We start from the raw sequence: 138,223 nt of genomic DNA on the forward strand, positions 1-138,223 counted from the left end.
AGGAGGAGGAAGCTGGGTGGGAGTGATTCTTTTCTCCCCCCAGAGGCCTGGGACAGTCTAGCTGCCCTTGAGTCTTAGTTGCTTTGTCTGTAAAATGGAGATGATTATAACAACCTCGGGACCTACTTCACAGGTCGTTATAAGGGAGCACTTTAAATTTTTTTTATTGCCATATAACTTACATATACCAAAGCATAAAAATCTTAAGCATCCAGCTCGCTGAATTTTTATATGTATATACACTTGTGGAACTACTACCCAGATCCTGATATACAGCATTACCAGTTCCCAAAAAGACTCCATGAAGAAGCACTTTTAAAACTAACTTTAGTCAATGGTAATATTATTATCTCTAACTCAACACCCCAGTAGGTCAACACCCCACCCAAGTCATGTGGAGCTTCTTGAAACTTGAGGACAAGAATTGACAGACCAAATATATACATAGACACATGAAAAATATGAACCATTCACACCGTGGCTAGGAACTGTGGGAATCTCTAATCTGAAGGTGCAGGTAGGGGCCTTGTCTATAAACCCTCAAGCACTTGGGGATTGCAGGAAAATTGGAAATCAGGCTTTAATTCCTTTCCAGACAATGGAGTTCTGTTGCTGTGAATGGCTGAGGTTTTTATATCCCAGGCTGGCATGTTCATTTCCAGGTTAAAGCCAGCCCAGCAGAGAAAGACCTGAGAATCCCTCCCAGGAGATGGGAATCTGAGTGGATAGCTGTAAGGCTCAGGTCTAAGCTTTGGGTGCCTTATTTCAGTGTCTCCCCTGAGTCCAAGTCTGGCTTGATGTGTGAAGAGAAATCAAAAGGTATGTTTGGCCATGAGATAAATGGGGCACCCTATTTTCTGAAAATTATTGAATCAGTGGCTAAAACATGAAATTGGTGCACATTACAAACAATACAAAATAATTTATAGCAAAAAGTGAATTCTCCACTGGACCCTCTGACCCTCAGTTCTTCCCAGAGAAATCCCCTTTTACTAATGACTTGTCTAGCCTTCCAGCCCTATGTACAAATCCCCCCATTTAAGCGCACACTGGTAGCCCTCGCAATACATGCTGCCATGGCCTTGGATTTTTTCCTGAATTACTGTTCAAGACAATTCTCCATGATGAGCATATTGGTTCAGAAAATTATATTCAGCCCTGGTGACTCAGCCCAGCTGAAATTCAAGCTAACCTTGTATGACCTGGCACAGGGAAGTGTCACTATAGCCTGGGTTCTAGATCCTGACCTACTTCAAACGGGCTTGGCAACCTTCAAAACAATCAGCTAACTTGGCTGCACCATCATCAGCAATCCCCTCGCCCCTTCTTGGGCAACCAGGGGGAAATAATCAAGGCACTGATCATGACTTTGGATCTACAACCATTCTCTGGAGTCAGGGGAAATTGGAAATGCCTCTTGGAATTTTTAACTATTCTGTCTAGTAGCTATAAAAACTGTGTTCAGGTCATTAGCCCACCCTGGGTGTCTGTCTCCGATCCTATTTCCTCAGTTCCCTTTGGAGCTGGATGGGATGGCCCTCGTCCTGGCCCCCACCCGGCCTGGGCAGAGGCGGGAAGGCACAGTGGGAGCCACAGCCCCAGACTTCGGACCCCGCGGTGTCCGCCAGGAGACGTAGGAGGAAACGCGTTTACCACCTGGGCGACCTTGACTGCTGCCGATTAAAGTTTAATCCGAGGTGTGTACTCAGCCTTGCTGTTATTTAAACACATCAAAGGTCATAAAAAGATTCCAATGGCGAGAGTGGTCCCGACGCAGGCCCGCAGGGAGCCAGCGTTTGATTCTGGTGGATTCCAGAGCCAGGATTTGGAGTGCAGGACGAGGAGGGGGCAGCAAAAAGAAAGAAAACTTTGCTTTCCCAACAGAACGCCACACTTCCCAAAGCAACGGGGAAACCGAGTCTCAGGCACCGGGAGCAGACAGCCCCCTGCAATTCTGATTAACTGGGAAGACATCTAGTGGGAAGAGGACGGAACTGCAGCAGCGCCCTTCAAGCATCGTCTCTGCCTACTGTGCCGGTGACTGCCGCTGGACTGGGTGGGGATGGGAGGGCGAAGACAGAAGACCCTCTTTCCCTGGCCGACATGTAGCACAGGACTGTCTTGAAGATGCCCGGGCCAAGGTGCAACTTCCACCTCGGAGAGGAAAAGTCCAGCTCTCATTGGCTTTCCTCTCTCCGGGTTGAGGAGCTGGTAGGCCAACTGAGGGCAGGAGGGGTCCAGGATCCCCGGATTCTCATCCAACCCATCCTGGGATTCCTGAACCCAGAGCTGGTAGAGTCCTGGAGCGACCACATGAAGGTTCTCCTCGAGGGTACTGAGTGACTCTGGGGACTAACAGATCGCCTAAGAAATCCAGGTGAAGCAGGAAGTCCTAAGGCCACCCCACCCAGAGGTCGGCTTTAACCCCTCGCCACCTGCTGTGTAGTGTGAACCAGACCACTAAGCTGCAGAAGCCCGGCTTCCCAGGAACTGCAAGCGGTATTTTCACCCCCTCTCTGTCATGGGGCCATCGGACCTGGCCCTGTCCACTTCCTCTTGCCCAGACTACCTAATTTCTATGGAGGCCTGGGCGTCTCACAGGACCCTAAAGACTGAGCCCCATGTGTGGAATGATGTCTCTTACCTCAGCTCTCTCCACAGCATCAGCGCCTCTTTCTACCCCCAAGGCTGCTGAAAAAATAGGCAGAATCCCTGCTGTCCTCCCCGGCTCTGCCTCAGAATTGCCAGTTGAAGCATCTCTGGGGGGGGGGGGGTGAGGAGGAGGTTACCTGTACACAGCAGGGTCTCCCTCCTGGGGGCCTCCTGGATGACCACTTTGGCTGGGTCTAAATTCTCTGTCTTGTTCCATTTATTGTGGCATTGCACCATTGTTGAATTGCCAGGGAGGAAGAACAGCACCAGGAAGCCTTCTGAGGATACAGAGCCCAAGGTATACACATAGGTCACGTTTCAATGTGGGAATCCCAGGAGCCACCACTGAGTCCCCAGCAGTGGTACTATCGCTCTACTGGTAGATTTTCCAGGCCCTTTGGGGTGGGGACTACAGGGGACAGAGATGACTACTGAGAGTCGCTCTCTGTAGGAGGACCCTGCCTTAGACCCAATACAAGGCTGTCACAAATGGCCCCCTTCCCTCCTCCTTTTGCCCATCAAGATGCTTTCTCCACACCTACCCATACTCTAGGGCTTGGCCCCTCACTGATTCTCAAAGGAGAGCTCTCTTTTTCAGCTTTCTGTTATCCTCCAACCCGCCCCCCCAAAAAAAAACCAACAACAAGTGAAAGTAACTGAAAACTGAAAACCGTGGATGAGACCATCTGGGCAAATGCCTGAAGTCCAAGATGTTTAGCCAGCCCTATCACACACCAAAGTACATCCCCAAAGGCATATAAGGTTTCTGGCCCCTTGTGCCCGCTACTCTTCATCACCTCTCAGCTGGGTGAATCTTGTCCCACAGATAGGCAGGCTCTCTTAGGTTTTATTGAATCCAATACAGACCACTGGAGCAGTGTTGAGTGGGGATGGGAGGAAGGACTGCAGCTGTGTTAACCAGCTTTAACTTCAGGGAATAAAAAGCTGAGATTTAGATCCAGAAGCAAATGAACCTGAGAATCAAGGGCCTGAAGTAGTCTGGGTCCCACAGGAGCTCAATGGGCTAATGTGCATGCTTGGAGCACAGCTGACCCCTAGCTTCCCTACACCAACACACACCACCCAAAAAGCCCCCTCTCAGCCCACCAAGGTAAGCCAGCATTGGACCCATGACTGGATCGCACAGTCCCAGACAGCTCTGCTCTAATCCTATCTCAGGCCTGTGGGGATGTCTATTTCTCTGGGTAACAAACGAGTCTGCTTGCTCTCAATGACATCAAATTACTTTGCACCAGCCAAGGGTCCCATGACCCGACATAACCCCACATTAGGTCCTAGAAATGTAAAGAAATATGGCCTTTTTAAAAGTGGCTGAGAGCAGGTAATTGCTAGCAGGCTCTATTGGTTGTCCCAAGTCTGGCTCAAGACTTGTGCCTGGACAGCTGATAGCAGCCAGAATTCCTTGCTTGGATTCTCTGTGGGCAGAAGTTCAAGCCCACATTTAATTCTGGACTCCAATCAGTTTCTCAAAACCCAGATTATTGTTGTGCAGTTAAAGAAGTCACAGGGAGGCTTGTAGCCTAAGCATCCACTCCTCACCAGCGGGGGCCCTCGGCCAGGCTTCTTCAGCGAACAGTCTTCCGCAAAGAACGCATTTCTGCATGGTGGTTTTAAAAACACAGGCCTGCCTTGAGCTGCCTTGGCTTGATTTTTTGTGGGGAATTATGCTTTCTGTGCTTCTTATATTTTGCCCTCCCATCTTCTTTGCCTCCCAGTGTTTCTGTGATGGCTTCTCTTCCTCCCAATCTTCTCACTTCTGCAGTCCCCAACCTGACCCTGACTGGAACCCTCCAGTCAGCAGACTAGAGATGTTTGAAGGAGCTACTGTGCCCGAAGCCCTGATAGGGATCAATCTTGCTGACACCCACAGGCAGCAAGGGCGGCATCTCCAGGGGCTCCTGCTGGGTGCTGTTGGAATCACTCAAGAGTTATATAATAACAATATAATTATATTTCTGCATATAATTCTCTTGTTTAATGTACACATTCCTTATTAGTTTAGCCAAATAGCCCTTTTCTAATGCGATGAGCAGTTTACATTAGCACATGTTAGCATAAGAGCATCCCAGAGTAAAAGCATCACAGATATTTAACAATGCCTCAAGAAAAGGTGATTAAAGAACCATGAATGATCCAAATACAAAATAACTCCACGCTTTGCCACAAAAAGGACAACAGATATTCTCTCAAGACTAGTGGGGTTCGAACTTATGAAGTAGCTGTCTGGTGTAGGGCTGGTCAAATTCAACAGTTTGCCATTTTTCTTTTTTCTTTCTTCTTTTTTTTTTTTGCTTTCTAAAGTTGTCAAGATTTTTAGTTAAACCACACTTCAGAGTTTGCTGGGGAGGATTATGTTCATTGTCAATTAGACCACTGAATTAAAACAAAATAAACCATGATGATTTTATTTATCCTTTAAAAAATATTTTACTTTTTGAAAACTATGGTTGCTGCAATGGGCTATCGATCCTGTACAAATGTCCCCTTTCTGTCTTCATCATTAGAAATCTCTTTTTGTTTTCTGCCAGGGGAGGAGGTATGCTGAAAAACAAAACTGTCATGTGTCCCCCGGCTCAGTGGTTGAGCATCGACCCATGCACCAGGAGGTTGCCAGTTTCATTCCCAGTCAGGACACACGCCCAGGTTGTGAGCCAGATCCCCAGTCAGGGACATGCAGGAGGTGGCCAATCAATGTTCTCTCTCATCGGTGTTTCTATCTCTCTCTCCCTCTCACTTCCTCTTCCTCTAAAATTAATAAAGGGAAAAAAAAAAACTGCCATGTGTCCAATAAGAAGAGAATATATGTCAATTTAGGACATAGAAAAGACTGAGCCGTGGTTTTTATCTCTCCCCGAGTCCTGATGCAGCAGTGCTAATCTTCCATTAAAGGGGGACACGCTCCTGGAGAAGGGTAGCATAAGTCTCCCTCACATGTATATTTGAAAAAGAAGAGACATAAAATTTCAAGCAAGATGTCCCACACCCCAAACCCCCTTTCTGTTCAGATTTCTTTTCAGTGGACCCTTAAATTTTTTCTTGATTGTGATAGAACAATTCAAGTTCAAACACACTGACCTCTTGCCCTCAGACATAGAAAGGATTCCTTTTTATTGAGCAATTTTGCTCAACCTTGAAATTTATCCTCAAAACCCTGTTTGGGGAGTGGAATGATGCGATGTCTAGAATTTTCTATAAAATACTCAAAAAAGTGGAGGTGGGTGATAAAACTTGAAAGACAAAATGATAATAGTGGGAGTTGGATATACAGGGGTTCATTAGACTTGTGCGTGCATTTGGAAAAGTCCATAATAAAAAGATTTTAAAAAATGTTGTATTAGGCAAAGGTGGAAAAATTATCCCTGCCAGGGGGCTCAAATAAAAACATAGTCCAATTGGGTAGCACCTGGAGGTACCCATTTAACCTTCGTTTTCCAAGAACGGAAAACGACCTCGCTCCTGCTCCCTTTTCATTTCTCCGGAATCAGCCGGCCATCCTCCAGCTTGCTTTCCGGCAATCTCCCTTTCCCAACCCATAAACTGAGCATCCAAACCCGAGGTTGGGGGGCTGATTAATGGAGCTTCCGTACTCAGCTCCCCGGACCAGAGTGTAAATACCCATAAAAACTAATATCAAAAGTTTTTATTGAGCTGCTTCGTTTCCCTGAGCGCTGGGCCGAGCGGGTCTGGAGCAGCGGGACAAAGGAGCTGCGACTGCGCCCTGAGCTGCGTCCGCGCCCCTGGTCAGCTGCGCGCGGGGCCCCAGAGCCAGCCAGAGTTTCTGGGGAGAACACCCGAACCAGGTAAACGCCAGTCAGGGGCTCGCCTTCCACTGGGGACAGGTGTATTTACACAGCCGCGGGGGAGGGAACGGTGAGTGGTCGGGAAAATCAGAATGGGTAGGGAGACGCCAGCTACCCCGAGCTATGTCACCAGGCTGGTCCGACAGGGTGAAATATTTTTCCTCCGGACTGATGCCTGTATTTCACCCACATGACGTCGGATGTCTTTTTCACTATGTGTGTGGGCGCATTTGATGTGCGAATCTGCGTGTGCATATCAAGGCACACACATCGTTATGATTATAGCATAGAACGCGCTGGTAAAAGTCTGATCACACCTCTGCGTTCTGTTCTGACTTCCCCTTCCCCGTGGCTACCCTTGTGAGTTTTCCTCCTTCAGTTGCTCTCAGCGTTCAGAATTCGCAACGCGGGCCAGGGACGGGGAAGCCTGTAGGGTTGGAGGAGAGATGGACTCACGCGGGCCCAGGCCGCCTGGCTGCCGGCACCGGTTTCTCCGCGAGAAAGCCGGGACTCCGCGGAGCTGGCTTAAGTCTAAACACCCCCAGTTCCTTCAAACGCTCGAATATCTTCAGTATATTTGTTGACATAATGCACCCAAAGCCCAGCGCTGGTTTCTTGTTTTGTTGCGGGGCAGGAGCATCAAACTAGGGTGGGGGTGGAGGCCGGCGGGGAGGACAGATAACGTCGGGACTGAGACCTCTCGGCCTTTCCACCTCGCAGCCGCCCGGATTCCTCGGGCCGCCCTGCTTCTCCCAGTGCCCTGGCCGAGTGACCGGGGGCTCACTCCCCGGGTGGTGTGGGTCCGGAGTCCAGCGGGCCCGATCGCCAGCGGCCAGCTGAGAACTTGGAGAAGGCGATTCCTCCTTCCTGCGGAGCGCTTTTCCGAGTTCCTCTTGCTTCACACGCCTGCTCTGGTCTTTTGGCCGAAAGCTGAGCGTCCAGGTCCAGGGAAGAACAGAGCAGCGGCGGGCACCGTCGGGGCTATCACCACCGCCTCAGGCGGAATCACCCAGGCCTCTCTGAGCCCGAGAGCGCCCCTCATTTCAAGTTTGCGCCAACCCTGGAGAGTCTGGGCGAGGCTGCTTGGCATTGTGCACCGGTGGCTGCTCCTCAGAAGAGCCTGGGTCCTGGGTCCGGTTGTCCTAAACAGTGTGTGGGGGCGTCCCTCTCCTTGCTCAGGGACTTTCTGGGAGCAACCGTACAGGGCAGGGTTGCAAGTGAGGTCCTCCCTGGACTTCTGCCATGGTCCTGTCTGAGGCACTATGCACCGGCGGCCTTGGAAGCCTGGTACTGACGGACCCCACCAGGCAGCTGGAGAGCTGCTCCTCCCAAAACGTGTTGTCCTCAAAACCCACAGGATGAGGGGATCTGCGTGGGTCTTCCTGGATCTTCACTTCCATTTTCACTGTGTTAGGATTGGGTCACCACAGTGCCAAGTGACTTCCCAAAGTCCAAAACTTTCCCTACAGACTTAGGCCTTCTGCTGCTTCATTAATGCTTCAAATGCACAAAAATCTAGAACCAAAACTTTAGCAAGTGACTCGGGATGGGCCACTGTCCTGCCTACTGATCAGCTTCAGCTCCGGTTTCTTCAGAACTCGCCCTTTCTCCTTAAGAAAATGAATACAGCGTCCGCCCTGGTGGGAATAACGGTGGGAAAACTCACAAAGCCCACCGTGAACAGAACGGCCCTCCTCTTGTCTCTTCTCCAAATGGTCTGGTGGACTGCAGGTTCTGAGGTGCTCTCCCATTCAGTTGTTTTCCCCGTGTCTCTTTCTGTCTCTCTTTCTCTTTCTCTCTAAGCTAGCTTCCGCCCCTCAGCCATTTTCCCCTCCACATCTTTCTTCCTTTGCCATTATCTCTGCGCCCCCACCCCTCCTGTGGTGGGAGAGAGAGGGTTAAGATGTTCTGCAAATGCTGCTCGTAAAGCTGCTTGGATACATTAGAAACACATGAATATCTTGAAATACAAAGTGTCTTTAAAACCAACGGAGGAATGTTTATCCTAATGCTGGATGGACGCAAAGAAATAGTGCCAGGGAACGGTGCTGACAGCCTCCTCCCAGTTAAAGTGAGAGCAGGTAAATTTCATTTGCTAGTGAAAATCAAACTCGATTAAAACCTGGTTTCCCTTTGTCCTTTTCTCTTCTAACCCTGAGAGCCCAGGGCCCCATGGCCCAGGCTGGTAACAAGTCCCCATCCTTCACCCCCACCCTCAAAAAAACAAACAAACAAAAAACAGCCAAGGTCTCTGTCTTCAGAAGGAGGCTCCAGGACAGCAAAGCCCCACAGGGCACCCCAGCTTGCCCTAAGAGGTAAGAAGTCATGCCTACCAAGGCTCTGGCAAAAGAAAGATTCTGCCTCCTGGAACAAAGGCCAAGCCACTGGACTGCCACCATCCTCCCATCTTGCCCTTGCTGTCCACTCAAGGCCCCTTGGGGGAAATCAGGGGGCACAAGGCAGAGCACACCTCCATCCCTGCCACCCTCTTGTTCAAGGGGCCACTTCTTCCCCCAGATCCCATTGGGTGCCCTGGCTTCCCTCCTAGTTTAGCTCACAAAGGGATATAATTGTCATTGCCAGGATTCAAGTTGATGGCACCTCTCTGCAATCCCATAGGAATTCCTGACTGAGCCTGGTAGACAAAACAAAAACAAAAACACAACAGAGGGTAGGGGCCAACTAGATGAAGGGGCAAGAATCTTGACCTTGCTGTTGGGAAAAAGAAGTGCACTAGGAGTTCTGTGTTTGCTTCCCAAAGCACACTCCATTCTTCATTGCCCTGCAACCTTTTCTTTTTTTCCACAGCAAGCCAGTGTTGTGGCTGTCTGGAGGGCTAAGAAGCTAAGAAACAGTATTGGGAACCATTAACAAATCTCTTATGTCCCTTGACAAAGGGCAAGAAGGGAGAGAAAGAGATTTTTTTTGCTTCAGAGTGAATAGAAATCCTGGAAATTGAGACCCAAAATTATTCACGGAGCTCATTCAAATTCTACGAACCATCCCCACTGGTTGGTAGCTACAACTCTGTATCCAGCAGGACCTGCAGACTTTTAAAAACAGTGAGTGCATGCCAGGATGCTACTGATTTGCCTGATAGAAAAATCATTTTATATATATATATATATATATATATATATATATATATATATATATATCTCGAGATCCAAGACATGAAGGGAACCAGTCTCCCCCTAAGTAACTATGTCTCGAGAGTTTTTGAAAGTTCATAGGGAACTAAGAAAATATCTGGATAACTTGATCACTAGAGATCCACCACAAAGCTCAATAAATAATTCAGACCTGAAGCCCTTTCCTGGTGAGAGCCGCCAAGTAGGAAGCAAAGCCTAATTTGAGATGCAACCCAAAGCCTTCCCCCAGTGCCGTCCTTCCCAGACAAACCTGCTCTAGGCTCCTCAGCAGACAAGATGCAATCTTGTCTCACCATTTTTGGTGAGGAGGGACCCAGTCGACTTTGGCAGCCTGTGGAGCCGGGGCCCTTCCTCTGCATGCAGGACTTGGTCTCCGATGAAGTGGGGAGAGGGACTGAGGAATGTGGAGCTGGCCTTGGCCGCTGTGTGCACCGGCAGCTGCGCCATGGCTAGAGGTGAGCTGGCACAGGCGCCGGCTGGTGGGGGCTCCCCAAGCTGTGTTTTCGTTTTTTCTGGGTCTGGCCAGAAAACAGAAGAGGCTTGAAGCTCGGGCCAAGAGCAGGGCGGAGGCAGAGAAGAAGAGTCTGTAAACACCGCCCCAAAAACTCCACAAAGGCAGCAAAAAAAAAAAAAAAAAAAATGCTCCATAACCAAGCAGAGCCAGAAACAAGAATTCCAAAGGAGAAAGAAGTCAAAAGCGAAGGGAGATGGGCGGTGGGCTTTTCACAGCTTCCTGGGCCTCCAGGCTTGCATGGCAGTTCTCAGGCTGGCTAGACTGCAACTTTCAACTTGACCTTGGCCTCCAGCCGTGTCTGACCAGTATGTAAAACAGCCCTCAAGTCCTCAGGAACTGGGGCCTTGAACCCTACCCTCCCTCTTTGTCACGGTGAGTTTTACTATGCCACTTGGAGGAAGGAAGAGGGAAAAAAAGGCCCAGAAAGTAACACAAAAATCAGGTCCCTACAGAGGCCAGTTCTTTAGTCTGCAAATGGACAGTCAGGGAGGAGGTAAACTGGGGGCAAATCAATATTTACCCGGAGCTACTAAAAAGGCAGGAGGGAAAGGACACACTGGTTATGTGTATGGTGAATGGGGTGAGGTGGGGGGTCATAGAAGGTTTTATTGGGCAACACTTACATTGGTCCCGGCATCAAAACCTGGAGATCAGAATGGATAAAAGCCGGAGCCCAGCCTCCTTGGTCTGGACCTTGCAGGAAGACCTTACAGAGTTGAGGAGGCAGGATGGGGGTGGGATTGTAGAGGTTGGGGATATTGGGATATTCGAAGTGCCCAGAGCTTAAGGCTGAGTCTGCAAGCTGGGACTAGAGGGCAGGTCCAAACCTGGCTGCTCACCAGTTCACCTGGGGTAGAAAGGATTGTAGCACTTTCCCCAACCCTGACGTTCTGGTGGAGTACACCCACTTTCACTTTGAATGCATGTTCTCTTCTGGGCTTCTGACTAGATTACAGCCTCCACAATCGGAAATAGGAGATAGAAGTGTGTGGCTCCAAAATAACAGGACCCCCAGAATTCCTCACCAAATTTTGGCAGCTGCTTGGCTCTTCCAGCACCAACATCCCACCGCGCCCTCAGAAAAGGGTCGCATTCCTCAGGCACAGAGGAAAGGCTTCTCGGGCTGGTTCTTGGATGGAAGAGGACTGGACATCCTCTGCATGATGGAGACAGTGTTCTCCTCAATCCTACTTGAGGGGAGGCACAAAGTGGCCCCCAAAAGTCCCCTTTTTCTGTCCCCGAACATAGTGAAATAGGGAGTGCTCAGGTACCTGGAGAGGCAGCTCCTGCTCAGGCTTCATGAAGCTTCATTTAGGCCCCAGAAGGGGGGCTCTTTTGAGTCCCAGCCAGCACCCCACCAGCCTGATCCTTTTAAACTCCTTCCAGGACTGGCCAGCTCGGCTGGAGGTGTGGAAGCACTGGAGAACGGTGCTCACAAATTTCTCTCTCCATCTCAGTCTCTGGAGAAGGAAGATGTGTTACTGGTACAGAGCGAGGAAGAGTCTGTATACATAAGTGTGAATGTGTGATCAGGGTACCCTAGAATGTGTGTCATTGTGGATGTGATGGGTCATTCTAAGCCTTTCGGCCTAAGTGTGAATGCATGAAATTGCCCACCAACACTGTGGGCAAGGAAGGGGAGGGAGCTCCGAAATGCAGTCCAAGCTTTCCGGTGTAATGTCCTGGAACCCATGAGCCAGCGCATCCGCAACCACCCAGCCACTGTTCCCCTGGAAAAAGAACCAAATCGCGACGCTATAGAAGCGGAAAGCGCTAGTGTCCGTGCTGGCGCCTCGCTGCAGAAAGACGCGTGGATAACCTGAAAAGAAAACAACGCTGGAGGCCCCAAGAAACACCCTGCCTGGACTAGCCTCGCTACTATCCCATCTCTAGCCCCCCACAGATTTACCTGACCTGTCCCCGCCGCCTCAGGTCGCAACCCAACAGCGCGTCCCTGCCCCTTCTCAGTCTTACGCTGCTCTGAGTCCCACTGGGATAAGGGAAAGGAAGGGGATCCGCGAGGAAGCCGCCCTTCCCTCCCTACCGCACCGACCGCCCGCGTCCCCTGCCTCTCCCCTGGGTGAAGGGTGCACGGCCGCACGGCGGACGCTGGCGCTGGGGACCTCTCGGGCGGCGGCGGGGACCGCGGGTACAGAGCGCTGAGCCAGGGTTGGAGCCGCCCGCTTTGCATACGCCGTGGGCGGAGCGGGGGGGGCGGGCCAATGGGCGGCCGCCTGGCGCGACCCCGCGGGGCGCGATCCGCCCCCCTCGCTCGGGCCCCGGCCCCGCGCGGCGCGCTCTTCACTTCTTGGGGGCTTTTTAAAACAGCGCCACTGGGGTCTTCTCCATGCGGCTCGGGCTATGACAGCCTCCGTGCTCCTCCACCCCCGCTGGATCGAGCCCACCGTCATGTTTCTCTACGACAACGGCGGCGGCCTCGTGGCCGACGAGCTCAACAAGAACATGGAAGGGGCGGCGGCGGCGGCGGCGGCAGCAGCGGCGGCAGCGGCAGCCGGAGCCGGGGGCGGGGGCTTCCCCCACCCGGCGGCCGCGGCCGCGGGGGGCAACTTCTCGGTGGCGGCGGCGGCCGCGGCGGCCGCGGCAGCCGCGGCCAACCAGTGCCGCAACCTGATGGCGCACCCGGCGCCCTTGGCGCCCGGCGCCGCGGCCGCCTACAGCAGCGCGCCGGGGGAGGCGCCCCCGTCGGCCGCTGCCGCTGCTGCCGCCGCCGCCGCCGCCGCTGCGGCGGCCGCGGCTGCGTCGTCCTCGGGAGGGCCCGGCCCCGCGGGCCCGGCGGGAGCCGAGGCGGCCAAGCAGTGCAGTCCCTGCTCAGCGGCGGCGCAGAGCTCGTCGGGGCCCGCAGCGCTGCCCTACGGCTATTTCGGCAGCGGCTACTACCCGTGCGCCCGTATGGGCCCGCACCCCAACGCCATCAAGTCGTGTGCGCAGCCCGCCTCGGCCGCCGCCGCCGCCTTCGCGGACAAGTACATGGATACCGCCGGCCCGGCGGCCGAGGAGTTCAGCTCCCGCGCTAAGGAGTTCGCCTTCTACCACCAGGGTTACGCGCCCGGGCCTTACCACCACCATCAGCCCGTGCCTGGCTACCTGGATATGCCGGTGGTGCCTGGCCTCGGGGGCCCCGGCGAGTCGCGCCACGAGCCCCTGGGTCTTCCCATGGAAAGCTACCAGCCCTGGGCGCTGCCCAACGGCTGGAACGGCCAAATGTACTGCCCCAAAGAGCAGGCGCAGCCTCCCCACCTCTGGAAGTCCACTCTGCCCGGTAAATGGCGCCCCCCTTCTCAGCTCTGGTCCTCCGGCTCTGCTCCAGCTTCTCCGCTCGCTCCAGGGTCATCCTGGCACCACTTCGCTGTCTCTCCCTGACCTGCCCTAGCGGCGCTGCACCCCTGGGAGCCCAACCCCGCCGACTGGCGCGGCCCGTACTGCCCTTGAGTTGGGCTGGCTCCTGGCTCTCCCTGGGTGAGGGATGGTAGGAATAGGCTTGTTGGGACCCTGGCTGGCTTCCTTCTCCCTCTGTGCCCCGCCCTCCCCAGACCTTGACATCGACTTGAGGCTGGGAAATTGACCTGGAAACGGTTTACTAAATTGCGGGTATTCATTCTCTCAGATATGGCTTCAGTGTAGAAGCATCAAGTGTTAGAGGTTGGGGAATACAGAGAGGAGCTAGGCATCGAACTGTTGTCCCTTTAGCCCAGTGCTAAGTTGTGGGCCGCTAGGCCAGGCGAACAAGGGAACCCGGCGCGCTGTGCGGGCAAGATAGCCTGCCTGGGATGGTCATTGGAGGCCTGGGTAATCTTATTTCATTGCAGAAGTCATCATTTTCCCCACTGACGCTCCAGGTTTGGGTAAAGGGCAGGGTTTTGCAGAGCGTGGCAAAGGGTAGCTGGGCGCTGCAGAGAGGATAGCTCAGATCAGGCTGTCTCCTGTGTCCGGCCTGGGTCTGATCCCTGTGTAACTTGCCTTCTTCCCTATCTTCCAGACGTGGTCTCCCATCCCTCAGACGCCAGCTCCTACAGGCGGGGTAGGAAGAAGCGAGTCCCTTACACCAAGGTGCAATTAAAAGAACTCGAACGGGAATACGCTACAAACAAATTCATTACCAAGGACAAACGGAGGCGTATATCAGCCACCACAAATCTCTCCGAGCGGCAGGTTACAATCTGGTTCCAGAACAGAAGGGTCAAAGAGAAAAAAGTCATCAACAAACTGAAGACCACTAGTTAATGGATTAAAAGTGGAGGAAAAAAGGCAACTTGAAGAAATGCTTCGGAACTCATTGCTTTATCCAGATAATAATTATAATGCCAAATCATAATTGAAGAATGGGAAAGAGAAAGAGAGAGACACTGGCATTTTGCTTTCCTAAGGGGGATCTCTTTCTCCTTGGTGGAATCAACTATTTTAAAACTTTAAGAAATGGTAAAGACTGCCAGTTCTTCTGCCAACCCCACCAGACCATTAATGACAAACTCTGGTGTCAAATGTCAACCCCCAAATACGCAATTTCAGATAACTTACGCATTTACTGAAATCTTGTAAGTATTTATGTGACCGTTGTATTTTAGGACATTATGTTATATGGTAATAATCCGAAAACTGGTTACAAAAGCAAGAGGCTGTTGTAAACATCTGCTTGTCCTTCTCCATCGCCATCGCCATTCCCTTTGCATGTTAAGTGACTGCTCAGGTAAATCTTAGTTAAAACCCTACCTTTGTTGTATATTCTGCAGAACGTGTCATGTGTAGATTTAGAAGGGAAAAGAGAAGAAGGTACTGACCTAATGATTTTGGACTATTTTCTATAAAGGGAGATAAAGAGAGAAAGCTCTTCCAAGGATCACTTGTCTTGGTAGTAATACAACCAGCTGAGCCTTTGAGGCTACATGGGAACCCCAGGTTGGGAATGTCCTTCTGATAATAATTTTTATTTTCTTATAACAAGCATATTTTATGGCATTTGGACTATGTTTTCTGCTCCGATATAATTTACTTTCCAAAAGATTTGATATCATTTTTTTAAATATTCAAAGTAGCAGACAATTCACAGAATTCATTTTATGTCAGATCTCCTGAGAGGTGCCACACTAACATGGTGGATTTCGGTTTAAACACAAGTAATTTTTTCATTTAAAATGCTATTTTCCAATATTTACTAAACATATTGCGGGAGAAATAGTTTTTCTTTTTTAGAAAAGTCAGAACGAAAATCCATTACCCTGAAACATTTAGATGTTTACATTCTATATTTTGATCTATTAAGGGATTCATATTTTTTCTTTTTATTGTGTTATGTGACAGCATTAGAAAGTTTAGGAATTCATCTTCACAGCACATTTTTAATCAAGCAGTTATTTCAGTCAGCACATTCATTTTGTTCATATTCACTATAAAATGCTATCTTGTAAATAAAGACATTCAGCACACTGTGAAAATGTATTTGTGCACCTGCTTTCCAAATATTTCTACTAAAAATAATAATTAAAAAAAAAAACAAAAAAAAACCTTAGACCTGTAGATAGTGCTATAGTGGTGTTAATTATGTTAATAAAATAGTCACTGCCATTAAAATCTGAAGGAAATACTCATTATTGTCTTATGCTAAACGTGCACTTCACAGAAAGAAAAGGAGCAGGTTTGTCCTACACAAACCAAAGACCATTGTTTTCTATTATTTAGCTTTTTTTTTTTTTTTTTTGCTACATTTTTTTGTAAAGCAAAGGCAGAAATCCCTCATAACTAAAATCCTAAAAAATTATAAAAATGCATCAAGAAGGTTAAAATATCAGGTATTCTAAAAGAGAGAGAGAGAAAAGGAGGAAGAGATAATATAAGTTCTCAGGCTCCCTGTAGAAAATGAAAACCAGTTGTTTAGTGTCAGTGATGCCCAGGCTGTCGTATTTTAAAATCTGCTGTTGGGTCTGCATGCATCTGAGAGGGCAGGCTTTGATATTTGTTGAAATGACAGGACTAGGAAAGGCCTTAAACCTTGACCTTGACGAAAAAAGACAATTTGTGACCTTGACTTTTGACAGCTCATGAATTGGCCTCGGCTGGATTAGTAGATCAAGGGCGCCACCTCGCGTTGACAAGCTTCCTTGTAATTCTTCAGCTTCAAGGGAATCAAAAGGTTTTACCTTCTTGACTCCTTACAGATTTAGTACTCATTTCTTTGGCTCCAGATGGAGCAAATTTGAATATATGTAAGTTATACATGTGCCTGTACATATATGGGTATATATCATATATGTTTATACATATATGCATATCAGTGCTTATGTGTGCTTGTGTGTGTGTGTGTGTGTGTGTGTGTGTATTTGTAGAATCTATACAGATACAGTATCATTAATTACTGATGACCTGAGATGTAATTTAAGGTGACTTCTAGAGTTGAGGTACAAAATGTACTTGACGAAGTTTTGCTCCTTTTCTTCAATGGCCAAGTTCAATTTGTTTTTATAGTGACTTGCTCTGCATCAGACCTCTGCAGATCTGTTTTAAAGCTGTACATTTTTGTTACAATCTAAGAGGTGTTCTTAAATAACCATTCTTTCCCTCACCCTCCAAGGTGGTCTACCATCCTAATTAGAGCAATAGGGGAGTCTATAGGGCAAATAAAAAGTTTCAGATGCCTGGCTAACTCCAGAGTTCTAGAGTTACATTTCAGAAATTCAAAGAAATCCACCTCTTAAGAGGTCAGTATGGAAAGCTTAAAGATCTCATATCTACCAAATAACTATAATATAGATGCAGAAGGAGAGTTACCCTGGATAGCTCAGAGCTGAGTGCTGCTCCTGGGTAGTGTGCAATTTTATATTGATGTTTTGCCATTTGATTTATGGAAAAATATATACATTTAATATTAATGATCACCATCAAAACTATTATAATAATAAGTATTATACTTACTACTTAGTGACCCCTAACAACACATCAAAGCTTTGTTTAGAGTCATAAATAATACATATGTATGTTTGTGTATTTAATATACACATAGGATAATTTATTTTTGTGGAATCCATGCTATGCATATATATATATATATATATTGCAATGTTGGTGGAAACAGGAGCCTTATGATACAGAATTTTGAGAAGAGGTTAATTTTATCTTTATGATAGAGGAAAGTCTTTGTGACTAGAAGAACCATATTCATCACTTTATGGAAAATAATATTGGTTGGTTTCAAACCTGATGGAAACCTCTCCAACCTGAAGACATAGAGTTTGTTTATAAATGGAGAATTATAAAATTTCTAAATCTGTCTCAAAAACAGCATGGTCTTGAAACATACATATGGAAAGGCCTTGTGAAGTGCAATCAAATTTTGCTGCCCTGAGGACTTTACTTGTGGAAACAAATGAAAATGATGCTTTGGGATCAGCCTCCCCAAGTCCTGTGCCACAGCACTCCATTTCTGAAGGAGCTGCCGTCATTCCAAAGTAACAGCTTTCACCCAAAATGTTTAAAGTGGTGGAAAATTCCCTCAAAACTGGATCAAACTGTGTATTTACGAACGGCTCTAAAGGGGACTCTTCTGTTGACGGGGATATTTTTCTTTAGATGTAAGAAATATTCTGAGCCTCAGGCCCAGGAAGGAGGCCAACAGCAGCTCTGCAGCGGGATACCGCCCCTTTCACAGCCTTCGCTGCTGCAGGAACTCTGGGTAAAGTAGTCCGGTTTTTGTTGTTGTTTTTTTGTTTTTGTTTTTTTTTTTTCTCTCTCTCTCTGCAGTTTTTGAAACTAATGACAGAAGATATTTTAAAGTTTTTTTTTTTTTATTACCCTCTCCTCGTTCTAAAATGGTTGTTGATAATGTTGATCTTACCTAACTCTCCTCTTATTTAAAATTCCCCCGGATCTACCAGCCAACCTGAAGTAAGCATGGATTATGATGGCTTCCTAATGCCCCCAAATCAATTAGCCTAAACCTTTAGGAAAAAAGATATCCACCATATAGGGAAAATAACGCCAGACACTGGGATAGTGTAGATGAATAGCTGATTTGAGTATTTTTTTTTTAAAGAGAAACATTCTGAATTAGACACTGTATGTATGCAAAGAACTAGACATCACCGTTTTCATTTATTAAACTAGCAAAGATTTTAAATCCTGTAATGGCCTGTCATGTTGCCATTTAAAAATTGTAAATATGAAATTTAGGGGGGGATCTTACTTTTCCCATCTGCTCTTAATACTGTCAAATTTATTAAGGTATTTTAAGTGGATGACTGTAAAATGTCACTTTTCATTTCACTACTATTTATGCCTAATGCAGAGCTGAAGCCATGCATTTAAATTGTATGTGGGGTTTTTTTTTTTTGTTTGTTTTTTTAACAGAAAAAGGAAAGTTTTCAAGAAAGAAAGGGAGGAAAGAAGATTATTCTTTTAAATATATTTAAATCTAATTGAAATGTTTTCTTAAAAACTCACGGGGCAGCGCAATTCAGCTGAGGGTGACAGTACGTGTGCGGGTAGTGACACAATTTCACCGTGTAATACATGTGCCGCTTACACCCTGCTGAGTGTGTCTGATGAAGATGCAGCCTCGCGTCCTCTGCGAATTCTCGAGACGAGACGGGAGGCTGCCCGGGGACTGCTCAGCCTTCGATTCTTAGACGCGGTGGGTTCAGAGGCGCCCCTCTGGATTTGCGGACCTCTCTGGAGGAGATGGTAGGGGCTAGCTGATTTATGCGCATTCCTTTCAAGTTGATCGAATGCGTGTCAGCAGCCCCCAACCTGGAGAATCAGGGAAACGTGCAGCCAGTTGCTCACATGCCATTTTTCCTAAACAAAAATGTAGCGTTATCCAAGAGGCCTGCAGAGATTTTTGCCTAGGGTTTAGGACAGGCACACAATAATTAAGTTTTCATCTGCTGGGACGCTGGCTAAATAACAGGCGACTCCATTCTTTATGAGAATACCTACTTTCTGATGGGGCTGCTTCAATCCTCGCGCATCTGCCCAGCGCCCACGAAAGCCTAAAAGCTGTTTGCTATTTTATTGGATTTTAAAGGGAAGAAAATAGACTCTGGCACAGAAAAATGTCTCGGTTAACGCAGCCAAGGCCTCGCCACAGTTGATTTCATTTCTGCACGGCCCCGTCGCGCCGCTGAAGAGCTGAATCCACCAGGCACGAATCCTGACCAGGGCGCCTCTGAGATGGTCAAGCCTTTGCTGGCGGCTGCGCGAGCGCGGGGCCTCCCCAGGTGCGGGGATGCAGAACAGCCAGAGAAACGCCGCTGCGGACTCAGAGCAGCCCGATGCCGCGCCCCTCGGGGACAGAGGCGAGGCTCAGAACCCTCCACGCTTGTCCATGGACCCTCTACTCAAAATGGAGGCTCAAACCCTACAGAGCCGGCCCCACTTAGGGCCCGCGGGCGTGCCGCGGGACGCAGGCCGAGGTCAAGGCCCTGGGCGCCCAGGCCGGCGCCGGGCGGACCGGGGGCGCCCCGCACCCGCGCTGGGGAGGCGCCCCGCAGCTGCAGGCTGACGTCATCACCTCCCGAGCGGGCCTTCGCGGGCCTCCCAGGCGTTATTTGATGAGGACAAGCCGATTGAAACGAATATTTTGTGCGGGTGTCCCCTTCTCTGCCCCGCCCCTCGCTCCCCAAGAGAAGAATCGGGTATTTAATCTCTCCCGGTCTTAATTCTTGGCAGCATGGGAAGGTGGTTTGCAACGGGAAATAAAACTTGACAGGAGCATTTTCTCTAAAAGGGGTTCTGAGACGGGCTGAAAAGAAACCGTGTTTTTCTCTACCAATACTTCCGTTTTCCGAGCCCTGGGCCGAGGGGTGGAGTGAGATCCGAGGGAGCAGAGAGCGAGCTGAGTACACAGGGCCACGTTGTGGACCCGAGCGGCCAAATCCTGGCGCCTGGGCAGCCTCGGGTCTCCGCCTGGGCCCCGGGCCTCTGCGACGCTCCACTCGGCCGGCCGGGCACCGCCCGCAGCCCGAGGCCAGGACCCCGCGCGCGCGAAGTTGGCACGACCAGGGGGCTGGTTGGCACTCACAGTAGTCCCCGGCGCTGGCTGAGGGCGGTTAGGGTCAAGTGAGAGAAGAGGACGCTGGGGAGGGCCTGAGAATGCTTGGCTTTAACTCTGAGCCTTTTGGCCTAGGAGAGCTGGGGACAAGAGCTCCAAAAGGAGGTGGCGAGAGAGCACTGCTGGGGGCTTTGTTCAGGCTGAGTCCGCGGACCCTGAATGAAATGAGGGGGGGCGGTGAGGGTGAGTGATGCTGCAGGCGAGGATTGTCGGAGCTGCCATTGGGTGGGAGAGGCTGGAGACAGCGGAACCCCCCTCCCTCCAGCTCAAAGAGCGACCTCCCCTCGAGCCGCAAAGGTCAAGTCCTCCGCGTCATGGCTGCCTCCACGGTCAGGGCCGGTTGCAGCAGCGGCAGTCCCAGGAAGGCACAGGACATATCACTGGCCAGCAGCAAGCAGGTTCTGATAGCCTGGGCTCGAGGACTGGGGTAGGGGTTCTTTCTTAGTTTCTAACTCCATAGCCCCCAGCCCTATTGAAAAGTCCCTGCATCCAGGGGTGGCCCAGGCTATGCCACCATGGAGTCCTGGAAGAGCAGGGTCCAGGAGACTTTGAGTACCTGAGGCCTGGCCCTGGTGAGAAACAGCAGCGCCTGCAAGGTGAAGAGACTGAAGATGGCTAGATCTGAGTTCTGAGTCCTTAACTCTGGTAGAAACAAGGAACCGGGTAAGGCCAGTGGGCCAACTGGGCCAGGAATAGGATGAGGGAGCAAGGACCCTGCTGGGAGCCTTCCTTGAGAAGCCTGAGTCCAGGCAGGCTCCCTCAGTGTGTGTCAGGCCTTTGATGAGACCTTTGATGCCCCTCCTCTCCTGCCTAAAATATGGGCCAAGAAATGAGGTGCATTCTGCCAATGGCAAAAATCCATGATTCTGGGCCCCAAGAACCCCCTCATTGTGTTCTGGAGGCATGGGAGCCCTTCCCTCTGCCCATGGCCTGCTGGTAGCAGGTCACCACATCAGGCCCAGTGGTCAACAAATAGTGTAAGCCTGGTTTGCCCCTGAGCTTTGCTCCAGTGAATCAAAGATTTTTTTCTTTCTTTCTTTCTTTCTTTCTTTCTTTCTTTCTTTCTTTCTTTCTTTCTTTCTTTCTTTCTTTCTTTCTTTCTCTTTCTCAGAAAACAGAGAAGGTGGGCTTTAACCCTAGGGCTGCACAGTGGAGGAGGGCGCTGAGGGGACACTAGCCACTGGAGAGATTTGCCTGTGGATGGGTACCATACAGAACTGCCTTGCAGGGCATGTGGCAGAGACTCTCAGGGCACGGTTGGACTGGACAGGGGTTTGCTTTTCTCAAGTCTGGAATATGAACCATGAGTTGTTGCTGAGTTGAAACAGAGGAGCCTGAGGAACTGTCCCCAAGGACATAGGGGTTTTCTGTGAGTTACAGTTGTGGGGACCAAGACCCCAAGGCCAGAGCTGACCTTCTGGTTGGGCTGTTCTCATTTGTCCCCTTTATTGTAGACACAGTCAGCTGGGGAGACCCGTTTGGACCGAAGTTACAGGGAGAATGGAAGGCAGATGCTGAGAACCAGGGCTTTGCCCTTCAAAGTTCCCTCATCCCATTTGTTCCCACTTGGTAAGGGGGGAAATCTCTAATGCGTACACAATAATAAAAATAATAATTCTTCTCGAAAAAAGTAACCCTCTTCCTCCCATCAGTTTGGACCCACTAAACTAAATAATAACCAGATTGTATGGGTGTCTGAGACTTTCAGTTGAGCTCTATGCCCCACCCCTCAGAGGCCAGGGGAAGGATGTGAACTTCTTCAGATATTTAGAGATCTTTGATGATTGAACCTGTGGGTCAGAACCAACCAAAAGGTCAAGGTCAAGGCATTACCTGTCCCCATGCTACTGGGAAGAGTAGAGGAACTTGTGGAGGGGGGGGGTGCCTTGCCAAGGGGATTATTAACCCCTGCCTCCATCTAGCAATGACAGAAGGGAATCTCCTGATATTTCATCTCAGCCTCAGTGCTGCCTCTGGACAGCACCTGGAAATGGCAGATTGGCTCTGATCTGCCGAGAGACTAACACCCCATGTCCCAGGCTCACCGAAGAGGACAGATGCTCTCCAGGACATGTCCCATTGGGAAGGAGAGAGATCACAGTGGAGGCCTGGCCTCTGACCGCCCCCCAAGGGTTCTATGGCCATTTCCACCCTGGGCCCTCCAGCTGGCTCCTGCACCTGCGTGCAGTATGGGCACTGGGGTTGAAATAGTCTTCTGTGTAGTTTTCTAGAAACAGGTGTGACAGTTAAGGACAAAGAAAGGTAGAGGCTCAGACCAGCAAGAAGAGGCACAAAAAAATATATAATAGTAATTGGTGCCTTAAGTGATCCACAGATAAATGACCGTAGATCGTTGGTAGATAGTTTCTGTCTGTCAAGTGGGCCTGACTCCTCCCAGGCTGGCTGCCATCCAGGATTGCTGAGCCTAGAAAAGCAGAAGCTGGGTCCCAAGAAGAGAAGGTAGAAGTGCTGGTGAGAAAGGGAGAGAGAGAGAAAGGATGCCGCAGGGCCTTGGAATGGAGTGTTCAGAAGAAGGTGAAAAATCCAGTTTAGATTTCTGGTGGAGGCCTGAAATGAGGAAGAGTCAGGAACCTAACAGCCCCCCTTTTCTGTGCTTAAGTACTGGATGATCTCTAGTGGCACCTCAGTTCTTGCTCAGCCTAGAGAGGCAGCGGAAGAGGCAGGAGGCTGAAGAAGGGGAGACTGAGCTGGAAAGTAGCAGGGTGGGAGACAGGCGAGCGGTAGCTGCAAGGAGACAGGACCGGCTAGGGAAGGAATGGAGTGAGCGGGCGCATTCGCACGAAGGACTATACACTGAGCAGTCAAAGGGTTGCAAGTGCAGGCGCTGAGGGCTTCCGGATTCTCAGGTTGGGGGACAATGAGCCACTGCCGGCCCCCAAGCCAGCCCCAAGGAAAGAAGAGAGCAGCCTAGCACCAGGGCCCCGTTGCGGGTGATAACACCGGACTCTGGAAGTATTCCCTGCCCCTAGCTCTGTCCTCCCTTGGAGTGAGCGGGTGTTAAGCCGCCTATCCAGTGACAGTCTTTTCGGCTCATGTCCCTCAAATGACTATGCTGGGAAAACCCCCAGCACAACAATCCTGGGGAAAAGGCCTCACACTGCCCCGGTGCGCACTGACCGCGCCAAGGATACCCAACGCCAGGCGCGGCCAACAACCGCCCTCCAGCTGCTGCCCAGACCTATCGGCTGCAAGAAGAAGCGGAGGCAGCAATGCTGGGCAGAGGCACCTGGACACACTTTATTCCGATATCCTGCCTGAGAAGGCGCGTGGAGCGCGGCGGGCACGAATCCTCCTGTCACCCGCCAGGGCGCACTCAGCCTGCCTGAGGAAGGTCCGGAGGCGCTGCAGAACCCCCAGCTCCCCCTCTCCAACTTTAGGGCCAAATCAAACGAAGCCTTGGAAAGGCTCGGTCTGCTTTGCCGAGCAAATCTCCTCGTTAGCCATTTCCGCCTGGCGAGGTTGGCGCGGGCGCCAGCCTTCTCCTCTCCGGGTGGCCATCTCCAAAAGCCGTGCGGGGAGCGACAGGGCCGGCCCTTCGAGGGCTGCCTAGACCTTGAAGTTTGGAAAAACAACAAGAAGAGAAGTTTGGAAAAACAACGAGAAGAGATTGAAAGGGTTCCCTCCCTTCTTCTTCTCCGCAGACACACACGCACCGTCAGTCCGCCGCCACTTCCTGCCTTTGTTTTTCTTCCTCCAAAACATTTTTGGCCTCTTGCATTAGCTGCCGTGGGGCTCCGGGTTGACGATAAAAGGAAATGCACGCCAATGACTGTTTTTTGGAGATGGCCCCGCGCTGCGGAGCTCTTGAAAAAGAACAGCCCATGAAAAACCAGTCTCCAGGGCCAATGTCATAGCCTTGCCGGGCTCAGCCTCTTCAAGAAATGCAACTCGGACTTGGACTTCCAGGGCGGCCTTAGGTCCCCGTCGGGTCTTCCGCTGAGCCGGGTGGGCTCCGCTCCGCTGTTGGGCCTCCTGCAAAGCGGAAGAGTCAACCAGGCTCAGAGCAAAGTAAAAAACCCGCAGATTTGGTCTGATCCTCAGAGCTGCGCCCACACTCACCCCCGCCCCCCCAAACATCCACACAGTCATTAGGGTCAAAGCTGGGAACAGTGTGCAGCCTTGGGGATGTGATGGAACTAAAGCGTTCACCACTCTGGGCATTTTCCTTCTCCTGGCATCAAAAGCCTTTGCCCTCATCCACCTTCGCGGCAGCGCCCCCCCCCCCCCCGCCCCTTCCCGGCTACAAGTCCCTCCCGGCACCCCGCTTCTGTACAGCCCTTCGAATGCCCTGCCAGCCACTACTGGAGTGCCTTCCTCTGCTCCAGCCTCTCCTCGGGAATTTGCCTTTGTCTCCTGCAGACACCCATGGGATCCAGACCTGCCGGCACCCTCTCGGCTTGGCTTTCAAGGGCACAGGAGGCATTGGTTATGCGGAACAGAGCACATCCCCATACCGACCTTTCTGTGGGTACCCCTTCTCTGGCACCAAGGGGAAAACCGATCTAATTAGAAGAGGAGCTGCTGCAAGCAGCTGGGGGAGGCAGCCTGGCGTCCCCCGCTGGTGGGCCACCGCAGCCGGTCTGCTCAGGCACAAGCTGAAGTTGACTGCCAAAACTGCTATAAAACCCCAGGTCTGTCTAGAACTGTTTTCGGTTCCCCTAGACGCCCCCGGGTTCAATTATAGTCTTAAAAGCCCTAATACAAGTGCAAGAATTTGTTTGCCTTCACCCAGGGGCGGGGCAAGCCCCGCAATGGTGGCGCCTTTGTTACTGAAACCCCTCTTGCATTCCTTTTGTTCCAAGGTGGGGGTGGCGGGGACTGGGTGGGCTGTTGGGAGAGAGTTTGGGAGAGCCAAAATCAAGCCAGAGAAAGGCTTAAATACTGCTATTTAAAAACCTCTCCTTTTCCCTTTTATATTCCGTCTCCAAGAAAGAGATACTGTGGAGAAATAAATATTTTGCCTTGTTGGTTGCTGCTGGAAATAAAAGTTTTTTGGTGTCCCCCCTCCCCCACTGCAGGGCAATCCCATAATTGTGATTCCCAGCTTTAGGAGGTCTAAACTACCCTTTCCCACCAACCTTCCTTCCCACCAGACCTTCTCCCTCACACTGCTACTGCCCTCTGCACAAGCCACAGTGGACAAATATGTCAAGCTGAAGATGCACAAATAATTTCAAGTTCAGCTCTCAGAGATCCAAGGAGCATGAAAGTTCTTGCAGCAAACCCCGAATAAAGAGTTCATTAAACCATGTGTCGGAGTAGTATGATTTGTGATAAGCTATCCTTGTAAAGGAGGGGAGTAGGAGCCACATAAACATTAATGCTAATAAATTAGTTTACTCCACTGCAGAGTAAATTACTTGATATTACTGATATTTACAGCGGGCATTCAAATGCAATGTTGAGCCATCATTTGGAGAAAATACATAATGAGAATATTCCTTTTCCAGTGCAATACATGATTAGATTTGTTATTGAGTCAGTTACAGTCAGCTCAGCAATAAATAAATAAATCGATGTTGACACTTAAATACCAAAGATCTTAGAGTTTATACTCTAAATCTCCCCAAGATATATAAATACCTTCAGCTATTTCCTGGATGGGGAAAGGGAAAAGGTTATTCTTTTTCGTTTTCGACTTTGCTTCCGCGACATCCAGCTCCTTCCAAGAAGATAGGTGTGGGGAGGCCTCTGGGCAGGGCCCCTCCCAGCTCCTATCCCTGCGTGGCTAATCTACTTCTTTCATTTTCCCAAGCATTGTTCATTCAATCCTGCAGGGTGGTGAGCATTTTTCACCATCAATGTTTTTCTTTCCTCTTCCCAAGAAAACTGGACTCACACTACCCACTATGGCCTCTGTCTCTGTCTTTATCTTAAACCTAGCCCTTTCAAGTCGGCCTTGTCACCCAAGGTGCTCGGAGTTTGGGAAGCACATCTCTTTTCTTTGCATTGTGTTTCTTCTGTGGGGCGAGTAGCAGGAAAGGCGCAGAGCCTTCTGAGTTTCTGCCCTGCACATCCCTGGCTCTCACGCTCTGCAAGGAAGGAGAGGAGGCATGTTACCCCTTTCTCAGCCACACTCCCTGGCCCTCGCCCCCTTCTTTACTGCCCCCACTATCCCTACAGCTCTGGAGTTCACTATCAGCCTGGTGGGCCCCCGACGGTGCAGCATACCCAGGAGAAGACCCTTCAGATGTCACCGCCTCTAAAAAAGCCCAGGCTCGCCTCTACTGCGTGGTTTCCCGAGTCCTCAGCGTCAGAAGACCAGGCGGGCGGGAGGACCAGTGCGCAGCTGCGCAGCCCCCGCGCCTCTGGCTCTGCAGAATGACTCTGAACCCCGGCAGGCAGGGAGGAGGAGGGGGTTTATCCAAAGACGGGGGGTGGGGTGAGGAGGCCGGTAGGGAGGATGAAGGGGAAGTGGATCCCGGGTAAGACGAAGGCCCTCGGGGACCTGCGGATCCCTGACAAACCGCTGGGGAAGCCGCCCTGGTTGTTGGCGGTTTAGGGACGGAAGGCACTAAAGCGGTTCGGAAGTGACCATGAATGCGAGCGTGTAATCAAGTCACCGTGCAAATCGGGCAAGCCACGAGGCAGGCACATCCACGACTGCGAACCCTGGCCCCGAAGGGAGTCCAGCCAGGGTCGGAGAGAGAGGTGGCTCCCACAGCAAGTCTGTGGGCGGGGGACAGCGAAGAAGGAGGCGCGAACGCGATCCTCCAAGCGAATTGATTCCACGACCACGCACGGGACACGCAGAGACGAGCTCCCACCCGGCCAGTCTGGGGTATCCCTCACCCGGGGAGTGGTGGGTGGCAGGAGTTGAGCTCTCTCACCGCCCTCGGCGCACTTGAGGGCCAGGACCGTGCAGCTGAGCACAAGCGGGGCGCACCCCAGCCTCACCGCGCGCCGGGAGGCCCCCCAGCCAACATGAGTTACACCGGCGATTACGTGCTTTCGGTGAGAACACCGAGTGACGATCTGTTGCTTCCCCTGAGGTAGCTACAAAGAAAGGAAACCAGGGAGGGAGGGGAGGGGGGGAAAAAAGGAAAGAGGGAAAAAAAAAAAGGCCCGGACTAGCTCGCAGCTTGTCAATTTCAACATCGGGTCACATGACCAGCACCTCCCTGCTAAGGATGGGGATAGATTTCCACGTCAGCTTACGTCTCCAAATTTCTACTTCACGGATCCGCTTCAAAGAGGCAGCTGCAGTGGAGAATCATGTTAAGCTCGGCTACTGCGGAGAGCCCAAGGTAGCCCAATGATGGATTTTGATGAGCGTGGTCCCTGCTCCTCTAACATGTATTTGCCAAGTTGTACTTACTACGTCTCGGGTCCAGATTTCTCCAGCCTCCCTTCTTTTCTGCCCCAGACCCCGTCTTCGCGCCCAATGACATACTCCTACTCTTCCAACCTGCCCCAAGTCCAACCCGTGCGCGAAGTGACCTTCAGAGAGTACGCCATTGAACCCGCCACTAAATGGCACCCCCGTGGCAATCTGGCTCACTGCTACTCCGCGGAGGAGCTCGTGCACAGAGACTGCCTGCAGGCGCCCAGCGCGGCCGGCGTGCCTGGCGACGTGCTGGCCAAGAGCTCGGCCAACGTCTACCACCACCCCACCCCCGCTGTCTCGTCCAATTTCTATAGCACCGTGGGCAGGAACGGCGTCCTGCCACAGGCTTTCGACCAGTTTTTCGAGACGGCCTACGGCACCACGGAAAACCTCGCCTCCTCCGACTACCCCGGGGACAAGAGCGCCGAGAAGGGGCCCCCGGTGGCCGCGGCGACCTCCGCGGCGGCGGCGGCAGCGGCCACGGGCACGCCGGCAACTTCAAGTTCGGACAGCGGCGCCGGCGGCTGCCGGGAGGCGGCGGCGGCGGCGGAGGAAAAGGAGCGGCGGCGGCGCCCCGAGAGCAGCAGCAGCCCCGAGTCGTCTTCCGGCCACACTGAGGACAAGGCCGGCGGCTCCAGTACGTATAAAGGCAGGGCCCTGCGCTTTATGAAAGGGGAGTTGGAAATCTAGCGCAGCACCGCTGTTAAATTTTTATATGCTGTTTTATAAGCATATAAGGTTTATGAAGGGCCTTTAGGTTTCCCCCAACAAAACTTTGTTATAAAAGGCGGGATCACGTGGCGAGTGCTGAAATTGGCCGTGAAATACCCACCGGCCAAGGCATGCCTGCAAAAAAAAAAAAAAAAAATACCCTCCCTTTTTCCCTTTTTCTCCTTCTCAGCTCCCAAGCCCGGCAGCTCGACCCCGCTCGGGGCCAGCTCGGGGCTGAGGAGCCGGAGGTGGGCGCCTGTAAATTCCCCCTGCAAGGGCTCCAGGAGCCTTTGATAGCGAGGTAATCCGGAGATTTTTATAAAAACCATGTGTTGCGCCGGGTCTCCAGTCCCTGCCGGGATTCAAAGGCATCGCTGTTTAACGATGGCGCTAGAAGCGTGTTTAACAGATAAAATAGCCCGCTTAGCTCAAGCAATATATTAAAAGAAACAAATTAACCCAAAGTTGGCCTTTTTGTCCAAAGGAAGCCATTTTCCTCAGGCGCAATGGCAATTACGTGCTGCCTTCTGTCCAACTGCTTGTTACTCACAATTGTTATTCAATCTGTCAAAAGCAGGTTTTTTCTTTAGGTCTTGTGCAGTTTTATCTAAAGAGGGGGCAAGTCTAGCCTACCCACAGCTTTGGGAAACCCCTCTTCCCTCCACAGTATCTAAACTAGCAGCCCTGCCCTAGGGGGACCATGATGGCTGTGTGGGCTTGGTGCTCAGAGAAGGCCCAGGGTAGGGGGCTTCCACTGCCATCTCCTGACCAGAGGAAGCCAGGAGGCTGGCCAAGGAGGCAGGAGCTGATGGCCAGGACGCAGGCTGACAAAGAACCGGCAGCTGCCCCAGATGTTAACAAGGGGGAAGACCGGGGCTGGGGTCGCCTTTACTGTCTTGGAACCGGCGGCCAGGTGCTGGAAGGTGAAATGTCCTCCGGTGGCTGTTTGTTTAGTCTGGCCGGGCTGGAGGCAGCCAGCAACCCCCACTCCGCTGCTTTGAAAGCGGCCTCCGGCACAAACTCGCCTGTTGCTGTGAGGAGCCCTCCTTTCTGCTCTGGAGGCAGCATGAGCAGCCTCCCTGGGGGCCTATCTAGGGAGCTGGCTTTTATCTGGGGCTGAGCCTCTGCCTGCAGCCTGTCCCTAGCCCACAGTAGAAGCTTAAAGGTAGGAGTCTGGAGAGACCCTGATGGGGCTTGGACAGGGCTTCCAGTCCCTGGGGCCAATATCTTTCCTTCACTGGGGCTCTGGGATGGATTGCAGCTCCCATACCTGGCTCACTCCCTGCCTCTTCCTCCACAGGTGGCCAACGCACCCGAAAAAAGCGCTGCCCCTACACCAAGTACCAGATCCGGGAGCTGGAGCGGGAGTTCTTCTTCAGCGTGTACATCAACAAAGAGAAGCGTCTGCAGCTGTCTCGTATGCTCAACCTCACCGACCGTCAAGTCAAAATCTGGTTTCAGAACAGAAGAATGAAGGAAAAAAAAATTAACAGAGACCGGTTACAGTATTACTCGGCCAACCCACTCCTCTAAGTTTCCAGCCAGCTGGAATTGGGTGGGGGGCTTCATACAGGAGATTATATGCAGATTTTGCCCTTGACAAGGTCAAGGCACACGGTGACTTTTGAAGAAAGGAGGTGTGCAAGAGAGGGGCCACAACAGGGAGATAGCCTGGAGGAGGTGGCCCAGGGCTCTCTTGGACATCTGTGATTAAGATTCCTAACAATAATTGGATTCGGAGAATTGTGCATCAACTAGGATGAATGGTTTGGGACCCCTGCTGGTTCATTCTTGGAGACTGCGGAGCTCTGGGCTGGGTGTGGTCTCCATCTGGGACTGGGCCCCCTGCCAGGCCCTCTTGTGATCGACCCTCACCCAAGACCCTCCACTTGGAGCCTGCCCACCCCCCAGGACCCCTGCACCAAGAAGCTGTTCAATCTCCAAACCTAGTTCAGCTTGGGGACAGGAGCAGGAGGAAAGGACAGGATTTCTAGTTGTCCAGAATGGGGTTGCTTTCCAAAGCCAATGTGAAAGACAACTGGACTAAGAGGTGGATATGAGGTGGGAGAGAGCTGCTGATCCTTGAGGGAAAACAAAAAAACCTACTATTCCAGGTGGCATGAGTGGCTCTCTACTCCTCCTAGCCACTCACTGCACTGTCTCAATCCTGAGCTTCTTAGCATTGCCTCCTGCAGCCCATCTAATTTTTCCTATCAATGGGGGTCTTTGCCCTGGTCTGCCACTCAGGCAGGCCTAAAGCCTGGTTGCAGAGTAGACTATTCCCCAAGGTGGAAGACATCAAAAAGCAAAGAGGCTTCGCCCAGGCCGCTGGCCCCTAGATCTCTGCAGGAAATGCCTGTGGAGTGCGGCAGCTGGCAGCTTGGCAAAGCCTCTGCCACACTTAATGGAAGCTTGGATTTGCTCAGCGGAGGAGGGGGCCTGGCCAGCGGTCCCCAGCTATGAGGGGTGCAAGTTCCCCAAAACACCCAGTTCCAGCGCCACACTCTACCCTTCAACACCCCAGAACTGAGCTTGGAAGCTTCCAGCGACCTTCCAAGAGCTCAAGAGTGATTTGGAATTATTTTAAAAGATAAATATTATATTATATATATATTTCCCTGCAGGAACCAAAGCGAATTTTAACAGATGCAATGTAGAGGAGGAAAAAGATGATGAAGAAAATATTTAAAGGCTCTATCTGTTTACAGTGTTCCACGGTTAAACTCACTCACTGCTAAGAATATTTGAATGTACGCTTCATACAGGGATGGTGTTCAAAAGACTTGTAAATAAAGAAACCATAACCTATTTTGTTTGAATACTTTTTTCTTTTTCTTTCTTTCTTTCTTTTCTTTTTTCTTTTTTTTTTTTTTTGCCACTAGTTGATTTCCTTTGGGGTGTTAGAGAGGGCAGGAAGGATGTTGGGAATGGTCTTTTTAATTTCTTGCAATATTTTGAAAGCGCTTGGGTGTTTTCTCTGACATAGTTTTGCCCAACAGTGTCTGGGGACCTCAGCTGAGAAAGCAGGCCCCCTCCCATTAAATCTGCCTCCCTGTGCTAAGAAGAGTCTGGTGGCTCTGTTTGTAACAGGAGTGTTGGCCTGTCTTCTGTTTTCACCCACCGAGGATGTCGCAGCATGTATACAAGCGAGAGGGCACAAGGAAAATAAAGACTGTGGAAACTTGAGTATTGGGTCCTGGTGTGACATTTCTCTCCTTGCTCACTTTTTACTGCCAAATGTCTACCCCATCACCCCCCCCACACACACACACACACACACACACGCACACCAGAAAAGGGGCAAGTTACCAGGTCCCTGGGGAGGTGGGGAAGTGACTTAGGATTTAATTCCACTGGAAGCCAGGCTTAGGAATCTAAGGTGACTGGATAGGTCCTTTGGGGAAATGGGGTCCCAGGAATAGGGTATCCCAGGACTTGGAATATGGGGTTTCATCTTCTGACTGAACCAGCCCTAGGAGAAAAACTTGGGCCCTGGGTGGTCAGTGGGTCTGATTCTCAGGCTGGGCTCCCTCACCTCAAGACCAGCAGGACTGAAGTGAAACCACTCTAGGGTGCCCTGGGGAACCCTTCAGCAAGAGGGAGAACCATCTGGGTACAAAGAGCAGACTCTCAGGAGTCTCTAAGGGTGCTTCCCCCCCCCCCCAGCTCCCCGCTGACACTGTCTTTTCCCTTTGGGGAGAGAAAGATGCTGGTTTCCTCTTTGTTTCCTGCCTTTGAACTTCTGCCTTAAAATTGGACATCACCCATAACCTTGAGGGGCAGGGCGGAGAGGCCAGAGCCTTTTGTTGCCACCCCACCCCCACTCCACCCTCTCCCTAGCCACCCAGGCTGGACCAGAGCAGCAGAGGGGATTAAATTTGGAGAGGGGCCCCAAGCCCCAGGCCCCAGACCCGGCTTTGTTTATTTGTTTGTGTGTTTGTCTAACTGGCGCGACTGGGATCATCAAGCTCAAGGGGGAGTGGGATAGACCCCCGGAGACGAATGTCTAGGTTGATAGACACACATAGAGCTGAACAAGGACTCTCCTGAGGGACAGGGAGGGGGTGGGCAGGAAAGCCCAATGTTTAAGGAAAGACTTCCTTTGGGATGGTTAAAGATTAACCAAAGTCTCACAAGTTGCTAGAGAGAGTCTAGCCAGAAAGACTGTTCGCAGGCGGCGAGCGGGCGCGGGCTTGATTTCTGAGCCTTATAAAAGCCCATCCTCCGATGGCTGTGACAATGTGGTCGTAAAGCCGTCCGGGGCCGGCCAATTTGCATATTTGGAGTGCGCCGCTATAAACCCGGCCGGGGTTTTGCAGCAATTTCTTAGATGTAAAAGTGAGATCTCTTTAGCAGCGGGCTGGGCACATTCTCTCCCTGTTTCTGCCTGGAGCCTGCTTCCCTCTCCCGGCTCGGGTCGGAGTTCGGGCCCGGAGTAGACGCTCAGTCGCCACGAGATGGCGCACTTCCGATCAATGTCAAAGCCGCCGGGGAGCCGGGAACCCCAGCGCGATTCTTGGCCTTTGTTCGCTTCTGATACTAAGAGCAGCACGTTACATTATTTCACTTGTCCTGCTCCCTTTCATATTAAAAGAGGGGTGCTCACCTGCAAGAAGTGGTTGGTGTTGTAATTTAAAGCAACGCGCCTTCTCTAGGCCTCGCAGGCGTCTTGGCGCGGAGAAGCCAGCTGTCCCTTGGCAGTGATTTCGGAAATGTGTCAAGGTAAGAGGCCACAAGTTTAGCCATTTCAAACTGGTTGGGACGGGAGTGGGGAGGTGGCCGATGTTTGGGCAGGGCTGGGGAAAGTGGCTGGGTTTGTGCGTTCCTGGGTGACGCTATACGTGGTCAGCCCACTTACCCCCCACCATTGCTCCCTAAGGTTGGAAAGGGGAGGCCTAAGTGGAAAAGTTGACGATTTCAGCTCCTTGCGCCCGCTAAAAACCCAAGGCAATCTTCTGATTTTGTAAAAGTATTCAGAATGGGATGAGCCAGGGATGGGGGACATCCAAGAAAAAGGGGTCCCAGCTGTGCTGGGATAGGGGGTTGTGGTAGGGGGGGGCGCGGGGGGGGGGGTGGCGGGACTGGGAAAACAGAAAGTTTCTACTCCAAACAATGAGGTGGTTAGCAATCGTGGTCGGAGGGGCTCGATTATTCCCTGGGGCAGACGTGGGGATTGTTGCTGGTTTCCCACTAGGTGCGGTCTCTAGGTCTGCCTAGCAGCCTGGGGGAAACCTTTGTTCCAAAAAAGTGCAATTCAAAAAAGGCGCATTTTATTTTCGAGCTTCCCAGAGAAGTCTGTATGGCTTATTTGGACTGTACCGCTATAAACCTGGCTGTGATCTTGCAGCAATTTCTTAGATGTAAAAATGAGATCTTTTGCATATTTTGAAAAAATGCAAAAATTGTATTGGTATATATAAACCTATATATTTTTAGAAGCTGGCACTGAGGATAAACTATGATTGACCATCCCTCCATCAGGGTTGTCTGAAAACAATTTTTAAATAATAATTTCACTTACATTTTGGGGGTCAGCTTCAAATTTCCTCTTTTCCTGTATTTAAATCTTTATTCTCACTGGTTTCTTGAAATTGTTATTTTTTCCACAAACATACAGTGCATAGGTGAGTGGGGAAATATTAGAGAAAGTGCTGCCTATGCATGTGTGTATATATATGTGTAAATTTTGCCCAAGTCACTTGTCTTTGTTGAGCACAAGCTTCCAGAGTCTGCCAGAATAAAGCAACCAAGAAGTGGGCGCTCCCTCGGTGCTCCCTGCAGCCTGAGCCGGTGCCTAAAACCTCAGAGTCACCTCGAGTTTCAAAGCCTGAGGCAGTTTATTATGGACAAAACTAAGAATATTGTAATTTAGGATGTGCGTGAAAAGGCCCCAAAACTTCCCCCATCAGGAGAAAAGAACCAGTTCAGTGCTTGGATTCAGAAAAAAAAAAAATTAAAGTGAGTTGTTTAGGGATAGATTGCACCTGATTGATTCAAAGCAAACACATCAAATGTCCCTGGAAATATTACTATTCTTAAAGATGATCGGAAAAAGAACGTCATTGCTTACCAAAAAAATTCCTACTCTGCAGTAAATGCAGTAATCAGAGCAGTCCAGAATTTTTGTTAAAGCGGATATGTGAAAGTAGCGTTTATTTTTCCTCTGCGGGCTGAAGCCCAACTCCACGGCCAGTCTGAGCCCCCAAAACACTGAGAGCGACCTTTAGATACAAACTGTTTACTGCCTATCTCAATCTCAGTAACCAGTATTTTTAAAATAATTTTTTTGTAATAACAGTTTGTTTTTCGTCGTTTGCAAGGGCCTTCTCAGGAGAAGGAATCCGCTATCTGGTGAACTGCGTCGTAATCCTCGCCAAAGGGTTTATTCCGCCCGCCTGGCGTTTACTTTGGCTCCACAGCCCTGGGGGAGGGGTATTATTACCCAGGTAGAAATAGGCGATATTAACTCCTAAATAAAACGTGGGCCCTGGCGAGGTTCATATAACCCTGCACAGGCCTGGTTGAAGCAAGCAGTCACCGAGAGTTTTAGGTCAAAGGCATCCAGAAGGCGAGAGAGAAATTCAGCAGCTGGGAGGGAAGGCAAAAGGGAGAGAAGGTAAGAAGGCAAATGGGAGAATGAGAGAGGGTGTGTGTCTAGAAGCCGACCCTTGCTGCAATTGAATCGCCTTTCTTAATCTCTGGAAGGGGGAGGGAGAAATCGAGGGGTTCGATAAGTGGACTATTCTATCGAGCAAGCTAACACCTCGGTGTTACAGTCTGGGAGTGTGGAGCCTTGGAGGCGGTCGGGGATGCGGAGAGCTCCGAGACCGACTGAGTGGGATTAACTTTGAGATTCTGGTACGTTTATACCTTCTCGTTGCAACCTGCGGCAGCAGGCCAGCGTGCGTCCCAAGCGTACTCGCAGCCTCTCCATTCGCTCTGGGCCTTGCAAGCCCAGGTGGGGGTTGGGCAGCGGTCCTGGGTCAGAGAAGGGCTCCCGCACAGGTTTACACACTTGTTTTTAATGCAAGAAACAACACAAACACAACACCCTTATTGGTTTATTACAAGGGGTGGGGTGGGATAGGATGGGGACCCTGGAGAAAAACATCAAGCTCTCCCCAAAGATCGGTGAAGACCCAAGTGCCAATGCCATGGTCTGGCAGCCAGCAGCTAGGAGACTTCTTGTAGCGGTTGTAGTACCAAGCTGACTTCTGTAACTGGGATTGGCACGTGCACACTCTTGGATCGCATCCAGCCTACTCGCCTATTTGGCCACCCTACAGGGCCCTGATCAGAAGACCTGAGCTGCCTACAGCAGGGAACCAGGCTTGTCTTACCAGTCAAACTGATAGGGGTGCTGAATTCCGGGAGTCCTAAAACATCCTGGAGGGCCTTCTGGGCTTTGAGGGGTCTGTGAGCTCCTTGAAAATGATGGGTCAAATGGTAGGAATACACAGATTTCCATTTTTTACAGGTCAAGAGGCAGAACTTGGCCTTAGATTTTGCAAAGAGGCCTTAACTTCCAAAAAGGTTAAGAAAGACAGGTTTAGATCATAGTATTTCGCTTTATTTTCTTAGCCTCCCTATGTCAAGTATTCTGTCCTGTGGTCACTGTTCCTTCCCAACCTGTGGCCTGGGGCGTTGCTTTCTGCATTTAGTCTGGAGAGGCATGAAGTCCTGGCCCATTGCCCTGCTGGAGCTCATGTTTTCCTCAAGAAACCCTCTCTTGTTCTTGTGACCTACTTCCCACTTGGCAGAGCTTTCCTGAGAGGCATGAACAGTACTGAGGGGCAAAGCCCCCTTCTCAGGTAGCCCTTGGCTTTGTGGCATTTCTCAGTAGCACTACTGAGTATAGCAGTCTTAGTTAGTTCCACCCTCCTGGCAAGGTAAGCCAGGTAAGGACCAGGCCCATCAGGGAAGAGTCCTAGGCTTCAGTGCTCTGAAACTTTCTGTGCTCAAGTTCGTTGGGCTTATGGGCTTTGCCAGGTTAGAATTTGCCTTGGCCTTGTGCATAAAAGCGACATGGAGAGCGAAGGGCAGTTCCTAATTTTGTGCACTTGATTCAGCTTGGTGGATGCTGCAGTCTCAAGACCCTGTCAGATTGGAGAGAATTGGTTTGCTTGTGCTCTCTCCCCTCTTCTATTACCCTGTCGTTTTCCTCTCCCTCTGTTCTTCTCTCCCTCTCACTCTTTCCATCTCTATTCCCCTTCTCTCCACCCCAGAGTCAGTAACCTCGGTATCAGAGGTTGAAATGGAGGGAGTGGAACGCAAGCGTTGGCGCCGCGTCCCAGGCTCTGCGCTCGCAGTAGCTGCTGCCGGCAGAGACTGCAACTGCTTGCATCTCAGAAGCCAGCGCCAGGGCTCTGTCTCCTGCTCTCCCATGCACTCTCCCTGGGTCCTCTTCGGCTTCGCTTCCTCCATGGAGTTGGTTTATACTGCAAAGAACAAGGCCAAATGCCTGGTAAATCACCCAAGATGCAAGGGTCTTTTCCACCACACAGAGGCCTGAGCAGTTGGCTGCATAGGATCCCAGCCGTAACAACCCCAGTCAAGGCCTCTGCAGGGGCTGGAGCTGGTGGGGCAGGCAAGCCTAGGGCATCCTAGAGAGCTGTAGCCCGCAGGCCAGGGGCAAGGCCGCGACCTCCTGGGCTCCACTGGATCCGGCCGGAAAAGGTCAAATTTCCTGAGACATGTATGAGGCCCATACTTGGGGGCTAGTGCCATGGGCCGGCCATTTCTAGTTGACTTAGAGCTCGTCCCTACCACCAAGGAAGAAGAAGACCCTGGGGTCTGCTGAGTAAAGGGCCTATCCTCTGAAGGCTCCTATAACTGGGCCCGGAGCCCAGCCGGCCAAGCAGGGAACGGATTTCCTCACCGCGGGCCTCGTTAAAATGCGCACACCGCGGGAGTGAGGGCTGCCCCAGCCCGGGTTTGGAGGGGAGGGGTAAGAGGGAGGGGACGAAGACGCAGGAGTGTGGTGACACTGGCTCTTGTCATACATAGCCTCCAGGAGCATTCGAATGCCAAGGCTAAAGGGAGAACGCAAGAATACTGTCAGAGGTGTCCGTTGGCCGCCCCTCCTCCAAGTTTTCCTCTCCGGGTCGGGTCTTCACCTCAGGACAAGTCACAGACCCTGAAGACCAATGTTTCTTTCACTTCCCTGAAAGGGCTTGGATCCGGAGCCTGACAGGGTGATGAGGCTGTGGGGTGCCTGGACCTAGACTCAGAGGACGAGTCGGGGAGTCTTTCAGGTTGCCAATTGCTTCCACAACACCCATTCAGGCTAGCCCACCAAGGTCCACCGACAGGCAAGCCTGGGGAACACACCAGAGGCAACGATCCTAACTAGACCAACAGACTGGTGGAGGAGGGTATGGGGGACTGAGTCCAGGGCGTTGCGTTTGGGGGAAAATTCTATGTGGAATGTAAAAAATAAGTGACAATTGTCAGCTCCAGTCCGCTCTGGATTTCGGACACTCGGAGGGTCCTGGTGGCCTAGGACCAGATCCGCCACGTTTGGGAGACAGCTCCAGAGCTGAATGGGAAGAGCTTGAGGCCTGGGAGGACCCCTTAGTTTTTAGAGTAAGAAGGGCTAGTGGCCGATTCCAAAATAAGGAAGGGGAGCACCCAAGGCGGACCAGGGTGCACACCATAAACACCCCACTTGTTAACAGCCAGGGGCCCTGGGACCCTTCAAACAGATCCCGAAAGAGGGTTCACGTCTGGGCAGGGACTAGGCGAGCCCAAGGGCCAGGTTACTCCCCTCCACCCAGCCACGTTGGGGCAGCCCCTCCCCCCTCCCCCCAGGCTCCTGGCCTTTGGGCTGAGGTATCGGGTGTGCGTCTTGCGGCCCATCAATACAGATTACATATTTATATCAATCGCGGGCTCGGAGGGCGCCCTCCGAGAGCGGCCCCAAGCCTACGAAATCAAACTGGGAGTGGTCGCGCGGAAACTCTGGCTCAGGATTGGCTACGGGCGCCCGCCGCGGTGCGGGGGGATTGCTAATCGTATTCAGCATGTTTTGCACAAGAAATGTCAGCCAGAAAGGGCTATCTGCTCCCTTCGCCAAATTATCCCACAACAATGTCATGCTCGGAGAGCCCCGCCGCGAACTCTTTTTTGGTGGACTCTCTCATCAGCTCCGGCAGAGTCGAGGCTGGCGGTGGTGGCGGCGGCGCGGGGGGCGGCGGCTACTTCGCCCACGGCGGAGTCTACCTGCAGCCGGCCGCCGACCTGCCCTACGGGCTGCAGAGCTGCGGGCTCTTCCCGGCTCTGGGAGGCAAGCGCAATGAAGCAGCGTCGCCGGGCGGCGGCGGCGGCGGCGGCGGCAGCGGGGGCCTGGGTCCCGGGACGCACGGCTACCCGCCCGCGCCTATAGACCTGTGGCTGGATGCGCCACGGTCTTGCCGGATGGAGCCGCCCGAGGGGCCGCCGCCACCGCAGCAGCCCCAGCAGCAGCCGCCGCCGCCCCCGCCGCAACCACCCCAGCCCCCGCCGCAGGCCACTTCGTGCTCTTTCGCGCAGAACATCAAAGAGGAGAGCTCCTACTGCCTCTACGACTCGGCGGACAAATGCCCCAAAGGCTCGGCCGCCGCTGCCGAGCTGGCCCCCTTCCCGAGGGGCCCACCACCCGACGGCTGCGCCCTGGGCACCTCCAGCGGGGTGCCAGTGCCCGGCTACTTCCGCCTCTCCCAGGCCTATGGCACGGCCAAGGGATACGGCGGCGGCGGCGGCGGCGGCGGCGCGCAGCATCTCGGCGCCGGCCCGTTCCCCTCTCAGCCCCCTGGGCGCGGCTTCGACCCGCCACCTGTGCTTGCCTCCGGCTCGGCGGATGCAGCCCGGAAGGAGCGAGCCCTCGATTCGCCGCCGCCCCCTACGCTGACTTGTGGTGGCGGCGGCGGGGGCTCGCAGGGCGACGAGGAGGCGCACGCGTCGTCCTCGGCCGCGGAGGAGCTCTCCCCGGCCCCTTCCGAGAGCAGCAAAGCCTCGCCCGAGAAGGACTCCCTGGGTAAGCAGGGTGCGCTCAAGGGCCGCAGTCTGGAAGGCAGACAGGCAGACGACCCAGAGAAGGGAAGGAGCAGAGAGCCAGGAGTCCGCGCAGCAGCCGGCCGGCCTTGGCCCGAGCTGCAGGCAGGCTGACCTTGTGAACTTGCTTTTTAATATTTGGGCGTGGGGACACCGTAAAAATTCATGTCCAGCGTAGTGCCCCACACCAAGACGTCCTCCGCGCTGGCCTCAGCTCACCCCGACTGGGGGCAAGGACCCCGGTGAGCAGGCCCCCTCTTGTGCATGTCCTCCGTGGGCCGAAGCACCTTCAGCCGTGGTCTGGGCCCAGGCTACAAGGCGCGGCCCACGCGGGGGGAGGAGGAGGGAGGGAAAGTGGCTCGCCCGCAGATAGCACGGATGTTTGTAAGGCATCCAAAATAAGCAGCCGCCAGCACCAATAAATAAGCCCATTAACTGGCGAAGTTCGAGTTTACGATCCCCCATGCTTTTTTCAAAGTTGCTAGAGGGGCGGGAATCCTTGTTTCGGGTAGAAGAAAAGGCAAATCCAGCCCGGACGCCGGGGGCCCTGAGCTGAGCGTCAGAGAGGGACATTTTCGCTTTCCCTGGAACTCAGAATCCGCCCAGACTGCACGTCCCTGGCTCCTGGAGAGACATGACGGCGGCAGGCCCTTGACCCCGAATCATTTTTTTGTGCCTTCCCCAAGCCCCAACTATGTCGTTCTTCCTCTCCTCACCAGGCCTTGGGCAAGGAGGGGGCTGCAGTGAGACACAGCTATGCTGCCCGCCCCCCTTCCAAGTAAGCACCCCGGACCCCAGCCTGGGGGGCTGCAGGAAATGATTGTATGCCTTGGGGCAAGAGGCAAAGAAAAAGTAAGGCGTTAAGTTCAAGATATACAGGCCTGCCCTCCCAGGCCGGTCATTTTGCAAGCACCTGGCAGTTTTGTGCTAAAACAGGTGTTTGGGGAAAAGTGGAGGGAAATGTAAATTGGGAGGGTAGGTGTAGATTGGAGGCCCACTGGATTTTGCACTTGCCTTTTGGAGGAACTGCTCTTTCTGGGTAAGCAAGCTAAAGGGGAACATACCTTCTGTATATAACTTAAGGCATCCCTCTTGTGGCAGAGGCGACCCAAATTCACCCATGTAATCAGCCCACATAGCCTCGATTTAACTTTCCTCTCTTTATTCCCTTAAATGCCAGGCAATACCAAAGGCGAAAACGCAGCCAACTGGCTCACTGCAAAGAGCGGCCGGAAGAAGCGTTGCCCGTACACGAAGCACCAGACGCTGGAGCTGGAGAAGGAGTTTCTGTTCAACATGTACCTTACTCGAGAGCGGCGCCTAGAGATCAGCCGCAGCGTCCACCTCACGGACAGACAAGTTAAAATCTGGTTTCAGAACCGCAGGATGAAACTGAAGAAAATGAACCGAGAAAACCGGATCCGGGAGCTGACAGCCAACTTTAATTTTTCCTGATGAAGCTCCAGGCAACACTATTTTGTTTTGTCCCCCCCCTTCCCCCCGCTTCCAGAGCTGTTCTCCTCCCTCTGTCTTCGGCCTCTGCCCAGGAACTCGCACCTGTGCGGGAGCCCCATTCCTCCCTCCCACACTTGCCATCTCGCTGGCCATTACATCTGTGCAGGGCTGGTTTGTTCCGACTTTTTGTTTCTTTGTCTGTTTGCTAGGTGCTGGTTTACTTGTTGTTTTCTGGGGGAAAAAGCCATATCACTCTAAAATTCTATATAGATAAATATTGTCCTAAGTGTCAAGTGGTGAACTGGGATGGTTTGTTGTCTTGGTATTCCACTGCTCAAAATGGCCCCTGTTCTCCCGGTGGAGCTGGTTTCCTGCGGGGGGCCGGGCAAACCTAGCCGGAAGGCCCAGGTCCCATTGTAGGCGCTGAGGTGTCTGGCCTGAGGTCAATGGTGCAAGGAGCTGCCACCGGGCTCCCTGGCCTGAGTGTTGGGCTGTGTTTAATCAGGGGATACAGGCCCTAGGTTTCTCCTTTCTTTCTTTCTTTCCTTCTTTCCTTCTTTCTTTCTTTCTTTCTTTCTTTCTTTCTTTCTTTCTTTCTTTCTTTCTTTCTTTCTTCTTCCTTGGCAAAGAGAAGGGCTTATGGGCATGGGTATACAGGTTGGCAAAAGGGCTTGACTTTGGCTGGTTGGGAAACTGAGAGTCAGAAAGATGAACGTTTCCTTCCTTTGTAAGATATCCTAGCTTTAAAGAAGAAGAAAAAAAAAATGACCAGGACAAGGAAACTCCTCTTCCAGTTTGTGTAAGGTCTTGCATTGTGGGACTAAATTATTTCCCTTCCCTCTGAATTTCCATATCCTCTGGCTGTAGATAAATAATCTGATATAGTTTTGTTTATACATGTGGATCTAGTGGATTTTTGTCATAAAATAATTGTTACCACTGGTAACACGACAAGCACACCACAATTCTCCCTATCTTGTGGAGGTTTTTTTTCCCTTTTTTCTTTCTTTCTTTTTTTATTCTTCTTTCCAAAATTCATGGAAGCCAAGGAGGGCTGGGGCAAGCAGAATAGATTAGAGAAGGGAGACATTGTTTGGTTTCCTTTATACTGTGAAGTTACATGCATAAAAGGGTCAAACCTGTAGGTGCAGAAAAAGAAAAAAAACTATAAATGCAAATCTGTATAAATGTCTATTATTATGAAAAATTGCCAATCTTGTTTTATGCAAATGCATTCTATCGTTATTATAAATGTTAGTTCTAGCTCTATTTACTTCTAATCTTAAATCAGAATAAATTAATATTGTAATGCTGCTGTGCGTGGAAAAAAGACGATGTTTATGTTCTTATAGAAGAATAAAAGCTGTGGAATGAAGCTTTTTAATTTTACCTCTTTTTTTGACTTCTTATCTTCACCTTCCACTTTATCCCGTCCACCACTTTTACAACAGGAGGACTAGCCCGCGCCCCCTGCAATTACTTTAGGCATCTATTTAAATATTACCTAGACAGTCGTAATTTGTCTGGGCCCTATAGCCCTGGTGCCGTAAGGTTTGTCGGCTTTTGTTCAGTTTTATGACTTGCTAGTATATCTGGATTGTGGCTGTCTTGGACCGGTGGTTTCAGTTGAGAGAGGAGCTTCATAGACAGAGGAAGCCAAACAGGATTTCTTTCGGGAGCCCCAGGGAGGCTCGCAAAGGCTGGTTATTTTGTGGGTCCCCTGGTCCTAGATGACCCCCAGTCTAGGAATCCGGGGAGCAGGCTGAGCCCATAGTGCTCACCAGCGTCCGCGGCATCGGTTAGGTAGACCGCGGCCAGGCTGCCTGGACACCCCCCTCCCCCAGCACAGCCTCCCCCACCTGGTCGCCCTCCGCGGGGCCACGCGTTTCCTGCTCGCGGGAGGTTGGGGGGGGCGACGTAGGGGGGATGGGGCGCGGGAGCGCGCACCCCGGCTGGCTGCCTGGCGGGGAGGGAGAGAGGGGGAGAGCGAGCGGCGGGGAGCGAGCGCGGGAGGCCGAGACCAGACTGGGAGCCGGCTCCGGGCTCTCCCTGGCGCTGCTGAGTCTCCCAGGGCTGCCGCTGCTCGGCGCCCGCTGGCTGAGCTGCAAGGTTTGGGAAACCAGCACGGACACTGCTCGTTCTCTGTTCTCGCTTTCTCCCCTCCTTCTACTTTCCTCTCTCTCCTTTACCTTACTTCCCTCCCTCTCCCAGGTTTACCTTACAGGGGCCGGTGGCTTCTCTCTCCGTAATGCCTTAGCGGCAGCCCAGGACACTCAGTGGCAGCGGCGGGCGCAGGTTGGCGAGGGGCCGGGCCGGGTGCGATCGCAGGGTTCTCCCTTGGCGGCGGCGGCGGCGGCGGCGGCGGTGGCTGCAGTGGCGGCGGCGGCGGCGGCGGCGGCTGCGGGCGAGGCAGCCCCGCGCGGGCAGCACCAGAACTGGTCGGTGATTTAGGTAGTTTCCTGTTGTTGGGATCCACCTTTCTCTCGACAGCACGACACTGCCTTCATTACTTCAGTTGAAATCGTCTCCAGGTACCTGTGCGCGCGAGGGCTGGGCCGGGCGGGGCATCCAGGCTCTGGTCGTGCCAGGCCTGTGGTGGCAACCTCGGCTTTTCCCACTCAGGAGCCTCGTCCCTGCCTCTTTCTCAGAGCTCTACCAGGCTGCTGGCCTCACCCCCATCCCCACCAGGCCCCAGCAGGTATGGTCAGGTTAGCTGTGCCTCGGCCGACGCCGGGGGCGTGGTAGGAATTCTGAGCCCCCGGGCCATTCAAGGTCAGGGGCGCACACTTCCATCCTGGGCCTCCCTTGCTCCTGCTCTGTACCTAGCCAGGGACCCCGCCATTCTTCTGCAAAGCTAGAACAGCCTCAGCCCCAATCCAGAGTAGGAAATAAGGAAAGATCCCTTTGCCAGTGAAGACTCAGGCTAAACTAGAATGTACAAGGCAGACAGCGTCTGGGATCCTGGCCTTGTCACTTACCCTTCTCTCTTGTAAGCCGCTTTCTGCTTCAGGAGTTGCCTTTGACTCTTTTCTTCCTTCTTTCTTTCCTTCCCTCCTTTCTCTTTTTCCTCTACATTATTTTCCTTACCCTCCTTCTTTCTTTCCCTTTTCTTTATTATTATTTTTTTCACCCTCTCTCCTCCCCAGCCCTTTCTTTTGGAGGGACCCAGGGCTAGCATGGGGAGAGCCAGGGTTTGGTGGGTGCCTTACTTTTCTCTTCACGCTCAAGTAGAGGTCGTGATTACCGAGGAAGGGTTCGCGTGGGGCTTCTGTCGAGGGCTGTGGATCTGAGCGCAGACAAGGCCTCGGTTACGATCACGACCGGATGGCGGCGGCCTTGCGTTCCTACTCCACTGGTCAGCGACAGCAGACAAGGAGATCCGATTAGGGGGCATTCTGCTCTGGCGGCATTTTTGCAAGGAGGCCTTTGCCAGCTTCACTGGGGGCCTGAGGCTGGGACCTGGCTGAGGCTCAGCTAGTCTCAGTGGAGCCTGGCCACTAAGGGAACTCTCCCGGAAGCTTCCTAGGCTCCGGCCCTGCCGGTCTCCGCTCAGGCTTTAACCGCGATAAGGGAGCCCAGCTAGGGCAAAGATTGGCTGCTTGTTTGCCAGTAGCTTCTTTCAGGTTCAGAGTATGTTGGATATGGCATCCTTGGGCGGACGACTGCTGGAGAAGGGGACCCTTCCAGTGTCAGTGTTTCAAATAATAGAGGAAAGGAATTCTAAATTTAGAACCACTGGAATACAAAGTTGAGTCCTTATTCTAACTTGTAGTCCACTCACTGGAAGCCAGTTTGACCATTCTTGTTATTACTGGGGACTGGAAACAACCTCCATCCCTCCTTAGCCCTCCACACACACCGCCACTCGCCACTCCACTGGGGCCTTCGGACTGTTTCCATTTAGCAGTCAAGCCCTTCCCACTCAGCTTTAGACCCAGTTTTCACTGCTCAGCCCCTGATCCTATAATCTGAACATGGTATTACCCTCAACTCTTCTCTGCCATTTTCAGGACCTGAGTATTGGATTTGTTTTGGAGGCCAAGGTTTTAGGGCTCTCGGGCAAAAAGAGACAGTTTGTAATCACACTCACTTAATATTTCTTTATGCACACGCAATTCCTTTTATTTCCAAAATAAAGGCAGACAAAAAACCTGAATGTTTTCTCCCCAAACCTCTGGCCTGAAGAAGGAGAATTTTGGTTTGTGATTCCTCACCCCCCATTCTAGGCACCAGTGAGGACTAGTTAACACTCAAGCCCTGCTAATTACTTAGTAGCTGTCCTATTTGGGGGCTAAGGCTATTTAAAGGACAGCCTTTTTATTTTTAATAATACTATAAATAATTCATTCGTGTCTTCTCTGGGTACAAAAAAAAGTGGAAAAGGCAGCCTGGCGTGTCCAGCTCATTTGCAGACAATTACTATTAGGAGTGAAGGTTTCCTCCCAGATTAATTTTTTCTTAATAAAAACCTCAGAGGACCCCGAACTGTCCGATATTTGGGACACCGTGGGCTGCGGAGGGGGTGGGAATAACGGAGGAATTTACAAGGAAAGGAAACATATTAGGGGGAGGGGACTGAGGTGGCCAGTAACGGCCACGTCGGAGTTCATTGTGTCGGCCACTTCCCTCTTCCAGCGAGGGCCTAGAAAGGGGTACCTGGTTGGTCTCCCCCTCTGGTTTCTCAGCCTCAGGAGGAGAGCCTGGCATTTGAGGGTACCCCCTTCCCCATGCGGGATAGGGATGTATCCGGGCTTGGGGAGGGGTTACTGGGACTGTTGGGGAGGATGAAGGCAAAAAAAAGATGGAAGCAGCCGAGGCAGCCCGCCCTCGCCAGGGAAGTGGGCTAATGAGAAACACACTCTTGCAGGCACAGTGTTCACACGTGAATTTAATTACCCCGTTTTTAGGAGTCGCTGCTTTACGTTTGTATCTGGTGTGGGTTTTTTCTTCCAATTAACAAAGAAGCCGAGGCCTTTTAATTTACCCCTGAAAGACTAAAAGTGGTGAGAATCACCCTCCTCAATTTGGCCAAGCTGAGGGATGGGATTAAAGTCAATGCCCGTGCCCCTCCCCGTTTTAATTTCTGGCCCTGGACTTGAGCTGCGGCCACCTCACACTGGGCCTTGTAACTCCGCTGAGCCGCCTGGCTGCGTGGGTAACCCAGGCGGCCCCGCCAGGGGCAGTGGCCAGGAAGGAAGGAAGGGGACCTGAAGGATTCTTACTGGGCCCCGAGGCCAGCCGCTCTGGTGCGGGCCTCCCAGCTACTGAGCCGCCGGGTCTCTGAGGCCGAATTCTCCTTTTATTGATGCTGCCTCGTGGTTTTTTGCAGCTCGGGTTAGGGGAGTGCGACAGGCTAGCAGAGCTCAGCATTAGGGCCTGGGAGGTCGGAGCACAGGCCTGGGGTGCCTGCTGAGTCCACCGGGGCGGGGGGGGGGGGGGGTCGTGATTCCAGCTGACGCAGTGCAGGGTCCGTTGGGCTCGCGTGTGTGCGGTTGGGCCCCGAACGCGCGCGGCACAACCAGGCACCCAAACACTTCGCTCATCGATGGCTGGGCCGCTCCTTGGTGGGGCGCTCGCTGGAGACAGAGCGGTAAATTTGGGAACTGCCTGGACACCCTGCGATCCTGTACGGCAGATCCCAGGGGCCCCCAAGGCTGTGTCCTCTGGGAGGCCTGTCCCTGCCCAGCGCGCTCGGGCAGGGGCAGTGGTGGTTCAGTTTGGGAAGGTTACTGCGTTGAATTTGACTTTTCAAGGCCGGCCCCTGGTAAACTCGCATCTCCGGGGACTGCGGGGATTATTTACAGGGAGCCCGCCAACCAAACACAACAGTCTAATTTAACCTTTCCAAGTCCTCGTAAATTTTTACAACTGGGAGCCACAGCGAGGTAAACGAATCTGTTGGTCGTTCCCAACTTCCCACCAGCCTGTGTGGCTTCTGAAACAATAACTCCTTATGAAATATAAATATAGATTTAAATACAGTAGAGCGAGAATGCGATTTGGCTGCTTTTTTATGGCTTCAATTATTGTCTAATTTTATGTGAGGGGCTCTGCTGGCCGTACTAGCACGCGGGACCCGCGCCTTGCTGATGGCGTGATTAATTGTGATATAAAATAGTCCGTTTAAGAAGTGTGTGTCTGGTGGTGGCGGTGGGAAGGGGAGGGAGTCCGGAGGCAAGGCCAGATTTGATCTTTTAATCTTCGTTGGCCACAATTAAAACAAACCCGATCGTTGAGCGCCGCGATCCCTTTGCATAAAAACATATGGCTTTTGCTATAAAAATTATGACTGCAAAACACCGGGCCATTAATAGCGTGCGGAGTGATTTACGCGTTATTGTTCTGCTGGGCGGACACGTGATGCGCGTGGCCAATGGGGGCTCGGGCGCCGGCAACTTATTAGGTGACTGTACTTCCCCCCCTGGTGCCACCAAGTTGTTACATGAAATCTGCAGTTTCATAATTTCCGCGGGTCAGGCCAGCCGGCAAGGTGCGGGGTACGGCGATGGCCACCACCGGGACCCTGGGCAACTACTATGTGGACTCATTCCTGCTGGGCGCTGACGCTGTGGATGAGCTGGGCGCGGGACGCTATGCTCCGGGGGCCCTGAGTCAGCCCCCACGGCAGGCGGCGGCACTGACGGAGCACCCCGACTTCAGCCCATGCAGCTTCCAGTCCAAGGCGGCGGTATTCGGTGCCTCGTGGAACCCGGTGCACGCGGCGGGCGCCAACTCGGTGCCCGCGGCGGTGTATCACCACCATCACCACCCCTATGTGCACCCCCAGGCGCCCGTGGCTGCGGCAGCGCCGGATGGCAGGTACATGCGCTCCTGGCTGGAGCCCACGCCCGGTGCGCTCTCCTTCGCGGGCTTGCCCTCCAGCCGGCCTTACGGCATTAAACCTGAACCGCTGTCCGCCAGAAGGGGTGACTGTCCCACGCTTGACACTCACACTTTGTCCCTGACTGACTATGCTTGTGGTTCTCCTCCAGTTGATAGAGAAAAACAGCCCAGCGAAGGCGCCTTCTCCGAAAACAATGCTGAGAATGAGAGCAGCGGAGACAAGCCCCCCATCGATCCCAGTAAGTGTCTCCTCCCTCCAAACTGGCTGCCGCCTCCACGCCGGCCACCCGGATCTGCCAGCCCGCCAGCTTTCTCTCGAGCCTGCCTTCGCCCGCCTGGGAGCCTCCAGAGCAGAGGCCGGGAGCCAGAAGTTGCTGTTTGGGACGCCTCGGATGGGGCCCCAAGTCCACAGAGCTGTGACTAGCGGGCCCGCTGGGCTGGGGGGGAGGGGAGGTGGCTGCTACGGAGAGAGGGGGCGGGGCGGGTGCCGCAGGCCGAGCCAAGACCAGCCACCCCTCTCCCTGGCTGCCCAGGACCAGGACTGCGATACTTTGGGCTGTTCTTCGAAAGCAGCGTTGCAGAGTCTTTTGTGCGACTAGATTGTCCAGGAGTGGCGGCAGCAACTGCAGCCCGGACGCTGGGGAATACGGCCGGCCGATTCCCTTCACTTCTTGTCTTCAGCCAGTGGCGGCGTAAATCCTGCCCAGGATGAGGCTGCAAGCCTGCCACGAGGGTCCCCATGCCAGATTATTCTAATAAACTGGAGAAGTGATCAATGGCCTTGGGGCGCTTATGGGCGCAGTGTGGGCCTGCCCCTCTCCCACAGCCTTCCAGGGAGGTCAAATAAGGAGTGGGAAGAGTAGAAGGAAAGGTGGGGAAGGGAAGACACACAGAGTTACTAGAGGGAGAAAAGAATATTAATCTTGCTACACGAACACAGGGCTGCGTGGTTTCCCCCTGCCTGGCAAGAAAGAGATCTGTTTTCAAATTTCACTCACCACACAATGTTCGGAAAGTGGGAGGGGAGAGGGAAGGACAGGAGGACAGAGGAGGAAAAAGGAGGGCCTCGGAGGGGAGGGGGAGCCAAGGTTTTACTGCGTGCAATTGTAAGTGACCGTCCCTGCGTCTGTCTGCCAGGGGTCCATTGTGTCCGAGGCTCTACCGCCTTTCCTAACCTATTCAGCAGCGTCTTTGAGGAAGACCCCCGGAGGTCCCCCAGCCCCCAGCAGAGTGGGGGTGTGCTTCTCCTACTTCTAAATCCCGTTTTTCTCCCTCTCCCCGCCCCCCCAGGCAACCCGGCCGCCAACTGGCTCCACGCGCGCTCCACTCGGAAGAAGCGCTGCCCCTATACTAAACACCAAACGCTGGAACTGGAGAAAGAGTTTCTGTTCAACATGTACCTCACCAGGGACCGCAGGTACGAGGTGGCCCGACTGCTCAACCTGACAGAAAGGCAGGTTAAAATCTGGTTCCAGAACCGCAGGATGAAAATGAAGAAAATCAACAAGGACCGAGCGAAAGACGAGTGATGATGCCACTTGAGTTCATTTAGAAAACAGACGGAGCTAGAGGGAAAGAGGAAGGACTGCCTGCTGCCCCCTTCTCCCACCCCCACACCACCCAAGCCTCCAGCACCCCGCGACAAAGGGGCACTAAACTCCAGGCCTCAGCTCCCCCTGGCAAACCTTTCTCAGGCTGGCTCCTCGGCCCGCCGCTTTCATGGAGGAGGTATTGTAAGCTTTCCGTTTTACGTTAAGGAAAAAAAAAGAAGAAGAAGAAGAAGAAGGGGGCATTAGCGCTGATATCTGTGTATGCTAACTTGTATATATTTTATAAAATCTACCTGTTCCTGACTTAAAACAAACAAACAAAAAAAACTACCTTTTTATAATGCACAACTGTTGACTGCGGGCTGTATAGTTTTTAGTCTGTGTAGTTAATTTAATTTTCTCTTTGTGCGGCAGAGCAATCTGCCCAGATACTTGAACACTGTGTTTTATTGTGGTAATTATGTTTTGTGACTCAAACTTCTGTGCTGGGTGATGCACCCGTTGTGATTGTGAAAGCTAGAATTCAATTTGAACTCAGGTTGTTTATGAGGGGGGGACAACTGCATAGAGTATAGCTCTGTAGTGGAATATGTCTTCTGTGTAACTAGGCTGTTAACCTTTGATTGTAAATTAGCTGTAAGGATTTCTCAGTGAAATAAATTTTTTTTAAAAAAAAGAGAAAGAAAGAAAAAGAAAGAAAGAAAGAAAGAAAGAAAGAAAGAAAGAAAGAAAGAAAGAAAGAAAGAAAGAAAGAAAGAACGGGTTCTTTGGGATGCATAGATTCATGGTTTTCTCCACTTTTGAAATTCAGGCAATTTAGTCCCTACATGCTCTATAGACCTGTCTTGTCCATTGTAAATACAAACCATGTATTAAAGAATAAGCGATCAGACCAGCTTAAATATTGTTTTTGCACCAAACAGGGAAGAAATTCGGAGCTATACGTATGTGCAGGAGGTTACTACCTATGGTTTACGTTTAATTTTAACTGGGGAGAAATGATATTGTGATGGAGTTAATTTTATTGATAATAAATTATACACTATGAAACCGACATTGGGCTACGGTAGATTTGTATTCTTGATGAATCTGGGGTTTCCTTTGGGCTAAACAGACACTGTATATTTTGCAATAGTTACCTCAAGGCCTACTGACCAAATTGTTATGTTGAGATATTTAACTTTTAGCCAAATAAAATATATTGATTATTTTTATTTTATTTACTTTATTTATTACTTTCTTATTTTATTTTTATTTATTACTATTATTTTTGCGAGCCAGCTCGTTGCACCTTCTTCTCCTGGGGCAGGGGAGCTTTGATAGTCTCTGGGTAGGGCCAGATTGGGATAAACGAGGACAGAACCTCGACTTTGCTCCGCCGGGCTTGGGGGAGCTGGACCCTCCGGCAGGCAGCGCGGGCTGGCCTCAGGACCCCGCACCAGGCCGGCTGCCCGGCGGCACCAGCAGCGGAGCAGCAAGGAGATCGGGGAACACGGGGCAGCGAGGCTGGGTCTCCAGCCCTGTGTCCATTTGCCAGACGGCCAGGAGATCTCTGAAGAGCTGGGCTGGCGTCCTGGGTATCGCTGCCCGGCAGCAAGGAAAGGCCACTCTTTCATCTTGGCGCCCTAAGAAATTGCCCAAACCCGTGTCCACAGAGACTGCTGGGCCTTCCCTAGCAGTGTGTGTGTGTGTGTGTGTGGGGGGGCAGCTGGACAGTGAGCTGAGGGCCTGCCTCCAAGGAAGGAAACGCGATCCTGATCACCCCAACGTGGCTCTGGGGACCGAAAGCCTGCGCCCCCCTCACCCCCACCTCCTGGCAGGCTGGCCCGGGGGATTCTGGGCCCTGCTCCGAGAGCCCCTCCCTGAGCACAAGTCCTGGCAGAGGCAGGGCCCAGGCAACGGACGAGCCCGAAGCACCATAAAAGAAAATGAGGGTTGTTACTGTTTATGGGGTGTAAAGGGCTGCGAGGGGAACGGGGCCACAACCTCGGAGGCCCGAGCACCTCCTAGATGTGACCGGAGAGTTCAGCCTTCCCCCCTACACTGCTTCCCCCCTTGAGAACTTCAGCAAGGGTATCTGTATTCGGACACGTACAAGGGGAACCAAGGCACCAGGGATGGGGCGTCCCCTCACACCCCACCCCCACCCCGCCGCCAGGTTGGGACGCCCTCTGTTGTTGCAGACAGAAGGAACTTCAAAGAATGGGCACTAAGGGTGTGCCATAAAGGCCGGGTCTGCGAACTGTCTGGAATTCGGCCCTTAATGAGTTTACAACTGTCCAGCCCCAATTAAGATTTTCCACCAAAGCCCTTTCATTTGTTTGCTCTGTCTGCCGCCGATAAAGCGATTGCGGAAACAGCTCTTTTTTATGGGCACTGCCCTCTCGGCAGCGTAGATTCCGGGCTGCACGCAGACCCCCTGGGACCCAGCCCTCTCCGTCCTCTGAAAGTGGGGCGCCGGCCCCGCGGCAGCTGCCAACGAAGTTCAGGCGCGGCACCTAGCACTGCAGTACCAGAGTTCGGCCAGCAGATGGCAGTGTGACTCCACGCAAGAGGTCCCCACGCCGCCATCTCCCGCCGCCGCGACCCTGGGAAGTTCCTAAGATGTCGACTTGACGCGAGCCTTTCTGGCGTGGGAGCCCCAGATTTGAGTGAACATCAGTGGTATATTTTCCATTCTGCTCACGCCAGGATAGAAGCTGGGAAACAAGCAAGCGGCGGGGGCTCGCCTGACCTGCACCCTTCGGTCCTCCATCCCGGGGGCCTAGCTCTGCAGCTCCAGGCTTGGGGACGGCTCTAGGGTCACCATTCCCAGCCCTGGACAAGCCTCGGTGCAGCGCTACCCTCGGAGAACCCAGCTGACCGGCGGACAGACACAGAGACTAAAGGCCTACAGCCCTCGGACCTGGTGACTCCCCCCCAGAGGGTGTGCAGAGGGCGCATCCCTGCCAGAGGCCCTGGGCGACCCCCAAAGGCTGCGCCCTAGTAAAGGGCCCGAGGAGGAGCCAGCACCCGGGTGAGCCAGAACCCCGGGACTCGGCCACCTTGAATACATGACAATAAAATTAGGCGTCTGAAAATTGGGCTTTAAAGCATTCTTGGCGACTGTCTAGTGTAGGTCTCGCGGCTGCGTTGTCTAGGAATGGGAATCCTTGGGGACGGACCAGGAGCTGCTTTGGTTATTCTGAAATAGATGTAATGTTTTAAATAATTAAAATAACATCCTAGCTCCAGAATAGGCGCTCAGGTCGTCGTGAAAGCCGCTACTGCTTTCTCTCGCCGTAGAATTTCCTCGGCAATGGAGACACTGAGGCTACTCTGGCGTCCTCTGCTCAGGAGGAGGGAGGGGACCCCAATCATGGCCCAGCCTATCCCAGACCCTGAGTGGGGAGCCCGCCCGGAGCCTTCCAGGAGGCACCCTGAGAGCGGGTGCGAGGTTCAGCCCCAGGTGCGATGGTTTCCCAGATAAAACGCAAAAGCAAACAGAGGACCCTTCGAAGCACCCTGGAGCCCCGTGAACACTGCACAGGGTGCATTCATTTGGATTGTAATAGTCTCTGCCAAGCCCACAAAATGTTTACAACCTGCATCTCCACGCTGTACACGCTATAAAACTGGGGATTGGATTTTGGCTGACATCTCTCTCGGGTCTCGGTCTCTCTCTCTCTCTCTTTCTCTCTCTCTCTCTCCTTCCCTTTTCTCTGTTTATATGCACATGTCGGTATTACAGACACACGGCTTCATTATATTTCATTACATAACACACAATATTTCACAGCATCTGATTGTAAGAAGGGTTTTATAACTTCCTGAGAGCTGTCCGTGGCCACAGTGTATCCAAGCGGCAGATAGAAAGCTGGGTTTATGTAACTACAAATACATGGCAAAGGAGCAGATCGGTAGCCACCGCTTCTCTCCCTAGGTCACGGAGGCTCCAGGTAGGTGCAGGCCGGCGGGGATCTCCAAGCATCGCCAGGCGGGGCCTCTCTTGCCCTTGGCCTGTGGGCGGCTGGGAAGCAGTCCTCCCTGCTCGGCTGCCCAGGACCGGTTTCCCTGATGCCGCCTAGATGACACTCCGCAAGAGCCGGATCTCCTTTGCATTCCTGGGGGATGGATTTGTCCCGGAGCCGAGACCCGGGACCGCTCACTGAATGGAGAAATCGAGGCGCAGGTCGCCCGAGGGGCGCGGACAGCAAGGTTTAGAGAAGCAAATTGCCAGCCTCCGGCTCTGGCAGGCTTCATTGGCTGTCAGAGAACTGGGTTTACATTCTTAGCTGGATTTAAATGTTGAGGACAATTTGGTACCAAAAAAACAGGGGAAACACATATTGCTTGGCATACAGGAACTCAGCCCCAGGAAAGCGGTGGACAATGTCTTTATGTAAGGACAGCGGGGCAGAGGAGAACCCTGCCTACACATGCCTGCTGCAGGCCGCTTCAAGGAGATTTCTGTGAATATTATCACAAGGAACCCAGAGCAATTGTGTCTTTTCAGCCAAATATGTAGGAAACCAATGGCTCAAGAACACGCGGTCAAAGAGGCCTTTGAAAGCCTGACTCTGTCTAGCCTTTTCGTTTTAAAACGCTGCCACCGAAGGCAAGAGGGGAGAGAGAAGCCAGAAACGAAAGGGAGGTTTCGGCACCAGCGGGACTCGGCTCAGTTGGTTGACTTGGGTCCAGAGAGGCTCAGGCCTTGTGGGACAGCATCTGGATCCTCCTTGGCCCAGGCAGAGGGGCAGTGTGTCCTGTCAGGACCGCTTGGATTTGCGCGGGACAAACCCGGGCAGAGATGAGCCTGTGGTGCGGACCTGCAGCGCTCTTGCGTTCGCTCCCGCGCTCCCCAAAATCGCTCCCCGCAGTCTGTAGGGTCAGCTCACTCAGGGCAGGTTCTACTTGAAACGCCATCGCTGTCGGCTGCTTCAGCCACCGGAGTCTAGACAGACAACGGTCGGCGGGCCTGGGTCTTTCTCTTTGCATCTTGCTGTGTCACTCGAGGGACAATTTATTGGTCTAAAGCTGTCTAATTCCTCCTCTTTGATCTCCTAGCCCTCTTCTTGTTTGTTTCATCTTCCTTTAACTTTCTTAGGTTTTTATTTCCTGCCCGAAATTGATGCTATTTGGAATATTTGTTTTTTTCTTCCCTTCCCTTATCCTCTCTATTCCCCAACCAAGACAGTTAGCATCCTGTTCCGCCATAAAGGGTATCCCGGATATTGCCCCCCCCCATGGCTCGAGTACCTCCAGGGGACATCACCCTGGCCCCACCTGCTCAGACAGCCCCCACCTCTCCATCCACACCCTGGGCCCACTAGGCCAGAGCCCAGGCTCTGTTGCGTCGGGGTCTGAACCCGCCTGCCGCCTTTTGTGCTCCTAGTACCCCCTGAGAGGGTGCAGTGAACGGGGGCGGCCTGGACCCTCTGAAAGTGATGGGAAACGCTTTGTACACGAAGAACCAAACTCTATAATTTAGAGGAGAATTTCCGGGGCAATTCCATTGTGAGGTCGGGTTTATGGTGTGCAATCGAGCTGAGCAGTAAAAGGCGCACTGACCTGGCCGCCAGGCTTCCAGCTCAGCCTGGGCAGTTTACGAGCGTTTGGGGGAAGGCTTCGCCCCACCACCCTCAAAGGAGCGGTGAGCAGCGGGGCCTTTGGCTGTTCCAACCCTGCCCAGGGGTTGGAGGCTTTGGAAGGTAAGCTCCAGGAGTAGGGGGCCTGGATGGGAGAGATTGTGACTGCTGTGCGCCTCCCCTCTCTTTGGAAAGGTGAAGCCCTGGGAGCTGGGTGGCCTTTGGGAGGGGTCTCCCTAGTTGTCTTTGGGGTCTCCAAAAGAAAAGGAGACCCAGAGTGGGCGGCAGTTCCCAGGTGGGCTGGGCCTCCTCTCTTCTCCAAACTGGCTCTAAAGCAGGTATTGCTACTAGGCACTCAGGCCATGAGGAGCTGTAGAGGCCCAGGGGTGGCCACAGGGGAGGCCACCAGAAACCTCAGGGTACAGTGGTACCTGGAAAGGTGTAGGGCCTGAGGTTCCTTCAAGATGGGGGAGACTTGGTTCCCCTCCAGACAGGGAGAATCCAGGGTTGCCGAGAGGACAAAAGAGTGGCCAGCCATTTCTTGGGCTGCTAGAGGCCAGGCAGGTGCCCAGGAGAGAAAGCACAGAGCCTGAAAGGCCAGCAGTGACCTGGAGGAGAGAGGGGAATCCCAGGATAGTAAACATGTTGGCAAATGAGGCTCATTAATAGATAAATATTTCACTGCTTTCTTTAGGGCAGATAAACAGTGAGCCCTGATTAAGGAAAGGAAGCTGGGAGACCTTGACTTTATTCGAACCACATGGTTCCAGTTGGCTGTGGCGTTCTCGCTGCAGCTGGAAGCGACGCTGCCCCGGCTCCATCTGAATCGCAGTCTAAGTGAGCTATTGCCCGCTGGACCTGGGCGAGAGGAGACACAGGCAGAGTCGATTTACCCAGAATAGAGACTTGCCCACGGGGCCACTTGGGGGTACACGGGGTGCAAAGATCCTCCTTGGGCTGGGTCAGTGGGCAGAAGAGGGGCAGAGAGGACCCGCAGGCTTGGCCCAGGGTTCGGTACGAACGGGTTGCGCCGGGACGGCCCCGCGCAGCCTCTGTGCTGGCCAGGGGTGCAGGTTGGCGGCAGGCTGAGCGGTCCGGCGGAGCCTGGGGTTGGTTCTGTTCCCGCAGGATGCGCCAGGCCCGCCACGCGCGGGCAGATTCGTTGGCCACACATTTGAGCCTTTTCCCCTTCCATTCTAGGCTGCCGCGGGCCCCGCGGAGCAAGACCACCTGTGAGGGCTGCTGAGATTGGCGGAGGCGGTCATGTGGGCGGTCACGTGCTGCGGCGAGCTCCGTCCAAAAGAAAATGGGGTTTGGTGTAAATCTGGGGGTGTAATGTTATCATATATCACGCTACCTCGTAAAACCGACACTGAAAGCTGCCGGACAACAAATCACAGGTCAAAATTATGAGTTCTTCGTATTATGTGAACGCGCTTTTTAGCAAATATACGGCGGGGGCTTCTCTGTTCCAAAATGCCGAGCCTACTTCTTGCTCCTTTGCGCCCAACTCGCAGAGAAGCGGCTACGGGGCAGGCGCCGGCGCCTTCGCTTCGACCGTGCCGGGCTTGTACAATGTCAACAGCCCCCTGTATCAGAGCCCCTTCGCGTCCGGCTACGGCCTGGGCGCCGACGCCTACGGCAACCTGCCTTGCGCCTCCTACGACCAAAACATCCCCGGGCTCTGCAGTGACCTCGCCAAAGGCGCCTGCGACAAGGCGGACGAAGGCGCGCTGCACGGTGCGGCTGAGGCCAATTTCCGCATCTATCCCTGGATGCGGTCTTCAGGTAGGCGCAGCCGCTGGGCGGGCGGGCGGGCGGGCAGTGGGGACGCCGGGCTGGGAGCGCGGGGCTGGGAGCCGCGGCCCCGTGACTTCTGGCGGCGCTGCCTTTCTGGTTTTAATTAGAGTCGAGGCGCCATAGCGTGGAGAACCCGTAGCATTGTATGTAAATGAGGCTCATAAAACTTTTTATGGCCCAATTAATGGGTTCAATCCTCGTAAATTTATTTAACTCCATTTGCCTTGGAATTTTAACATTAAGTTTGTTTGTTCGCTATTCTCTCTCTTTCTCCCTCCCTTTCTCTTCTCTCCCTTCTTCCTCCTTTTCCTTTCAGCCTGGCTTCTCTTTCTCGAAAGCTGGGAGAGCCTAACCCTTCAGGGCCCCTCACACGCTCCGGTGCTAGGGGCCTTTTAAAGGCGGGGGTGGGGGGCTGGATCGGGAGCAGAGGGTAGGAGCACCCGAGGAAGGTCCGGGGATGGGGGCGCGGACTGCTAGGGAGGAAGGGGGCCGCCTGAAGTGCGGGCCACCTAGGGTCGTCCACTTGCCCAGCCGGGCAGGGAAGCAGCCCCACTCGTCTTTGAATGGCAAAAGCGCAGCGTCTCCCACTTGCCCACACTCTATATTTACAATTTCCCTTTGTCAGGGGGAAGCTGGACATTGTGGAAGCCTAGCCGGCTGGAAAGCGCGGTTGTAAAGTTGGGATTCTGTGCCTTCCCTCTTCAGGGAGCTGCCTGCACGTCTGTTACCGCAGTTGGGGGTCTTCCCCTACCATTCCTGCTCCTCCCCCAGCTCAGTTGGGGGCTCGGGGCAGAAGGGAACGTGCCTCGGGTCAGGGCTGGGAGGAGGGTATGAGCTCTGGGACAGCGGCCTGGCTAATGTACTGTCCTGTCTGTGTCCTTATCAACTTGTCTGTCCCTGTGTCCATGGGTCCACATATCTGCTTGCAGGGCCTGATAGGAAGCGGGGCCGCCAGACCTACACTCGCTACCAGACGCTGGAGCTGGAGAAGGAGTTCCACTTCAACCGCTACCTGACCCGGCGCCGCCGCATTGAGATCGCCCATGCGCTCTGCCTCACCGAGCGCCAGATCAAGATCTGGTTCCAGAACCGCCGCATGAAGTGGAAGAAAGAGCATAAGGACGAAGGTCCGGCAGCTGCCCCAGCCCCCGAGGGCCCCGTGCCCGCAGCTGCACCCACTGCTGCTGCCACCGACAAGGCTGAGGAGGAGGACGACGATGAAGAAGAGGAGGAGGAGGAGGAGGAATGAAGGGCCGAACTGGGCCCTTGGCTGCACCAGACAGTCGAAAAAGCGTCTTTAGAGACTCATCGATTTTATTTACAAAAGTGGAAAAATAAAAAGAAAATGTAAAAAACAACAACAACAACAAAAAACAGTCCCCAACCTGTACCTCATCTACCCCATTACCCACTGCAACTCCCAACTTTTTTGGACAGCAGCCGCCTAGACTGGGTCCCCTTGGGGATCCCCTCTGCCTCCGAGGGCCCCCCAGCAGATACCCCCCTCATCCCAAGGCCAGCTGGCTCTGCGCTGGCATGGCTAAAATACTACCTAGCACAGGCCTCGGAGAGAGGCACCCCCAAACTACCTATGGGCCCAGCCTCAGCGGACCTCCACTCCCAGGAAGCCCAGAGTGTCCCAACACTGGCAGACATCCAGCACCTCCCCCATAGGTCAAGGACCTGACTCTCTAAGTACTACCTACTTGTCCCAAACTACCTATATTGTGCTTGCTGGCTCGCCTGCTACCTAGTGCCGGCCCCTCCCAGGCCAGGCCCCTGCTGCTTGTGGCTGGCAGCCTTTGGGGTCCCTGAGGCTGCACTGAGAAGGCGCTGGGGTCCGGGGACCAGGGCATTGGCATCTATTTAAATGGAAAAATAATATATTTATTCCAAAGCATTTTAAGTGCTGCAACCTAGAATCCCTCTTCTCTGGCCTGGATACTCCAAGTTCAGGCCCATAACCCCCCCCCCACTTTTGGAGGGGAGCATTCCCAAACTAGCTGCAGATTTCTAAGTTAGCTTCTGCTTAGTAGGACTGCAGAGATGCTCCCAGCCTCCCTTCTCCCTCCCCACCCGTGTCCTACTGTCCAGCCATGTTGAATATGTACACCCTGACTTTTCCTACAATTGCAAATATTGTATATTTGAACAAGATTTTTTTGTCATTTATATAGTCTTGGAGCTCATTTGTAAGGCAATGTCTTGACTTGGGAAGGATGTGTTAATGGGGTGACCTTGTAGCATGGTGTGTTGTCTTGAGCTAACTATCTAGCAGGTGGGGAGAGCCAATGCCCTCCCCAGTGCCCTTCATCTCCTATGTTGTCCTGCGTCCCCCTCTTATCCCTCTCAGCTCTAGCCTTGGGTTCCAGGAACAGGAAGGTATGCTTTCAGTTTTGCCCAGCTAACTGTGTTTTATGTAAAAGAAAAATAAAGATGCTTGGTGACAAAGAAATGCGGACTGTTTTATCTGGGGAAGGGGGCTGGGGAAGAGGGTGGTTATGGCTGGAGAGCAAGCCCTAGCTGTGTGTATGTGTGTGTCCAAAGGAGCTTTAGAGAAACCAAAGTGGAAGGACAAATAGGATCCAAGTGTTGAGGGTCCATGAATTGGTGTATATGCATGTCAAGTTCCTTTTTGTGTGGAGTTTTTATGTATGGGTTTGTATAGGTATGTGTGTACTTCTTTGTGTATATGTATTTTCGTGTACGTCTGTGTGTATTTTTACATGAGTCCATAACTATATATTTCTGTGTCCGTAATTAAGTGAACATGTTTCTGTGTGTAAATAATTGGATGTATTTCTGTGTCCAGAATTAAGTGTATGCATTTCCGTGTGTCCATAATTGTATATGTGCATTTCTCTGGGTGGAGATTTTTGTCTGGATTGTGTGTGTGAGCACAAACATCTTCCAAATACCTTGAAAACGGAATCTTCGATAGGTATTCTATGAACCTCCCTAAAAGCCTCCATAAATTCCAAGAGGGAATCCGAAATTCGCTCTTTCCTCTAAGGCTGTGGGGTGAGCTTGCAAAGGGGAATCACCTTGCGACTGATTCCGAATTTTCCATGAGCCCCGAACCTGGCGCCAGGCTAGGAGGTGGGATTCAGGGCCTCTGACGCAGTCCCCCCACCCCGCATGCAGGCTAAGTGTGGGTGCCTCAGAGCCCAGCCCTGCAGCTGAGTAGGGGCAGGGCGGCAGACCCCTGCTGCAAACCTGGGCGGGGGCGTCTGGGTGCGGGGAAGGATGGGGGGCTGGGGAAGGGGCGAGAGGCCGGTGGGGACAGCACAGAACAGCGTGAGCTCTGGGGGCGAGGACCTCGACTCCAATCTCCTGCCTGGGCTGGGCCGGCTTCTTATAGCTCTTTTAATAAAACCCGGCCCAACTGGGTCTGTAAAACCTGCCTCCCCAAGTCGGGGCGGCCTCCGTGGTAAGATGGCGCCGGTGTAAGAGCTGCCTCCTCTTAGAGATGGGGAAAGGGTCATAAATCCGTTGTTGTTTATGAAAATTTACAACTTTGCAATACAACTTTATGAGTTGTTCGGCCCTTCCATTGGCCGCTGTCGGTCATGTGGATGGGAACCGTGAACATGAACTTTTTTATAATTTCCCTTGCGAGAATAGAGCCGCATTCTTTTGCTCCGCTCCGTCCTGCCTGCTTCGGAGCTCTGCCTTCCAGCCCGGCTCGGCTGCGCTTTGTCCGGCGATGGCGAGCGACAGGAGGCCCGGGGCCCGACCCGGCCGGCCGCTCCCGCTGGAGGTGGGGCGCGCCCAGTTCCAGGCGCTGAGGCGGTCGCTCTGCAACTCGCAACCTGGCTAATTTCCTGCGTCCTCTGGCACCAGGAAGGAGGACAATTCGTCTCCCCGTGCTGCCCAAGCGACAGCTGTCAGAGGGGCAGGAGCTTCTGGGAGCCGCCATCTGAAGGTGAGACATGTGGGGAGACAGGAGCAAAGGTGGTGAGATGGCAGCCAGCGCCGGTGGTAGTGGGAGAGGGCACCCAGGGTGGCTTGAAAAGGGGCATACTCCCCGTCACCCACACTCATCCATTCACTGCTGTCCCCTAATACATGACAGGACAGACCCCCCACCACCACCACCACACACACATACACATACATGCATTCCCTTTCTCCTCTCCCTGGCTCAGAGCGGTAGAGCATGCCCGTCTTCCTTCTGGTGGCACATCGCCCTGGCATGCGTGCAGGAGCACTGAGGTCTCTCTCTCCTTCCCCAACGACCTGGCCTAGCCCCAAAGGAAGTGCACCCTGCGTTCCCCGCCAGCCTCTCGGGTTTGGATTTTTTTCTTTCTTTTATCACTCATGACCCAATTGGTTCGATTGAATCCCCCAACGACTGGGGACAGTTCCCAACCTGGGAAGGTGGGAAGAGATGAGGACCAAGTGAATTTATCGACAGGCGTTTTATATCGACACAGCACCGTCTATTCCCTGGGAACTGGTTTGTGGGAGAATGGTAGAATGGGGCGAGGGGGGTACACAAACAAGAACTTACTAATTCAGCCAGAGTCCGCTGCTGATTGCCTGCTTCCCTGCACGCGGTTTCCCGATGAGAGAGATGTCAGAAGCGCGGGGAGAGGGAAGAGGTGCGCGGGTGGAATTCTGTGTTGGAGGAGAGGATGGGGTTAATTGGCTGGGTGTTGCTTGGCGGGAAGTTTCGGTGCAGAGGATGGAGTGGTGTTATTGCGAGGGGCAGAGGCCCGCAGCTAAGGTTGAAAGGAGGACACGAACCGAATGTGGGCAATAGGAGGACACCCACCCACCCACCTCGGAGCCGCAGGGCCGGGGATGGCGGGCCCACCTTCAGCAAGCGGGGAGAGGACTGTGGAACTGCCCAGGCGGAGGCGCGGAGGGGACCGCAGGGTTAGCGTTAGGTCTCAAGGTGGCACCAACCACGATTTGGTCTGGGTGCCTCTCCGCCGGATTTGCCCAGGGAGCTGCCTGGGATAGCGACCAGAAACCATGCTGAGGTTCAGGGCTCGAGTTCTTTTGGTTTTTGGTTTAGGTTCTTGAAGTTTCCCCACCGTAAGCCACTCCCTTGGCGTGCGTTAGCTAACGAAGACGGGGCTGGAGGTTCGGGACGCCCGCGGGCGCTGTGGGTGCACTCGGAGAGGATAAAGCGGCGCATTTGCATTGCAGGGCCGTGGGCAGCCTGACTGCGGCTGCCGCGGGCCCATTATTTATTGCGACCGAGCCCGGGTGGCTCGCTGCTGCCACGCTGTGGCCGTCGCCGGGACCGACGTCAGCCGCAGCCCCGCGTCGTGCAGCCTGGCGCGACTATTGCTCGGGCCCCTCAGAGATTCCCAGGCAGGCCGAGGAGAGGGGGGCGAGGGAGGACCTGAGGGGCGGTCTCCCAGGGCCTGACTGGCCGGGAACCTTCCCCGCCTTGGCCACCTGACAGGAGCTGGACGCCCGACTAGACTCGGGTCCCCCCTCCCCCCCAGCACCAAGGAGACTGGTTGTACAGGCCGCCTGGCACGTCATGGCTGCTTCTGTCCAAACTGCGCGTCCTAAGGCGCCCTGGGGGCGCACGCTGGTTCGGGGAACGCGGCGCTCCGGGATTTTGAAATCACAGAGACCACTGGTAGTCCTGAGGTCTGCAGGCCTGGCTGACACTGAGGAGGATGAGCTATGGCAAGGAAGGCGGGCTGTGGCTCCAGGCGAGAGCCCGTGGCAGGGGCAGGCCGCACCTGTGTGCTGTGGGCTCTGGCCTGGGCTAGAGATCAGGGCGGAGGAGGTGGCCTTCAAGGTCCCCCCACACCAGCAGGCCGTCCTCCAGGCTGACAGAGGTCAAGGAGCTCAGTGGGCAGCCCAGGGAAAGGGCGGATTGTGTGGCCCTGCTCGCCATCCCGTCCCCCTTGAGGAGCAGCCGAAAGGTAAGTGCACTTTCCATGTGGCTTTGACCGAGAAGAGAGAGCCCTGATGGCCATTCTCACCATCCCATTAAAGGCTCCCTCCACCGTCTGGGGCTCCGATTCTTCTCTCTCTCTCTCTCTCTCTCTCTCTCTCTCTCTCTCTCTCTCTCTATATATATATATATATATATATCACTGGTTGGAGAAATAGATTTGGGCGGCTGCCAACATGATATGTACCAGCCTTGGCTAACATGTAGAGATTTCAGTTTAATATATTTTTCCATCTTAGTGCCTATAGAAGCTAGAAATATAATGTGTGGGGTTTTTTTGTTTGTTTTTTGGGGGGGTCTTATTTGAGAAATCAAATTCTCTTGTTGGCTAGGAGCATTATTAGATTGAGAATCCAGGTCAAACCATAACAAATAATAATAACAGTAGTAAACTGCCACCAGCCCCAAAGCTATGTGGGACCTGGAGGAATGAAGCAGAAATTATAAATGTAATCATTTATCAACATCTTCAACGTTTTTTTTTTTTTATCTTACATAATAACTTGCTTGAAATTACTGTCACATGATGGTCTTGTTTCAGAAACAATAATTCAAACATGATTTTCTTGCAACATAGCTTTAAAAAATAATTTCCTTTAAAATTTTTTACTCTTGAGTTTTTATTTTCATTCTTTCCCTGAAGAAATGCAAAGGAAATATAAAATTCTATCCTCTGCTGCCAGGCCCTTTTTATATATGCAAAGGAAAAACTTTCCCAGCTTGGATTGATTGGGGCACAACCAGAAGGCTTCTAGGCACAGCCCCTTTCAAGGGTGCACGCTAGGCTCTGTGCACCTAACTAACCTTTGCCCAGTTTTTTTCCTTTGGGGGAAAGTGAGGGCAGGGGGGTGGGGGGATCAAAAAGCAAGGAAGAGATTAAGAAAATAATTTCCAGATTCCTAGGGGGCATTGCCATGCCCCACAAATCTTGAACCCCATTTTCTGCATTTGCCAGAGTTTTATAAATCTTATAATCATCCTCTGAAAATTCGACCAAATCATTTAAAAATCTTTCTTCACTATCCACAAAAATGAGGAGTTTAAAGCTAATTCAAGGGGTTTTACAAGCCCCCAAAATACAGCCGTAAAAATGCCATTGGAAAGATCACGTTTTTACGAAATGAGATTGATCCATGCGCTGTAAAAGTCAACTTTCTCCAAGGCACACCTCTCAAGGAAGAGAGAGCAGCCCAGGACAGGCTTTTCATATTCTGTTTGGGGAAGGGGAGGTCTGGGACTGCGATAAAAGCAATTCAGATGATTTCCTTGAACTGGTGAGACAAGTGGTCCCCGTTCTGGAGCGACTGTCTGGGGCAGGCCCGGGACCAGTCCCAGGAAAGGCAGGAAAGAGACACACCTCAGGACAGTGGGGGGGGGGGGGAGTGCCCCAGACACCAAGCACATCAATTATCCCGAAGCCTTGGGCCCAGGTGAGCTGCCCTCTATGACCGGCTGAGCCAGAGACAGTGGGTGGCTTACACCTCTGGAATGAGGACACAGATTCCATACGTGGATCTGTCTCAGTTCTGAGTGGTCCAGGTGGCAGAGAGCGATTTTAGGGGCTCTGCGCGAGGGGAGCAGGTCCTGCGGCTGGCTTCAGAGCTGTCTCAAGGCCACTCCTCTGTAGGTCCCTTTCTTGTAGAAACCAGTGGTTTCTGGCTTCTGGGTTCCTGGATTCAAAGGCGGATCGGGGCGCACAGGTTGTGGGGGTGCTTTGAGGCCAGGCAGTCGCTGGCTATTGGAGGGGAGGGAGTAGGGATTTAAAGAAGACAAGTTTTATGTGGGAGGAGAGGGCTGGCGGGGTAAGAGACAACCTTTGGCTGTGTCCTGGTCAGCTCCAGGTGAGCCTTTGGCCCTCTGCGGCTGGCAGGCCCAAGCCCTTGATTAGAGTGGGGAAAGAGAGGAAGAGGGGATGCAACGATTCCTAAGGCGCAGGAGTGCGGAGCAAGGATCTCAGGCCTGGTTTGTCAGAACCCTTCCCTAGCTCCGAAACCCGCACCCAAGGGTAGGGGAGTGCAGGGGGAGGGGCAAACTCAGGGCCCTGCGGAGAGGGCAGGCCGCAGAGAGCAAAGCCATCCTTGTCACCGCCCCTCCGGGAGCGGGGCTGTCAGGTTTCCTGTTAGGAGAAAAACACTAGCAAAACCCAACAAGGCAAAAGGGGGAGGAGGAAAGAGCGGGCCTGACGGGGCCTGGCGGTGGCCCGGACACCCATACCCCGGCCTGATCCACACACCCCTTCCTGGGCCGTGCCCGCCGCTGGCGTCGGGAAGGGAGCCGGGCCGGCCGGCTGTGCGCGCCCATTAATCTGCCGGGAGGGCGGCGGGCGGGCGGGCTGGGGGCTGTTTGTAACTTTGCTGCCTCGGTCGCCGCGGTCCCCGGGGAGCGGGCTCCGGCGCTCGCTCCCATTGGCCGCTGCCGCGTCAGCTGGTGCGATTTGCTGCTGTCGCTTTTGGCGTTCGGCCATCCAGAAACAAACCAGTTCGATGACTACTAATAGTTATAGCCAGATGTACTAATACACAACAAATCACAGTCCTGCAGAGGGGCGCGCAAATGAGTTCCTATTTTGTGAATCCCACTTTCCCCGGGAGCCTGCCCAGCGGCCAGGACTCCTTCTTGGGCCAGCTGCCCCTCTACCCGGCCGGCTATGAGGCGCTGAGGCCCTTCCCGGCCTCGTATGGGGCGTCGAGCCTCCCGGACAAGACGTACACCTCACCTTGTTTCTACCAACAGTCCAACTCGGTCCTGGCCTGCAATCGGGCGTCCTACGAGTACGGGGCCTCGTGTTTCTATTCTGATAAGGACCTCAGTGGCGCCTCGCCCTCAGGCAGTGGCAAGCAGAGGGGCCCTGGGGACTACCTGCACTTTTCTCCCGAGCAGCAGTACAAACCCGACAGCAGCAGCGTGCAGGGCAAAGCCCTCCATGATGAAGGCACCGACCGGAAGTACACGAGTCCTGTTTACCCCTGGATGCAGCGGATGAACTCCTGTGCGGGTAAGGCATTTCCCTGCAGCACCCCCCAACCCCCACCTCCCCGCCCAAGAGATTGGAAGGAGAGAGGGAAGGAGGCAGGGAAAGAAGGAAGGAAGGAAGAGACAGAGAAAGTCGAAAGAGGCAATAGAAAGACAGGAGGAAAGAATGAACAAAGTTTCTTTGGCTTTCAAAACCAAGAGATTAAAAAAACCCAACCCATTCCCAATGGAGCAATGAAGCTGTGGCAGAGTGAAGGCAGGACACTAGTGTCCATGTAAGGTGACACCTTAGGGGAGCCCATGTGTGTGTGTGTGTGGGGGGGGTCATTGCCTTGTTAGGTGAGACCTGAGAGACAGGGACAACCTAAAGAGAGAGGCAGGCTGGATTGGAGGGAGCTCCTGCCCATACTACATCCTGGTAACACCCTGCTCAGATTCCCAAACCGAGATAGCCTTCTGCACCCATCACTAATAATTCCCCTTTACCTCCCAACCCCTCTCCTTTCTGCCTTTCAGAAACTCATATAGATAGAGACACTTATTTGGTGTCTTCCAGGGTTACCCCAAAGCCTTGGAGGGCCACATCCCCAGCTGCAGTATTTCTTCTCTCTCCTCCCTCCCCTCCTCCCCCTTCCACTCAACTGCTCACTTACAGCCAACTTCTGCCTCCTTCTGAGATCCTGCGGGTATCTCAGACACCCAGCTTGGAGGGAGCCCCCACCCATGGGCCTCTTTGGCACAAGAACAAATAGCCCATCACAGTTCTACATTTCTAGGAACCCCAGGTGGCCCATAGCCCCATCTCTTTGCCCCTAGTCTCCCCAAGACTTCACAGGGAATCCTTGGAGCAGGACAGTGCCTAATGCGAATTTTAAAACTTACAATGTTTTGCTTTAAAATCCACTTGTTTTTTCAAGGAAACTCTGCACTTCTTAGAAGGGCCATACAATCTGGGGGATTTTGCAAAGATTTGAGAAAGCTGACGATTTTTACCTTCCCAAATAGTGTATTGAGTCCTGAGATGGCTGGCCACAGTAACGTCTTAGAAATCCATATGTGGATTCAGTGTGTCTACCCTACTCATAGGGTTACACATCCCCACTCCCAGACATACACACACTGTACTCCCATAAAATATGACTTAAGCACCTCGAATTAAGAATGCTCCTTATATTATTTTGCTTGTAATGGGTTTCTTACAGAGCAGATTTTTCAAAAACAATAACTTCCCACCCCAAGTCGTTTTAGGTGGAAAACATCTCGCTTGGTATAAAATAATCTTCTCCCATCCAGAAGGCTTTTGGCCCACGACGTAGTGGGAGAGGTTAGAGTGGAGGCGGGTGGTTTCCAACCCAGAGACCCGGGCACGGGTGCCCGGTTGACTTGCTCAGCTGCCCGGATCCTGGCTCACCGGCGCCTGGCCTTTTCTGCCCGCAGGTGCTGTGTACGGCAATCACGGGCGCCGAGGCCGCCAGACCTACACTCGCTATCAGACGCTGGAGCTGGAGAAGGAGTTCCACTTCAACCGCTACCTGACCCGGCGCCGCCGCATCGAGATCGCCAACGCGCTCTGCCTCACCGAGCGCCAGATCAAGATCTGGTTCCAGAACCGCCGCATGAAGTGGAAAAAGGAAAATAAACTCATCAATTCCACACAGCCCAGCGGGGAGGAAGCTGAGGCAAAGGCGGGCGAGTAGACGCCTGGGCAGGGACCAGGCCAACGGCACAACCTCCCTCGGTTTGCCCCCTTGCCTTCGCCTGCTCCCCAACTTTTCTCCCTGCCTGCTACCATCCTGGGGGCATATGCTGCTTCAGGGGAGCCAGGAGCTTTGCAAAAGCCTGAGCATTTATTTCTTTCAAACAACAACAACAACAACAAAAAACAACCCCCCACACACAGCCAATCCCAGCGGTGGAGCGGGGTGCACTGCATACAGTCCCACTCTCCAAGGCTGCCCAAACCCGCTCTGGATGCTAGGGCGCGCCCCAAATTTGTCCCTGACTCTTGTGCTGGCGCCTCTGCATGCCCCTGAGCAGGGACGCGAGGTTGCTGGAGAGGAAAGAACCCCGGGACCGAGCCTCTTTTGGTGTCTGGGCGTTTTGGCCTCGGTCCCTTGCCACCAAGTCCCGAAGGGCACCACCAAATCGACTCGGGCCACTGCAAAGAGGGGGCCTAAAGGTTGGGGCCCCAGCACTGCGGTGGCCTCCCAGCCCCCACCCCCAGACAGGAAGAAGCTCGAGGAACAAAGGGGGCCCAGAGAGAGCCAAGTCTCTCGGCCCGCGCAACCGTCCGTGGAAGAGAAGCAGTCTCAGCCGAGCCCAGTCAACCTGGGCGCGGGTGGAACTTTACAGCTCGAGAGCGACTGGGCACTTGAAGGCTCCAGGCTCCGGATTCCAGCTCCCCGCCTCCGACAGTGCTGGCGCTGCCACCACAGCAGCGTTCCGGACCTACGGAGGGGGCCCAGGGCCGTGGGAGCGGCAAGAGTCATGGTTTCCAAGCCTGCCAGGGGCGCCTGCGACGCCGGGCCTCTAGCGGGGAAACCCTCCCTTGCCTTTCAGCTATATTTGTGATTTACTTTCATCTTTCAGAACCCAGGAAAATAACTACGGAGATGCTAGGCACTGCCACGAAATGCTTCCATTAGCGCCTTCATTTTACTCCTGGAGGTCTAAGCAAGACCCTAATAACTCGGCCCACGAATCCCCAGCCCCCAAGCAGCTTCTGTGGCTGCGGGGAGCCTGGGCCCACTCGCTGGGTTCACCTAGAACCCCTCCGACTTGGTGCCCGACTGGCTCCAGGAAAAGGACCCAGTGGTGAAGATTCCCCAGGCTGGATACTTAAAGCAAATCAGAAAGCAAACTAATGACACGAAAACTATATTTACACGAAAGAAAAATCGAATCTGGTTATAAAAGTGTATGGAGTTTGACCTCGCCTCGGAGAAACACTACACAAAAGCTATCTTTAATAGACGCCTGTCATTTAAGAGCGGCAGGGATACTGTCCCTCATGCGCTCGAAAAAACAGAGCCGTAATTGTAGCTGCTGCTGCGGGCAGGATTTATTTCTCCAATTGGCTAAATGGCCTCCCCTCTTTCCCGAAGGTGATATCTGTATTTTCAATTTTTAGAGCTGCCGGCACGACGGGCAGAACCGACCCCAACCTCGACACAAAAATAAGAGGGGCTGCACAGCGGGGAAATAAAGTTGTTGTAAATAAAATCCAAGTCACCATCTCCCCCCAGTCCTCTGCATCCTCGCCGGGCACGCGATCGGCAGCTGACGGCCTCACAATTGGTACATCCTAATGGAACTGCGAGGGAAATGCAATAATTTTGCCATAATGGGCTGTAACCTCAATTCGACCCCGGCCCTTGCAGCCCCAGGTCGGAAGCGGAGCGATGAGCCGCGCCTCCAGCGGGTGGCGCTCGAGTCCGACTGAACGGTGGCAGCGGGCAGCGGGCACGCGCCTGGGGCACGCGCGCCACCCCTCTCGCCTCCACCCAACTCCCCCATTAGTGCACGAGTTTACCTCTAGAGGTCATCAGGCAGGATTTACGACTGGACAACAAAAGCACGTGATTCGAAGTCGTACCCCATATTTGGGTGCCTACGTAGGAGGGAACCAAGTACATGTCCCAGTCATTTCCATAATTCATCATAAATTGTGCAAGGGTGCTATAGACGCACAAACGACCGCGAGCCACAAATCAAGCACACATATCAAAAAACAAATGAGCTCTTATTTTGTAAACTCATTTTGCGGTCGCTATCCAAATGGCCCGGACTACCAGTTGCATAATTATGGAGATCATAGTTCCGTGAGCGAGCAATTCAGGGACTCGGCGAGCATGCACTCCGGCAGGTACGGCTACGGCTACAATGGCATGGATCTCAGCGTCGGCCGCTCGGGCTCCGGCCACTTTGGCTCCGGGGAACGCGCCCGCAGCTACGCGGCCGGCGCCAGCGCGGCGCCCGCCGAGCCCAGGTACAGCCAGCCGGCCACGTCCACGCACTCGCCTCCGCCCGACCCGCTGCCCTGCTCTGCCGTGGCCCCCTCGCCCGGCAGCGACAGCCACCACGGCGGGAAAAACTCCCTGGGCAACTCCAGCGGCGCCTCGGCCAACGCCGGCAGCACCCACATCAGCAGCAGAGAGGGGGTTGGCACGGCGTCGGGAGCCGAGGAGGACGCCCCCGCCAGCAGCGAGCAGGCGAGCGCGCAGAGCGAGCCGAGCCCGGCGCCGCCTGCCCAACCCCAGATCTACCCTTGGATGCGCAAGCTACACATAAGTCATGGTAAAGCCAGCCTTTTTCTAAATCCACGCGGCCGCGGGGACGCGGCTCTCCGTCTCCCTCTGTCCTTTACCTCCCTCTCTCCCCGTCTCTCTCCTGGTCTCGTCTCTCCTAGCCCTGTGGAGCCTCTCCCCGCCGGTCTCCTTCCCTGCCTTCCTCCATCCTCCTTTTCTTCTTTGCAGCGCCCTTGCGTTCGTAAGGGGGGGGGGGGGCGCTGGTTGGCAAGTTTAGACGTTGAAAGGGGGAGGAAGGAGAAAACCTATGTCGAACCCCAGCGCCTCGGAACGCGCTCCCGGGTCAGGCCAGCCGAGTAAGGCGCAGAGAGGTAGAGGATGGCAGTAGGGGCTGTGAATCGGGCTTGTCAGGACGGATAATTTATGAGGAGGGCTACGCTGGGGAAACAGCGTTACTAATTAGAGCCCCCAAAAAGGGGCTTGGGGGGTGGAAATAATCCAGGCGAGAGCCGGCGGGACTCTGAAGTTTGGGGGCAGGAGGAAGAGCAGGAAAGGAAAGGGAAGAAAAAGAAAGCAGGAGCCCCAAGCGTGCAGGCTGGAACAGGAGGCAGCTCTCGGGGCTGGAACTTTAAGGGAGGGTGACCTGGAGGCCACTTGGGCGCTCAGAAAAGGGCCTTGTGTTGGTGGGTTTCTGAGCGGTGGGTAGCTTGGAAGGGCTGAGTCCCCGCCTCGGGGCACCAGGAGCAGGGCCAGAGGGCAGGAGAGGGCTGGGAGAAAGCCGGGAGACCCTCCAGGACGCAGTTCCAGCCTCGGATGGGCCGATTGTTCCCAGAGTCCAAATCGTATTGTTTTCTTTCTAGAAAGGAAGAGGGAAGGAAATTCGGGGGGGGGGGCAGGGGGGCGAAGAGAGGACTTGTTGAGCTTTCCTTCCCTATTCCCTGCTCAGGACCCTGGCTCGTCCAGCTGGCAGACTTTGGTGGCCAGGGGCTGAGGAGTTGGTGGCTAAACCGCTGACTTTTCTGTTGCAGACAACATAGGCGGCCCTGAAGGCAAAAGGGCTCGGACGGCCTACACGCGCTACCAGACCCTGGAGCTGGAGAAGGAGTTCCACTTCAATCGCTACCTGACCCGCCGAAGAAGGATTGAAATAGCACATGCTCTTTGCCTCTCCGAGAGACAAATTAAAATCTGGTTCCAAAACCGGAGAATGAAGTGGAAAAAAGATAATAAGCTGAAAAGCATGAGCATGGCGGCGGCGGGAGGGGCCTTCCGCCCCTGAGTATTTGAGCGTTTAAAGTACTGAGCAGTATTAGCGGATCCCGCGTAGTGTCAGTACTAAGGTGACTTTCTGAAACTCCCTTGTGTTCCTTCTGTGAAGAAGCCCTGTTCTCGTTGCCCTAATTCATCTTTTAATCATGAGCCTGTTTATTGCCATTATAGCGCCTGTATAAGTAGATCTGCTTTCTGTTCATCTCTTTGTCCTGAATGGCTTTGTCTTGAAAAAAAAAAAAATAGATGTTTTAACTTATTTATATGAAGCAAGCTGTGTTACTTGAAGTAACTATAACAAAAAAGAAAAGAGAAAAAAAAAACACACAAAAAAGTTCCCCTTCGACCTCGTTTAGTGCCAATGTTGTGTGTTGCACTCCAGTTGTTTAACTGTGCATGTGAGTGGAAGTGTTCCTGTCTCAATAGCTCCAAGCTGTTAAAGATATTTTTATTCAAACTACCTATATTCCTTGTGTAATTAATGCTGTTGTAGAGGTGACTTGATGAGACACAACTTAACTTGTTTGACGTGTAGTGACTAGTGACTCTGTGACGAAAACTGTGACTCCAAGCGGTGTGTCCCTGCGTGCCTTTGTAGGACCCTTTGCACGAACTCTGGAAGTGGCTCTTATAAGCGCAGCTTCAGTGATGTATGTTTTTGTGAACAAAGTTACAAATATTGTCCAAGTCTGGCTGTTTAAGCAAACTGTGATCAGCTTTTTTTTTTTTTTTTTTTTTTTTTTGTATTTGTTTTTAAGGAAAAAAATACTGACTGGAAACAAAAAATAAACTTTCTATTGTAAGTTCTCTTGGTCTGGTTTGTGCCAAATAGTGAGCGGCTCTTTCTGCTCTTCTGTCTGTCCAGTCCTGCAGGCTGGTGAGTCTGAGGCTACCTGAGCAGCCTGCCTGTGCAAGGAGACCTCAGACCCACACCCTGACCCGCAGCCTCCCTAACTCTGACCTTTCAGAAAGTTCAGGGCAAAAGGTGGAAAAGCTGTAGGTGCTTCCAAAGCCTGAGTCCAACCTGCCCATCTATGAGGAAACCAAGTTAACTTGCTGGGTACAAAAAGAGGAAGAGAGAGAAAGGAGGAAAAGCCCAGGGCTTTGTTAGCGGCCCACGGGGCCCACTCAGATGCTGCCTGTTTCCTAAGACCATCCTGGGCCTCCACTTGAAGAGGCTGCTATGCCAAGTTGTGGCCCCCAAACTCTCTGCCCCTAACCCACCCAGGCACCCCTTCCCACTCCTCACCCTGAACCCAGTTGGCTTCTTTTGCTACAATTAATTTGCTACAAATGGAAGGTACTTACCCCATCCTAGCTCGATTGGGAAACTCCTCAGAGCAGCTAAAGCGCAACTAGAGATTTGCACATTTACCGACTGCTTACACTGATGCCGTCTTTCCTTTTAAAAGTTATAAAACAGTAAACTTTATAAGCCCCAGTTCCGGCTATATGACATTTGGGTGCCAAATGAATAGGGTTTTGTCTATGAATTAGATCGTAAAATCATCCATAGCACAGACAGATCGGCTCACTGGCTATAAAACGTCACGTGGGGCCATTAAAGTAAGTTTTATGGTTTTGGGGAGTTGACATCCAACATTATATACCACATAACATATAATCTCACTGACGCTGGACTCCATTTGACTCTTTTGCAGGCTACGTGTGCTGCCTGGTCATTCAAATTGTCAATTTTAGGTCCAGAAGTGTCCAAACCACAAGTTCTCAAAACTCTCTGAAAAATGGCTCCCTTCGAGTTAAGGTAAGCTCGCCTCCTGAGCACTTTCAAGTTTATTTGTACTCTAAAACTTTCTCCCTGGATCTTTCTCTCTCTCTCTTTTCTGTGTCTCTGGTTCCTATGTCCGAGGTTACCTCTGAATTCAAAAGGGGAGCGCAAAGTTTTCCTCTGCCCCTGAGGAGGGCCAGGAGCCTGCTCTGCGGAGCCACCACGGTGAACAGCGCCTGTGGCCGCGCCGCATCCCAGGCCTAACTTTAATTGCTGCACCACCGCGGATGTTAATGACTTCCGCTGCTCTCGCTGGCGTGCAAAAAGATGATTTTTGTGTGCGCATGGGCCTCTGTGTGGAGACTTGGCTGGGCCGCCCCCCATTCTGGGCTGGTGGGCCCGGGTTCCTGGGGGGTGAGGTGTCGCGGAGCCCTAGGGTGGGGGCTGGGAGCCAGCGGGGCGAGGGCTGCGGGCGCCGAGAGCCGCTCCGAGCTTGGGAGTTTGAAAGAAAGGCCCCGCCAGGGCCGAGGCGGACTCTGGCGGGATTCCTTGTGGGGCTGTGGCAATATGTCTTCGCGGGGCCTGGGTCATTTGGCAGCACTGAATTGAGGCGGCGGCCTTCGGGGCCGGGTTTCAGGCCTGGCTCGAAAGAGTCGGAGGATGGCAGAGGTCGGTGAGGCGCGGGCCGCACCTCCAGGCTGGGCTCCTGGGTTGCCAGGCCGAGACCAGGACCTTAGCGCGGACGGGACGCTGGGGACCGCGGGTCCCCACCTGGGGGGAGCGCTCACCACCCCCTCCCCCGCACCCCGGACCAGGCCCTGAACCTTGCTGGCCTGCACGTTCTTTTTATTTCAGTGGGACTGTTCTCACCCGCCTGTGAGTCTGAAGCAATAAACTTTATGGCCGGATTTAACTTTAGTCTTTGAATCCCCAGGCTAAATGAAAGGAGTAAAAGCCCTTTCTTTTCTTCCGGCTTGCCTTTCTTCTCCCTCTCTTCTTTCCTTTTTCTCTCCTCTTTTGTAGAATTAAAACATCTATGCACAGGACCCTCAAAAGGCAATTTAGGCGTCCCCCTAGATTACACTTAAAGATTAGAGAAATTCACTCCCCCTCATCATACAGGGGGAATTCTTCCAAACTGTGCCCTAAAGTTTGGGGGGAAATCGAGATGTCTTCAACACCCAACTTAAAAGTCCCCAGAGCCATTAGGTTGTTTTCCCTGACACGTCATAAAGGGTAGTTGAGGGAAGAAATTGGTCGTTTGTCAGTAGGAGATTTCCGCCTTTCTTTTGTTAGCTGCTCTTTCTGTTTGATCCCAGGAAATTTACATAATCTATGATTTCCAAAACAGTCCCCAATATTGCACCAACGGGTGAAGTAAGGTGAAATAAATTTTTCCTGGGTACAATTCCAGCGTGGCCTCAGCCACCCCCTCTGGCCCCAACCCCCCACATTCTTCAGTGGCAAAGCGGGACTGGGGACACTGTGGCCTGTCCCGGGGATTTCTCTGGATGGGTATCCACATGGGACCTAGCGAATTTCCCCCTATCCCATCTGAAAAATTCAGCCAAATTCTCCAACTTAGAAATGAAACAGAAAATGGGATCTTATGTCTCCAAATGATGTTCTCCTTAGGAACTGGGTAGTTTTATGCAAGTGCTAATTGGTAAAGATATTTACCAAGTGCTTATAGTGAAAAAGTTTAAAGTACAGATTTGGAATTTCAACATACTTTATTGTGCAGAGGCCACTTACACTCAACATTAGCCCAACAGATGTTTCCAAAGTCAGAGGTCCAGAAAGCAAAATCTGGGGAGTTTTCTGCAAAATTGAAACCCCCACACACATCCCACTTCTCTTGAATAGTGAGTGGCAAGGCAGATCCCTGAAGTCATTTTTTGTAACCTGTTAAAGTGAACATTGCTATTTCAGTACTCAGGAAAATGTGTCTGCACCTTGGCAGAAACCAGAATAGAAACTCTCTTTGGGTCCTGTTTTATTATTTTAAGTGTCTGTAAGAATTCTAGAGTCTTTGTTTTGCTGCTCAGAGTTTTGGGCTCTTTATTGGAAAATACTGGGTGAAGGTTTTATTTTAGTTGCTCATTTGGTGATCTTGCTTGAGTGATTTCTTGGTGACTAAAATTAGTAGCAAAAAAAAAAAAGAAAGAAAGAAAGAAAGAAAGAGTGGTAGGGCTGCTGGCAGATTCACTTGAGTAACTTGCCTGGAGGAAGTGGCCACACCACCTCCGTGGCCACATCCCACCCTGGGATGTGGGAATAGGCACAAAGGCTGTTGGACCTATATCCAGCATCACACAATATAGAGAAACTTTCCCATGATTTAAAAGAATTAGAGGCTATAAATATTGTCAGCTTGCTAATTTCTGTCTGTTGTAATCTTCATAAAACTTTAAAGTTTAAGGAGCAGGCCAACTCACATGGAGTTGAGTGACTTTTTAAAAAATATAGCATCCAGTCAGACCTATGTGAGCATTACTGGAGGAATTTTTTTTTCCTTTCTTCCTATTTTCACAGGAAGCACAGTAAAGAGGATGGCTGGTTATCTGCTCATTTTGTAGATAAGTTACTTCTTCTTGTGCATTCTTTTGAGTTGTTTTTACAGAGAAACTTACTTAGAAAGAAAATATCTGTCATTGAGAGCTTTATGAAGACATCCAGCCCCAGCCGGTGGCAGAAGTGTCTGTCTGTGTTCCTTGTCTTGTAAAAGGAGAAGGTGTCCGAAATGTACAGGGCCCCGTTTGTTTCTACAAGCAGAAGAGACAATATTTCCTGAACTATAAATATAATAGGAAGCTTCTGGTCACACTCACTTAGGGGTTTGTTAGGGTTTCCATGGTCTAATTTCACAACATTATGCCAAGATTCTCTTTCTTCTGCTCTTTCCCCCCAGCTTCATTGTTGGCGGCTCTGGGAGAGCAAGACAGAATTTTCTACCAGAAATGGAGTCATGTTCATTTGTTGAGATGTGAAGAGTACTATATCCAAACAATTAGTGAAGGGAGAGCAAATCACATCCTTAAAGATGGGCTATTAAAGAGGAAAACAATCCTTTTAGCTTAAAAGGTACCCTTCAAAGCCTCTCCCTGCCTTAGCTTGGGAGTCTGTTCGAGGTTTGCCCACCATGGAGAGTGCAGAACGGTGTGGCTCTATGTAGACCCTTTGGTTTCTAGGGCAGAATTTCTTTCTAGTCAATGACAAAACTATAAATGGGGCTTCCAGACAGGGCTAAGGGGGTCAACCTAGGCTCCCGCCCACATAGGAGTGGGGCGCCTGAGTCTTAGCCATTCAAAGCCCTAGAACTGGAAGATTTGCCTAGGTTAGTTTTGTTTGGTGTTTTGCACAAAGAAAGCTTCCTTCTCTCACCATTTCCCCTTCCCACAAACCAATCTTTTCAATAATAATATTTGTTATGGAGGTTATTGGGTAATTATTGCGATTTTGTGAAGCAGCCCTTGCTAGAGGTGAAGTCTGTCATCACCTAACAAATGACGCCCGCGCAGTTCACTGCCGGGTTAAGTAAATGCAGAGAAGATAAATCTGCACACCCCAGGAATCGCCAGCAGAGCACGCTTTAGTACAAGTTCACAGTCAACTTGCTGGCCTGGGCCAGCTCGCCCAACAATTAGGGCTGCGTCTTTATTTCTAAATTAAGAAAAAAATGTCTCCAACTTCCATTACCTGCTTTCCCGCATCTTCTTTTTTCTTTTGCTATTTGTGAGGCTCCCCCGCCCTACCCCCAATTTTCCTTATAAATGTAATGATAAGTGATTTCAAAATAATCTCTTTCCTATTTTAAGTGCTGATAAAAAGAGGTAGGAGGCTGATTTGACAGGAAATACAGTCACAAACACAAAAATATCCAGTGCACCTTCTTATTCTAAAAGGCTGTGGCAGAAGTAGGGCGTCTCTGAGATCCTGGGAGGGGGGCCTTCCCCCTGAAAGAAAAGGCACAGCTTTGTATATCTTTGTGGTTAGTGCGTTGCAACTGCAGGTCAAAAAGTTGAGGGTCAAAAGTTTACGTTGTGCAGCACTCTTAGTCATCTGCCCAGACAGAGTTTGATGTCAATGTTAGAGCTGCGATCTTGACTATCAGCACAAAAGATAAAATGGCTTGGAGTGACGCGTGTATCACGGTATGGACTCCAGGTGAACCCTAGTGGTTGAATGACCTCAATTATGGAGAAAAGGATAGAAAATTCCTCTTTTCAAGAGTAATACATGCTGTATTTCATCTTGAATTATCGCTCCCATTCTGAGGGAATAGCAGCAGGTAAATAGGCTTAGATTACTGAAAAACCAACACCTTGGATGTTGGAGAACCAGGAGTCTGCGGGTGTGTCACAAAATATAAAACCTCAAAACTCATCAGTGGACCTTTAAGAAATAATGTAGCAACTTTCCAATGCTCCGTGGTACCTTCAAAGGCAAGAGAACCGGCAGGAAACTTCCTTTATTTGAAAACAGTGATTTTGATTTGCCATCTCTTTCTTTTTAGTACCTATAATGATTCCTAAAGTGTGTGAGAACAAGGGCAAATACACGCACTTCTTACAAAATGCATTCTTTGCAATTTTCAAGCAGAAAATGCTTTTCCTGAAACTGCCACCCACTAAATGCGAAGAGTTCTTACAGCTGAGAAGGGGAGGAAGGAAACCGAAACCCTCCCCCAAAGAGACAGGATTCCTCTACCCCTCCACCAGTGAGAACATGCTTATTGGAACCATGAAAATGTTCCTGTTGTTGGAAATTTTTCATTATGCTTATTGTTAACCCTCCATTGAATGTAAGAGAAATGCTACAATCTATAAGCGAATAGCTAAACTGTAAAGAATATGCCATTTGATCAGGAAGGTAAGAATCCACAAATGCTAGAGCACCTTGAGAGACTTCTATTCTCCAGAAAATACTCTTTAAAAACACATTTGGAATAAAAGCTAAACAGAGGGGAAGCATGCTAAGGAGGAAGTGTGGGAGAGTGGAAAAGAAGGGAACAGTGTGTTAAGGAAGCCGACTGGAACCATGCCTCATGTGTGAGTTGCAACTGTAGAGCTAAGCAATATTTTATTTTTTATGCACCTATATTAGCTGTAAGTGTTGGTGCCATTAGAATCTATTTTCTGAGGGACATGTTTTCCTTTACCATGTATCGATAGTTAAGTAACCATTGTAGGGAAGCAGAGAAGAGAAAGATGAAATTTTTTTCTAGGTTTTTCTTTTTAACTACAGAGGTAAATTAATTCAACTACTCAGAATATTGACTCTTGCAGGGATGTTTAAGATCATCCCAGTATATTCTGGTTGATTGGATTTGCTGGTGCCAGGTACAGTCAGTGGTAAACATTTCCCAAACAGTGCCTTCCTGGAAGTAATCAGATTGCTTCCACTGTTGGATGTGTAAAGTTTTCACTCTGGCCAAGAGCTTGAAGCCAAATGGGGGTGTGCCAGATGAAAACAAGAAAGGGAACAACTGTGGGGATTGCTGTTACAGCAGTGAACACTTCACCACATCTGGGCTAGCAAAATGAAGAAAGCTGAAACTCCTACTGTTACTCACCAAGACAATTATGTGTCTCTTTGAGAAAAACTTATTGTTTTAAAACTTATTGGTTTAAAATGTTTCATGCCTTAGAAACATGTCAGCTTCAATAATCATAGACAACTCTTAGCTGCTCTCTAAAGTAAAAGAAAAAGGTACCTGAAAAAGTTAATGCTTTTAGAGTATGTACTTTTTTACTTGAAGGATTTTGATTTTTAGGCCTCATAATCAATCCTAGTGAAAATTCATATATAATGCAAGTATAAATTTCAATCTTTATTCCTGGGTCGTGTTGTGTTCATTACTATAAACTACTGCAAGGAAATTACCCCCAAACAATTAATCGGTCAAATGGCTGATAAAGTATTGCTTCTTAAAAATGCCTAGTATACATGGGGGAAAGTCATCAAATGCCACTATCAGGCATTCTGAAATTCAGCCATTCCTATGAATACTCCAGAGATGTGCTTCAGATAGAGAACAGTCAGTCTGGGGGACTCTTGCTCTAAAGAACAAAGGACAAATACAGTCAATACATTCCATAACGTTTACATTTCCTTTGCTTTCTCCCCCCTTGGTTTTCCGGAGAAGGAGTGACCTGGGCAAAGACTCTGCTCTCTAAAAGACACTGTATAGACCTTTTAGAAGCGCAAAGTCCAAGGCCGAGGTGAACTTCAGGTCAGCGCGTCTAACAAATATGAAAATGTCGGCTGGTGAAGGGCGCGCCTTGTGATTTAACAAAGACTGTCAATGTGTAAGATTAATAAGAAACAAAATGCACATGGTGTCACTGTTCGGTCACTTTGAATCTCCGGACAGGGTTGCATTCAAGAGGGAAGGCTATTCCAAATATATTCAAAATGATTCAAATCAGATTCAAACTAGGCTACAAACACTGTCTTCCTCTCGTTCTCTCTCTCCCTTGGACTCCCTTCGCTCTCCTTCTCCATCTGGGATTCGAGGACATGGTGAAAAGTTATTTCACTTAGTGGGATTTTAAGAAAGCTTTTGTTGGGAATATATGTTATCCCTGCACATGGAAATAAGCAAATGTGCTTACCAGTTTCCCAAGAAAAGGACAACGCTTTCACCCTGATTGGGACTGGAGCCAGTTGGTATGGGGAGATTAGCACACTCCCTCTCTGCTCCATTTCAGAGCATCCCGTTTTTCTTGAGCTAGATGCTGCTGGTAAACTTCAGTTTATTTATTAATTGAGTTAGTTTCTTTCTGGCTTTACTTTGGTGTCTTGGATCTTATGTAAAGGCAAGATTTTTTTTAATGTTTTTCAAAAGATTATTTGATTCAGTGGAATGATGCTGTGGCTTGCACAGAGAGATTGTGGAAGGATCAGAAAAGGTACTGAGATTGTTTATTACAGCCATAAATCTTGCAGTAAAATGTCAAAATGTCGGTGTGTGAGATAACACTTGGTGGTCCTGGCTCCATTTGTGTTTATGATAGGAACCACAAAGACAAGTTACAGGCCTTGGGGGATTCTGTTTAAGCCCATCTTCCTAAAGTAATAGAACCATATGAAACACAGGCGCAGTTAACTCGTTTAGGCTAACCATATACAAAACACTGCCCATGCCTTGTTAATACTTTAAAATAGAAACCTGGTGGAAGGTTCTGAGGCTAAACAACATGAATTTTGTGTTTTAGTGTCTGTAAATAATATTAAACAAACATGGTTAAAACCCTAGTACTCAAGGCTGATGACATGAGAATGAAGGCAAAATTTCCTTGTCATGTTTTTTTCCTCCCTGAAGCTTACAAAGCCCAGTTTTGTAAATTACAGTCTGTATATATTATTCAGATTACATATTGAGTATATATGTATATATTATTGTTCTTACTGTAGAGAGATATTGATTTAGGCAGCTGTATCACAGGCTAGATTTCCCCCAAATCTAGAGAGGATGTCTGAAGATTACACTCAGCATTGATTTGCCTGTGGCTCAGATTTCATTTAAAAAAATATTCAGGGTGCCCCACGTCGATGGACAGCACTCTTCACAGACACACAGCCAATGTGGAAAACCTCTTTGTACCACTTCAGGGTGATTCCAGTTAAAAAGCTAACATGATCCCCTTTTAAACCTCTTTTCCTAAATTAGTTTAAAGATTAGTCCCATATAATAGGCTTTATGTGGCTAAGCATTAAATGACTATCCATCAAATGGATATTCCAGCATTTAGTAACTCATATGAGTAACTGATATAAATGAAGATAGAATTGACATTCCTTTTGAAGTGTCTCCAGGCTTAGGCTATAACTTTCCTTGTCTGCCTTCCAGACTCAGTTGTGAGAAGGCTGTTTATACTGCTCTTTGAAAAAAATCAAATAAGGTGCACCAGCTGAAAAATCCCTGCTTTACATGCCAATATGAACATATTTTTTTAAATGGCGACTATTCTAGTCTGTAGTGCTTTAGTCTAGGCTGAAAAGTAGAGGATCTAGGATTGTCTATTATTCAGAAAAGGAAAGAGAAAGCACACAATTCGAGTAAGGCATCAGTATTTACTTTAAAGATCAACATTAGGTAGAATTAATAGTAATTTATTTGTTAATAATGGTGTAATTAGTTTACCCATCAAATTTCAATTACCAAATGGCAAGCAACGGTTCTCTCTCCCCCTTTCCAGAGCTACTATAATCGTTAATATGCTAATTTTCAGCAATCCAGTGTTATAGACCATCCTGTAAATAGAACTTTACCATGAGATTCAGTCTTAGAGAGCAGTATCCAAAATACAAAACAAAATTCCTAGCGGGAAAAGATCCGTCAGCAATCAGACTGGGCAAAGTGCATTCTATCCGTAGCTTGGTTTTGTTTAGGAATTGTTCTGAAATAAGTAGTTGTTGGTTTCAAAGCTCTAGTGGAAGCGCCGCTTCCTTCCAGTCCCACACCCTTGGACCACCTTTCCTCCCACAATCGCACCTCGTAAATGCAAGACTGTTTAATCCACCAAATGAGATGCTATGAGAAGGTTCTGATTTTTCTTAGAGGGAAAAAAAAGATTCTGTCTCTAAAAGGAAGACAAAATGAAAAGTGCCCACCCGGCTATACTTGCATGGCCTAGCTTTACATTTTCAGGCCGATTTCTCTCAGCTGCTCACCCACCCACCCTCTGCGGCTCCTGATGGGCTTCTCAAAGCTGGGTACTCCGACGCGGAGGCGGCGAGCCAGGTGGGAAAGGGAATCAGCTGGCGAAAAAAATGGGTCTATTGGCTTCATTCGTTTTATTCCGGGGCCAAGATTAAAACGAGAATACTTCCTTGGTCCCAACACCATTCCCTCCCCCAGCCGGCCTCGAACCTTGGAGGACCGCAGGCCAGGCTAGGCTGGGCCCGAGGTCAGCGCTGGGCCGCGGGCACCCGGTTGCCCCGAGGCCTAGGCCAGGAGTAGTGCACTCAGAGGGCATGGCCTGGGCGTCCCGGAGGACCTGAAGCCTGGAGGGTCCCTAATTCCCAGAGGGACACAGAGTTGGGGGCGGGGTTGGGGTACCGAAGCGCCAGCTCCCTCCCTCCGCCGGAGACCCGACAGCAGCATCCATCACCTCCCGCGCGCTTCCTGATCCGGGTCCGCGCGCGCGGCGCTCCCATTGGCGGGGTCGGGTCACGTGCGGGTTCGGGGCGGGGAGGGCGCGGGCGGGGGAGGAGCGGCGCGAACTTTGGTGGCATTGGCGGCGGCGGGAGGGGGAGGGGTGAGCGCTTGACAGCGGGGGAGGGGAAGGGAGCGGAGGAAAGGGGGGATGGGAAGCGAGGCAGGAGGGGGAGGGGCCTCGGCGAGCCCAGAAAAACGACAACGCGAGAAAAATTAGTATTTTTGCACTTCACAAATTAATGACCATGAGCTCGTTTTTGATAAACTCCAACTACATCGAGCCCAAGTTCCCTCCCTTCGAGGAGTACGCGCAGCACAGCGGCCCGGGCGGCGGAGACGGCGGCCCGGGCGGGGGCTCCAGCTACCAGCAGCCCCCAGCGCCCGCGGCCCAGCACCTGCCGCCGCAGCAGCCCCAGCTCCCCCACGCGGGCGGCAGCCGCGAGCCCCCCGCCTCCTACTACGCGCCGCGGGCCGCCCGCGAACCTTCCTACCCTGCGGCCGCGCTCTACCCTGCGCACGGTGCTGCCGACGCCGCCTACCCTTATGGCTACCGCGGCGGCGCCAGCCCCGGGCGGCCACCGCAGCCCGAGCAGCCCCCAGCGCACGCCAAGGGTCCAGCGCACGGCCTGCACGCGGGCCATGTCCTGCCGCCCGGCCGGCAGCCCCCGCCGCCGCCTCCCCCGCATCATCGCGCGGCGCCCCCGGCGCCCGCGCGGCGCTGCGAGGCGGCTCCCGCTACCCCGGGCGTCCCGTCAGGGGGCAGCGCCCCCGCGTGCCCGCTGCTCCTGGCTGACAAGAGCCCTCCGGGCCTGAAGGGCAAGGAGCCCGTGGTGTACCCCTGGATGAAGAAGATCCATGTCAGCGCCGGTACGTGGCGCCGCTGGGGAGGCGCGAGAGGGTGGGCTGGAGCCTGGCCGGAGTTTGAGGGTCTGGGTGGGGGTCAGAAGGAGAGGACGAGGGGAGAGAGGCCTCGGGAGGGGAGCCCCCATCTGGCCCAAGCTACAGTGGGATATGGGTGTGTGCGCGCCAGCCAGCCGCCTGATCCCAATGTGAGAACCCTTTTGTACCCAGGGTCCCTTTATCGGGAGATTTACGAGACGCCAAACTGTTAGGGCAGTAATTATAGCCCCCATAAATTTAATTGCCCTGGCAGAGGCTTCAGGCCATGTGTCTTTGAAGCTTTTCTTCAGCCCCAAGGCCCAGCACCATTCTTTATGGCTCTCGGGTGTTTCCCGTTGTCAATAGCCTGTGAAACATTTTCTTTGCCGTTTTATGTATCTTGCGTGAACTTGGTGTCAGGTTATTATATAATGATGATGTCCAATTGCTCTTCCCCACCCCACCTTATCTCTCCTCCTCCTTTCCCTCTCTTTCCACTCCCTCCTCCTTGGCTTTCCTCCTTGGGGTTATGGGCTTTCAGTCAACCCCAGTTATAACGGAGGAGAGCCCAAGCGCTCTCGAACCGCCTACACCCGGCAGCAGGTCTTGGAGCTGGAGAAGGAGTTCCACTTTAACCGCTACCTGACCCGGCGGCGCCGCATCGAGATCGCCCACACGCTTTGCTTGTCTGAGCGCCAGGTCAAGATCTGGTTTCAGAACCGGAGGATGAAGTGGAAGAAAGATCACAAACTGCCCAACACTAAGATGCGATCCTCCAACTCGGCCTCAGCCTCAACAGGCCTGCCAGGGAAAGCACAGACTCAGAGCCCACACCCGCATCCCCACCCCCATCCCCACCAGGGTGCCTCCACACCCATTCCCTCCTCCATATAATCTTCTTGAGATCTAGACCAGTTTCTTTCCCTCACCTACTTTTCTCCTCTCTTCTACCCCCTTCCCCATCCACCCCTCTCCATCTGGACCATAACAGACCCCAAAACAAACCCCAACTTGATGAAAAGTATTATAAAAAAATAAAAGAAGAAGACGACATTATCGTGGTAAGAGTGTGTGCTGGTTGCTACCCAAGAGAGGACAATGACCAGGATGCTGGCTGGTGGAACAACCTGCTGGCCTAAAGAAGGCTGCCAGGTTTGGGTACCTGAGAAGGACCGTTTGGCATCAAATGTTTTTGAGACGGCTGAAGTCCGCTGGACACCCCATGCTGACTGGGGACATGTATATGTATATTTGTTGCAAGCAGAAGAAAACAGACCCTTTCCCACTTTCCTTACACCCCCTCCTCTCATTAAGGCAGCTCATACAAGCTTGTCTTGAACTGAATAAATGAGTAGACATTGTGGACTTCACAAGGTTATTTAATTCTCAAAATGTATAGACCTTGATGGTAGATGTGACATCATAGTTTCCCTTCCTTGCATTTATTTAAAATAGTGTTGTAGAGCTATTGTTGTCTTATTCCAAGGCACAACCGTTGGGGACAGGGGAGTGCATTTAGACCCATGTGCAACTGTACAAATTGTGGTGTGGCTACATAGAAAGCCATTGCTAAGAATAAACTGTTAAAAAAAAACATTAAAGTTCTAAAACACATTTGTGTGTTTCCTACTTTTAATTGTTAAAAAGAAGTGCTCTGGATTGAAGTGCTTGACCTTGCATGTGAAAATCTTATAGATGGCTTGAGTTGTATTCACTTGCATTCTTACTGCTCATATAATTTGTGTGTGTTCAACTTGAGCTGAACTCTTGTCAAGTTTGACCCACTGTGGGAAAAGTTCCAAAGAGCATGAAGGCTCTTGAGCTCTGAGAGGGCTCCTCTTCTTCCCAAACTTGGCCAGGCTTTCAGGCTTCAAGTCTCTGTAAGGCATAGAAACGTGTCCTTCCCTGCAATGAAAGGTGAAACCGTGCAGTGCTGTGGGCCCAGGAGTTTCTGCAGCTGCTCTACTCACTGAACTCTGAGCACACTTGGAAAGAAGTGGTCCCTCTGGTATTTATGGCACCTTCACACTTAATCTGCCTGTTTCCCGGGAGATAACAAATAGTTTGTGCAAAGGGTTGAGATTGCTTTTTGTTTCTTCACTGCTTTTAAGGTTCTTTTCACTAACTACAGTTTGGGAATTTTTTTTTTTGTTTGCTTTTTTCTTTTCTTTTTGAAGCAAGAGCTTTAAAAATAAACTGAATTTTCCCAGTACATCCTCCCAAGTTTCTTCTGAGAAAAAAAAATAATAATAATGATACCTCAAATTGCACCCCAAGCAAGGTAGACCTGGGAGTATTCAGTACTGGAAGAAAGCCAAACTCTAAACTAGGGTCACTTTTCTCAAATGCTCCCAGACTTTTCTGCCCAACCTAGAGATCTAGATTCAAAACGTTGAAAATAAAATCCACTTCCCAATCTCTATAACCCTAGTATTTGTTTACTGATTTACAAATCGGTCAAGAGAATTTAGACTCGATTGTCACTGAAGGGTCAAAATACAAAACACCAACATACACTAGCCCCAGAATATTTAAATTGTTACTTGGGCTTGAATGAGGGCAATTTTTAGTTAACGTAGTAATTTTAGCAGAGGTGGGAGGGGGTGCTCACCTACCTCTGCAATAACAGAGGAGTTTTAAACACATTTTTCCAATAGTTGTGAACTCTTAGCCAGTGGTCAGTGCTGTTACTCCTACCGCCTGTGTGTAATATAGGCAAGGGCAAGCTGCTGTCTACCTATGAACAAACCACATTTGAGAGGGAAGTGATGGATGCCAGCCTCAGAGGAGCCTCCACCTCTCCCCAATAAAATTCAGGGGCAAACAAGTGCCCGCCTTCCCAAGTCAGGCCAAACCTGGCATAAAGTGCATTTTATAAGGTGTGAGCGAGTGCCAGGGATCTCTCGAGTCACGGCAACTGCTGCTGAAACTTATTAACCCTTCCTCTACTACATGCACTTGTAAACCGAAATTAAATCACGTGGAAAATAGCAATTTTCCCAGGAATCATTAATCACCTCATACAATAAATACTTCTTTGTAATTCAACAGCAATTCTGAAAGGCATTCTCTGGGAAAAGTCTGTGGAGAAGCAAGGGATCTTCTTGCAAATAATGTGTTCTCGGGCAAAGATGCAGCATCTTGGCTGTCTGCTCAAAAATGCCTAGATTCTTGGTGGAAACTGAGTGTTGAGCTGCAAAACCTCACATGGCAGATTATCATCAATTAAGGTAACTTCTTATATTTCTCCTTTGTAGTGAAGGAGGGGGATGAGGGCATTAATTAGCTGCATACTGGAAGCAGCTGTATGAGGCTAAAAGGGGTAAGGAAGAGAGAGGATGGAGATTGTTGTTGTTGTTGTTGTTGTTTTAACTATTCCAGTGCAAAATGGCATTTTTACCCAAACTGTCTTGATTATTAAGGTACTGGTTAAGTTCTACCAAGTCAAAATGGTTCAGAATGATCCATATGATTGTGTCATTTCTTTAGTGTTTTGCCTGTTTCAGATTTGGTCTTTTATAGGAGCTTGTTATAACAGCTTAGAAAATCCCACTTTGTGCTTCAAAATCGTGCATTGTCTGCCCTTTGCTAGGGCAACCATAGGAGTTCACCCAGAGGACAAATTTTCTATCTCATTAATTGTTGTTGTTGTTGTTTTTAAGCAAACCTTTCTGGCCCCTCAAACCCTTGACCTTTAAAGACAGTATTTTGTGTAAGCTCTATAATTCTCCTACCAAAATGATCCTTACACATGCTCTCCTCTTCTTTCTCTCTTTCTCTCTCCTTCTCTCTAACACAAACTCATCTGCTTTAGTCACATAGCCAAGCTGTGCATGACTCGAGGATATAAAAGTTTTGTCAACATCCGAAATCAACCTAAATCGGGTAGGAGACACTTTAATGGTCACAGTTTGAATTAAGTACTTAACAGTCTCCCCCCTGAAGAAAAATGGCACTTTGCAGGCTCTCTTTCCTAGTTTTGCTGAAATCTACGATATACCCGGTGTTTTATTACAGTAGGAATTCAACTGTGACAAGCATAGTAGAGTACTTAATACCCAGGATGGAGCTCATGGGAAGATTACCTAGATATATGAGGAGTGGGCCTTTGCACAACATCTCTGACTTTATACTCAGCTGTCCCAGGGTGCCCACATCCTCCCCCACCACTCAGCCTCCTCTCCATGGGGTGGGTATCACCATGCTTCCTCTGTCCCCCTGCTCCCCTAAACTACCAAACTGTGCTGTTCTCACCCACCACTGCCTTCCCTCCAGCAGTTTCACATGGAAACAGATCAACCACTCTTTAGAATGGAAAGAAAGAAAACCCCCAAAGAATCAATGTGTTAAACAGAGACCTGGGACTTCCCATCTGAATGAATGGGTTCTATGCAGGCAATAAACAGTTCTTTAAACTCTCTTGGTCTCTGCATCCCTAGCTAAGGTAAGGTCCTCTATTGGAGAACACAGTCTCACCCTTCCCAACAGCTGCTCCTGCAATAGTTGCCCTTCTCTGTACTATATACAAACCCAAGACTAACTCTGCTTCTTCTCTCAAAGAGTATGGGCTTGGGGAAAATAGATGGAAGAAGAGAGACCTGTGTTGTAACTCTTTGACAGCATCAAGGAGGCTGCTGGGGCTGTTGCAAAATATTCTCATCTGAAATCTCTGTCTTGGAATTCTGTCACTTTTTATTATCAAGGCCCCAAACTCATGAAGTAACCCCTGACTCCTTTCAGGCCAGCTCCGGTCTCTCTGGAATTGATTCCTGGGGCTAAAAGAGATCCCTGATTAAAAGAATATCCTGGAAAAAAAGAGAGCTGGAGGCCATATTGATTCCATCTCAGTTTATGGATGCAGAAACTGAGGCAGCTGAATGCTCCCCCCCCCACCATGTTCTTTATGTTAATGAGTTGTGGATTTGGTCTCACCTTAAATAGGGGTAAATGCACAGGCACCTTTCTTTGGCAGAAGTTTATTTTGCCTGGAATGGACCAGAGTTTGGGTTCACACCTGACATGGAGGGCCACAGGTGTGTTCCACCAGGTTAGAAGGGTGTTGAGATAGGTGGGTTGACCGCTGGGCCCAAGAGGTGACAAATGTCAGGGTGCCTGGGAGAGGAGTGGACACGCCACTGTTCACAATTCTCATAGTCTCAGAATGACTAATTCTGCTATGCTTGCCCTGAGATTTCTATGGCGTTCTTTTGCCCACAGCTGGGCAAGGATGTCTGCATTCTGGAGGCCTGGGAACTGAAAAAGCCAACCATGGACCCTGGTTGCAGCAGATAAAGGTGTAGCGCCTGTTCAAGGGAGATATTGAAATTGTAATCTTTGAGGTCACGTGACTCATTAAATAATTAATGCCAATCGTCAAGAATGGATGGAGTCAGCAGGGCCTCACTAGGAATGAATCTCTCAGAAGTAAGACCCCCAACTTCCTATTTGATTTTTTAAAACACACACCTTCAGATTTATTTCCAAAGGCTTTTAACTCCTTCAGGAGGACTGGAGAGAGCCCTTCAGCGGGGAGGACCCGAGCTGGCGGGCCCAGCCTGGGTGTTGGGGCTTTTTCTGCAGGGTTTGTGCGAGTCCGGAGAACACACCGCGTCCAGGGAAATGTGAGTTGGAGCTCGGGTTTTCTGCGGTCATATCCTGGCTTTGGTGATGAAATGGGACGGATGCGCAGACAGTTGGTAATGTTCTGATTCACACTGGGGAAGGCTGCAGAGATACCACAGGACAGGCGCGCGGCTTTGTTCAATTTTCCCGGTGTTCATAAATCACCCGCGCCAGGCGAGCGAGGGAGCAAGCGAGCGCCAAAAACACCGAGAGAGGCCACAGCGGTGGCGGCGGCCATTGCAGAGGGAGAGACCTGGGCAACATCTCTTTGTGACTCATTAGTCTGAACGATTTATGGGGAACAGCAGCCACGAATATTTGACTTGGGGATAAGAAAATAGCAACAATAATAATAACCATAATAATTACAATACTCCAAAGCCTCGCTCAGTGGGGGTGGCTTGGCGGATTGTGGCATAGCGGATCTTTCTGGGACAAAGTTGAGTAGTAACATGCAGTGTAGCTAAGCCCCACTTTGCTCAGGGTTATGCCAGGAGCACCAAGGCCAGGGGGCACTCACTTTGGGGACATAGAGGGCGAGTCTGAACAAGGGAAAGGGGCCCAGCATGGATTCTGAGTCTCAAGTGCCTGATGGACGGTAGAGGCTGCAGGTCATGGTAGTGGTAGGGGGCAGCTAGCTTTTGACTTGCGGGCACTTGTTCAGTGTGCTAGGGGGCTGTGAAGCCTGGAGGTCAGGGGATCTGTCAGCTATTGGGTAGCTGCTCTTGGTGCTATCAGCAGGATTGCATGGATGTGGGACAGCCATTGAGGCAGGCTGGAGTGTGGGGAGGCTATTTGGGTTTGGATGAAGGGGTAGTGGGGCAGGGGCAGGGCTGTGGAATCAATCCACTGGGCAGGCAGTCCCAAGTCCAGCAAAGAACTTCTCCAAGCCAGAGGTCATTACCTAGGATGATTCTTGCCTCTTCCTCAGAGACTTCCCCTAACCCCCAAAGTTGGCTGACCATTTGCTGGTTAGAGAGCAAGAGAGGGTTGCAGATATCGTAAAGGACGAGGTGGTAGCAGACTTAGGCATCTAGCCCCACTGCACAAGGTGAGGCTGGATAGGGTCTCTAGATCGGGTATTGTCGGATGCCGATATCCTTCCCAGTTTCTGCCTATTCCTAGCAGCCTTAGTTGGCCTGCTGTGAGGGACTGGGCACCGTAGTCCCACCAGCCCACTGGGGCAGAGAAGTGACAAGCCAAGGGCTTGAATGAACCAGAAGACAAAACCTCTGAAGGCTGCCCCTGGCCCATGGGCTGAGCTGGAATTTGATTTCGCGCCAAACAGAAATGAACACTATTAGTGAGGTTTCGGGAGACTCCGTGATTGAATGCTCCCAGACAAGGCTTCCCTTTGTTAGCAAAAGAAAATAAAGCGTGCATTCACATTCCCCAAGTTGAGGTGAGTGAGGAGCTCTCGGAGCAGAGCAGGCACCAACAGCAAAGCCCTTCCACCTTCCTATCTTGCTCCGCCTCGTCCATTTTCTTCCCCCTTCCCCCCTTCCCACCCCCTATATAAAGAAAGAAAAAGAAGAGTGTGGGTGCGGAGATGGAGTATGTATTTATTTTACAAAAATAAATCACCATCTTCAGGCCATTTGTAGACTGGAACCTTTCGAGCAATGAGTGTGCCGCATGGACGAATGCCTTGGCGACTCCTCCGTGTCCGCGTCACCCCGGGGGCCACCCTGGCGCCCCAACTGTCCGCGCTTCCAACTCCGGTCCTCCGACTCCCTTCCTTCGCAGCCACCGTTCACCCTCTGCTGTTTATTTATCCTCAGAGCTCCTGGACACCGGAAAAGGCGATTCCCTGAGCGCCCCGGAGTTGGAGACAATTTGGGGTTCAGTCTTAAACATCTTTCGAGGTAAGCGCTGTGCCCCAACTCGTCACCGCTTGGGGCTTTGCACTGGGCCTTTGGCAGGAGTTTGCTCTTCCGCTCCGGGGCAGCTGCAGCCCTTGGAAAGAGGTTCTGGTCAATGTTTAACTTCGGAGGAGTTTTGGAGCTCGGTTCTCTTCAGCTGCACGTTTTGCGAATGCGGGGCTTCAGGCAAACAAAGAGCCCGCAAAGCCGGCGTTTGCAGAAAGGGCGTTCGCAAAGACCAAAGATGTGTGTGTTTGGGGGCGCGGGGATGTCAGAAGGTTGTATTTGTTTCCTCCGGCAAGTTCCAAACAAACCACTACATGGAGCAGCAGGGCAAAAGCCAGCAGAGGCCACGGGCGCGGCGGCCGCTGCGTGGGCCGTTCTCCTTGTTCACTGTTGGCGGCGCCTGCGGAGCCTGTGAGTTCGGAAATTGCGGTCAGTCCAGCTCTGCATGGAGGAAACTGGTCTCACTGCCTTGCAGTTTCTCTTGTCCTTTGGCTTTTCCTTGGCGAGAGGGAAGTTGCTGCATTTCCAAAGTGTAGGCTGTCGCACACACGCAGCGGGCTTCTAGGTTCCTTTAGCCAGGCTGACCTGCTCACTGTTCTTCCTATGGGAAAAGCACGGGTTTTCTATGTCTCAGCGTTTTCTTTTCCTATTTGGAACAAGGGAAAACTCTTTAAAATTCTTTTCCAGTTCTGGCTTAATTTGTTCTCTTAGTTTGAGATGCAGGGAGGTAATTACTGTGGTTTATTACCTTGTAAAAGATCCATAAATTTCGTGCCTATTTGGGGGAGGGGCTGCTGGAATAGCTTTCTGAAGCTTGTATGAAGGAATGGGTTTGCTTTGTTCTTTGAGGAATTACTTCTTTTAAAAAGTTTTCTGAGATTTTGTTTTCTATTCCCTAGGCCTCAGTCTTCCTTAAAATTTGCTCCCCAAATAGATACCAGCTTGCTAATTTGTTGCAACATGCTATTCTGAGATGCTCTAAGGCTGATATGGTGTTCTGGATACAATTCTTATTTTATTAGATAGGAAGTAAACAGTAATAGTAAAGTTGGGTAACTTTCTCAGCTACTATGTATCTATTTATATCAAGTATAGATGAGCATTTCAGGAATTTGCAACTCAGTGTGGACAAATGATTTGCATCTCTGCACACAACAGAGCCATTGCATGTATAAACAGTTGCAGGAGTTTGAGACCATGTATATAAAGTGATACACACATCCATGTGTGTCCAGAGAACTTGGAGCCCATTTGTAGTGCAGTTGCACCCACAGGAAATATCTCATGTTAAATAATTATCTATAACACACACACACACACACACACACACACACACGTGGGCTAAGAATGCCTCCTAACCTACACTGAGTAGAAAAACCACTAGAGTCAACTAAGAGGAGAAAAATGTTAAGTGTATTTTTGACAGAAAAATCAGATTGTAGTGTTTGAATACAGATATATCTAATCTGCCAACAGCCTTGCAAATATTGACTAAAGTACTGAATCCTGAGTCACCTGCTCCTTCTGAGACAACTTTCTGCCTATTGTGGCTCTGGTGGCCTGGATCCAGGGCATGTGTCCCCAGCCCTGGCTGGCCAGGTTGGGGACTGGGAAAGTAAATGGAGCAATACTAGCAGCTGGGTTCCCCAGCCTGGGCCTAGATACTTAAGCATCTCCATTCTTGTTCTCTGAAATAGAAGTTTAAAGGATCCATAGCCTTTCCCCAGGAAAGCAGATTTCAGAGTGGTGAAGGAAGCCTCTCAGCTGCTGGTTCCCTGGTAGCTTGCCCAGACCAAGCTCTCTCTTTGGGAAGCCATTTTCATCTTAAAAGTTAAATTTCTTTTGACTTCCTCAGATATTTTCCTTTATATTCCACTATATCACCTCATCCTACCCCAAGTCATCAGTGTTAATTGTTAAACAGCAGTTGGAGCATTAACTGGGCTGTTAATAGCAGCATGGAGGCTCCTGGCTGGAGCTAAGATGCCTCTGGGCCTTGCTGGCGTTAAGGCATTTCTCTGAAGCACTACCAAAGACTTCTCCCATTGATTTATGGCCTTGGGAATGTCGATTTGCTCCAGACTGTTCTGAGAGTTCTGAAGGGGCCCCTTCTCATCTTTGAGTTGAAGCCCCTACAGAAACTTTGGTTGGGGGGAGTGGAGTTTGCCAACAATTGGGCAGTATTTCCAGCTCCTTTCTAGGCTATCTTAGTGTAAAATATTTGGGGGTGGTGGGTACGAGGAGCAGAGGACAGTATATTACTGGTCTGAGTCCTTGAGGGGACTAGGGAGTGCTTTTGGAAACCAGCCTTTGGTTCTGTCCTCTACCTCACCCCCAAACCTGAGAGAAGCAGGTTTTCACTTTGGCTTCTTACTTTCCAGCTTGTGGCTTAGGTCAGAGCTGGGAAAGCTGACACAGAGGGTCTCTCCTAGTTATAGCACAGAGAGAACTTTACTGGAATACTGCTACCAGCTTTGGCCAAGGCTCACTTCCAAGGAGTGAGGTCTCCTCCTCCTTCATTGCCATTCTGATTTGGCCACCCTTATGACCAGGCCCCTTTACTGAGGGCCTTGCAGTCTTACCAGGCCCTTTCTGTTCCCCTGCAGCCAAGGAGGGGAGGGGAGGGGAAGAATTGTGCACAGCTTCCTGCAGCTGCTACAAGTGACTCCTCATGCTTAGAGAGGCCCAGCTAACTGAGGACCCACTCTCCAGGAACAAAAGAATATGGCATGAGGATCTCACCACCTCAGAGTACTCCCAAAGTTCAGAAACTAACACCTGAAAAGAGGAACTTTTTAGACAGCTCCTGAGAGGGTGAAGTGTTGAAATCAGTGGAGAATGTCACCAACCAGAAGGCAGGAGTGTGTGTGTGTGTGTGTGTGTGTGTGTGTGTATGGGGGTGCTTATTTATTTCAGCTGAGTTCCTTCCAAGAAGAGGTGGTCTAGTTCAGTTTCTGCTGGTGGACACAGAGTTGTCTTAGCGGACAGTGAAAACAGTCTTGTCTACAGAAAGGGTCCCAGATTGTCTTATAGTAGGTTAGTTAATTCAAGGGATGCTAGCTAGCAAAGGTTGTATTTGTTTCCTCTTCTTGCAGAAACAATTAGATCATTTCCCTTTACATTTTTCATTATTAGAAGCCTATAATTTCATGTATCATTCAGTTCTGCACTGAGGAAAAGCACAAGTGCAGGTTTGGCCTGGGCACTGGATCCTTCCAGATTTTGCAAAACTCTGACCTACCACTCTAGAGGGAGGCAAGCACCTCTTTCCTAGGGGGCTTCCATCGAACAAAACCAATTGAATTTGGAGGAGATGCTTAAGCCTTTTGTCAGGTAATTATGGGCCTTTTGGATTTCTATAGTGGCTGTGGTGTGTGGCGTGGGTGTTAGCACACTCCATACAATGCAGGCTGTGAGGGAGTCCGCTGGGTTTACTCACATTGTCTGACTAGGCCAACCATTACTGGGTTTTCTTCTGGAAACAGGGCCTAGGCCTTGCCTTTTGATATATTGGCCAGAGGGCCAAGGAGACTGGAGTGCTTGGGTGGTGCTGGATTCAGGAAGTCTGTGAGGGGAAGACTGTAAGGAAAGTTGTGTGGACTCTAAGAATGGGGACAGCATTGCTGTTTCCTTATGTTTGGATTGAGTGCACAGATATATAAGGGGAGGTAACTGGCCTTGTGCAGGGCGGCAGGTGTTGGGATAGGGATAGAGATGCCCCCAGCATTCAACTGCCCTAGACAGAACTCTTCCTTGCTGCTGGTCAAGGCCCCCCACTTCCCCTCCCCTAAAGCTAAATGTTCTGCTTGGAAACCTAGTTCCTTCAGTGATTCCCTATTTCAAATAAAAGGATTTAAGTTGACGTATGACCACGTGAGCACATAATACAGCACATTATTGTGGCATTTGGAGCGGAGACCCTGGCGGCTTTGCCTGTGATTACGTTTTTTCTAGATTCTCTACAGAGAGAGAGCTCCCCCCACCCCACCCTCCGCACACCCACCTCCTCCTTCTCCTTCCCCTTCTCCGGAGAGCACTCTCCTAGTGGTTGCAGTTTTCAGCACTCATGGAGCGGTTCTGGGCCAGCTAGCCGATGGGACTGGAGGCCACACCAGAAGGATGGAATTTATTTTAAGGTATTTCCGTTAATTGTTCATATCTAGAGTGAGTTATGGCTGTGAGAGACAAAGGTCAGGCGAGGAGACCCTGGTTCAGGGACAGGACCCTCAGCCCCCCTCTTCCTTTGTTTCTCCTGTAGAACTGAAACCATTTGAAAGATTCCAGGAGCGCCTCAGACTAGACTGAGTTTAATTCCCAGAAAAGTGTTGAGGGGTGTAAAGTAAGGGGCACTTGGGTGCTAATCGGTGGGCCTGGTGGCCCCAGTGCTTGGTGGCTTTGTCCGCTACAGTGGGGTTTGAGTCCCTGGAGCTGAGCCCCAGGGAGAGGGAGAGTCCTGAAGTGCCCGAGCAGGCTAAGGTGGCCCTCACTGAGTTCCTAGGCGACACTGCCTGGAGGGGGTGGATGCTGAGTAAAGGAGAAAGGAGAAAGGGAATTGCTCCCCCATTGCTTCTGCTTGCTAGCCAGGGATGGTAGACTAGGGCTGACCAGGGCAGCAGGAGCAGCTGGGAGAAGGAAATCAATGAGTGTGCAGATGCTCTGCCATTTTATTGATGATGCTTCAGGCCACTTTGTTCAGTGCTGGGCTGCAGGATGCGCTTTCTCACACAAGGGATGGAAGGAGCTGGACTCTGAGGACACGCCTTTGTTCCCCTGAACACCCTCTGCCCGGTAGGGGTGGAGAAGGACAGCACCGATTTTGGAGAAGCTTGGGGTGGGGGTGGGGGGTGAGTGTGCTGGATACCCAAAGCTCTGTTATTCTAATGTTAAGGATACAGAGGAAAGAGGGAGCCTGAACTGGGTTTGGGCTTCAGAACGAGCATGGCCTGGCCACCCTCTGTACGCCCCCAGCTGGCTTGGAGAGTTGGAGGACTGGCGGGTGCACCCTGGGCTGGAGGGAAGTCCAGAGGCAGAGTCCAAAGGAAGCAGAGGCAGACTTCTCTTAGGCTTCAGAGCCCAAGAAATGGTGCTGTAGCCAGAATGGAGGCAGATGAGAGTTAAACTGAGTGTTTTCAAATTATTAGGAAAGCCCTAGCTAATTGGGCTTTGGGGACCCAGCACTCCTGGGAAAGATGGAAACTCCAGGGAAAGGTGAAGGGAACTTCTCTTTCCTCTGTTCCTGAGCTCTCCAAGCGCAGGGGAAAGGGGTGGCTACAAGGAGTCAGGAAGCTGATTTGCTCTGTGAGTTTTTTTTTTGTTTTTTTTTAATCTTATTTCTTTTTTGTACTTGAAAAAAAAAATCAAATGAGGCTTAACATACTTGAGTGGGATTTACTTCCCCAGAATGGGAGGGCTGCTCTGCCCTCCCCCTCTGCCAGCCTCTGCAGTAACCGTGTTTAACTGAGGCCGTTTCAAGTGCTCTAAAACACCCCTTGGAAATAAAATGTAAGCTTTAATTGCTGTTCAATTACTTGTCAGCATTTCATTTGATTTATGACCCAGTTCTGGCGCATTTTTGACCCAGTTAAAGACTCATAAATAATATAGTTTCACTAGAAAGAATGAGAGAGGGAATAGAGGTTTATTAAAGGCATCTTTTTATTGTTGCGTTAGTACCAACAAGCAGAATAAATATCTAAGGAAGGATTCTTGAGCTAGTTCTGTATAAAAGTGTGCACAGTGAGAAGAAAACAACAGTCATATATATAGAACACTGGTTGTCTTTTCCTCCAAGGAACAAGCTAAAGCCACTCGATTATAGCTAAGCCGTAGCTATTAAAAAAATTAAAAAAAAAATTAAAAAAAAGGCTTAGTCCCTTTTCATCCTCAAAATGCCAGACTCACCCTCACAGGCAAGTGTATTTCCTCATTAATTTTCCTCCCCATTCTGGAATTTCGATTCCTCTTCTTGCCAACAGTTGTTCCTCACCTTGGTCCCTGGCTGCAGTCAGCCCCAGCAGCATGGAGGCCCTCTCAGACACGTTCACAAGGAGAGCCCCGAGAAGGGTACCAGTGCACCTTCGCTCTTCCAAATATTCTTCTGTTGCTGAGAAAATGTTTTCTTCTGGTCCCCATGGGCGAGAGAGATCAGAAGTACCGGGACTTGGGGGGGATTTGGGGGACCAAAGGGCCTTCTTAGCAAAGAAAACCTCAGTGGTTTGGGAGAGCCGGTGAAGGGCTGCGGGATTTGCCTAGAAAGGGCGCGGCTGCGGCGGCAGCGACCGGCGCAGCGACCGGTCGACCGGTCGTTTCTGGCAATGGAAAATCGACAGGAGGTCGTTTTCTTGTAAAATACAGTAACAAACAAACAAACAAAAATTACCTTCAGCTTTTATAAATTATCATTTTTAAAAGCACCTCGCCTGCCTTGTTCGAAAAGCCAGCACTTTGGATTTCCGCAGAGAGGCCTGAATCCAGGCAGTCTGAATGTCGAGGCGCCAGACTCCAGGTGGGAACCCCGCTTCTGCCCGCGGCAGCTCGAGCCCAGAAGCTACCTATTTGGGGCTGGCGGAGGCCCCTGCCAGAGCTCCGGCCCCGGCTTTCGCCGGGCTCTCCAGCTCGGCGGGTCCAGCTCCCGTGTTTTGGCGCTGGTGGAAAGGTATGCGCCCCGGAGCTCCCGCCCTCACCTCGGCACCCTCGGCTTCCGTGGCCCGGCTGGCCGTCCCCTTCCCTGGCAGGTCCTCACAGAGAGCTGGCCGGCCCTGCCTCCAGTTGGCTTAGTTGAGAAGGCGTGAGAGTCCCGTCAGCAGTTTGGAGGAGAAAGTGCGGGTTGATTATTGACCCACGCCTTCTTTCTTCAAATGCCACATCGGACCCGGACAGTTTGAAGAGAAAATGCCACCGAGCGGATTTTTGCGGCTGGCTCTCGCCTCCTACGCCGCCCGGCTCCCCCTTTCAAGTTGCGCTGCCGCAATATGCCATAAGGAGCAAGTGTTTGCTGTTTTGTGCTCTGTTTACAGCTTTGGGGCGCCGAGTCATAAATCTTGCCCAGCCATAAATGACAAAAACCATTGGTATGCATGAGGCCACCCTGGCCGGGAGTGCTTTTTGATTTCTCCCTTTTCCTTGGCTTTGTTTTTGCTCTAAGGTGACACTTTGGCTCCCTGACAGTTTAAACATACTACTTATATTTTTAACACCTTCCTTTGAGAAGGCCTGGCCGTTGACACCTTGGAATTGCACAAAAACTCCATTTCTCTCTTTTTGCCACACACATACCCTTGCAGAGTTCGCTTCTGAATCTGGGGAGTTGAGGGAGGCCATTGGAGAAGGAAGACTATCCTCCTTAAAGTTGTGGAAATATTACCGGGCATATGCAGGCCTTTCCTCTGCTTCCCTGTATACTACTAATGGGGGGTGGGGGTGACCACAGATATTCGTTGCTGTTGGAAGCTTCATCAGGCTTTCCCTGTGAGTGACCTGCATGTCTGTACTCTGCCCCCCTCACACAAGAGTTGAAGACCCGGGTTTCTAGACTCTTGTGTGTACCTGAGCCCAGAGCTTCCCCACTGCCCGACCACCATGCATCTCCCCCAGGTTCCTTCGCTCCAGGCTGCCAAGAATTCAGTGTTTCTGCCTAGAAACATAACCACAGGCAGCCCTGTTGGCTCTTGGGGAGGTCTCTCAAGAAAGGAGGCCCTATCCGAGTCCCCCAAAGATTGGCTTTGAGGTTCTTGGATTAGGGATGGCAGGTGAGGTCAACTGCCCAAAGTCTGGGGAACTCTTCTGGTTCTTCTCCTAGCCCCTCAACTGGAAATGTCCAGGGCAGAGGATTACATGGTTTCTCAAACGGATTCCTAAGAAATAGAGCCCGGCAAGAGATCCCCTTTGTGAGAGCCGTTTGTCCTCATTAGCATAATTTTCCTGGACTTTAGTGACGCCCAGGAGCAAGGAGAGGGAGGGCGTGGGGTTTAGGGGGAGGTTGCCCTCCTCCCTCCGCTGTTGCTGAGCTCCCCCTCTAGCTCCTGGCCCTCCCCTCGCCTCAGCCCCATCCCCCACGCTGGGCCCCGCAGCCCCAGTCGCCTCGGCCTCCCCTCCTGCCCGCCCCCAGCACCCCCCACCGCACCCCCTACCAGCCTCTGCTCCGCGCGTAATATTCATAAGAAACATACCCAAGTCGGTGCCACTAGCCCAGGCAGAGCCTGCGCAGCGCTAGCGCTTATCTCCGGGCCACGGCTGCTGCCCTCGGGAAGGGCAGGGGGCGGGGGTGTGGGGGAGGGGTGGGTGGGTGGGGTGGGTGGGAGGGGGGGTCCAAGCCGCCCCAGTCCGCCCTGGGCGAGCCGTGCCGGAGCAGCGAGGCGGCCACGCTCTGAGCCGCGGCGTCTGGGCCTCGGGGTCTCCCTCCCGCCCGTGGTCTCGGCTGATGCTGAGGGTCGCTGCCCATCCCGAGCTGAGGGGACCCGGCCGGGCTGCCAAGCCGGGCCGGGGCCGGAGCCCGAGCCCGAGACCAAGCCTGCGCTCGCAGCGCTCGTCAGAAGTTAAGGTAAGCAGGGCCACAACCGGCCGCTCTCAGCGCTGAATGGCGGAGTTTACGTCTCGGTGATTTATGGCCGCAGACTTAAATCTCGGTTCAAGAAGAGTTCACAAGCCGGAGCTTCCTTCCCGGCAGTGACTGATACCCTTACACTTCGAGTTCAGGCCGCTTTCCCATCCCCGCCCCCACCTCTTCCCTCTCCCCTAGCCCAGCCGCAACTTTTCCAGGTTGGGAAGGGAGGGAGGGATGGGCAAGGGGACGTAGGGGCTTTAGCCTGAGTTCCCACTTTAAACTCGGGGTGAGGGCAGGCTGAGGAAGGGGCGGGAGTGGAAAAAAGGAGCGGTGTCTGAAGGAAGGAGGTTGAAATTTGGGCAGATCTTCTAGAGAGACAATAGGGTTTGCTTCCTGTCCTCAACTTAGCCTCCTCAACTCTCTTTCAGCTCTTGCACCTGAGGGTTATTGTCCAGAAACGGACCTTTTCGGAGGAATCTCCTCCCATCCCCAGCCCTTGTTTGGGGGTGCAAAGCAAAGTTTCCTGGCTGGCAAATCTCCAACTTCTTTTCTAGGTTGCAAACTTTGGGAGCTGGTTGTGGGGTGGTGGACTGTGTGGGCCCCAAGCTGGTTATCTGCTGACCTCAAACAATAGGAAGCACTTTAGTAGGATCCCAGAGGTGAATTCATATTTTAAGTTTATGGGGTTGTTGTTTGCTCTTTGATTTTTAAAGATATTTTGTTATTTTACAAGACTATGTACAACTTGATGAAAGGACTTAGGTAAACAGCAGGCCGATGTAGCTTATGATAATTGATTAGCAATTCACTTGAAATAATGCACATTCAAAATCAACTTAATTTTGTTTTATCTAATATCTTGCTGTTCGAGTGTCTGGAGTAATTTTCTTAACCTGATGTTTTATTTTACACAAGCCTAGTATCTTAAAAATTTATAATGGCAGACATTAACACTACCAAATGTAATAGGAACTGTTTTTAGTAAAAGAACAGGAAACATATTAAAATGCTATTGAGTTTTAAATTTTATTTTATCATTTATTTCCTTTTGATTATGGTTAATGTGGCATTCTATCTATTTCTAAAAGAGAAATAATACTCCAGGGCTCAAGATCATGCACAATAATTCTGGATTGGGATGCTGTAATTTTTAATTGAGGTTCTGGAAAATTAATTGTGCATGTTTTCCAGATGTTGGTCAGATTGTTTGTTTAATAATGAAATCCAAAGGAGTCCATTGTTAAAGACAAAATTACAGTATAATCATCCACTGGTAGATGCTTATTACATTAATTTTTTCTAGTTAACAAAGTGTTTTCTATTCCTGGAAAACTTGAATAACTCCAGGACTCAAATTCACAGAGTTGGGGTGTAAAATGAAAACCATTTTCTTCATGAATTTGTCATTGTAGTGTTCATAAATGGTCAGGGACTAACATTCTGAGTGTGTCAGAGTGTAAGTGTCAATATGTGAACTCACATGGAACTTTTCTAAGAAGAACCAGAGGTTGACCATGCAAAGGTTGAAAAAAGAAAGAAAGAAACAGATTTCACTTATGCAAACTGTTTTAGAATTAAAAAAAAAAAAAAAAAAAAAAGAATTGGGAAGGTTTTTCATTGGTTTTTAGATTTCCAGGGTTGCCCTTTACTGGTGTTTCTGAAGCAGGTAAATAGGCCAAGTAACAAATATCAACAATAACAGCACACAAAGATCAGGGAACTCTGGCAGGATTTTATGGCTTGTGCTTCCATCCCTCGTCCGGAGCCAAATGACCCCCATACATCAAATTACATAGCAGTTTCCAAGACAGAACCTATTATCGTTAAGTTGGAAGGAGAGTTCAAGCCGTGGTCATGGAGATGAACGCTGGTTTTTCAGGTTCCTGGTGGGTTGTTTTTTTTCTCTAATCCATCATGTTTTAACAGGTAGAATTTGATAGTTGCCCTGAATAACAGCACCTCAGAAAGTCCAAGGCAGGAGGGTCTGGGGACCTTTTGTAGCAGAGGAGAAGAGGTGGGAGTGGCTTGCTGGGACATGCCTGAGAAATGGGAAAAGGAGAAAAGTAAAAAGCTGTCCAGGATTTGAGTTTGACTTGCTGGAGTGGGTGTTGTTAGTCGTCCTTCTCACACAGGATGTTCCATCAAAAGTTTTCTCTCTCCCCTTCTTAGCCACAAGGGGCTCATCTGGAGGTGGGTCATACCCCTGCACAAGGTTAGACAACTGACTAACAATATCAGCTTATGAAATCCAGTAGGGTCAAGTAGGGCGATTACCTGTAATATTTGTGTGCAAACCTCTCTTTGGCTCTGGAACATCCAAGAAGGGGCTGGATGGGATCACCCCCTGTCAAGGCTGTTTTGGAAAATATAAGTCCTAAAGCAAAGATTGGAGAAAAAACTTGGCAACTCAAGCTCCCCTTTGCCTCCTTCTCCAAAATTCCCAGAGAGAAGGAGTCTGGGGGCTTGCTGGACGAGGCCAAGGAGCAGAGAGGATGGGACACCAGAGTTTCTTCTTCCCTGGAAAAGAAGTATCCCATCCCTGTTCCTTTCTAACCTATCAGGCCTTTCTACTTTTGGACTCCAGCGCCAGAGACCCAGCTTCCAGTCCTCACTCACTCCCCTCCTCTCTCCCCGGAAAACCCCCAACTCCAGACGCAAGTTAAGCAAATATTTGTAGCCGCCAGTAAATTCCAGCGGCTTTTTATAGCGCAGCTCTCTGCGCCCGGGGCCAAGTCGTGCTGCTAAATATTGCTGACCACTTTTTCTTTTATGGCTTTCATGTCACTTAGCTATTGAGAGTAAGATGGATTTGCGCGGAACCCTCACCGCGCGGCGATTCTCACCCCCCAGGTCTGCGCAGGGCGGCCATTGGCGGCGGAGCGTCACGTGACCGCGGGGGCGTGCCAATGTGCGCCCTCACGGGTGTCAAGCCCCTGTCAGAGTGTGTGATCAAGATCGTGAAACAACGCGATGCAAAAAGCGACCTACTACGACAGCTCCGCGATCTACGGTGGCTACCCCTACCAGGCAGCCAACGGGTTCGCTTATAATGCCAGCCAACAGCCGTACCCAGCGTCCGCAGCCCTGGGCACGGAGGGCGAGTACCACCGACCCGCTTGTTCACTCCAATCACCCGCCAGCGCTGGGGGCCACCCCAAGGCGCACGAGCTGAGTGAGGCATGTCTGCACACCCTGAGCGGCCCTCCCAGCCAACCCCCAGGCCTGGGAGAGCCGCCCCTGGCCCCACCACCGCCCCAGGCTGCGCCCCCGGCCCCTCAGCAACCTCAACCACCTCCGCAGCCCCCTGCGCCAGCTCCTGCTGCGCCCCCACCCCCCTCTTCCGTCTCCCCACCTCAGAATGCCAGCAGCAACCCCACTCCTGCCAGTGCGGCCAAGAGCCCCCTACTCAACTCGCCCACCGTGGCCAAACAGATCTTCCCCTGGATGAAGGAGTCTCGGCAGAACACAAAGCAGAAAACCAGCGGCTCCAGCTCAGGTAAAGGGGTGCCTTCTGGAGGAGGGTCCTCTGGCCTGGCTCCCAGTTGCCCAAGCCAGCACCAGGCACAGCCAGCATGGCCTGGAGCACTGGAACATTTCCAAGGAGTCACTGCTGTTCCTCTTTCCACCCTATACAGGTTTCAGGCGCCTTTGCAGCTAGGGAGGTGACAGGACTATGTACACAGGAAACTCCAGAGAGAGGCCTAATGGAAGTCTCTCTGGACTTCTCCAAGAGCAAGTGGGGCCTAGTGAGTTTAGAATCACTTCTTGTTCCACTCTTGGAGTTAGGACCTTTGTGGAGAACAAACCTGAGCTCCACTCTCTTTTTAGCACAACTCTTCATTTTTAGTGAAATAGTGACACCACCCCACACTGAAATGTGCCTAATAAAAGCAGGCCTAATCATCCTCCAGTTTAGAATCACTGCTTCACTTATAATCAGAGCCTATTTTTAATTTTTGCTCCAGCAGATGGAGTGACTGCCTTACCTCTGGGAAGGCCCTACTCAGACTTAACACAATGAAGGCAGCCAGGGATCTCCTGGGGGAGGGGATTCAGGCTTGTCATCTTAATAGGAACCACATGGGCTTCTTGGAACCCAGTGGATGATAGGCCCTGGGTCTTGGGGCTTCCCAGTATCTTGGTTACCTTTGCCCCTGCCTTCTCCAGTTGCCAATGCTCTGTTCTGAGAATCTGGAACCTTCCTAAGTCAGGATTTGGGGAGGCCAGGGATGACAGGAGACCACAAGATTAGTGGGCAAAGCTGAGGCAGACTGTTTGTTGACATAGAGAACCCTAACTAATAAGATCTAGCATCAGGGACCTGGGCCTCCCCACCAGAAATGCATACTGTTGATGAGATCTCTTCCTTTGGGCAGAGAAGGCTTCCAGATTGGAGCTTCTATTCCACCTATCTCCACTGGGGAAATTAAATAAGTGGTCAGTTGAAGCAACTGTCCAATCTTTCAGACAGACAGTGATTGAAGGAAAGGTTTATTGAGCATATATTAGGTGGCCCCCATTCTAGTTAGTGTGAAAGGAATGAAGATGGTGAGACCTCCCCCACAGGGAGCCTGTAGTCTGATAGGCCTGCAGGATCATTAAAGGAGTCAGAAAGTGAATAGCTCCAGGAAGGAAATGCAGACCAGGAAGACAAACTGGGGGTTCTACTTTTCTGTCTTTTACTCCCTTGGAGAACCCTATGATTTGCAATTTGACTGAATGAAGGGCTAGCTACCCAGCTACCAGCACTGTTTTCCCACAAGGACGGAGGACAGTACTTTGCTCCTCCTCCCCCTTTCTGGGCCCTAACAAATAGAGGCCACTTTGGGGTTTGCAGCAGGGAGGGGCCTGGTTGGGTCACAGACTGGGCGGGGTTGCAGAGCAGCCCCTGATACTACTCTTCCTCTCTCTTCTGTCCTGGCAGGGGAGAGTTGCGCAGGCGACAAGAGTCCGCCTGGGCAGGCGTCCTCCAAACGGGCACGCACAGCCTACACGAGCGCACAGCTGGTGGAGCTGGAGAAGGAATTCCACTTCAACCGCTACCTGTGCCGGCCACGTCGCGTGGAGATGGCCAACCTGCTGAATCTCACCGAGCGCCAGATCAAGATCTGGTTCCAGAATCGCCGCATGAAGTACAAGAAGGATCAGAAGGGCAAGGGCATGCTGACGTCATCAGGGGGCCAGTCCCCAAGTCGCAGCCCGGTGCCCCCGGGCGCTGGCGGCTATCTGAACTCTATGCATTCACTGGTCAACAGTGTTCCCTACGAGCCCCAGTCGCCCCCACCTTTCTCCAAGCCCCAACAGGGCGCCTACGGGCTGCCCCCTGCTTCTTACCCCGCACCCTTGCCCAGTTGCGCGCCCCCGCCGCCCCCACAGAAGCGCTACACAGCTGCGGGGGCAGGCGCAGGAGGCACACCCGACTATGACCCGCACGCGCATGGCCTGCAGGGCAACGGCAGCTATGGGACACCACACTTACAGGGAAGCCCCGTCTTTGTGGGGGGCAGCTATGTGGAGCCCATGAGCAACTCTGGGCCGGCCCTCTTTGGCCTAACTCACCTCCCCCACGCTGCCTCGGCTGCCATGGACTATGGGGGTGCTGGGCCGCTGGGCAGTGGCCACCATCACGGCCCCGGGCCAGGGGAGCCGCACCCCACCTACACGGACCTTACCGCCCACCATCCTTCTCAGGGAAGAATTCAGGAAGCCCCCAAGCTCACCCACCTGTGATGGTGGGCTGGGGCTGAGCGCCAGGAGAGTCCACGCCCCCCCCCCCAACTACCACCTTTCTTCTTTGCTTTTTTTTTTGTTTTGTTTTAAGGTTCTTCCTGCACCTCCCCTTTCTCTCTCCTCCGCCCCCTTTCACCCCCCCCCCGTTTGTTTTCTTTGGTAACGCGTTTTTATAGTTTATGTGACGTAGCAATCTTGGTTGCTGGAATGGCTGTCAGTATCAATAGCGATATTTATCTCCTCCCACCCCCGCTCGGCCGGCCGCTGGCCCTGCACCCTTTACCTTCTCTACTCTTTGATCAGAAACAGGGTATATGAACAAATTTTCTAGCCGAGTTCTTCAATGTGAATTTGTTCGTACATTATGGCTCCCGAGGGGAAGCGATTACTTTTTTAATTTTAGTTTTTTTTATTGCACTTCTTGTAAAGAGCGAGAAAAAAATCAAAGGCGCTTTGAAACAGGGGCTCCCTGTGCAAGGATGACTAAGTGTACGTCTTTCCGTGTGTGTATGCTGGTGAACAGTCAGATTTATTTATATTTTTTTTGCAAGCATTGAATAATCTAAGTTTTAAATATTATTTATCCCCATCCGTTCGTATTTATATTAAAGAAATTCTGTACCCTGATTGTTCAGAAGGTTTCTTGAGCCTTTTGTTCAATAGTGTATTGGCGTACATAGGAAATTTTTTTATTTCAAAGGGAAATGTAATTCCTTTATTAAAAAAAAAAAAAAAAAGGTAACGATGCAATAATACCAGAGAGGATCCAGCTTTCAAAAACAGTGATTTTAAGTTTGTAACATCCGGCGAAACTGAAGAAAACAATCTGTAAACGGGAAAAATGCTAGATTTGTTTTAAGAGTTCTACATTCCTTGCTGCTCACACTCTGAGAAACAAAACAAAACAAAAAAGATAATAAAGTTTTTATTCTGAATAATATCCGCGTTCGGAAGGGGTTCTTTGGCCGAAGATGGGGGTCTGCGTGGAATCGAAGTGGAGGCGAACTGGCTGAGTAGGCCGAGGCAGGCCGGGGTCTCCCTGCAGCTCCGGCTGGGGCCTGGCCGGGCGCCTCGCCGGGGAGCACTGCGAGTTCTCGGGAAGGCGGCCGGGTTCCTGGTGGCTGCAGCTGTGGAGACGTCTGAGCGGCCAGCCCGCCGGGCTGCCTGGTTCCCAGCTGCCACGGAGGCCGGCGGCGGGCGCTGGGGCTGCGGAGAGCGGAGTGCGGGAGAAACAAAGGCAGCCGGCCCAGGCGCGGCGGGGGGAGCGCAGGTGCCCGGGCGGCCCCGCGGGGGACGAAGCGGGCTGCCTTCCAGTCCACGACCTTCCTCAGGTCAAAGCTGACCAGCCAACGCCTTAAGCTGGGAAATCGCCAGCCGCGCGGAGTATGCCGAGCACTTTCTAGGAGCAATCGGACTCTCTGCGGATGCTTCGAGGTCGTTTATCCAGCCAGGAGGAAAGAATCACTTCTAAAACTGCCGTTGGGAGCGAGGCGGCTCGAAAGAGACTGAGAGGCCCACCGGAGTCTCCAGCACAAGAAGGGCTGAGCCCCTCCCTGGACTGCTGGAGCCCCAGCATGGGCTTCCTTTCGGAATTCAGGACTTGGCATTCTCTGGATTTATTTCCTCTCCTTCTTCCCTCCTCGCCTTTTTTTTTTTTTTTTTTTTTATGGCCCCAGGGGGAGGGGGAGAGAGAAAGGAGATTAATATCTTTCTAATAAAAATGCAATTTTATAAGTACTTTTTTCATTTGATGCTATAGGAGCTAAACATTGCATTTCTATTCCTGGGCTGCCTACTGGCTGACTGGCAAAGGCAAAGACAGGCACAGGAAAGGGAAATATTTTCATCTTCAGATTAAAGAATTGCTCCGAGAAGGAACCAAATTCAGAAAGTGCAAACCTCAGAACTGCATCCCCATCAGCATCCCACCTCAAAGCTGGAAGTGAGGAACCACCTGCGTCTGGGGATTAGGAGCATCTGATGTGAGAAATAAATCCCCCTTCTCCTTGGATTCTATGTTTCTGAGGCAGAGGTGGAAAATGTCGCCATTTTGTTTGCAATCCAAAATATTCATCTTCATGGCCTCTATCTCCCCCCTGAGAAACTCCCTCAGATGATCTGTAGAAACAGGCACTGGAACAATTTTTGGGTACCTGCAGGTCTGGAGGAGCTGCTTTTAGGAAACCTCCTCGTATTTTAAGAAAATGAAAAGAATATGCAAACCTAGGCAGCTGTAAAGATCTGGGTGTTCCTCTCACAACCAGAGGTGCTTCCCTCACATCTGTCCTGGAGCTCCTGATATATATATATATATATATATATATATATATATAGAGAGAGAGAGAGAGAGAGAGAGAGAGAGAGAGAGAGAGAGAGAGTTTGGGCTATGGAAGAAATGGATTTGCTCCCCATCCCATGAAATATGGCGCGTTTTAGAAATACAGAGGCTGGAAAACCAGTCTTTGTGAGGACTGGAGCTTCCACCTTCTGGTTGTGCACATCTAAACTAAGCAGGATGAACAGACGCAAGAGTCCTCTTTTAAGAAATAATTTTAGAGAAGTGCATTAAATTAAAATTACCTGGGACTATAAGGAACATTTGGAGAGAGAGAGAGAGAAAGAGAGAGAGAGAAATCTTTCAGAGATACCGTCATTGGAACTCATTTCTAAAATCTACTCTTTAGCTGAGGGAGGAGGTTTGGAGGCTTCCTCCTTCCTCCAGGGCAGAGATTTTTAAATGAGATTCCAATATGATTTTCCACATCTTGCCAGTCAAGACATTCATTTTGGCTTTCAAAGAAAAAAAATATCGATCTCACCCCTAGCTTCCTAGATATTAAAAAGAAATCCTTATTAAAATATCTCCTGAGTTAAAGTAATAGATTTGGAGAAGATTTCAGTGTTGAATGGTCAAAGAAAAGGGTTTTCTTCCAGATGGTATTTGAATTAAGGTCGCTGAGGCAGCAGAAAGCTCTCACCCACGCAGCCCCTGACAAAGCCTCAGTGATATGGGGGCAGCGCTACTCCCTCTCTGTTGTCCTCCTCCCCTTAACTCTTCAATATTTTATGGTAAAAGCAAATACCAAAAGCTGCCATGCCAGAGTCCGCAAAGCACCTTTCCTAAAAGCAGCTTTATAACTTTCCGCTGCCAAAAAAATATCTTTAAAAAGACCAGTTTTCCTTGTTTACTTGCGTTTTCTGCTCTCCTCTTTGCTGGGCCACATTTGATCTTGGAAAGAGCTCGAAGCTGAAATGTGTTCTTAAGGGCCAGAAGCTGTCAAGGCTTTTGGTGAGCAAGATTGATCGCGCCCAGACTTCCTTCAGAGCTTTGTTTGGAATAAAAGCAAGAAAACTGAAAAACCTCACATTTTCCAAAATAGCATCTCTATCTGTAAGGCAATGCTCTCAGCTAGTCAGGACGGAGGGCACTTTATATCAATTTCCAACCCAAACCCCTTTGATGCCGACTTCAGAGATGGAGTCCTATCCTTGCGCCTTGTTCGGCCTTGCTTGTTTTCTACATAGGGTTTTCTCTCCCACCGACCTCTCTCTCCCTAGCCATCAGAATGATTTATTTTCCTGCCACCGATGCCTGCTGGCCTGGGGGAGTCTGATCACTTGGTCCATTTCAAAGGAAGCAAAGGAGAATCATCATCCTCAGGGTTTGGGGGAAAAGATACCTTCAGCTTTCTCTCTCAGCCTCCTCCCTTCTTTCTGGCTTGGTGGATTTTTAAAAATTTATTGTTTGGTACCTAAAGGTGTTGTCTTTTGAACCCTCCAGCACAGTCCAAGATGCACTCAGTCTGAAGTCTCCGAATTGGAAAAAAAAGACAGTGAACAGAGAAAGAGAACCTTTATAATCCCTCCTTGGGTCGCCCTGTCTCACCTGCGGTGCTGTTTCCCACAACAGAACCCGAGTGCAAACATCCCTGGTGGCTAAGGAAGGTGAAGTTTCAGGAGACAATTGAGGCTGCCAGGGAGCACTCACTACATCTGAACCAACAAGCCCCCAATCAGAGCGACAAGGAGAAGAAGGGGTGGAAAAGAAAAAGAAAAAAGAGAATAAAACAAGCTCCTTCTCCCTTCCTGCTGCTAACTTCCAACAGACTTCCTGGAAATCGGAAATACTCACCAAACCCGAGCCCTACGGGTATGAAACCCAGAATGCCAGGAGCCGCACACGCCTGCTTGGGGCAGCATTTCTTTGGCTGGCCGCCGCCCTGGCTACAGGGATTTGAACACATGGACCTGGGGTTGTTGTCTTGCTTGGCACATGCATCTATCTCCTGAAAAGTTGATGGCGCAGGAAGATCGGGAAGCTTCGAGAGCAGCCTCGCGTTTGCCGCTTCCCTCTGGAGCCAGACGCAAAGCTGCCGTGGAAAAGCCGGCTAACAATGGGCCGGGGTCCGGGTCCGGGGCCGCGGGACTCGGAGCTGGGCTTTGGGAGGGGGGCGAGAGCCTGCGGGGGTGGGGGAGGAGAAGTGGACAGAGGAGAGACAAGGAGGGGGAGAGGAGAGAAGAGGGGAAAAAGAGGAAAAGAAGGAAAGACAGAGGAAGCAAGACTAGGATAGAGAGGACATCAGTTCTGAGATCCAGAAAATGGTTTTGGAAAAAGCGGAGGAGAACAAGGGAAATAAAAGAAGGGGACCCAAAAATGAATCTCTCTCTCTCTCTCTCTCTCTCTCTCTCTCTCTCTCTCTCTCTCTCTCTCTCCCCCAGTCTCATCTCTCCTTTCCCTCTGCTCCTTCCTCCTGCCTTAGCAGAACTTATGTGGCTGGGATGGGGGGCCCTCGGGTGTCAAAACTTTGAAGATTAATGGATTACTTTGTTAATGACTGCAGGCGTCAGACTGAGGTGCTTAAATGATTTGTGAGGTGCGAGGCGTCTTCCCGACAGTCCCAAACAATGCGCAGAGTGCGGGGAGGCAGAGGGCAGCCGCCCGCGGGACCAGCAGCAGGGCTCACTCGCACACTCACACGCACTACAGGCGCACATACCAGGTCGTTGTGGATCGGAAGGCAGCCAGGCACCCTCGCCCCCACGCACTCCCGGGCATCCCCACCCACACCCACATATATGTATTTTTGCCCAGAAAAAAGTGTAAATAAAGCCTCGCTGGCCCCCAATGAGGCGTTCCTTCCCGACTTTTTTGGATCAATCAAACAGACAGTGGCTTCTTTTGATTAAAGCCCAAATTGTCATTGGGCAGAAGCAATCATGTGACAGCCAATTCGGTCCAATTTCAACCTTGTCTCCATGAATTCAATAGTTTAATAGTAGCGCGGTCCCCATACGGCTGTAATCAGTGAATTAGAAAAAAAACACCCCAGCAGCGATCTTCTATGATAGATTTTTTTTCCCTCCGCATTCGCCTTTTTCCTGGGCCTCGCCCCCCCAAAGCCCCTCCAGAAGAGGGAACTTTTTCTCCGAGGGGGCTCCAAGGAGAAGGCCATGAATTACGAATTTGAGCGAGAGATTGGTTTTATCAATAGCCAGCCGTCGCTCGCTGAGTGCCTGACATCTTTTCCCCCTGTCGCTGATACATTTCAAAGTTCATCAATCAAGACCTCGACGCTTTCACACTCGACACTGATTCCTCCTCCTTTTGAGCAGACCATTCCCAGCCTGAACCCGGGCAGTCACCCTCGCCACGGCGCTGGCGGCCGCCCCAAGCCGAGCCCCGCGGGCAGCCGCGGCAGCCCAGGGCCCGCCGGCGCCCTGCAGCCGCCCGAGTACCCCTGGATGAAGGAGAAGAAGGCGGCCAAGAAAACCGCGCTGCCGCCCGCCTCGGCAGCCGCCGCCGCCGCCGCCACCGGCCCTGCCTGCCTCGGCCACAAAGGTCAGTCCAAAGACGTGGCCCCAGGTCCCGGGACCCTGTTCCCCTTCGGGGCTGCCCCGAGAGCGGTTCTGGGGGGAGGGGAGCGTGGGCTGGGAGAGAAGGTGGAGAGGGAGAGATGCTTGGCTGCCTTCCCTTCCTCTGTGGGCTCAGGAGTGGGTTTGATGGAGAGAAAAGGCATCCTGCGCTCCACAATGAGACATATATTTTTAAGAAGGGGGGGGGGGAACTTTCCCTAACTTGTGTAATGTGGGATGATTTATTTGAGTTGGAACTGACCTCCTCTTGTCTAGTTGTCCTAGAGTTTGGCTTTTTGACAGTAATGAAGAGTGATAGATCGCTCTTGCTCAGCTAAGCAGCTGATGCATTAATTATAAATTGTGGTGTGGCTAATATAAAGTTTGCTCCCGGATGGAGAGGTTGGGGGGAGCTCCAGGCAGGAGTCGGACGGAGGTGGAAGAGATGGGGTCTCCCCGGGCTGGGCTCCCAGGAAAGGCAGCACAATAGCTCTACAGCATCCAGGGGCGGCCATTTTGTTGCCGTTGATCTTTTCTGCTATATTTATTCTCCAGTGGAATAACCCCGCTCGGACCCCTCCACCTCCAACTGTGCGTGTGTCTCTTGTTGGTTTCCCTTTCCGCAGAGTCCCTGGAAATCGCCGATGGCAGCGGAGGGGGCTCCAGGCGCCTGAGAACTGCTTACACCAACACGCAGCTTTTAGAGCTGGAGAAAGAATTTCATTTCAACAAGTACCTTTGCAGACCCCGGAGGGTGGAAATAGCAGCGCTGCTGGATTTGACTGAGAGACAAGTGAAAGTGTGGTTTCAGAACCGGAGGATGAAGCACAAGAGGCAGACCCAGTGCAAGGAGAACCAAAACAGTGAAGGGAAATTTAAAAGCCTGGAAGACTCCGAGAAAGTGGAAGAGGACGAGGAAGAGAAGTCTCTCTTTGAGCAAGCCCTCAGCGTCTCCGGGGCCCTTCTGGAGAGGGAAGGTTACACTTTTCAGCAAAATGCCCTCTCTCAGCAGCAGGCTCCCAATGGACACAATGGCGACTCCCAAAGTTTCCCAGTTTCGCCTTTAACCAGCAATGAGAAAAATCTGAAACATTTTCAGCACCAGTCACCCACTGTTCCCAACTGCTTGTCAACAATGGGCCAGAACTGTGGCTCTGGCCTAAACAATGACAGTCCCGAGGCCCTCGAGGTCCCCTCTTTGCAGGACTTTAACGTTTTTTCCACAGATTCCTGCCTGCAGCTTTCAGATGCAGTCTCGCCCAGTTTGCCAGGTTCCCTCGACAGTCCTGTAGATATTTCAGCTGACAGCTTTGACTTTTTTACAGACACACTCACCACAATCGACTTGCAGCATCTGAATTACTAAAAACATTAAAGCAAAACAAAGCACCACAAAACAAAAACCCCTTTGACCAGGTGGTTTGGCCTTTTATTCTGAGAGTTGATTTTTATTTTATTTTTTCTTGACCTACCCTCTTCCTCCTCTAAATGTTGAAGATTTTCTGTTTAGTGATTCCCCTGACCCAGTTTCAGAGGCGTTTTACAGGTTATTTTGGAGTTTTAGTTGTTTAAAATCTAATCCAACAACCCTCTATGTGATTTACTAAAAGCAATACGAGGCCTGCAAGAAAGTGATCATATAATTGTATCTTCACTTTCTTTTTATTTTTGTATTACATTAGGATGCATTGTCATGCGTATTTTTGGTAGAATAAATTCTCCTTTGCTATAAGTAGCTTTCTTATTTTTTTCCTTCCCCTCTTTCTCAAAGCTCCTAATGGTTTCTTTTTCTTCTTTTAGTCTAACTTGGTAAATAAAATTCTGGTCACAATTCATCTTCTTTTTCAATTTTAATATATTTATTAAGGGGGCACGTTCAAAATCTTCAACAGAGAGCAACAAAAAAGAAAGCCAGGAAATGGTTAGGGCATCTGAGAAGTGTTTTTTGTTTGTTTGTTTTTGTTTTTAGTTTTTTAAAGGGAATGGATTTGGTTTTTCAGTGTAGAGGTTCAAGCCATAGATTTAAATTGGTAATGGGATCAGGATTGGGAAGCCTTAGAGTTGTGCCAAGCCCAAGCTTTTGAAAGTGGAGAAATAAAGTGCCTACAGAAACCCCCAACTCCAGGAACATGGACTTTTCTTTAACAAGCTACTAATCTCCAGGTCAATAACTAAGTTATCAACAGTTCATTTATTTATACACATTTGTTTCAAACATCTACATTCCAACCCCTCCCCCACAAATCCTGAATATTTTCAATATGGTTGATTAGTCTCCCAGCTGTTGATGAGTCCAGGCAAACAGACCTAAAAGATAGAGAAAAACAAAAATAAAACAAAACGATGGTCACTAGCTGGAAAATACACTCCAGAAAGGGTTCTTTCCAATCCTCTGGTTCAGTCATTCTAGGATTCTTTTTATTTTTTCAGGGTCAGAAAAATCAATATTTCATTCTTAAATCTGTTTACATGGCAAATAATGGAGCATTAAAGCTTTGAAGTCAGGTTAGCTAGTTCAGCTTTAAAATTAAGTGTTTCTGCACCCTAGGTTATAAATTAACCAGTCTAGAAAAAAGAAAGAGAAAAAAGCACTTTATATGAAATATCAATAAAATGTGATCTAGGGTATGTTACTGGCTTGTTCTGTCCCTCCCTTCTTATGTGTCCCCATGTTTATTTTTCTCTTACTGAGCTCAGTTCTGATGGCTACTTACCGTGAGAAAACGCAGCGTGTAAGCAACATGTGTGGGGGCGGGTTGATTTAAGAGCTCAGCTCTTACTAGCACAGGCATGAAAGTTATGATGAAATCGGGATCGTTCTCCAGGGGTTTTGCTCCCTACTTTCCCCCACCCCTTTGCCCCCTAAGTCGGGGTAGCGACGGAGGCTCGTAAGGACCCCGGCGGGTTTCCTGCCCTCTGCACGGCGCGGAGCAAAGCTGCCGGGCAACGGCCAGGGCTGAGCCGCTGCTGTTTGCGATTCGTCCTACGCTCATAAATCAAACGCTTTCTATGAATGAGAATGTCATCAAAGAGATCAATTGCAGGAACACATGCACAAATAAAAATCCTCTTACGTATTTGCCGGGGATCCCCGTCCGAAAGCATTAAGTTAGAAGGCGTTTAGTCATAATTCATTTTTATTGCTCTTTTAAAACAACAGCTTGGCTGAGCCGCGTATGCTATGAACAGCTCAAGGCCTCGGCAGCGTTTTGTCTGCTCCCCGCTCCTTCTCTTCCTAGTGGAGGAGCCCTGAAAGAGGTGCTTGGAGCCGTGCAAGCCGCTTGCAGGCGATCATTTGGTGACCAACTCGCTTTGCACCCTCTCTCCCTGGGCGTTTAAAGGAAATTTAGCTCGAGTCGTGGGGCGCTGGCCTACTTGCCGGGAGGACAGAGGGTCTCCTACCCGGCAGAAAGAGCCTCAGGATTTTGTGGGGGTGGGGAAGGACCTGAGCTACGGAAGCCTGCGGGCTTGAGGCCAGGGAAGCTGTCTTTGTGAGCTGCTCCCGGAGATCAGCGCTCAGGGCGGTCAGCCGGGGCGGAGCCGGCTTGGCTGCGAGAGCCGGGCCTGCGTAGAGCGATGCGCCGAGGCGGGTGGGTCTCCCTCCCGTGTGCCTGCCTGTGTGCCAGTGCAAGCCTGTGATGCCAAGAAATGCACTCTCCCCTACTGTCCCTGAAAAGAGCCGCGCAGGAAGGAAGAGAGGAGAGAGGAGCACAGAGGCCGAGAACTAGCAGAAGGAGACCGGTGTGTCAAGGGATGGCTTTGTGGTACGAGCCCTGAGGCCGAGGGGGTCGCGTAAACCCGGGCCCTTGGAGGCCGACAAAGGGGCAGAAAGGAGGCCAAGGGAGAGAACGTACCAACGAGCTTCGGCTTGGAGAGCAGATCTTCCGCAATGCCAGTGCAAACCCTCTCACGTCCCGCCTCCTCCCCCACAGAAGCCCCCTTTCTCCCCAGCGCTGGAGGCCTTGGCGCGCCCAAGGAAGCCGCCTCCAGGAGGGCCGCCTTGCCTATTCCCTTCTCCAGGATAACGTTCCCCAAGTGCTGCAAATGGAGCAGGAGTGACTTTGCCTGCCTGTGTTCCCTCTTAACTGTGATTGGGGATGAGTCAGAGGTAACATACAAATACCCTTTCAAAAGGCAATGTTAAGGGAAAATGTTTCTTTGCTACTGAAGGGAGTCCATAGTCACATGTCTGCAAGTTTTTCCTTCTGGGGGGCAGGTTTTGGGGGAACCCCTATATGTGAAGAACAACGCAGAAACCTGAAAGGTTTACTAACACCTTTGAAATGCGTCTGCCTTAAGCAAAACCTCCTTCTTCTAACTGGGGAGGTAAAGCTAGAGGAGAGTGGAATCCTTAAATCCACATACAATCCTCAGATAAATTTCATCGTGTCGGATTTCCATGTGGTAAACATGGTCAGAGTAAAAATCTATATCTCACTGGCTGCAAAGCTTCCTGGATGATCTCTGGATTTCTTTTACTTAAGAATGCTTCAATTCTCGGCCTCTGGCCTTTTCTCTTTACAAGCCAAGGGTTGACACGAAACCTAATAGTAAACAGCAATTAATGACCCGTCAGCTTCAGGGTAGGATGAGGGTGATGGAGAACAGGACCCCTGGCCAAGGATGACTCTCAGATTTGCACGTGTCTCTCTAGGGAACTTGAAGGTTCATACAGGGAACTACACAGTCAGTTACAAAGAAGAGGAGGTGTTGGGGAAGAAGAAAATGTCCCGTCCACCATCAGCCATCTGTCCACAGCCCCTCCCACCTGCCAGTAGAATGGGTGTGTGTGAATAAAGGAAGCTCTACCAATTCCTAACATTCCCCCCTAAGAAAACGAGAAACGTTGCGGGAGGGGTGATGTCAGCGTACTTCATGAGAGCTGTGGTCTCGCCCTTCCAGACCCCCGCCGGAGCGCGCAGGCTCCTGGGTCCTGCAGAGCCGGCAGATGGCCTGCAGCGCACAGCCCGGCCCCCACGCTAGCCACGTCCGCTAGCGTCATCTCCCTCCCCCGCCTCCTACCCCTCAAAATCCAGTGGCCGAGCTGCTCCGGATCCCATAAGGCTCTCAGAGCACAGCTGAGTAGGGAGGAGAAAGGGGCGGAGAGCGAGGAGAGAGGGAGGGCGATGAACCCAGCCAGCCCTGGCCTTTTCCAGCAAGCTCAGCTCCTAGAGCTTACCCGGCTACGGGGCGTCGAATTACAGCAGCTCCGTATTGCCGTACTAATAGTCTGTGGGGGAGGTGGGTGGAGGTAAGGGGCTTCCGAGACCCTCCGTGGAGAAGGGAAGTTTCTTTTCTTGCCCCTGTCTTCTCCACGCCCACCCGGTGCCTCCCAGTCAGCGCACTTTCTTTTCCATTGGAGCCTAGGCCACCGCGCTCTGCGCTCCTCACTGCCCCAAAGCGCCACAGCAGGGTCTGTGCTGTGAAAGCTCCCGGGGAGCTTGGGCTGCGATACCGGCTGGGATCCTACCCCTTCTGCTCGGCGCGATCCGAGCTCGGGCCCACTGATTCCCCACCCCAGAGAGCGCGGAGCCCTCTTCCCTTCTCACCTCTCTTCAGTTCAACTTTCTGTGCGCCGTGGGGAGGGGGGCGGAGACCGGGGGAATGCTTCCCAGCCCCCACCTCCCGGAGGGGGGGGAGAGCGCAGTCGGCGCGCGCAGAAGGAAGCCTCTGCTCCCCTTCGCCCCAGCGCTCCGAATCTGCCCTTGCAGCCGCCGCAGCTGCTGCCGCCGCCTGGGCTGCCTGGGGGGGCGACTGCGCGTCACCTAGACTGAGGAGCGCTGGGGATTTAAATGCCACTGAAACAGTGATCCATCACCGCGGGAGCCAGCAAACTTTCGCAGGAGGCTCCGCCATTGGCTGCCATAATCACGTGCCCCCGGTAGCGCCCTCCGCCCTCCTGCCCCCCCTCCTGCGCACTGTACATTCATATCATTTTTCTTCTCCGGCCCCATGGAGGAAGTGAGAAAGTTGGCACCGTCACCTAGGGCTTCGCAGGACCCCGTCACTCAGTGACAGATGGACAATGCAAGAATGAGCTCCTTCCTGGAATACCCCATCCTCAGCAGTGGAGACTCGGGGACCTGCTCAGCGCGAGCCTATCCCTCAGACCATGGAATTACAACTTTTCAGTCGTGCGCGGTCAGTGCCAACAACTGTGGCGGCGACGATCGCTTCCTAGTGGGCAGGGGGGTGCAGATCAGCTCTTCCCACCACCACCACCACCACCACCACCATCACCACACCCAGCCGGCCACTTACCAGACTCCTGGGAACCTGGGAGTGTCCTACTCCCACTCGAGTTGTGGTCCAGGCTACGGCGCGCAGAACTTCAGCGCGCCTTACAGCCCCTACGCGTTAAATCAGGAAGCAGAAGTAAGTGGTGGGTACCCCTCGTGCGCTCCCGCTGTTTACTCTGGAAATCTCTCATCTCCCATGGTCCAACCTCACCACCACCACCAGGGTTATGCCGGGGGCGCGGTGGGATCGCCTCAGTACATTCACCACTCATATGGACAAGAGCACCAGAGCCTGGCCCTGACCACGTATAATAACTCCTTGTCCCCTCTCCACGCCAGCCACCAAGAAGCCTGTCGCTCCCCTGCATCAGAGACACCTTCTCCAGCGCAGACCTTTGACTGGATGAAAGTCAAAAGAAACCCTCCCAAAACAGGTCAGTCTTGCCATTCTGTGGATATCCCTTGATGATTCTGGAAGGAGTTAGTGTGCTTAGTTTTCAAGGAAAATTAATAATAATAAAAAAAATTCTTGCTTCCCACCGGTGTTGTAGGGCGTTGGGGGGATTGCCCAGGTGTGTGATGGGGCAAAGAAGCGTTTGGGACTGTTGTGTTTCCAAAGGGGCTGAGATTTAGATATTCTAGAAGTAGGAAGTGGGTAGGGGTGTGTGTGTGTGTGTGTGTGTGTGTGTGTGTGTGTGTGTAGTTGTTCTGGTAATATCTCTAGGCTCCATTAATCACTGGTCTGACCACGCTAATGGTTGACTTCAGATTAACACTTTACACCTCATCACTCACCCTCCCCAGCCCGGTTTGTGTGGAGAAAGTCTTGATTTCCCCTTTACCTGAATATTGCTCTGAACCTGTAGGGGATCACGTATGGATTGTTAAAATTTTACCTTTTCCTCTCATGGCTTCCCACCCTGCCCCCAGGAAAAGTTGGAGAGTACGGCTACGTGGGCCAACCCAACGCGGTGCGCACCAACTTCAGCACCAAGCAGCTCACGGAGCTGGAGAAGGAGTTCCACTTCAACAAGTACCTGACGCGCGCCCGCAGGGTGGAGATCGCCGCCGCCCTGCAGCTCAACGAGACCCAGGTGAAGATCTGGTTCCAGAACCGCCGAATGAAGCAGAAGAAACGAGAGAAGGAGGGCCTGTTGCCCATCTCTCCCGCCACCCCGCCCGGAAGCGAGGAGAAGGCCGATGAGTCTTCAGAGAAGTCCAGCTCCTCGCCCTGCGTTCCTTCCCCGGGGTCTTCTACCTCAGACACTCTGACTGCCTCCCACTGAGGCCGGCCAGCCCCAGGCTCCGCAACCCGGGCTGCTCCTTGGACTGGGACTACTTACTCCAAGCACATTCTTAGCTTATCTTCCTTTCCATTTGCAGCCTCTTTCTTTCTTTCTGATCCTATCTGGGAAGCTCCTGGGCAGGATAATGTGTTTACTGAGAATTCTGGACTAGATGCTTGATTTGGGGTGTGTGTGTGTGTGTGTGCGCGCGCGCGTGTGTACCTACTGTTCCTTTCAGATGCCCTTTGGAAAATAGCCTCCTTTGCCAGCAGAAACATGTCAAAGGGAGGCCTCACATCTTTTATCTATCTGTATATTTACAGTTCTCCCCTACTTTGCCCTCCAAGTGGGGTAGAAAGGAGAGAGTCCAGGAGCTCATGAAGAAGAGATGCACTATGAGCGTGTTTACACAATTAATTCACCTTTTAATTTAATTCCATTTCATGTGTGAGCTTGCTGGTTGTAAATACCTTGTCCCAAGAGATTTATCTTTATACAGATTTTCTAGAAATGTTTAGATTAAGTGACTAACACAGGGTGGGCAAACTCTCAAATCTGGTACAATTTTATATGTGATTATAGGTTTAAAAAATGAAAGCCCTCATTTAAGCTCAATCTGATGCCTCAGAGGTTAGCCTCAATTTGTTCTTTCAATGAGGTGAAAAGGCCTGCAGACAACAAGGTTCAGAAACCTTGCTGCTTGTGCTACGTCTCTTGCCATCCCCACCCCTTTCTCGTTACTCTGGCCACACTATTTAAACTTTGTGCTGGATTATTCAGAACCTAGATATTATTCAAACCAGCTTCTTCCTCAGTTATCTTAGCTGGATATGATGTATTTTCAGCTCAATTGTTAATGTGATGGATGGCACAATGAATGTATATTTGTGTGATTCGTGAATAGTCTTTTGCATGTCGCACAATGTTTTGATGTCCCTAAAGTACCACACTGAGTTCTATCAGTTATCCTTTGTGAGCCTATGGTATTTCCCATTTCCTGTACAATCATGAACAGCTCTGAGATCCTGGAGTGATGTGATCCAGAGTAGAGTTTACGGGTCTTAAGAAGTCTGTAATAAATATATTCAAGTTTCAGATATGCTTAAGGATCCGTGTATTTGCTTTAGCTACAGTTTGATGGTTCCTACACAGTTGGGTCATTTTGTGTGGGGAAGGGGAGAAGGATGGTGTGCATTTTCAAAGAGATGGGACTTTTCTTGGGGGGAAAAAAGGTGCTTTCCACTATGTAGTTGAAGGTTCCCCTATGAGTGTAATTTCACCTAGCCAGTGTTTATAATAGTTTGATTTTCTTTAAAATAACAGTAGTTCCCTTACTATAATCAAAGTTCATAATGGAAAAAAATGGTGAAGAATTTTATAAAGCAGATCTATTTTTGAAACAAACATGGGTACTTCCTGGGTCAAGTGCTAACCTTTTCACCTCCAACTGAATGTTGACGTATATATAAACAGAACCCCCTTCAAAGCCGAAACTCTTCAGTCAGTCTTTCCTCACATCAGTGAACCAAGAGCTAAGAGATTCACATTTAATTAGCTCCAGTATAAAGCTGTTTGAGGATGGGGACCCCTACCTCACCCTTCTTGCTTCTTTTTGGATTGTCAGTGTTCAATGTATTCCACCCTTTAAATTGAGTGTGGTCTGTTTTAAGTAAATCCTTGCATCCCTCCTGTCAATATCTACCCCTTCTGCCACCCTCCACACCCTGCCTTCCCATCTAGATTACACATCTCACTCCCATCAGTTTCAGGTTTGATTTCATAGCCAGCATGGCTGTAATGGGTCTTCAGTTCTTAATTCCATGTCACATAACCCTGGAAAACAGTTTTAATTTTTTTCTCTGGGCTCAACAGGTTCTTCCAGGTGAACCTGTGGAAGTCGTCTTGAAGTCTTTCACTATTCAAGTTGCTTCTAACCAAGGCATGTGTTTCTCCAACAGAGGAAGCCAACGAATCAAAGAGGTCCAAGTGGCTTTCCTAGACTGCTTACCAATTTTTCTTTACTTTCACACATTTTCAGAGGCTTTAATTTAGCCCCAAGGGTAGAGTAGAAAATTTACAGCATCACAAACAAATACAGACATATGACTTCCTTCCTCTCCAAAGTATGTTTTACAAAGGATGGGTTGGGGGTCTAGGAGGAGGAAGTCCTACAAAAACTTGAAATTCACAGGCCTCCTAGAGCACCTATGAGATTTCCTGTACCTCCTTGTCAAAGGGGGAAAGCCTAGATTTTGCAGGCACAGTTGCTGCGGCCATATCAAGGGCACCCGGTGCCCTCCCCTTGGCTCCTGGGTTCTGGGGTTGCTTCTAAAAGACTCAAGTGGATGGGGGAAAACTTCAAAGTGGGCCAACTCTTTCTTTCATTTTCCCCTGCCTGGCCTTATACAGTATCTTTTGTTTATTAGTGTAAGGCCACACAGCAAAACAGATGGCTGGTTTCCAAATACTTTAATGTGTTAAAGTGTCATTTGCATGCCACTGCCAAGATTTCAATATCTAAAAGCAGGGCCCGACTCGCTGGAATCCTGGAGATTCCAATCTTCTAGGTGCTGGTTTTTTAATGTAGGGGGGAGAGAGAGAGAGAGAGAGAGAGAGAGAGAGAGAGAGAGAGAGAAACAGAGAAACAGAGAGAGAGAGAGAGAGAGAGAGATTAATTATGGCTAAACATCCCAAGCCTTCTCTAGGTAATGGAATAAATCAGTTAATAAGCAATGCATTTAGGAAACATTAATATACCTTTCAACAAGAAAAACATTTGTATCTTTGTAGTTGTCCCAATCGATTAAATCAAAGGCGCTTAACATCCTATTTCAAGGTCTCTCTTTTTCTGTTTTGGTCTCTGAGGAGCACAGTTAGCGCCTTGAAAAATGACAGCAATGGTAAATGAGATGACAAAAGAGGTAAAACAGAAAATAATATTTTATTGATAGATTTACAAAGAACAAGAGTCTCAGTTAAGGACTTAGGACAAATGCAATATAAAGTTCCAGTTTTCAAATGTTTTTTCCTCTCACCACTCACATTCATTTAAAATAATCCTGAAATTCTGGGAATCCCCAAACTAGGCTGTGTTGAGATGTTACTGTGGCTCTGAAGCCTGTTCTGGGCTTCACCTTTGAAAGTTTACTTTTGGAGGCTATTCAGATGCCATGGTGTTTTCCTCTGGGGCAATCAGATTCAAACCGATCAATATTTACTCAGTCTGAAAGGGTTGTTGAAAAGGCTGCTAACAACAAACTGCTTAGCTGCTCACCCCTGTTTAATCTCAGGTTCACCGAAAGTTCAAGAAGAGATGAATGCAGCGATGGGTCACTTTAGAATGAGTCCCAGCGGTTTATCTGAGCTCTCCGCTGAAGGCAACAATTATAGTTCCATCCCTCTTTGGAGAAGGGGCAACTTTCCTATTATTCTTTTGCTAAACAGTGTTTTCTAGAAAGTTAAAACACTTTCATCTCCCTTCCTTGCTCTTTTTTGGGGGAGGAGGGAGACGAGCTTCCAGCTGTCCTTCTCCTGCCTCCTCCTTTTAACTTTCTGCCAATCTACTAGGTTTCATTTGACTTAAAATAAATTACATTGAATATTTAAAAAACGTTAAATTAGCCTGACAGAGGGATCCGATTTATTTCAGATGCCACGAGCTATGAAATGAAGCTCTTTGGGCCATTAGAGTTTATCTTCTTTTCGAAAGTACAGGGCAAGATTGAATTGAAATCCATTTGCGTTTGAGTAATATCGACAATCAGAGCCCCAATATCCATCTGAAATGGCTGTTTAGACAGGAGTAGAGGGTAAGGAGGGGGAATTGACTTGTGCAGAAGCAAATACCTCAGGTGGAAAATCAACTTTAAAATTTTATGCTCTCCTGGTGCACGAATTACTGAGATAAAAAAGGAAGAACCAAGGAAGCCAGTAGGGAATGGTGGGGGAAGATGCTGGACACTGAAGCTAATTGCTACAGCTCTTCAGAGGTCAAAGTTCATGTAATCACTGAATAAATGCATACTAAATAGGGATTCATTAAGCTTTTCTGATGGCTGAGCACGTCTATGAAAAACAACTGGTCACTGCTGTTTGTTTCTTCCTGAAGAATAATCATTCTTGCAGTTGAAGCTCTAGGAGTCAGAGTCTTTAATTTACTATTTTGAATGACGGACAAACTTTCTGTTTTAAAAATTTGAAATTGGCACCCTGACAGCATCTTTCTTTATATTGGTTGGGACTGTAAAATATGTCTCTCAACTCTTAGAAATGCTATAGCTTTTTCAATACACACAAGGACACAAGTTAACATGTGTCAGATAAGCCACTCACTAGATGGCTAAGCTTGGTGACCCTCTGCTGTAGATAAGCCTACTTTTGCCTAATTTCTTTCTTTTTTTTTTTGGCCTGAGTTCTGAGAGTACACAATAGTTCTTCCGCAGGACTACTTGTGCCTAGATGTTCAGAACTGAAAAGGACTCATGACCCAACCTCTCATTTTTTGAATCAGAAAGACAGGCATCCAGAGGTGCATGGATCTTAGAGCCCATGGCAATATCAGTGCTCTTGCTTTCTAAATAAAAAACAGTGCACTTCTTAATTCTAAATTCCTGACTTGATTTTGCCCTTTTCTCATTTATTCTGTGTGATTTGTTTCAGGCTGGATCTTGTTTATGTTTCCCACTTCTGGTTTACAAGCCAAGTCCTCTATTTCGAGGCCATCAGGTATACTGAATCTTTTAACCAACCTCCCAGTTGAATGTTTCTGCCATCTTGTTTGAACAATAAAATGTTGGGCTACTTGCTGTTCAAGACAAATGTTCTTAAAATATGAAGACAGAGATAGAGTAGGTAAAATTCAACACATATATTTGTTGTTTTTAAAATATAAACAAAGGGAGAATAAATGAAAGCGGAGTTGCCCACACCCAAGTTCAACTACCATTAAATTGTCAAGAGGTGTCAGCTAGAATAAGGGTTTAGAGATGCAAAAAATAGTCCAGGAGGTATCTTAACCCTGAATCTTTTTCTTTTTTCCTGTTTATTTCTGTTTAGTTTGTGGCCTCCTGTGAATTGTTCTGGTCCATATTTCTTAATTTTCTCCACGACCCACTGATGTATCTCTCTCTCTCTCTCACTCTCTCTCTCACGCGCGCGCACACACACGCACACACACACACACACATACACACACACACACACACACACACACACACACACACACACACACACACACCAGCCCAAACAGTTAAAGTCTCCTTGCAACACAACTTTATACATTTTCTTTCTTCTATGGGTTTGTCAGCTGCCCAAAGGGACGTTTATGGCTGTCAGTGTTTGAAAAGCTGAACTGGAATCCCTGGAGTTTTAGATCCTTATTTTTAATAACATTAGTCATCAAATGTAGCAGAACTGCGAACCAAATATCACTCATGCAACTCTGCTCCCAAGCCTCTAGCTTAGTTTATGAACAATGGGGCCTTGGGGGGGGGGGTGAGAAATAATCCCCAACCCCCTTTACATCCTGCAAAATATTCCAAAAGGACTGCGTTTTGGGGTTTATTGGAAAGAAATGAAAAGACAGCCGTCTCTTTTTCAACATTTTCAGCCACAGCCAATATGTTTCCACTTTTTAAACCTCCCATTAAAATTTTTAGTATTAGAAATGTATTTGTAAAATACCTAGTCCCAAGGCTAATCTCTGGAAATCAGGTTGTTTTGCGTTTTCATTGATTAGGGGGGGGAAATAACAAAACGCAATTGCTTGTAACAGAAAATGAAAAAATTATTGAATGACTTTTTTTCTTTTTTAGATTGGGCTACTCCTGAGCTGCGCTGGACGGTTTACAAATGATAACCTGCTTCCTTTTAAAAGAAAAATCGCCACAGAACCATAAGAAAAATGCAGAAAACGATGGTTTTAAATGGTAGGGAGTGCCCTCGCCCCTTAAATGTCAGCCACACGGTCCCGGGATGGCCCACGCGGAGGAACAAACGGGGCCCCGGCCCCAGGAGCGCAGGGGCAGCCGCGGGAGCCGGGCAGCTGGGTCCGCACGCTCAGCTCGCGGGGCAGCGCGGCCGCGAGAACTCGGACGCCGCCAGGGTGGCGTCGGGCGCGGCGATCAGCGCCCACCTCCTGGCGGCCTTGCGCCTCCGGAGGCCGCCCGGGTCTTCGCGACCGCGCGGGTGGAAGGGAGCCGCGACGCCAGGAGAAGGACGAGGTCCTTCCAGGCCTCCCCGCCTGCTGCCTCCGAGTTCTTCAGCGGACGCCGCCCCCTTTCGCGTCCCTCCGGACCCACGCCGAGCGGGGAGGCAGCAGCATCCGGGCCCTTCCGGGGCGCGGGCCCAGCCTGAGCCGGGTGGGTTGACGGCGAATGGAGCCCGAGTCGGGGCTCCTCCGCGGAGGCTGCGAAGGCCCCCGGCTCCCCGGGGCTTGCCCGCCAGCAGCGCCCGCTTCCAGGTGCCGGGAAGGAGGAGCCGGGGCTGACAGGCGGCCCTGGCGGCGGCCCGGCCTCCTGGGCGAGGCCCCGGCTTCCACCCGCGAACCCAGCGCTTCTCACGCCGGGAACGAACATCCAGTCGGAAGCCTGGCCCCTAGTTCAAGTTCTTCGGCTCTGAAAGGGCAGGGAGACTTTCCTCTCTGTTGGCCCCCTCCTCCCAGATACTTTCAAAATGCGTGTAATTGAGTCACACTCGTCGGCTTCTGGCTGAGCCCAGAGGCTCTGAAGGGTGGAGGTGGGGTTGCAGGTGCTGAGCACACGTTTCGAAACAGTGGGTGTTGCTGGAGAGGCCGGTGCCCCTCGGGTCAGGGAAGCACCCTTCTCAGGTGTTCTCTCCCCACTCAGTCGCAGAGGCAAACCTGCCCCACCTCGGCTCACTTCCTTCTAGAAAGTTGTCTGTACTACCTCCCACTCGTTCAGCTGAGCCCCTCAGAACTCCGCCTTTCACACGGGAGGCTTTGCTACACAGCACCCAAGGGATTGTGAACCAGACTGTCCACGTGTGTTCGTCTCCACTCCCCCCAAAGGATCTTAAGCTTCTTGAGGGCGTGTTACAGGAAGAGATAATCCCTGTAGGGTACTTAACCTTTCTATACTTTCAGAGTGATTATTTTTTGCTCTTTAGTTTATTATTTTTATTTTATTTTTTAAATTAATTAATTTATTTTTGTTACAGATGTTTCTCTTCCCCCCACTGATTCCCCCTTCCCTCACCCTTCCCACCCTGTCCCCAGCTTTGTTGTCCATGTCCATTGTTCATGCATAATGCATATACGTTCTGTGGTTTACCTCTCCCCACCCCTTCTTCTGGGGATTGTCAGTCTGTACCCCACTTCCACGTCTCTGGGACTACCCCATTCCTCAGACTGTTATGTTCATTATATTCCACAAATAAGTGAGATCATATGATACTTATCTTTCTCTATTTGGCTTGTTTCACTTAGGATAATACTTTCCAGGTCCCTCCATGTTGTCTCAAAGGATAAGAGATCGCAATGGCCAGTTTGGCTTAGCGGTTGAGCGTTGGCCTGTGGACCAGCGAATCCTGGGTTCAGTCCCCGCTAGGGGCACATACCACACACACAGACAAATCAGAGAATAAGAGATCTTTCTTACAGCTGCATAGTACTCCATTGTGTATATGTACCACAGCTTTTTTATCCATTCATCTACTGATGGATATTTGGGCTGTTTCCAAATCTTAGCTATTGTAAATAGTGCTGCTATGAACATGGGGGTACATATATTCTTTCTGATTAGTGTTTCAGGCTTCTTAGGGTATATTCCTAGAAGTGGGATATACTTTCAGAGTTTTAAATGACTAAGGTAACTGTTCTTATTGACTTTTAAATTTTACCCTCTAAAAGTATGTTGTTTTTACAGTATGCTGAAAATCTGGTATTTGTTCAAGATTACTCTGAGCCAAGTAATGTCTGATAATACTAGGTCAGATACTTTACATACATTGGCATTTCATCCTTAGCCCTAAGAAGGAGGTATTTTTTTTTTATTATTTTTGATTTTACAGGTAAGGAAATGGAGAGGTAACAAGATGTTAAGTAACTTATCCACTGAACCCAGAGCCCAAACTCTTATCCACTTTGTTGTAGGGCTTCTCCACAGGGCCAACCCACAAGTCCCCTACAAAGAGTTACCAAGCTACCATTGTTGATATAGGTACGATAGTGGACAATTGCTTACTGGTAAAGAATCAGGGAGCTGGAGCACCTGATTTTTTTTTTATTATTTTTTCTTTATTGATTTTAGAGAGAGGAAGGAAGAGGGAGAGAGAGAGATAGAAACATCGATGAGAGAATATCGATCCGCTGTCTCCTGCATGCCCCCACTGGGGATTTGGCCCACAACCTGGGCATGTGCCCTGACCGGGAATCGAACTGGTGACCTCTTGGTGCATGGGTTGAAGCTCAACCACTGAGCCACACCAGCTGGGCAAGTGTCTGATTTTTTTAATACCAGACTTACATGCAAACTATGGCTATGCATTCTTGGGAAAATAGGCAAATGACAACTATTTGAGTGAAAACAAAGCTAAAGAGAAGTTAAATTTGCCCTGGCCGGTGTGGCTCAGTGGTTGAGCATTGACCCATGCACCAAGAGGTCGCAGGTTCGATTCCCAGTCAGGGCACATGCCCTGGTTGTGAGCCAAATCCCCAGTGGGGGGCATGCAGGAGGCAGCCAATCAATGTTCTCTCTAATCGGTGTTTCTCTCTCTCTCTCCTTGTCCCTTCCTCTCTAAAATCAATAAAAAAAATTTTTTTTAAAGAGAGGTTAAATTTAACAATAAAGCCAATGAGGGGACTACTTTTTAAACAATAAAAGACTTTTCCATATCTGACACTAATTGATTAAAGGATTTCTTGGCAGAGAGAAGAAAGAAACCATTTATATTCATTCACAGGTTATGTCTCTGGTACACCCAATATGTGGATAGAAATGGAAATATTCAATGTATAATACAGATATTTTGTCTCTATGAAAGCTAAAATCCACATGGCTGGAGACATCTGAATGCATGATATTCTGCCTCAAATTTTCATTTGGTTATTGTATATACTGCAAACCCAGTCACAATCTACATTTAATAAAAATTGAAAAAAATAATAATTCATGTTCACCCAAAGGGACCAGTCCTCATAGTTTACTTCTTAGCACATCTTGGCTAAAAATAAGCAGAGGAACCAGGTTCAACAAGAATTTGAAGAAATATATTATGAGGCCTAAAAAGAGCCAGTCTCTAGAAGCCAGTTATTTTCAGAACTCAATTTATACAAAGTAAGCTTAAGAGTTGTATGTAGCCCTGGCCGGTTTGGCTCAGCGGTTAGAGCGTCGGCCTGCGGTCCGGAGAGACCGGGGTTCGGTTCCCGCTAAGGGCACATACTTCGGTTGCAGTTTGTCCCCGGCCCTGGTTGGTCGTGCGGTGGCAGCCACTCGATGTGTCCCTTCACATCGATGTTTCTCTCTCTCTCTCCCTCCCACTCTATCTGTACAAAAAATGGAAAAATATCCTCGGGTGAGGATAAAAAAAAAAAAAGAGTTGTATGTAGAAGGATGTAACTTTGCTTCCTTCTACTTTTCTTTTATAAGTGAACAAACATTACATTATTTCTAATATTAGTTATAGGATGTTAGAAAGTAAGATAAGAAGAGACATTAGAAGTCATCTAATCTGTTTTTTTTCTAGTTTACAGGTGGAGAAACTGAGTCCCAGAAAAGTGCCAGTGACAACAATGGTAAGAAAAACTTATTTTTGCCCTGGCCGGTTTGGCTCAGCGGTTAGAGCATCCGCCTGTGGTCCAGGGAAAGAGAAAAACTTATTTTCTATATCTTAATATAAACTTAAGTGGGTATTAAAAATTGCATGCAAGAATTAATCTCAAGCTAGATGCATTAATAACATTAATAATTAATTATTGTATTAAGTACTGTAATTATAGTAATTAATAAAAATAATAAATACTGGAGATCTAAAAGTTATTAAGAATAAGCAGGTTTGAATAATGAGATATATGACCAGAGGGTTTCTTCTTCCTGGTTACCTCCATGACTTTTATAGAAAGGGTGCTCAGATCCCTTCTGTCCCATGGGTAAAGAGAAACTGGCTGATTCATTTTATTTCTTCCATTTCAGAAATTCTCTATATGGTTTGACAGATGAGACAGAGACAAAACCAAGAAGAAAGCCAAGCTTCTTAATTGCCCTGCCCCAGCTACTCAAATAGCATGTTAGCTCCCTGGTTGCTGCTTGATTCAAGAACCATGGAAGTTTAGGGAGCATTCTGGCTTCATTGGTGTATTCACTATGGACCACAAGGACTTAACTTGCAATAATTCATTATCTAAGATAAAAAATATTCCTTCTATGAGAGAAAAAAGACTTTAGCAAGTTGTGATGATTTATTTATTTATTTATTTATTTATTTATTTATTTATTTATTATTTATTTTTCCTTTATTGATTTTAGAGAGAGAGGAAGTGAGAGGGAGAGAGAGATAGAAACATCAATGAGAGAGAACATTGGCTGGTCGCCTCCTGCATGTCCCTCACTGGGGATCAGGCCCACAACCTGGGCATGTGCCCTCCCTGGGAATCGAACCGGTAACCTCCTGGTGCATGGGTCGACACTTAACCGCTGAGCCACATTGGCCAGATGTAACAATTTATTTTTAAGAAAAATTTTAAATTACAGTTGACATACAATATTACATTAATTTTGGGTGTACAGCATAGTGATTATACATTTATATACCATACGAAATGGTTACCCTGATATGCTAGTACTCATCTGACATCATATGTAGTTATTACAATATTATTGTCTCTATTTTCTATGCTGTACTTTACATCCCCATGACTATTTTGATAAGTGGCAGTTTCTACTTAACTCCTTTCAAATACCGTATGATTTCACTTATATATGAAATCTAAAAAACAAAATAAATGAACAAACAAAACAGAAACAAACTCACAGATACAGTTATGTTATATTATAAAGGTTATCTGTGTTTCTGTGGCATGTTTTAAATTTAATGATAGGGCCCTGGCCGGTTTGGCTCAGTGGTTAGAGCGTCCGCCTGCGGTCCTGAGAGACCCGGGTTCGGTTTCCGCTAAGGGCACGTACCTCGGTTGCAGTTTGTCCCCGGCCCTGGTTGGTCGTGCGGGTGGCAGCCACTCGATGTGCCCCTTTCACATCGATGTTTCCCTCTCTCTCTCTTCCTCTCTCTCCCTCCCACTCTGTCTGTACAACAAAAAAATGGAAAAAAAATAAAAAATAAAAAATAAATAAATTTAATGATAGGTTAAAACAGTGGACATAGGATTGGCCAACAATCTAAATCTTTTATGTTTAAGGAATTTCTCATTGTGAGTCAGAAGAGGCCATATCTTTGCTCTCAGTAGCCTTACCTATTTCCAGTATAGCCGTAGTGAAGGTGCTAGACATGGCATCTAGCAGCAACCAGGTCTAGTGGTTTGGCAGGGCAGGTGACAGTTGTCTCCTCACCAGATTGGCTCTGGCTGCCAAGCTTTCCATTTCTCAATCTGAATTTCCAGTCTTCCTAGCCATTTTCAGAGTTACCCAAATAACCCTTTTTCAATTAAATCAACAATAGTCAGTTTCTTTTGCTTACAACTAAGAATCCTGATACATGTGCAATGTGTTACACCAAATGATGGTGCTTTGACATTTTTTTAGGGCCTGTGGGCTATGGTCTGGAATTGTGGGATGAAAGTTGGATTTTGTGATTTAGAAAGTATCCATATAAGATGGGCCAGATGGCAGCTTCTTCAAATTCCATTTTCCCCCAGTCTTACGCTCTTTTTACGCACACTCTTTTGCCTTGTTAAACCTAAACAAATACATAAAAAGAGCCAAAGATGGTTCTTTTCTTTGCCCACTAAGAAAACACAAATTTATGTAATTGAGTTGTAGAAGATAACTTATTTCCTATTTTATTTTACAGCTTTCCTACCTTATCATCATAAGTAGTTATTCTCCTGAGGCTGGGCCTATATGTACAAAAGTAGCTGAGGCTTGTTGATAGATTATGTTGTGGTAGGCACTGTGGATTGGCTCTTTTTTTTTTTATCCTCACTTGAGGACATTTTCCCATTTTTTATTCAGATAGAGCAGGAGGGAGAAAGAGGAAGACAGAGAGAGAAACATCGACATGAAAGGGACACATCAAGTGGCTGCCACCTGCACAACCCAACCAGGGCCGGGGACAAACTGCAACCGAGGTACATGCCCTTAGCAGGAACTAAACCCGGGGCTCTCCAGACCACAGGCCGACACACTAACCACTGAACCAAACCAGCCAGGGCTGGATTGTCTCTTTGAATCCTCTCAACACTCTGAGGTGTAGGTGCTTTTATAATCTCTACTTTAAAGAAAAGGAAACTGCCCTGGCAGGTTTGGCTCAGTGGTTGGAGTGTCGGCCTGCGGACCAGAGAGACCCCGGTTCGGTTTCCGCTAGGGGCATGTACCAAAAAAAAGAAAGAAAGAAAAGGAAACTGAAGGGAGAGGTCACCCAGCTAGAAAATGCTAAAGCTTACTTTTAAACCTAGCAGTCTGGCTCCTGAGCACTCATTCCTCTTTTTCTTTTTTGAGGGTTATTATTATTATTAAGGTGGAATATTATTTAATGGTTTAAAATTTTTTTTAATTGAATTTATTGCGGTGACATTGGTTAATAAAATTATATAGGTTCCAAGTATATAATTATACAATGCATTATCTGTGTATTTACCACCCCAAGTCTCCTTCTATCACCATTTATTCCCCTTTTTACCCTCTTCTACCTCCCTCTACCCCCCTTCCCTCTGGCAATCACCATACTGTTGTCTGTGTCCATGAGTCTTTCTTTCTTTCCTTTAATTCCTTTACCCTTCTCACCCAGCCCCCAAATCCCACCCCTCTGACAGCTGAGCACTCATTCTTTTTTTTTTTAATCCTTACCCAAGGATATTTTTCCATTTGTCTTCAGTCAGAGTGAGAGGAAGAGAGAGAGACAGAGACAGAGACAGAGAGAGAGGGAGAGAGAAACATTGATGTGAGAGAGACCCATTGCCTGGTTGCCTCCCACACAACCCTGTGCAGGGTATGTGCCCTTGACCAGAATCGAACCCACAATTTTTTGGTCCACGGGCTGATGCTCTAACCGGCCAGGGCTGAGCACTTATTCTTAATAATGTTGTATATACTCTTTCCCCTAACTGGTTTGACTGACTCAATTTTTCCTTTTCTTACATTTCCTCTCTCTCTCATTTTTTCTTTCTTATTTGAGAATGACATGAAGGCATGCAGTCCAGTCCCTCCTTGAGCATCTATAATTGTGTGAGGTGGGGAATGCTTTAGTACTAGTAGCTGCAGGTGCCCTTTAGAAGCACCTAGAGATTTGTTCTTCTGGCTCTAGGAATTTATTCTGCCTTCACCTCTTGCTGACCTCTACTAACTCTATCCCTTCCCCCTCTTGGAACTATTCTCATCTCCTTACTCTGGTTTCTTTCTTGCTGCCTTATATTTGAATCTTGTCTCATGACTTTGCTCCTTCATTAATGAAAACACCTATTCAGGGATAATGTAAAATTTTGAAGAGAGACAATACCATCCCTTTCGAAGGAGTGTACAAATGGTTATGAAACATAACCTATTACCTAATTTATGTCTCATTACATTATTTATTAATATTTTTATTAGAATTTTATTATCAAAGTTCTATAGAGTAATTGGAGGTGACATTTCTTTCTCTCCAACTTACCTTATTCAGAGTAAGCCTTTAATTATGGTTGGTACAGTGATCAACATGTGATTTGGATTTTATGATGACTTTTGCTGCAGGAGACAAGGTATCTGGGAAATGTTACCATAAACTTTATGCCCCTAGCTTTCATGTGAAGGTCAAGGGAATGGAAAGAGAAGAGGTAAGAATTATAGAAAGTTGGGGCTTTTCAAGTGTTTGTGAATCAGAAATGATGAAAAGGGATAGGATACAATAGATGGAAATGACCCTGGGGAAACTGTGTACTTAGGAAAAAGGGGATCTAATTTTGGGAAAATTCTGTAGTTGGAGTCTAAGGATGCTACCAACTCAGAGTTCCTATGATTTCAAGGTAATCAGTTTTTTTCAGATCCAGTACTGGAATATGTGAGAGACTAGAGGAAGATTGAAAAAAATTTCTGGTTCAAAAAAGAAAATAGAGTTAGGAGCAACTATAAAAGCAAAGATAATTTACCCATAATTAATTTAATGTGTCTATGCAAATATATATATCTTTCCTCATAATGCCATACAGCTCATATTGTTCACTTTTCTTCTTGAGTTCCATCCAAAAGTCAAGCTCTTTTTTGCCCCAGACACTTTGCATCCTGTGATGAATCCCCCCTCCCCATTTTTTCCTAAGACCTTGAGTTTAGCCAGGAGATGCTTCCTCAGAGAGGCCTTAACTTAGAACCCTCTTTGTTTCCTTTACATATTTACCACAGTTTGCAAATGTAGTTTTACATTTTTGGTTTCTCCTAGAGCATAAGCAGCCTGTGTCCAGAACACTTTTCTGTCTCTTCACCACTTTATATTTTCCCCAGAAATATAAAATTCCTATCACATGGTAAATGCTCAATAGACATGGAATGAATGTTTATATTAAATAGGGTCTGGCTAAACTGCTGTAACAAAGAAACCGAAAATTCAGTGGCTCATTTATGGCTAAAGTTTAATTTTTTTGCATGTAACATTTCAGAGGAATATAAGAGCCCAGACTGGTGGAGTGCGTTAGCACCATGAGGTCATTCACAATCTGGGTTTCTCCCAATTTTACTGCTCCAACATTCTTGTCTGCATGGTTATAGCTGTGTCACCTCCACATTTCCACTCAAGTTTTTAAGAAGAGGGATAGATTATTGAAAGTGGAGGGCAAGCAATTTCTTATAAAGTAGTTGACTTGTAAGTGGCACACATCAATTACACACATTTTATTGTGGTAAGCTTAGTCACATGGCCACACCCAGCTGCAGAGGACACTAAGCAATGCTGTCTCTTTTGGGTGGTCATGAGCCACCTAAAATGGAAAGAGAGAATGGGTATTGGGAAATAACTAATCATCTGGTTCATTGCAGGATCAATGCTTGTTTAAAAAAAAGAATATTCATTCTTACATTCTCAGAGATTGGAATAATATAGGAGCTTGAAAGCTGTGTTTTAGAACCCCAGAAAATATGGGAGGAATACAAAACTATTTGGCACTAAGATAACATCAAATATATTTCATAATATAACCTATTCACCGGCAAATTTGGGCACAAGGGGAGAATTAAAAATCTAAGAAAGTTGCTTAGACCAAGAAATTGAGCAAAGCAGATGCAGGGCAGCTCTGGGTATTGTGAGTACACACCTGGCTTTGTTAGAATTTGGGGACAAAGTCTCTGCCATCAGCAAGTTTCCAGAAGTAAGCCTTTAACTGCTACAGTGAGGTAAGACTTCCTTCTAATCCCTCACTGGCAAGAAGGGAGCTGTTCTGAGGCACAGACAGTACTTGACTACCAGCCTTTTCTCTTTGTTATTCAAAATTTTACACTAACGAGGCTTTGAAATTCTAAGGCCCCAAATAGAACAAAACCAAATGATAACTATTTTAAAGGATGTGTATAAAATTTATGTTCCACCGATGCATCCTGATACAAGTGTAATCTGACTATGGAGTTATGCACCTGTCCTCCCCTACAAGTGGCTAAGGGCATCTTGGCAAGGCTTATCATCACCTGACCTCCCCACGTACCTGCAGATGAAAGCAAGGGGCCCAGCTGCTGCCACAGCCTAAGTTGTCTTTATGTTTGTAGCTGCAGGAGACACTTGGCGTTACCCTCTGCTCTCTTAAATTCCCTCCTCACAAAAAAGGTAACCATTCCTCTCATTTGGCCACAAGATTAGGGGACCCATTTAGCCCCTTTCTCTGCCTTTTGCCCTGTCAAATTTCTACAAGCTGAGCTCATCTGTCCTCTGTGAAACCTGCCCCAGGGAGGGGAAGTGAATCCCTGCTCCCCTGTCCTCCTCTAGCATTTTCTGTTTGTCAGAGCACTTCTCACTTTGGGACTTGAGGTTGTATTAACCTGTTTGTGACTCTTCTTTGTAAACTATTTCAGGAGAGAGACCATATCTTTTTTTTTTTTTTTAATCCTCATCTGAGGACATTTTTCCATTTTTTGTTCAGATAGAGTGGGAGGGAGAGAGAGAAAGAGAAAGAAAGAGAAACATCGACGTGAAAAGCACCAGGGCCAGGGACAAAATTGCAACGGAGGAAGTATGTACCCTTAGCGGGAACCAAACCCCGGTCTCTCTGGACCACAGGCCCACGCTCTAACCACTGAGCAAAACTGGCCAGGACAGAGAGACCATATCTTATTAATCATTGATTCTGCCTTGTAATATCTGGCACGTGGTAGGCACTTGATAAATGTCGATTGAGTGCATGAATGAGCGAATGAATGAGAGAATGAGGAACAATTCTTTCCTCCTTCCCTCCCTCCCTCCCTCCCTCCCTTCCTTCCTTCCTTCCTTTTTTTTTTCTGTAGCCTCTCAGCTATTCTACTGTGGTTTATGACTCCCCAAGGTTAGGAACACAAAGTGTAACTTCGAGTTCTTCCTTGTTTCCAAAATATTTTCTTATTTGCTTACCAAAGTTAAATTGAAGCTCAAAACACTTTAATGGAGAACTGACCTTTCATTATACAATGAGGTGTAAAATGGTTTAAATATAAATGTTGCTTGAATTAACATACTGACTAAAGCTCATTGAAACTAAAGTGTAACCAATCAGTCAATCGAAAGTGTAAATAACTGATACTAGAGTCTTTTCTGTTTTGACAGGGGGTGGAGGTCAGAGAAAAGTTGGTGCTTGGGGCCTAGTGGGGGTGAGAGAGGATAGTAGGTCAAAGGGTCATCTAGGTAGAAACAGAACATAGAAAGGGAACTAGGGGCCACTGATTTAGCACTTCCTTAAAGTCTCAATTTTAGAGAGAAGTATGGCATAACTGCTCATATTTGCAACTTGGTGTGAAAAATGGTGAGAACTGTGTTGCACACCAACACTGCTTCATAGGATTTAAGATCTGGGTGTTTGTGTATGTGTGTAGTTTAAAAAGTTGACTTTGCTGCAGAGGAACTACAGTTTTCAGAGAAGTTAATTAAGATCATATAATCCAGATTTTATCCTAAAATATTTTTTCCAGTAGTAGAACATGTGAGTACTTAGCATGACTGACTAAGTGATGCTGGAGATGACTGTGGACAGGAAGGGTGGAAGTTGTGGCAAGATTTGATTTTGAGTTGGAACTACTTAAATGGGTGCTGCCATAATCTACGTTTTATGGTAAATTGCTGTTTTCCTTTTTTTTTTAAGAATTAAAAAAATATTTTTTCTTTTTTAAAAAATTTTATTTAAAAAAAATCTTTATTGTTGAATGTATTACAGATGTTCCTCATTTTAAAAATGTTTTTTCTTTATTGATTTGAGAGAGAGAGGAAGGGAGAAGGAGAGGGTGATAGAAACATCGATGAGAGAGAACATCAATTGGCCACCTCCTATATGCCCCCCACTGGAGATTGGGCCCACAACCTGAGCATGTGCCTTGACTGGGAATCTGTGACCTCTTAGTGAATGGGTGGATTCTCAAGCACTGAGCCACACTCACTGGCTGGGTGTAAATTGCTGTTTTTAAAGGAACTCTGGTACCTCAGATTATTCAGGTAGAGCTGCTTAAATAGCTCAAGGCACTTTTAGAACTTCTGGTTAGTTCTCTTAGTACCTTTGGAAGTAGAGAGCAAGTATGTGCCAACAGGGGCCCAGTGCTACACAACTGGTTGAAAATTGGCTGCTTATGCAGTGCCAAATGATCTGTTTGACTTTTTAAAAAAATCTCCCTCAAACTGGAATTGAATTTGAGTATTGGTTTGAGAGTCAGATGTCCAAGGTTTTAGTTTCAGGCTCTACACTGAGTAGCTGTGTAACATATCACAGATCGCTTCTTCTCTCTAGGTCCTGGTGAGATACTAGATAAACCTTAGGGCTTATTCCAGACCTAACACTTGCTATGTTTCTACTCAGTTGCAACAACTAGAGTATTGACCTAGCAAACCAGTAGTCAAGTTTGGATTGGAACACATATTTTATAACTCATTTAACTTCTATGTTACAGAAATTTTTATACATTTTATTAAAGTATAACATATATATAATATAGTAAGTACCCTAATCTTAAGTGTACAGATTTTTGAATATTTTAAAAGTAGTTATTAAATTATAATCTAGTTATAATAAGATTCAACCTTTTAAAAATATGTAGTTTGATGAGTTTTGATAACTGTATACTGTTGTGTAACAGCATCACAGTCAAGATATAGGCCATTTCCATCATCTCAAAAAGTTCTCTGGTTCCCCTTGGCAGTCAGTCTCCTTCTTCCAACTCAAGTTCCTGATGACCACCTGTTGCCTTTTCCATAATGTCATATAAGTGAAATCATACCATATGTAGACTTCAGTCTGATTTTTTCTATTATGCTTTTAAGATTCATCACATATCTGTATAATTTTCACCTAGGTCAAGAAATAGTATTTTTCCAGCACCTCAAAATGTCCTCTCATGTTTTTTTCCAGTCATTGCCTTCCTCCCACTTTCTGTCTTCTACCATTGTCTTATCTGTTTTGTATTTCATATAAATGGAATCATACGATAGCTGCTGTATGGCTGCCTTTTCACCTGAGGACATTTTTTGATATTTTGTTCAGATAGAGTAGGAGGGAGAGAGAGAGAAACATCGACATGAAAGGGACACATCGAGTGGTTGCCACCCACATGACCCAACCAGGGCCGGGGACAAACTGCAACCGAGGTGCGTGCCCCTAGCGGGAACCGAACCCAGGACTCTGGTCCACAGGCCGATGCTCCAACCATTGAGCCAAACCGGCCAGGGACTGTATGGCTTTTTTCCCTTAATGTAATATCTGTAAGATTCATTCATGTTATGCCTAGTAATAATAATTTATTCTTTTAAAAAATCATTGTGCATTATTTCATTGTATGAACATACCACATTTCACTTATCCATCCTGTGTTTGCATTTGGGTTGCTTCTAATATTTGGCTATTTTGAGTAAAGCTGTTACGAACATTCTTGTTGATGTCTTTAAAAAATATTCTTTCAAGAATATGCATTCATATCTCTCATATATATTCCTAAGAGTAGAATTGCTAGATCATAGGCTAGGCATATGTTTAGCTTTAATAGATGCTGCCAAACATTTTTCTAAACTGGTTGTAACAATTTGTCCTCTCACCATCAATGTATGAGAGTTTCAGTTTTTTCCGTACTCTTGCTAACACTTGTTATTGTCTGTTTCTTTCTTTCTTTCTTTCTTTCTTTCTTTCTTTTTTTTTTTTTTTTATAGTAACCATCCTAATGAGTGTGAGGTGACATCTTATTATAGTTTTGGTTTGCATTTTCCTGATGATTAGTGATATTGAGCATCTTTTCATGTGCTTATTGGCCATCTGTATATCATTTTTGGAGAAATATCTATTCAAGTTCTCATCCAGTTTTTAATTAGGCTATTTGTTTTACTATTGTTGAGTCTTAGGAGTTCTCTATATATTCTGGATATTAGTAACCTCTACTTAAAAAAATTTTTAATTGATTTTTAGAGAGAGAAGAAGGGAGAGGGGGAGAGAGAGAAACATCGGTGTGAGAGCATAACACCAATTGGCTGCCTCCTGCACACTCCCTACCAGGGGTGGAGTCTGCAATCCAGGCATATGCACTGACCAGGAATTTAACTGGTAACCTTTTGGTGCATGAGACGATGCCCAACCAACTGAGCCCCACCTGCCAGGGCAGTAATCTCTATTTTAAAAAAGTTTTTTTTCTTTATTGATTTTATTTCTTTTTTATTTTTATTTTTTGGTTTCAGGACATTTATTTAAGTAGAGTTCATTGGTAAGGTTCAAAGTTATTTGCAAAATTTCTTTTCTTTTATAATTAATTAATTTATTTTTGTTACAGATGTTTCTTTTTCTCCCACTGATTCCCCCCTCCCTTTCCCTCCCTGTCCTGTCCTCAACTTTGTTGTCCATGTCCATTGTTCATGCGTACATGCATATAAGTTCTGTGATTTATTTCTCCCCCCACCCCCTCTTCTGGGGATTGTCAATCTGTACCCCACTTCCACATCTCTGGGACTACCCCATTCCTCAGACTGTTATGTTCATTATTTCCACAAATAAGTGAGATTATATGATACTTGTCTTTCTCTGTTTGGCTTGTTTCGCTTAGGATAATACTTTCCAGGTCCCTCCATGTTGTCTCAAAGCACAAGAGACCTTTCTTTCT

General features: G+C 49.9%; 11 protein-coding genes across 19 annotated transcripts; all 11 read left to right on the plus strand.

Annotated features, from left to right (window-relative positions):
- Positions 1-12,477: 12,477 nt before the first annotated feature.
- On the plus strand, positions 12,478-15,623 carry HOXA13 (homeobox A13). Its single transcript, XM_036247502.1, has 2 exons — positions 12,478-13,419; positions 14,137-15,623. Exons 1-2 carry the CDS (start codon positions 12,501-12,503, stop codon positions 14,379-14,381), a joined length of 1,164 nt encoding a protein of 387 aa, XP_036103395.1. The 5' UTR covers positions 12,478-12,500; the 3' UTR covers positions 14,382-15,623.
- An 11,780-nt stretch (positions 15,624-27,403) lies between these two features.
- Positions 27,404-31,059, plus strand: HOXA11 (homeobox A11). The gene is made up of 2 exons (XM_036247432.1): positions 27,404-28,181; positions 29,556-31,059. The coding sequence occupies exons 1-2, from the start codon at positions 27,473-27,475 to the stop codon at positions 29,786-29,788; spliced, it is 942 nt and encodes a 313-aa protein (XP_036103325.1). The 5' UTR covers positions 27,404-27,472; the 3' UTR covers positions 29,789-31,059.
- A 7,234-nt stretch (positions 31,060-38,293) lies between these two features.
- On the plus strand, positions 38,294-40,741 carry HOXA10 (homeobox A10). The gene is made up of 2 exons (XM_036246971.1): positions 38,294-39,269; positions 40,467-40,741. The coding sequence occupies exons 1-2, from the start codon at positions 38,294-38,296 to the stop codon at positions 40,739-40,741; spliced, it is 1,251 nt and encodes a 416-aa protein (XP_036102864.1).
- A 6,488-nt stretch (positions 40,742-47,229) lies between these two features.
- HOXA9 (homeobox A9) lies at positions 47,230-49,187 on the plus strand. The gene is made up of 2 exons (XM_036246967.1): positions 47,230-47,823; positions 48,875-49,187. The coding sequence occupies exons 1-2, from the start codon at positions 47,247-47,249 to the stop codon at positions 49,111-49,113; spliced, it is 816 nt and encodes a 271-aa protein (XP_036102860.1). The 5' UTR covers positions 47,230-47,246; the 3' UTR covers positions 49,114-49,187.
- A 6,791-nt stretch (positions 49,188-55,978) lies between these two features.
- HOXA7 (homeobox A7) lies at positions 55,979-57,859 on the plus strand. The gene is made up of 2 exons (XM_036246724.1): positions 55,979-56,489; positions 57,431-57,859. The coding sequence occupies exons 1-2, from the start codon at positions 56,111-56,113 to the stop codon at positions 57,748-57,750; spliced, it is 699 nt and encodes a 232-aa protein (XP_036102617.1). The 5' UTR covers positions 55,979-56,110; the 3' UTR covers positions 57,751-57,859.
- A 2,270-nt stretch (positions 57,860-60,129) lies between these two features.
- HOXA3 (homeobox A3) lies at positions 60,130-105,390 on the plus strand. Of its 9 annotated transcripts, XM_036246436.1 has the most exons (7): positions 60,130-60,426; positions 72,578-72,681; positions 85,742-85,920; positions 88,194-88,311; positions 90,094-90,177; positions 101,573-102,218; positions 103,647-105,390. In XM_036246436.1, the coding sequence occupies exons 6-7, from the start codon at positions 101,693-101,695 to the stop codon at positions 104,450-104,452; spliced, it is 1,332 nt and encodes a 443-aa protein (XP_036102329.1). In that variant the 5' UTR covers positions 60,130-60,426; positions 72,578-72,681; positions 85,742-85,920; positions 88,194-88,311; positions 90,094-90,177; positions 101,573-101,692; the 3' UTR covers positions 104,453-105,390. The 9 variants fall into 9 exon arrangements, with proteins under 9 accessions (XP_036102329.1, XP_036102328.1, XP_036102331.1 ...); XM_036246435.1 differs by lacking the exon at positions 88,194-88,311; XM_036246437.1 differs by lacking the exon at positions 60,130-60,426 and having other exon boundaries at positions 72,525-72,681.
- HOXA6 (homeobox A6) lies at positions 64,962-67,342 on the plus strand. Its single transcript, XM_036246446.1, has 2 exons — positions 64,962-65,422; positions 66,838-67,342. Exons 1-2 carry the CDS (start codon positions 64,981-64,983, stop codon positions 67,095-67,097), a joined length of 702 nt encoding a protein of 233 aa, XP_036102339.1. The 5' UTR covers positions 64,962-64,980; the 3' UTR covers positions 67,098-67,342.
- HOXA5 (homeobox A5) lies at positions 68,802-71,723 on the plus strand. Its single transcript, XM_036246444.1, has 2 exons — positions 68,802-69,696; positions 70,676-71,723. Exons 1-2 carry the CDS (start codon positions 68,802-68,804, stop codon positions 70,924-70,926), a joined length of 1,146 nt encoding a protein of 381 aa, XP_036102337.1. The 3' UTR covers positions 70,927-71,723.
- HOXA4 (homeobox A4) lies at positions 82,033-84,272 on the plus strand. The gene is made up of 2 exons (XM_036246445.1): positions 82,033-82,678; positions 83,232-84,272. The coding sequence occupies exons 1-2, from the start codon at positions 82,051-82,053 to the stop codon at positions 83,582-83,584; spliced, it is 981 nt and encodes a 326-aa protein (XP_036102338.1). The 5' UTR covers positions 82,033-82,050; the 3' UTR covers positions 83,585-84,272.
- A 4,329-nt stretch (positions 105,391-109,719) lies between the features above and the next one.
- Positions 109,720-111,698, plus strand: HOXA2 (homeobox A2). Its single transcript, XM_036246773.1, has 2 exons — positions 109,720-110,291; positions 110,932-111,698. Exons 1-2 carry the CDS (start codon positions 109,904-109,906, stop codon positions 111,669-111,671), a joined length of 1,128 nt encoding a protein of 375 aa, XP_036102666.1. The 5' UTR covers positions 109,720-109,903; the 3' UTR covers positions 111,672-111,698.
- Positions 111,699-116,238: 4,540 nt separating this feature from the next.
- HOXA1 (homeobox A1) lies at positions 116,239-118,915 on the plus strand. The gene is made up of 2 exons (XM_036246891.1): positions 116,239-116,978; positions 117,475-118,915. The coding sequence occupies exons 1-2, from the start codon at positions 116,324-116,326 to the stop codon at positions 117,828-117,830; spliced, it is 1,011 nt and encodes a 336-aa protein (XP_036102784.1). The 5' UTR covers positions 116,239-116,323; the 3' UTR covers positions 117,831-118,915.
- Positions 118,916-138,223: the final 19,308 nt, after the last annotated feature.

The sequence above is a fragment of the Molossus molossus genome, unplaced genomic scaffold (assembly GCF_014108415.1).
Source record: "Molossus molossus isolate mMolMol1 unplaced genomic scaffold, mMolMol1.p scaffold_m16_p_7, whole genome shotgun sequence".
Classification (NCBI taxonomy): domain Eukaryota; kingdom Metazoa; phylum Chordata; class Mammalia; order Chiroptera; family Molossidae; genus Molossus; species Molossus molossus.

Bases quoted from the DNA above. Each gene is read 5' to 3' on its own strand.
- HOXA13 (XM_036247502.1), top strand. From the start codon at position 12,501: ATGACAGCCTCCGTGCTCCTCCACCCCCGCTGGATCGAGCCCACCGTC. The intron at 13,420-14,136 runs GTAAATGGCGCC...CCTATCTTCCAG, and splicing joins CTGGAAGTCCACTCTGCCCG to ACGTGGTCTCCCATCCCTCA.
- HOXA11 (XM_036247432.1), top strand. From the start codon at position 27,473: ATGATGGATTTTGATGAGCGTGGTCCCTGCTCCTCTAACATGTATTTG. The intron at 28,182-29,555 runs GTACGTATAAAG...CTTCCTCCACAG, and splicing joins GGACAAGGCCGGCGGCTCCA to GTGGCCAACGCACCCGAAAA.
- HOXA10 (XM_036246971.1), top strand. From the start codon at position 38,294: ATGTCAGCCAGAAAGGGCTATCTGCTCCCTTCGCCAAATTATCCCACA. The intron at 39,270-40,466 runs GTAAGCAGGGTG...CTTAAATGCCAG, and splicing joins GCCCGAGAAGGACTCCCTGG to GCAATACCAAAGGCGAAAAC.
- HOXA9 (XM_036246967.1), top strand. From the start codon at position 47,247: ATGGCCACCACCGGGACCCTGGGCAACTACTATGTGGACTCATTCCTG. The intron at 47,824-48,874 runs GTAAGTGTCTCC...CCGCCCCCCCAG, and splicing joins CAAGCCCCCCATCGATCCCA to GCAACCCGGCCGCCAACTGG.
- HOXA7 (XM_036246724.1), top strand. From the start codon at position 56,111: ATGAGTTCTTCGTATTATGTGAACGCGCTTTTTAGCAAATATACGGCG. The intron at 56,490-57,430 runs GTAGGCGCAGCC...ATCTGCTTGCAG, and splicing joins TCCCTGGATGCGGTCTTCAG to GGCCTGATAGGAAGCGGGGC.
- HOXA6 (XM_036246446.1), top strand. From the start codon at position 64,981: ATGAGTTCCTATTTTGTGAATCCCACTTTCCCCGGGAGCCTGCCCAGC. The intron at 65,423-66,837 runs GTAAGGCATTTC...TTCTGCCCGCAG, and splicing joins GCGGATGAACTCCTGTGCGG to GTGCTGTGTACGGCAATCAC.
- HOXA5 (XM_036246444.1), top strand. From the start codon at position 68,802: ATGAGCCGCGCCTCCAGCGGGTGGCGCTCGAGTCCGACTGAACGGTGG. The intron at 69,697-70,675 runs GTAAAGCCAGCC...TTTCTGTTGCAG, and splicing joins CAAGCTACACATAAGTCATG to ACAACATAGGCGGCCCTGAA.
- HOXA4 (XM_036246445.1), top strand. From the start codon at position 82,051: ATGACCATGAGCTCGTTTTTGATAAACTCCAACTACATCGAGCCCAAG. The intron at 82,679-83,231 runs GTACGTGGCGCC...ATGGGCTTTCAG, and splicing joins GAAGATCCATGTCAGCGCCG to TCAACCCCAGTTATAACGGA.
- HOXA3 (XM_036246436.1), top strand. From the start codon at position 101,693: ATGCAAAAAGCGACCTACTACGACAGCTCCGCGATCTACGGTGGCTAC. The intron at 102,219-103,646 runs GTAAAGGGGTGC...CTGTCCTGGCAG, and splicing joins AACCAGCGGCTCCAGCTCAG to GGGAGAGTTGCGCAGGCGAC.
- HOXA2 (XM_036246773.1), top strand. From the start codon at position 109,904: ATGAATTACGAATTTGAGCGAGAGATTGGTTTTATCAATAGCCAGCCG. The intron at 110,292-110,931 runs GTCAGTCCAAAG...CCCTTTCCGCAG, and splicing joins TGCCTGCCTCGGCCACAAAG to AGTCCCTGGAAATCGCCGAT.
- HOXA1 (XM_036246891.1), top strand. From the start codon at position 116,324: ATGGACAATGCAAGAATGAGCTCCTTCCTGGAATACCCCATCCTCAGC. The intron at 116,979-117,474 runs GTCAGTCTTGCC...CCCTGCCCCCAG, and splicing joins AAGAAACCCTCCCAAAACAG to GAAAAGTTGGAGAGTACGGC.